Genomic DNA, 141733 nt, shown 5'->3' with positions numbered 1-141733 from the left:
GGGATCTCCAGCGGCCGCACAAGTCCCTCTGCCCACAAGTGACGGGGGTCGGTGAGAGAGTCTCTTTGGCGGGTCGAGAGGGGAGTGGGGTGCCCCCATGATTCGGCCCCCCCCCCCCGGGAGGTAGAAACTGAGAGGTGGCTGCAGACAGGGGCTCCCCAAGTGGGCGGGAGCCTGGATCCATTGTGGAAGGTCTGTGCATAAACCCCCTGAGGGAATTGAGCCTGAGAGGCGGCCCTGCCCTGACCTGACCACCTGAACTTAATTCTCACACTGAATAGCAGCCCTGCCCCCACCAAAAGCCCTAAGGCTGGAAGCAGCATTTGAATCTCAGTCCCCAAACGCTGGCTGGGAGGACCAGGAGGTGAGGTGGGTGTGAGGAGAATATTCAGAGGTCAAGTCACTGGCTGGGGAAAATGCCCAGAAAAGGGAAAAGAAATAAGACTATTGAAGGCTACTTTCTTGGAGAAAAGACATTTCCTCCCTTCCTTTCTGATGAGGAAGAACAATGCTTACCATCAGGCAAAGACACAGAAATCAAGGCTTCTGTGTCCCAGCCCACCCAATGGGCTCAGGCCATGGAGAGCTCAAAAAGAATTTTGAAAATCAAGTTAGAGAGGTGGAGGAAAAACTGGGAAGAGAAATGAGAGAGATGAAAGAAAAGCATGAAAAGCAGATCAGTTCCCTGCTAAAGGAGAACCAAAAAAATGTTGAAGAAATTAACACCTTGAAAACTAGTCTAACTCAATTGGCAAAAGAGGTTCAAAAAGCCAATGAGGAGAAGAATGCTTTCAAAAGCCAAATGGAAAAGGAGATTCAAAAGCTCACTGAAGAAAATAGTTCTTTCAAAACTAGAATGGCACAGATGGACGCTAAGGACTTTGTGAGAAAGCAAGATATCACAGAACATAGCGAGAAGATTGGAAAAATGGAAGATAATGTGAAATATCTCATTGGAAAAACAACTGACCTGGAAAATAGATTCAGGAGAGACAATGTAAAAATTTTGGGACTACCTGAAAACCATGATCAAAAGAAGAGCCTAGACATCATCTTCCATGAAATTATCAAGGAAAACTGCCCTGAGATTCTAGAACCAGAGGGCAAAATAAATATTCAAGGAATCCACAGAACACCGCATGAAAGAGATCCAAAAAGAGAAACTCCTAGGAACATTGTGGCCAAATTCCAGAATTCCCAGGTGAAGGAGAAAATATTGCAAGCAGCTAGAAAGAAACAATTCAAGTATTGTGGAAATACAATCAGGATAACACAAGATCTAGCAGCCTCTACATTAAGGGATTGAAGGGCATGGAATAGGATATTCCAGAAGTCAAAGGATCTAGGACTAAAACCAAGAATCACCTACCCAGCAAAACTGAGTATAATACTTCAGGAGAAAAAATGGTCTTTCAATGAAATAGAGGATTTTCAAATTTTCTTGATGAAAAGACCAGAGCTGAAAAGAAAATTTGACTTTCAAACACAAGAATGAAGAGAACCATGAAAAGGTGAACAGCAAAGAGAAGTCATAAGGGACTTACTAAAGTTGAACTGTTTACATTCCTACATGGAAAGACAATATTTGTAACTCTTGAAACATTTCAGTATCTGGGTACTGGGTGGGAGTACACACACACACATGCACACACGCACACATACATAGAGACAGAGTGCACAGAGTGAACTGAAGAGGATGGGATCATGCTAGGGTTGGATGCTCAATTCCATGTGGACAGTCTCGGGCGGGTAAAGGTGGGAACTTCTAAATCTTAGAGTTCTCACGAGACCCCCCAGGAAACGGCTGGGAATCGAGGTGAACCGAGCTATCTCGTGTATTTCCGCCTCTTCCCGTGAGAAACGTGATGGGAGAGAGCTCTCCCCACCCTCGAGATTGTCCCGGATCTGGGCACACTATTGTTATCTAACAGCACGGTATTCAGATGCAAACTATGCCGCTGCAGAGTTTAAGTAGGATCAGGAAAGCCTGAAAGCTCTCTTGGCGGGAGGGGCGTGGAGCAGTGAGGACAACAAGGCTCCGCTTTTCCTCTCTCCTCTCTCCCCTCCCCCTCTCTCCCCACTTATACTTCTACTTCCAATCTCTTATTGTAAGATCTTTGCCTCCTTGGGAGATTCTTCGCTCCCTCCTAAGGAAGAATTCCCCTGCACTTGTAACTAGACCCTGAAATAAAGCTCAACCCTTGTTCGACTCTGGAACGTCCTTTCTCTCATACGAGCATCCGGTTTGGCCAACCGAAGACCTCCGATAGAGGTAAGGGAAGACTCGGGTAGCCCTCAGGCCTCTAGGCCTGGCAGGATCATATCTTAAAAAAAAATGAAATCAAGCAGTGAGAGAGAAATATTGGGAGGAGAAAGGGAGAAATTGAATGGGGCAAATTATCTCTCATAAAAGAGGCAAGCAAAAGACTTATTAGTGGAGGGATAAAGAGGGGAGGCGAGAGAAAAACATGAGGTCTACTCTCATCACATTCCACTAAAGGAAAGAATAAAATGCACACTCATTTTGATAGGAAAACCTAGCTCACAATACAGGAGAGTGGGGGACAAGGGCACAAGCAGGGTGGGGGGGATGATAGAGGGGAGGGCATGGGGAGGAGAATGCAATCCAAGGTCAACACTCATGGGGAGGGAAAGGATAATAAGAGAATAGAAGTAACGGGGGACAGGATAGGATGGAGGGAAATATAGTTAGTCCTATACAACACAACTATTATGGAAATCATTTGCAAAACTACACAGATTTGGCCTATATTGAAATGCTTGCTTTCCAAAGGGAAGGGGTGGAGAGGGAGGGAGCTAAAGAAGTTGGAACTCATAGTGTTAGGATCAACTGTAATGTTCTTACCACTAGGAAATAAGAAATACAGGTTAAGGGGTAAAGAAAGCTATCTGGCCCTACAGGACAAAAGAGAAGACGGAGACAAGGGCAGAGAGGGATGATAGAAGAGAGAGCAGATTGGTCACAGGGGCAATTAGAATGCTTGGGTCTGGGGGGGGAGGGGATAAAAGGGGAGAAAATTTGTAACCCAAAATGTTGTGAAAATAAATGTTAAAAGTTAAAAAAAAAAAAAAAGAAACTAAGGCAGAGTAAAGTGACAGGCTAAAGGTCACACAGCTAGTAAATGTCTGAGGCCAGATTTGAACTCAGGAAGATAAGTCTTCCCGATTCCAGGCTGAATGTTCTTATCTACTGCTCCACCTAGCTGGCCACATCTCCTTTCTGGAGTCAACTAATCAATTGGTCCTTAAGCATTTATTAAGTGCCCACTATACCAGGCCCCTTGCTAGACATAGCGACTGATTCTTCTTCCATGTGACAGGTCTTCAAATACTTGAAGGCAGCCATAATTCCCTGTCTTGTCTGCTTTTCCAAAATAAACATATACAGTTCTGTCATCAACCTATACATATGATCTGGTCTCCAATTTTCTCACTACCCTGATTGCACTCCTCTGGACAGTGTCACAAATCACAGAACTGAAACTGGAAAGGACTTTCAAGGTCATCTCTAACCCCCCCCCCCCATGTTTTACAGAAGAGGAAAATGGGGCTGAGAGAGGTTAATTGACTGACTCTGGGTTAGGCAGATGGGAAGCAGCAAAAGGGCATTTGGAATTCCTGGTTCTATCACTTTAAGTTCATTCAGAATTCCTTTCAGTGCCTCATGCCAGCTTCCCAGGATCAAGTAACTAAGATGTTTGTAGTTTTAGATTCAATGACTGTAGTCTGAGATACCCAATAACCTTTTCTGCTTGAGGCTTCTGCTCAAGGAAAGATGTTCTCAGTTTCTATGGGCAAAAGGAGAAGAGACTTGGGGGACATTCTTTCTTAAAGTTAACAACAATGAACATAATATCTACCATGTACTAGATATTGTGCTAAGTGCTTTACAAATGCAGCTTCACAACAACTCTGGGAGGAAGGTGTTCTTATCATCCTCATTTTACAGTTGAGGAAACTGATGCAAACAGGTGAAACAACTTGCTCAAGGTCACACAGTTAGCAAGCATCCAAGGCTGGGTTCGAACTCTGTTCTTTTTCACTCCAGGCCCAGTGTTCTATCCATGGAGACACTTAGCTCCATAGGAGAAACCATGATATTTCTTTAATCAGAGTACCCTACCTTGTCCTCTTCACCTACTACTTCAATTCAATTAAACTAAATTTGATTCACATGGCATTTCTTTTGAAAGGCAGTTTGATGTAGAGCAGGTGTCCTTAAGCTTTTTTTGTGCCATGGACCCCACCCCCCTACCTCAGACAGTCTGGTGAAGCCCATGGACCTTTGAGTAGAATAATTCTTTTACATGCATAAAATAAAATACATAGGATTATAAAGGAAATGATTATATTAAAATAATTATCAAAACATTAAAAAAACAAAAAAAGTACACTCTAGGTCAAAAATCCTTGGGTCAGGAAAGTGGTGGAGATCAAGAGATGTGCTTTGGGAGAAGTCACTCAGTTGTACTTGTACCTTAACACATCAAGGATCTATGGTTTTAGTAGTTAGTCAGTTGATAAATATTTGGTAAGCACCCACTACATACCAGACACTATGCAAAGGACCAGGGATACAAAAAGAAGCAAAAGACAGTCCCAAAAAATTAAAGCACAACCAGTTAACCAAGTTTCTGAAAGTGACAATGTGAATGAATCACTCTTCAGCCAGCCTGAATTGTGAGCCTCTTTGAACTTAGCCAGACTCATCTTTGGATGAAAAACATAAGGTCCATTTCAGGGCCCAAACTGGAAACCTTTCCAGCTTGGCACACCTGCCAGACATCAGTCTCTTAGAATCCAGGATAACATGTGATAATCCATTCGAGGGAGACAATAATACCAACAATACTCACCTTAATAGAATTGTGACGAACCTGTTAAACCTAAGGCATCCTGAAAAAGAATGTTATTCGTAAGTACTTACTCTCGGCTACCACTGGGGATATGGCGATGAAAAACACTTCCAAAGCTTTATTCTAATAGATGGTAGAGACAAGTATGCAGATAACTATAGTTTCTACAACTAAAAAAAGATAAAATACATAGGTAAAAATCATACAGAGTAGTCAGACAGATGCAATGAAGGAATGAGGGTTCTAGTTAGATCTCCATGAAGTTTTCCCTGACTGACCCTCATACCTTCCTTTCTCTCCACCCACATAACACCCCAATTCAAGTATTCACCATCTCTCACTTGGATTATTGCGATAGCTTTCTAATTAGTCTGCCTGCCTCAAATCTCTTTCCTTTCCAATCCATCCTCCATGCAGCTGTCCAAGGAATTTTCCTAAAGTGAAGGTCTGACCATTATCACTCACCTGCTCATTAGACTCTAATGCCGGTGGTTGCCTATTATCTCTCTGTGAGTAAATCTAAACTTTTCTGTTTGACATTTAAATCCATTAACTGCTTGGACCCAATGTACTTTCCAGCCTCATAACACATTACACTTCTTTCTTGCTGAGTTACTTTTCAGTCTTGTCTGACTCTTTTTGACCCCATTTGGAGTTTTCTTGGAAAGAAAATTCAAGCAGTTTGCCATTTCTTTCTCCAGCTCATTTGGGAGATGAGGGAACTGAGTCAAATAGGGTTGTATGACTTGCCCAGGGTCACACAGTCACACAGTGTCTGAGGTCACATTTGAACTCAGGAAGAGGAATCTTTCTGACTCCAGGCTTAGCACTCTATCCAGTCAAATTGACTTTTCAAAAATAGTATTTTATTTTTCCCCCAATTCATGTCAAGGCAATTTTTAACATTCATTTTTATAACATTTTGAGTTCCAAATTTTTCTCCCTCCCTCTTTCCCTTTCCCTCTTCTGAAAATGATAGACAATATGATATAGGTTATACATGTGCTATCACATAAAACATGTTTATTTCCATATTGGTCACAGTTGTGAAAAAAGAAACAGTTAAAAAAAGTCATGAAAAAGCATAAAGTAAGCAAAAAAATCCTTCCATCTGCATTCAAAGTTCATTAGTTCTTTATTTGGGTATGGATAGCATTTTCCTTTGTAAGTACCTTGTATTTGTCTTGGATCATTGTGCTGTTGAGAAGACTGAGTCATTCATAGTTGATCATCCCACAATGTTGTGGATACTGTGTACAGTGTTTTCTTGGTTCTGCTCTTATCACCTTGCATCAGTCCATACAAGTCTTTCTAAGTTTTTCTAAAATCTATCAGTTCATAATTTCTTATTATACAATAGTATTCCATTACAAGTCATCTATTACAGCTTGTTCAGTCATTCCACAATTAATGGGCATCCCCTCAATTTCCAATACTTTGCCACCATAAAAAGGGCTGCTATAAATATTTTTTTGGACATGAAGGTCATTTTCCATTTTTTGTGATCTCTTTGGGAGATAGACCTAGTAGTGGTTTTTTTTTGGATCAAAAGGCATGCACGATTTGGTTGCCCTTTGGAAATAATTACAAATTGCTCTCTAGAATGGTTGGATTTATTCACAACTCCACCAATAGTACATTAGTGAACCACAAATTGACTTTCATACAGTTGCTCATACAGCCACTATATTTCCCATGTACTCAGCCCTTCAAAAAGCATTTGTTTAATGTTTTTATATGACAAACATCTGCCTTTCCCTCATTTCAACCATGAGGGACAGCTTGTGCAAAAATGTGGAGACAGGAGATGGAATGTTGAATTAGGAGAACAGCAATTAGGCCAGTTCAACTGGAACACAAAACATGTGAAGGATAATAATAAGCAATGGGGTTTTTTAAAGTAGGATGGAGTCGTAATATGATGAAGTTTAAATATTAAGCATTCGTTCTGCCATTGTGGCACCCATACCGTGGCAGCCTTCTCCCCATGCGTTCCCACAAAACTTTTAGGACGAAGAGGTTTCTTGCACAGAAGAAGAAGCAAAATTGTCCCATTCTTCAGTGAACTTTCATTAAATTAGGAAATAAGATTGGGTACAAGTCAGAGGAAACTCTGGACATTTACTTATAAAGAATTGTCAACATGATGACATTTATGTATATGTATGAACATATATGTGTGTGTATATGTATACATATATACATATGTGTATATCCTATACCACACCCAAACAACTTACCATGCCATGCCCAGTAAGAAGCAAATATTACTACCCTACCATTTTGAAGACTGTTTCTTTAGTTACAGACTAAAAGAAGCATTTTTGAAGAGACTGATCCTGTCTTTTGGTTTATATGCTTTGCATGTTCAATAATAAATATATGTGAGATTTTTAAATTTTTTATTTATTTATTTTGTTTTCAACATTCATTTCCACAAAATTTTGGGTTCCAAATTTTCTCCCCATCTCTCCCCTCCCCCCACTCTAAAAGGCCAAGCATTCTAATTACCCCTTATCACCAATCTGCCCTCCCTTCTAACACCCCTCCCTTCCCTTATCCCCATCTTCTTTTTTGTCCTGTAGGGCAAGATAAATTTCTATACCACATTACCTGTATTTCTCATTTCCTAGTTGTATGCAAGAACAATACTCAACAGTTGTTCCTAAAACTTTGAGTTTCAACTTCTCTTCCTCCCTCCCTCCCCACCCATCCCCACTGGGAAGGCAAGCAATTCAATATAGGCCATATCTGTGTAGTTTTGCAAATGGCTTCCATAATAGTCATGTTCTGTAAGACTAACTATATTTCCCTCCATCCTATCCTGCCCCCCATTTCTTCTACTCTCTCTTTTGACCCTGTCCCTCCCAAGAGTGTTGACTTCTAATTGCTCTCTCATCCCATTGCCCTCCCTTCCACCTTCCCCCCCACCCCGCTTATCCCCTTCTCCCCTACTTTCCTGTATTGTAAGATAGGTTTTCTTGCCAAAATGAGTGTGCATTTTATTCCTTCCTTGAGTTGAATGTGATGAGAATAAGCTTCATGTTTTTTCTCTCACCTCCCCGCTTTTTCCCTCTACTGAAAAGTCTTTTACTTGCCTCTTTTATGACAGATAATTTGCCCCATTCCATTTCTCCCTTTCTCCTCCCAATATATTTCTCTCTCACCCCTTAATTTCATTTTTTAAAGATATGATCCCATCCTATTCAATTCACCCTGTGCTCTCTCTCTCTCTCTCTCTCTCTCTCTCTCTCTCTCTCTGTGTGTGTGTGTGTGTGTGTGTGTGTAATCCCACCAACTACCCAGATACTGAAAAAAGTTTCAAGAGTTACAAATACTGTCATTCCATGTAGGACTGTAAACAGTTCAACTTTAGTAAGTCCCTTATGATTTCTCTTTGCAGCTTACCTTTTCATGCTTCTCTTGATACTTGTGTTCGAAAGTCAAATTTTCTTTTCAGCTCTGGTCTTCTCATCAAGAATGCTTGAAAGTCCTCTATTTCATTGAAAGACCATTTTTTCCCCTGAAGTATTATACTCAGTTTTGCTGGGTAGGTGATTCTTGGTTTTAGTCCTAGTTCCTTTGACTTCTGGAATATCATATTCCATGCCCCTTTGATCCCTTAATGTAGAAACTGCTAGATCTTTTGTTATCCTGATTGTATTTTCACAATACTAGAACTACTTCTTTCTAGCTGCTTGCAATATTTTCTCCTTGACCTGGGAGCTCTAGAATTTGGCTACAATATTCCTAGAAGTTTCTTTTTTTGGATCTCTTTCAGGAGGTGATTGGTGGATTCTTTCAATATTTATTTTGCCCTCTGGTTCTAGAATATCGGGGTATTCCTTGATAATTTCATGAAAGATGATGTCTAGGTTCTTTTTTTGATCATGGCTTTCAGGTAGTCCCATAATTTTTAAATTGTCTCTCCTGGATCTATTTTTCAGGTCAGTTGTTTTTCCAGTGAGAGATTTCACATTATCTTCCATTTCCTCATTCTTTTGGTTTTATTTTGTAATTTCTTGGTTTCTCATAAAGTCATTAGCCTACATCTGTTCTATTCTAATTTTTAAAGAACTATTTTCTTCAGTGAGCTTTTGAACCTTCTTTTCCATTTGGCTAATTATGCTTTTTAAAGCCTTCTTCTCCTCAATGGCTTTTTGAACCTCTTTTGCCAATTGAGTTAACCTATTTTTCAAGGTGTTGTTTTCTTCAGCATTTTTTGGGGTCTCTTTTAGCAAGCTGTTGACTAGCTTTTCATGATTTTCTTGGATCTGCCTCATTTCTCTTCCCAGTTTTTCCCAATTTCCTCTCTTACTTGATTTTCAAAATCCTTTTTGAGCTCTTCTATGGCCTGAGACCATTGTATATTTATTTTGGATGCTTTAGATACAGAACCCTTGACTTTTATATCTTCCCCTGATGGTAAGCATTATTCTTCCTCACCTGAAAGGATGAGAGGAAATACCTGTTTACCAGGAAAGTAACCTTCTATAGTCCTATTTCCCCCCCCCTTTTGGGCATTTTCCCAACCAGTTACTTGACTTTTGGGTCCTTTGTCAAGAGTAGAGTATACTCTGGGGACCTATAAGTTCTCAGTTCCTCCAAGGTGGCACAATCAAGGGAGAGGAGTTTACTTCTCAGTGGCCTACAGCTCTGCCACACCCCAGGACTGTGCTCAGGGCTGAGATTCAGATCAGCTGCTCAATTCCTCCAGGGGCTTTAGGCAGAAGGCAGGGATGGCCACTCAGTGTGAGATTAAGAGCAGATGCTCAATTTTCCCAGGAGCTTTAGGTGGGGGCAGGGCCACCACTCAGAGCTGAGGTTCAGATCAGCTGCTCAGTTCCCCAAGGATCTTTAAGGTGAGGGCTCCAACAATGGATGCTGGCTGCTACCACCACCATCTGGGGCTGGGACTAGGGGAGGGCTCTACTCCCTTGTCACTGAGGTTAGAAAATTTTTTCACTAACCTTTTTTAGCTGCCTTTGGCGCTTGTGGGCTGAGGGACCCCCAGAACTGCCTCTGCTGCTGCGGATTCCACCCCTTAGGCCTGCTCCAGTCCTGTTCCTCGCTGTACCATGTGGCCAAGGCTGGGCTGTGCTCCGCTCCATATCCAGTGTGACGGATCTTTCCTGTTGGCCTTCCAGGTCACCCTGGGCTGGAAATCTCCTCCACTCCATCGTTCTGTAGCTTCTGCTGCTCTAGAATTTGTTGAGAGTCATTCTTTGCAGGTATTTTATGGGCTGTGGGGGAAAAGCTATAATATGTGCATCCTTCTACTCTGCTATCTTGGCTCCATTTCATGCGAGATTTTAAACTTCAAAAAACAAGCCAAGCTAATGAGTTTTGCTTTATTTTTGATGTTATTGGGAGCCACTGAGGGCTCCTGACCAGAGGGGTAACATAGTCAAACTTGTGCTTTAGGAAGATTGTTTTTGACAGTTGTATAGAAAGTGAATTGATAAGGTGAGGCACCTTACCAATTGGTACAATGGATATTCTGCTTGTTTAGGAGGCAGGAAGACCACTTTCTGCCTCAGATTCTCAGCCTCAGTTTCCTCATCTATAAAATAATGACAATATTGGCACCTCTCCCTCAAGGCTATAGTGAGGATGGAATGGGATAATATTTATGAAGTGTTTTGGAAACCTTAAAAATAGCTATTACCATTATTGTCATCATTATCATTATCATTATGGACCATTTACTCAACTCCAGTTGGGCACCCAAATATGAAAGTCTGTGAGCTCAGCAAGAGGGGATAGGGGACATTTTCACTTATCAACAGAAAAGCTTGCTATCTCCTATGCAGCTAACTCCATAGGAAGACCATTGGCCCTTTCATCACCAACAGTTTATCTCCCACCCACAGAATATTGGCCAAGCCCAACAGACAGAGGCCAGGATTGTGATAATAGGGTTCCATCCTCTGGTCCTAACTGTTTTCTAATTAGGGAGAAATCCATTCTTTTTTATAGCTATGGGAGAGGATGTTGGAATCACTCAGAAAAGCAGAAAGTTGGGTGTGAGGAGTCTTCCAATTACATAGAGAGATTCATGTTACCTTCCCCCTCTCTCCCCCATCTCCCTTGGTTACATAATATTTTCCCCAAATCTGCTTATCTTGGCTTCTGCTCCAGGTTGACCCCAAGCTCATCCTTGTGCACACCTAGGCTCTGACCTTGACCTTATGAAAATACACTCCTGTTTCTTTAAATTGTTGGTTTATGACTAGTGTGTGCTTAGGTGGTTTTAGACCCTCATTGATTCCCCCACCCTATCCCTGATATAACCAAGTGAGATTTACTTTGTGTGGTATATACCCTTAGGTAGGAACCAGGAGACCTAATTTTAGGCCTGGTTTTTGCCATCACCACACTGTGTAACCTTGCTGGCTTGTACAAGATAAATTCTAAGGTCTCTTCTAACTTTTCTCTTCCATGTTCAATGATCTGTCATCACTCACAGCATCCACTCCCAGATCTAATATCCTGTTTTGAGGTGCTTCTCAGCTCTGACATTCTATAGAATACTATATTTTGATATCACTCTCTAATAGCTTATGTTCTAAGATCCCTTCTAGCTGTGAAATTCCATGTTCTGTTTATAGCTCTAAGATTCTTGGGTTCTATTATGCATCAGGGACAGAAAAGTTCTAAATCTGGTTAAATATCAAAGAAACTCTCCTATACCTCTTATTCCTGGCCTGGAACCAACATTTTATGCTCTATTATCACTATTATCATCACCACAGTCTTCATCATCTAGAATTTTATAGAGCTTTTTATGATTCACACAAAGTACTTTCCTAACCACAATACTATTGTATAGGTAGAGCAAGTATTATAATTCCCCTTTTCCAGATGGAGAAACTGAGGCTTGGAGAGGTGAAATGACTTGCCCTTGTTCATTCACTACTGTCTGTAGCTAAGACAACTCCAAAGTCCTCTTTCTTCCTTTCAAGGTTCTGAAGAATGCAGCTCCATTCAACCCTACTAACCTTTATTTCCCACTGCTTCCATAGGGTATCATACCCTTAACCTTCAGGTGCTCTGCCCAAATTTTGATCCCTGAGACCTTGAAAGATATCTTAGAGTTTATAGGCCAGGTTTTTTTCTTAAGGGCCTTGCCTTAAACCCAAATCACTCTTACTCTTATTGATTGGCCAATAATACCAGTCAAGTCCCACCTGTTCAATTGTTTGGATCCTGATTGGCTCAGAGTTTGTGTAAATGGTAATTGTTTCTGTTTTGGCCAGAAACCCTGAGGGTCTTCCCTCCCAGACTGATTTTTTTTTGGACTAGATAGAAGATACCATTCTCTGCTTCATTTCTTGCTTACCCTTAATCATTGCATGGGTGTTGCCTGAGACCTGTTAAAGACCTTAGAAAGGCCAAGATCTTCCACTGTATCTAGGGCCATCTCTATTCATCATGATCTGTCTTCCCACTGGATTCAGATGGCTCCATAGAAGAGAGTGAGGTTGGTGACTTTGCACAGCCCTCAATTCACTTGCATGTCATGGCACCACCTTCCTGAGGTCATGATCCTATTCAAGAATGAAGGACAAACAACAGCAACAACAACTTAGGTGCACGCAATAACCTCTTGACTTCAGCCAGGCCTGGCTCCCTATGTAGACCACATGAGCCATATACATCGTGGCTTATTCACCTTTTTCATGCGTTCCTTAATCTATAGGTTAGTATACCCACTGTTGTCTGCCCATCATTCACATCTCATCCATTTTTTAAGGTTCAGCTTCAATCCCTTATTTTCTAGACAATCTCTCCTGACTTCCCCAGCTCACAGAGATCTCTGCCTTCTCTGAAGAGTCATACTACAGTTTGGTTTATCACTACACTGATTCTCTTGGTGTCCCACGTCAATTATTCTGTGCTGCTTAATGATAAAAACAGCTCCTTATGGTGAAGAATTATGTAACCATGTCTTAAAGTGAGGATGAGGAAAAATCTGGGTTGAATCCCAGCTTTGCTACTCCCACGGCAAGTAGATGATGCAGGGGATAGAGTGCCAGGCTTGAAGTCAGGAAGACTCACCTTCCCAGGTTCAAATCTGGCCTCAGACACTTCCTAGCTGTGTAGCCCTGGCAATTTGTTTCACTCTGTTGTTTCAATTTCCTCATCTATAGAATAAGTTGGAGAAGGAAATGACAAGATCCTCTGTGATCTTTGCCAAGCAAACCCCAAATGGAGTCATGAAGAGTCAGATACAACTGAAAATGATTAAACAACAAATTTTGCCACTCCCTAACAGTATAATCCTGGGAAAGTCATAGGATCATATATTTAGGGCTGGTAAGGGGACTTTCAAGGTAATCTGGGTTAACTTTACAGACAAGGAAACTAAAGATAAGTCCAATGAGACTCCAATAGTAAATGATAGGGCTAGAATCTTAACCCTGGTCCTTAGAGTCCAAATTGAGCCCTCTTTGTATCAAACTTGCTATCACTTTTCTCTTTCTGGGCCTCTGTTTCCTCACAAGTAAAGTGGGGATACTCATATTTGCATTACACACTTCATAGGGTTTTTGTGAACACCATGTGTACACATAGGGAAATTTCCAGAGCAAGATCATTCTTGGAGTGGACAAATGGCAGGAGACCTAGGACATCAGCTGGGTGATGGGCAGCCCTGGAGAAGGGATGTGGAAAGACAGTCATTATCACTTTATCTGCCTCCGTTGGGTTGATGCAATCTCTTCTTCACCCATTACTTCCTCCAGTGTCCTTCTATAAGACCCCATGAAGAGCATGCAAGCTCACAGAAATTATGAAGATCTAGTCTTCATCCCTCCTTTCCTGAAGAGGTGAGTTTCTCCTTGCTTGAGGCAAATGGAACCCAAAGGCTAGCATTCAGTTTTCCTAAAACCAATGCTTTTCTTTCTTTAAGGAGCTGCTAAGCTTCTTAATATTCTCTGAGAGATGTCCTAGTCACTGTTCATTGGCTTAAAGAACATACTGTAAAGTTTTTGATTCTTTGTGATTGTTTATTGGCTAATCATTGGGCTCTTTAAACCCTTACAGGTGGGAGTTCTTTTGTTTTTAGAGGTTGGAACCAAGATAATAACATTAGCAAATATGGATATGGCATTTAATATGTATTGTCTTGTGGCCACTGTGTAAGACTAGATCATCCCAATCTTACAGAAGAAGAGACTGAGGTTCAGAGGGGTCAAATGAATTGCTCAAAGTCACATATCAACAAATGGCAAAACCTGGACTCAAAAATTGCTGTTCTAATTTCAACTCTAGTGCCTGCCATTCTCATCTATTTTCTTTTTATTTCCCCCATGACTTCATTTTGTCTGGAATTATAAAGTATTTGTGATCCTTGGAGCTCCTCTCAGTTGTGGAATTGGGAAGCAGGTCAGGAGCATGTGGTTGGATACATGTTGCCTTCCTGAGTTTTGAGGCAGGAACAAGCTTTCTAAGCTTTGAAATCCCATGCCTGAGTTATTTACTGAGTAATTGGGCTTGCCACCATCCTTCTCCCTGTTTCCTTTCCTCTGTGGCTTCCATTATTAATCTCCCAGCCTACGTGGAAGACTGGAGCACTATCCAGCATACACATCACTCAGAAAGTGTTCTTTGAACCCTTGGAGAATAGGAGCTGAATTGAGGGTTCTTTTCTCTCATCCTTCTCCTTCCCTTTGATGCCTTTTCCTTTCTTTACTCCCTATCCAATTTCTTCCCTTTTACAGGTCTTCCCTTCAATCAAGAATTTAGTGTTTATTTTGGCCTGTGGGTGGCTCACTGCAGACCTTTGGTTCTGGAAGAGAAATCTTAGGAGCAACTGCTTCTCTACTGGTAAAGATGAAATTATCTCTCATCTTATCACTTCTCCTGTTGGGCACAGTCTCTTCTCTTCATCTGAGTGAGTATCTTCCCACTTCCCCAAATCCCAGATCCTTTTCTCTTTTGTCCCTCTCTACTTTCCATACACTTGAGACCATGGCTCATCTGAATTAGATTTTCAGTCAGACCAAATCTGGTTAGATGACCATAGACTAAAAGTGTCAAAGCTGGGAGAAATCTTAGAACATGAACAGAGTTTCACTGCTGGAAAGGAACTTAGAACATGGAATGTCAGAAGAGATACTATATTTCAGATAATCTGACCTTTTTATATATAAGAAAATTAAGGTCTAGGGAAGAAAAATGGCTTGCCCAGGATTAAATAACTGTTCAATGACAGATGTGGGACTCAGATTCAAGTCTTTGTAACTCTTAGACCAATATTCTTTCCACTGTACCAAATGGAACTCAGACTCTGGACTCTTATTAAAAGGACAGAGTCCTTATATTTGGGTCAATAAAGAATCCCAGGGATCAAGTCACTGACAAGTTGAGATCCAAAGTTCCTTCTTAGGTGACACTGTGCACTGAGGTAATTGAGACTTGGGAACTGTCCATGGTATTTAGGGAAGCATGTTCTTGGAGAAGTATGGTACTGAAAGGGGAAGGCCTCCTATAAAACAATAATTTGGGATGTGAAAGGGATCTTCAACATCACTGAATCCAAGTCCCTTGTCTTATGGCTGAGGAAATGGAGACCCAGAGAGGAAGTGACTTGCATATGATTACATAATGAATTGAAGAATGAATCTAGAACCTTGGCCTTTTCCTTCTCAGTCCAATACTCTTTCCATTTTTCATTCCCAGAAAATGAGGCTCTTGGGCTAGAGGCATCAGAGGGAGAAAAGGTCTTGTCTCAGGAGCTAGAGATTCCAGAGGAAGGGGATAACTTGACCATTTGGGATGAGGACGAGGATGATGATGAAGGGGATGAGGTTGAAGTTGCTGAGGATGATGACAACCTTTGCCCAAAGGAAGAGGATGTAGTCCATGTGACGGGTACCCCAGGCTGTGAGACCTGCCGATTCCTGATTGTTAAGAGACCAAGGAGATTTAGAAGAGCTCAGGTGGGTGAAAATGAGATGGGGACAAAGGCCGTGGGAGTGGGGGAAGAAGGAAGATAGGAAGGAAGGTTAGTCTTTTTTTAAAATTCATTTTCCATGATGAAGTACTGAAATAAAAATGAGAGTGATGGGGCAGGAGAAAAGGGAGAGGGACGTATTGAACAGAAATGTTCTTAGAATCATAATAATAGAAAATGCCCAGACTAGAAGGGACTTTAAAGATCATCTAGCCAAACCTCCTCAATTTCCAGACAAAAGCAACCAAGATCTAGAGAAGTTTTAATTTGCCTAAGATAACACAGATAGTGTCAGATCTGTGGCTAAAAGCCAAGTTTCCAGATTTCTACCCCAGGCTCTTTTCATATTACCACTCCAAGATTTACTGCTGAAATAATAGCATTAAGTTTACCTTAATGGATCTGATCATTAGCAAAGAATGGAAAATGCCCTGGACTGAGGGCTAATCTAAGTTTGAGACATAGAGCTGTCATTTATTGGTTGTGTGAGCTTGAACAATTCACTTCATTGCTTTAAGTTAATTTCCTCGTTCCAAAAATGAAGGCAACACTGCTTAAACCACTCTTCTTCTCTCTCAGGGTTGTTATGAGGAAATAATAACGATGAAAAGTTGAATTTATATAGTGCTTTAAAACGTACAAAGTGCTTTTCATAAATTATTTCACTTGAATCTTAAAATAATTTCATGAGGTAGGTACTATGTGTATTAGTATGCTCATTTCATGATAAGAAAATTGAGACTTAGGTGTTAGATGCTTTGCCTATGGCCACATAGAGAGGAAATTTTCTTATTTAATTTTTTTAATTTAATAAATATATTTTCTCTCTCTCCCCTTTCTCACTGCACCCCAGTGGGGGAAAACCCAACAAAACCCTTGTACCAAAGATACAGAGTCAAGCAAAACAAATTCTCACATTGGCCAGGTCCAAAAATGTATGTCTTACTCTGTATATTTAGTCTGCTACCTCTGTCTAGAAGAGAAATGCAAATTAAAGCAACTTTGGCATTTTACCTCACCTGATCAGATTTTTGAAGTTGGGGGGGAGGGAAGAAAAATGATGAATATTGGAAGGGCTGTGAGAAAGCGGGCACATTAACAAATTGTCGATGGAGCTATGAATTGGTACAGGTCAAAAAACATTTTAAAGAACAATTGGAATGTGAGTTATTATTATCTTAGGATCTCTGTGAGAGTCTCATATAATATTGTATTTAAAATATTTTGTAAACCATAAAGCTATATACGTAGATCATTTTTCCCATTCTCTTCCTTCTCATTCTTTTCCTTCTCATCTCTTTTTTTCTTCCTTCTTCTCCACCTCCTTTCCTTTTTTTTTTTTATCTCCCTGAAACCTGCTATACCAAAATTTATGGAGGCCTCAGAGTTTAAGAACAGGAGGGATTCCCCATTCATGCTTCTTTCCTCATCTTTCTTTTCTTTCTCTGCAGAGAATCTGCAAACGTTGCTACCGTGGTCATCTGGTCTCTATCCACAGCTCCCACACCAACCTCCGCATCCAACGTTTGGCTTGGAGAATCAAACGGAGCCAAATATGGATTGGAGCCAAAGTCAGGCGCAGGGTAAGAAAAGAACAGAGAATGACTCTGGCCATGCAGCATTTTTAAATGCTCTTTAAAGAGTCCCAGATGACTACCTAGCCATGGCACAGCCCTTTATTCACCTGGCTTTGAGAAAGCCCCAATGATGTTTGCTTGATGATATGGGGAGGGGCATGACTGAAAGAAGGCTGTGTTTGACTCTCAGTGGCTTTGGTTTGGACAGTTCCTATCAATATTTGCCTGTTTACAATAGTGCTTGTTTTGACCCGATACCTATAATGCTCTGGTGTTCAGAGACTGAAACTGTCAGTTTCCTGTATGGCATGTGTGAAGCTCAATTTCATGGTCTTTGCACCTGACCTGTCCTTTCCCATCTGATCTATAGTTTTGCAGAAGGAGATTTTGGTGGGTTGATGGGAGTCGTTGGACATTTTCTTACTGGGCAGCAGGCCAACCTGGAAATGGTGGGGGCCGATGTGTAGCCTTATGTACCCGAGGTGAGTAGGACAAGGGAATCTGGGGGATGTGGTAGAACTGGGGAAATGAGTAGCAGGGAAATCTCTCCTATGGTGTTTCTATTCTGTTATGTCACATAGCATGACCCATACTCTGGTCTCCAGGACAATTTGGTGGTGGAGTCAGGAAACGTTTTTGGGATGGGCAGCCAAGGAATATGGGAGGTAGTCCTAATGAGAGGTTTGTTTATTCACTGGAATCCCATGCTTAAGGGTCTTTCTGAGGGAGAGGTCTCCAGGTTCTTTTGGGGCCACTGTGAAGAAGAACTGAATAAAGGTGCTGGGCACAAATGAGCAATAAAGTTCCTTAGAGACCACAGAGAGGAAGCAGAATGTGAAGTAGTAATTTTCTTAACAGGGGGTCATTGGCGTCGAGCCCCGTGCAAACGTCGCCTGCCTTTTGCCTGCTCTTACTGAACTGGTTCCACTGAAGAATTCAGTTAAGATCTACTTCACGATGCCACTGCAGGACTTGACTCGAGGCCTGTCTCTTCCCCTTCCTTTTGTTTCCTGAAATAAACTTGATTTCTGAAAATTAAATCGTTGTTCTCTCTTCTTTGTCCTACATATGGCATTCTTTCCCTGATTTTTACATGCAAACATTTTGAAAAGGTCCAAAAAGTTTCATTCTTAAGAATTAAAAGGGAATGATAAAAGGGGAATATGTGTTCCTGTTTTATAGGACCTAGAGCTGGAAGGAAACTTGGAAAATAGATAACAGAATATCATGGCTGGGAAAGACTTGAGAACATATAATATTGAACCATTAGGGACCATAGACTATAAAATATAAGATGTTAGAAATAGAAGGGGGATGCAACTGGACAGCACAGTGGCTGAGAATTCTGAGCTTGGAATCATGAAGACCTGAATTCAAATCCTGCCTCGGATACTTACTAGTTGTGTGACTCTGGGCAAATCACTTAACCTCTCTCACCCTCAAAAAATTGAAAACAACATACCTACTTCACAGATTGTTGTAGATAATATAATTGAGACATTTTGCAAACCTTAAAGCACTCTATAAATGTTAAAAGTTATCATTATTGTTATGTCAAAACTGAGGACCTGCAAGGCTTAGTGGTTTGCACCAGGTTACATGAATGTTGAGTATCATTGTCAGAATTAAAACTTATGGAATAACAGAAGCCTCAAATGTCCTCAGAGTTGAGAGAGCTGAAGAACAGGCTGAAGTCACTCAGCTACCAAGATAAAAACTCGAGAACCACAGAATTTATATTTCAGGTCTAGGAAGAAGTCTTTAATTTTACTGAATCCATCTACTCAAGGGTTCTTAATTTTTCTTTGTGATTTGAACTCTTTTGACAATCTGAGAAAGCCTATGTATCCATTCTCGGGTTAATGATTTTTAAAAACACAGTAGAAAGAAATACTTTATTTTAGTTACAGGTTAGTGAAAATAAAGATGTAATTTGTCCTAAGTTCACAGATACCTCCCTGCCGAAATCTATCAATGGACCCCACGGTCTTATTTGATCCTCATAACAACTCTGTGAAGTTGGTGTTATTATTATCCACATTTAACAGATGAGGAGACTGAGGCTGAGAGATTAAGTGACTTTCCTTGTTCTAGTTCAACCCATATCTGAAGAAGAATCAATTCTATGAAATCATTGATAAGTGGTCACCTAGTTTCTGCCTGGAAATCTTTAATAAGTGGGAAACCACCCTATTCCAGGGTATCACATTAATTTGTAGACCGATCTAATTGTTAGGGTGTTTCCGCAGACATTTACATTGAATTACTCTCTGTAACTTTCACTTTTTGCTCTAAAGGAATCACAGAATCCCCTTGGCACAGAAAAATGACAGAAGAGTTGAGTAGTTCTTGAAGATGGAGCTAAAAGGATCCTTAGAAGCTACCTCGTTCAATTTCCTCATCTTATTTTTTAAATTAAATTATTTTATTTGTTCTCAGTGTTCGACAATCACTTCCATGTATCTTAGATTCTTTTCTCCTTCCTCCCTCTTGTTCCCCCCTCCCTCCCCACTCCCTTCCTGAGATCCTCATCTTATAAATGAGGAACCTAGGGTCTAAGGAACTTGAGGGACTTGCCCCACATCAGAAGAGTAATCAATATCAGTGGAAGGATTTGAACCCAGGCCTTCTCTCTCAGAGCCAGTTCTTTTCACTGTATCATACTACCTTGCCAGGCAGGTGTTCAATTTTTTCATCATCCTCCATTATGATAGTCCAATCAATCTTGAGCAGCAATCCTAACCCTTTCTCCCACCATTTCAATTCAAACCCAAACAAATCTTTTCATTGTCAGTCTTCCTTGTTGGGCGCAGTCTGTTCAGTGATTTAGGGATGATGACACTCCTTTGTAGCTTTTTATCTTGTGTTACTTACACTTGCTTTCACATTTCTTAAAATCTGAGTTTATTAGATGAGATCCCTGTGCAGCCACATCGGTTTCTTTGGGTAGTTTCTGCTTTCTTCCATGATTTGAATTTTTTGGTTTTATTTTTAAGAATTTCCTATCATTCTTGTGGAAACTTTGGTCCATTGGGTCCTTCTTATCTTCTCCCATGACCCTTTGAAACCTGATCTTCATAATCCCATAACAAATGGTTTCTCCATATCATTTCACTTTTAACACTACAATTTTGTGTTTCATCTTTCCTGCATATCAGATGAGTTTACAATCTCCAGCATAGTGGTAGACATAGACATTTTGAAAACCTTTAGCTTCCCATGTGGAAAAGAGACAAATGAATCCTATATTTACCTTCTTTAAGACTTTATGTTTTATTTGATTCATCTCTCATCACCACTGGGCAGCAGGTGGTGGTGGGTGTGGGGGAGGAAAGATTCTGACTCTTAAACTAGTTATATAACTGGAAAAATCACTTAGCCTCTCTTGATCTCAGTTTTTTCATTCTTAAAGTAGAGCTAATAATATCCTATTACGTACTTCACAGGGCTGTTGAGAGGAAAGTACTTTTGAAACCTTAAAGGGCTATAGAAATAATAGAATATGATTGTTACTCCTTGGACCCCTGGGGTACTGGATCTACCCAACTCTACTGGTTTGTCATGGAATGAAACTGCTTTTCTCTCTAACTAACTTCAGTTTGGTTGTGAAACCAAATGGAGTGAAACAGAAGAAAAAGAAACAAGATAAGGTAAATTCTGCAGAAAGTTTAGGTGGGAATGTTTGTAAAGGGTATAAAGTTGTTTGATCTTTTCTGGTCTAATCTTGTTTGACGTACTGAGATCAGATAACCTTCTTTAAGGGTCCTCTCTCCATTCACAATGAAGCTAATGAGACATGAGAGCTTTTAGGATAGAGGAGACACTGAGGGTTTTAGTGGAAAGAACATGGGTTTGGCTACCATTAGACACAAACTAAGATGGGAGAGGGTAGGGAGAGAAGAAAAAAAGGGGAATAAAGAAATTCACATGATAACTTTGTATATTTAAAAGGAATAGCCAGTTGTACATAGCAGATTTACAGTCTTATGTGCAATCATCTTTTAAAAATTTTTATATATATTTTACCATATTTTTATATACGCTGTTATGGAAATGCTTATTTTATTCCACAAATTAAAAATAAAATACATTTTTTGTAAAAGAAAGAAAGAACATGGATTTGGAGTTAGGAGATTTGAATTTGAGTCCTGGCTCTCCCACAGACCTAGACTGTGAGCTTCTCGACCCTTCAGTTCTCTTTGCCCCAGTTTCATCATCTGTCTAATACCATAGAATTATAAAGATTAACCAAGACAATGTTGGTAAAGTGTTTTTATAAATTAGAAAGTGCTATAAAATATGAGTTATAAGAATTATTAATAATATTAAATGAGCATAATGAGAATACCATAAACCTTCTTTCTAAGGCAGTATTTATAGATACTGTGGCAGTCCTCCAGATTGTCCAGGGTCAGGAAAAATACAGATCATGTACACATATCCAGAGTCAGTTTCAGTAATAGGGCGGTAATAGTACCATTGTACTCTGTCTTCATCAGACTACATCTTGCATATTATGTTCACTTCTGGGCACCACGTTTTATATAGATCATTGGTAAAGTGGGCAGTGTCCAGAGGAGACATCTAAGATGGTGTCCAAGAATTCATGTCACATGAGGGTTGATTGAAGGAACTGAGGACATTTATCCTGGAGAAGAGAAATCTCAGAGGAGACATGATGGCTGCCCTCAGATCTTTGAAGAGCTGTCATGTGGAGATATGTTCTATTTTAGCTCCAGAGAGCAGAAGTAAGAGCAATATTGGAAGTTACACAGAGGCAAATTTAGGCTTGATGTCAGGAAAATGTCCTAATGATTAGAGCTTTCCTTATGTGAAATGTTACATGGGTATTGAGTATCAGAGTCAGGATTAAAACCTATAAAATAACAAAATCTCTGAATGTCCTCAGAGCAGAGAGAACTAAACAATTGACTAATGTCAACAAGCTGCTTAGGAAATAATGAGTTCCCCCTCTCCCACTCCTGGCAAATAATGGATGCCTTCATGCAGAATATGGCTCACCACTTGTTAGCTATGTTGTAGTAGGAATTCTTTGGGGGGTATGGATTGGACTACATGGCCACTGAGGTTCCTTCCAGCTCTGACATTCCATGATTCCTTAAAAATCAATTTGATGAGCAGGGCATTTACCTAATTGGGGAATCAGGGAGCTCTGGGATTGTTTTCTCATCTGTCAAATAGAAGGAAGAACATATAGCACAAGCCAATGAAAAGCCTTGAATACAAGAAAAGGCCCAACTTTAGAATCAAGGGATGGTGATTCATAGCTTGAGTTTGTTACCTTCCTGATTTGGGGGGCAAGTCAAATTTTCCCCTCTGAGCCTAAGTAACCACAGAATTATAGAAATTCAGAGTTGGAAGGGACCTTCATGACAATCTAGTTCCCTCTGAACTTCAACACGGGGAACTCTCATTATAACATAGCCAACAGGTGGTCATTCAGTTTGTGCTTGAAGACTCTCAATGAAGGTGAACCCATTACCTGTGAAACAGATTATTCTACTTTTGTTAAGAAGTCTCGCCTAATGTGCCCTTATACACATTCACCTTTCTGCCACTTCCACTCACTGATCTGGTTCTGCCCCACCTAAAACAGAGGTAAGTCTCACCCTTTTGCACATGAAAGCCCTCCAAATATTTGAACATGGCCCTCATACCTTCCTGAGTATTCTGTTCTCCAGAACTTCTATTCCTAAGTTCTCTTCAGATGTTTATATGGACTAGTGACCCTTCACTATCCTGGTGGTGCTGAAAGAGAAGGAAAAGAAATGTTCTCTTGGGGAAGTAGCTTCTGGTAAGTTCATGACAACAGCTTCCATTTTGGTAATGTTTTCTAATTTACAAAGTACTTTCTTTGAAGCAACCCAGGGGACAGATCCACTTTTCTCCTGTCTTCTCTTTCACCCATGTTTCTTTGTGGCCAATATGATCATGAAGAAAAACTACAAATGGGTCAGAGAGGTGTGTTGGGAGTGGAGGTATATGTGGGAAAGTTTACTCTGAATCTCATCCACCAATAAGAATTTATTAAGGATTAACTATGTGGCAGGAACTGGGAAGCACTAAGGATATAAATAAAAGCAAAACCACAGTTCTTTCCCTCAAGGAATTCTCTGTCTAATTTGAACTGAGTCTTGAAGGAAGCCAGGGAAGCCAGGAGTCAGAGGTGAGGAGAAAAACATTTCCAGTATAGGGGATGGAAGATGGAGTGTTGCATTTGAGGAATAGCAGGGATCATAGAGCAAGTGGAGGGGAATGAAGTATAAGAAGACTGGAAAAGTAGGAAGGGGCCAGGTTGTGATGGACTGTACTGCCCAATCCCTTAAACGCTTAGAGCTCAGGGTTGGGGGTAGGGGAGTGAGAAGTTTTGACCTTCTCTTTCCAATCTCTCTGGGTTGCTTGCAAATGGAAAAGTAAGTAGCTTAGCAGTAGTGGTTGAGGCAGTTGGCCAGGGCATCCCACGGGGCAACTGCCTCAACCACTATCTCTCTTGGGCCCCACTAACTGACTAGGCCACCACTAAAGGCTTATCTTTGAGCTCAGGGGTTGTTGGCCAAGCTGGGTGACCAAACATTTGGGCCTCCTAAGTTTAGAGTTTCAACTTTCCAAGTTTCAAAGACAGGGTCTAAGCCCTCACCCAGGGAGACCATTACTTTTAGCATCTAGAGGTAGAGCTGTCCTTGGTACCTCAGGGACCCCAGGCAGGGATACTGAGCTAGTGTCCATTTGGGGGGAAGGGAGATTAAGATAATCTTTATTTTTCTAAATTTTTATTTTTTGTTCTGAAGTTGTGAAGACATAAAACAAGCATTTCCATAACATGGGCCAATAGGGAAAAAAGAGAGATGATTGCACATGAAAGTACAACTCTATTATGTACAAATTACTATTCTTAAATATACAATAAAGTTATGATGTAGCTTTCTTCCCATTCTCAGGCTCCTCCTCCACTGCGATGGCTGTTATTAGAAACAAATATGTACATATGTAAAACCATTCTATACGTAAGTCTGTTAATCAGTTCTTTCTCTGGATGCAGATAGCATCTTCCTTCACAGGTCCTTTGTAATTATCATGATGAAATACTACTGTACTATAAGAAATGATGAATTTGATGATCTTAGAAAAACATGGATAGGCTTGCACAAAATAATGAAGTGAAATGAGCAGAACCAAGAGAACACTGTATACAGTAACAACAATATTGCTTTAAGAACAACTTTGAGTGATTAAGTCATTTCGACTTTTATAAATATCCAATATTTAATATTGCAAGCTGCATCAGAGCTATAGCTTATGTCAATAGGATCAATGTCTGGAGTTTGTACCCCATATAAATTTTCTCACTTTTCACAGGAAATCTATTTTTCTCATTTCTTTTTGTAAGCCCAAGCAACATGGGACTACTGAGAGAGCATGGATGATTCTGAGGGCCCTTATCTCAACTAGTGGATGTACAACCTGCTAAATATGGGTCAGTCTACTTATCTTATCCCTTTACTAGACTCTACTAGCCCCTCAAGCTATCATCTCATATCTCTCCTCTATTTCACAGTCTATCATCTAGAAAAGGTTATCTATGTTTCACTGCCCTTTTCTGATCTCCCCCTCACTCCTTAAACCCTTGTAGTTTGGCTTCAGCAGTAGAAATGAATCTAGGCAAGGTCAATAATGATCCCTTTATTAATAAATTCAATGCCCTATTTTCAGTCTTCATTCTTCTTGAAAACTCTACAGTGACACTATTTACTGCCCCCTTTTTTTGGCTACTTTCTCATCCTTGAATTTTTGTGCTTCTACTGTATATAGATATATATATTCTATAGTATATAGATGTATAGTATATAGGTATAGCATATATCTATATACTATATTACTATAGTATATAGTATATTATTATATTCCATAGTAATAGAATGCTTCTATTTATACATGTCACACCAATTCTTCTCGAATTCTTTTGTTGGGTCCTCATCATGTCTTACCCTCCCAGGCATGAGTGCTTTGTCCTGATCCCTTTCCTCTTTTTGCTCCCTACTTTTCTTTTGGTGAATTCATCAGTTCCCACACATTCAACTATCATTTCAGTGCAGATGACTCTCAAATCTACATATTTGGCCTTCATCTCTCTGCTGATTTCTAGTCCCCATATCCCTCAGTCTCCCAGGTATGTACATCTCAAGTTCAACATATCCAAACAGAACTCATATTCTCCTCCAAAGTCAACCCTAGTCTCTTAATTTCCCAATTTCTGTTGAGGTCATTAACATTCTTCTAGTCACACAAGTTTCTGACCAATTGAACTCTTTACATATCCAATCAGTTGCCAAGTCTTATCCACTCTGTCTTCTTAAGATCTCTTGTATTTTCCCCCTTCTCTTCACAGTCAACCTAATCCAGACCCTTCTCACCTGTTTCCTGAATTATTGAAATAGTCTCTTGATTGATCTCACTGCCTCCAATCTTTCTTTTTTCCAACCTATTCCCAAGATATACATAAAAAAGAGATTCCTATAGCACAGTTCTGGCCATTTCCTTTGTCCAATAAATTTCTATGGCTCTCCATTGCCTTTAGGATGAAGTATAATCTCCTCTGTTTGCCATTTATAATTCTTCACTGTAGTCTCCTTCCATCTGTCTTTCCAAGCTGCTTGCACATTCTTCTCCCTCACACACTCTACAGTCTTGCCAGACTGGCCTGCTGCCTGTTCCCTGGAAGTAATGTTCCATCTCCTTCTTTCATTTCATTCCCCATTCTATTCCAGGCTTTTGTAGATTGTACCTGGAGTGCTCTCCCTCATCACCTCTATCTCTTGGAGCAGTTAGCTCCCTTCAAAAGTTGGCTCAAGTGTCGTCTTTCAAGAGGCCCTGACTGAATCTTCCAACTATTCATTCTTGCCCCTGCCAAACTCACTTTGCCTTTATTTTATATATATCCCATCTTGACTTATCTGTAAACACGTTGTATTGCTCATTGAGGGCAGGAGCTGTTTAATTTTTGTCTTTGTATCTCTAGAACCTAGCACAGTACCTGGCATATAGTAGAAACTTAATAATTGTTTGTTGATTGATACCATCACTCTGTTTTGAATATTTTATTTTCATTTTATTTTCAATTCCCAGTCAGATGTAAAACAATTTTAACATGTTTTTGAAAATTTTGAGTTCTAAATTCTCTCCCTTCCCTCCCCACTCTTCATACATTTTTAGACATAAATCATCACCCTTCTATTCCCTCTTCTGCTTCCCAGAGCCTAAACTTCTCCCGCGAGGAGAGTTATTATTAACCTGAGGCCAACCAGGCAATATACCCTTAGCTTAGACAGGATTGTCTTCAGATAAGAGAAACAGTTCATCCCTGGCCCCAAACTCAAAGACCTTCCCACTTTGTAGCACTTGACAAAGTTTGTGCTCCATTGTCTCAGTGTTGAAGTGTCTAGGCTTGAGTACACAATCCTCCTTGCTACTTCCATAATAGATTTCCCAGAAGACTTGAGAGGAAGTCCTGATATCTGGGAAAGGATTAGGGAAATGGTCACAAAGACATGTAAGTTGTTTGGCCTCATCTGTCCTTTGTAAACTTATTTCCTATAGGAAATGGCTTAAGATGTACCAAAGGCTGAGGAAGAAGAGGCGGCTTGGTGAGTCAGTCAGCAAGTATTTATGAAGTACTTAGTAGGTGTTAGGCATCTAGTGAAGAATTACAAATAGGCTAGTGTGGTTGGATCATAAAATGAGTAGAGCATAGTAAAACATAAGAAGACTGGAATGATTGGAAACAGGCAGATGGTGAAAGGCATGAATGGAAGATTTTAAGTAAGATTTCTATGATTAGAATCTTAGAAATATAAATTGTTAAATCTAGAAGGACCCTTAAGACATAGACTATGTAATGTCAAAGTAGAGAAAGCCCTTAGAACATAGGATATGGAACATTAGGGTTCTAAAGCTAGAGAGATCATTTAGCGCTACTAAGCCTTTTTTGAGAAAGATGGAAAAAGAATTATAAAAATTCTGACTTGACCAAGTCAGACAGCTAATCAGTGATGGAAAGGAGTCTAAAATTCAAATTGTCCAGCTCTGGTCAGCTCTGTCCAGGAAATAGTATGAAACTATTAATTGTAAAAACCCTAGCTAATGTGAAAATATATTTTTTTAGAGGTTTCTTTTTCTATATAATGGGATAAAAATAAATGTAAATTATAATTAGGGATAGAGATTGAACCTGTGATTTCATTGTTATTGGGAACTCCCAGGTGAGGAAATCCTTCCATCTGTTCAGCCGGGTACACTTGCTGCAACTTATAACCTTAGAGAGTTGTCTAAAACACTGAGAATTAATTAATTTGCCAGGTGTGATACAGCCAGAATGTGTCAAAGGTGGGACTTAGCTCTGAGGCTAGTTCTATCTATCTACCTATCAAATTGACTCTCAAGTAATAATTATCATTACTTGATAATCATTATTTTTGTAAAATAGTAATTAGTATTATGCATACTCAATGAATTTCTGTGAAGATTGTGTAAAATGATGCATGTACCTATAGAATATTTTGTAAATACCTCATCTAGGTCTTATTTCTGTCTAGGTGGTATGTAGTATATTTTGATAATAACATGCCTTCTGTGTCTGTTGCAATGTTGTTTTCTTGGATGCTCTCTATAATATTTTCTCTCTCTGGTTTCTGTATTTCTTCACATGATAAGATTAATAAATGATATGTGTATAAGTGATATATGCATATATGTATAGATATATAAACTTTCACATAAAAATTATTTCACCTTTTCTTCTTCTTTTCCTCCTCCTCCACTCAATCATCCTGTTTCTTTTGAATGTTTAACCTTTCACAGCCATATTTTCACTATTAGTCCATCCCATCAAGTCTCAGTGGTATATATGACTCAAATCAGCCTCTTTGTATTAAAATATCTGGTTCAAAAGGAACTAGGTAGGTAAAAGTAGTAGTAGTAGTAGTGGTGGTGGTGGTAGTAGTAGTAGTAGTAGTAGTAGTAGTAGTAGTAGTAGTAGTAACAACAATAATCTAGTTCATCTCATTTGTTATCCATAAAGTGCAAATCTATGAATAGGTGTCTGAGGCAATGGGTTTAATTGCTGTCAAACTTCTTGGATTTTTGTCTTCTCTGAATTTCTGGGTTGCTGTACTACTATTCTGGGTACTGTGCTACTATGTACTAGTATTCTTCCTATATGTTCCCTTCCCTTCCCTTATTCTCTCTTTTTCCTTCCAAAGAATTACAGGGTTTGAGAGGAGAAGGACCTCAGTGACAATCTAGTTCAACCTATACCTGAATGAAGTTTCCATTTTGACATATCAGTCTCTGCTAGAAAACCCCAAGGAAGGGTATGTCACAATGACTGAAGGCTTCTTTCATTCTTGAGCATCTCTTTTAGTTAGGGAATCTTTCTACACATCAAATTTAAATTTGACTCTATGTGATTTCCATCAGTTGCTCCTGGTTCTGTCTCTTGAAGACAAATAGAATAAAACTAAGTAGTTCTACAATCCTTCAAATACTCAGCACAGTGATTATGTCTCTCCTGAGTCCTTTGTTGTCCATGTCAAACACTAGTTCCTTCAAGTGATTTCCATATACCATAGATTCAAGACCCTCCACTATTGTGTTACCATCCTCCTCTCCAGCTTATCAGTATATTTTCTAAGCATGGAATTTAGAACCAAATACAATAATCCAAATATGGCATGACCAGGGCAGAGTATTGCCAGGCTAACCACTCCTTGTTCCTGGAAGCTATGTTTCCCCTAGGATAGCCTTAGATTAAATTATTTTGGCTGCACATCTCTTTGCTGACTCAAATTGAGTTTGCTGTCCATTGAAACCCACAGATCTTTTCCAACCAAATTGTTGTCTAAAAATGTCTTTCCCACGCTGTACTTCTGAATTTGATTTTTTTGAACCCAGGTGTAAGACTTTGCATTTATCTACTGAGTTTCATCTTATTAGATCTAGGCCAATGGTCTTGCTTGTCAGGAGTTTCCCAGATCCTGACTCTCTCTTCCAATGTGTTAGAGATCCTTATCAGCTTGGTGTAGTACAAATTTCAGAGTATCCTATTTATTCCTTTGTCCAAGTCATTAACAAAAATGTTAAACCACATAATTGAGAATTGTTATGATTAGATTTGCAGTCCTTCAGGCAGATGCTTAAAAAAAAATCAGCTCCTTTTAGGTTGCATTCCATTCCTGGACAAGAACCAATCATGCCTAAATTTTAAACTGTGGTCCAGAAATTCAAATTCCATTTTCCAACTCCATATTCTTAGCTAATTGTTCACATCCCAAATTTGCCTTTTCTTCTAAAATTTTTCTTCTAAAGTTAACTTCTAAAGTTAAAGTTCTTGTCTCTGATCAACAGTAGTGGTGAAAATACTGTCTGTGACCCTTAGGTCTTAAGTTCTTCATTCAATCAGTTATTCAATCAAAAAGTATTTATCAAAAAACAAAAAGACTTGAAGACAAGCTATCATGTCCTGCATCTTCTCTGGACCAAATTTCCCTCATTCCTTTTAGACCAGTACTGACACAAATTTGTGGTCATCCCAAGAGCTATATTCAGGATATCCTCCAACTTATCAATTTTCTTCCTCAACTACAGTGCCTCACACTTTTGTTAGTAGCCTGTTGGTTGGTCTCTCTGCCTCAAGTCTTTGTCTACTCCAGTTCACTCTCCACTCAGCAATCCTCCTTAAGAATAAGTGTGACCATGTCATGTCACGCTCTCCTATTCAGTACACTCCAGAGGCTCCCCATTATCTCTAGGATCAAAAATAAAATCATTTGGCATGAAAACTTTTCATAACTTGGCCCCTTCCTGCCTTAGAAGTCTTCTACACTCCCCTCTACAGCCTGTAATACAATGACGCTGTTTTGACAATGATACATGCTATATAATGCAATGGCATTCTTTGTTCCTTGCAGAAAATATTTCATCTCCAGACCGTTCGTGTTTTACTTGTTGCATCCCATGCCTAGAAATCTGCCTCTCTTTATCTGTGGCTTTTTATTTCCCCAACTTCTGTAAAATCTCACTTAAAATCCTACCTTACATAAGAAACCTTTTCCAGTTTCCCTTAATTCTTGCTCTAGTACCTTTGCTCTGAGATGATCTCTAGCATCCTATTTTTTTGTTTGTTTGTACATAATAGTTTGTATGTTGTTTTCCCAGTTAGATTGTAAGTTTCTGGAAGGCAGGAACTTTCCCCCCCTTTTTTCTTTTCTTTTATCCCTTGTACTTAGCTCAGCACCTGGCATGTAGTAGGAGCTTTTCATACATGCTTATTGATTTGACATGAGATGTAATCTGATCAAGTGGAGTGCAGTGGCTCTATGACCTCTTTATTCCTGCAAGCTAGGATGTGTTAGAACTCTTTATCAAAACAACTGAATACTGGATACTGAAGTTTTTAAGACTTACCTAGGTTTTGCTTGCTGAAGTATACAAGACAGAACAAAGGGGAGTGTTTTGTTTTGTTTTTTTTTAACATTAAGTTAATGGAATCGCTGACATACCAAGGATCACTTTGATCTAGTGGAATCCTTTGGATATTACTGTGAAAAGTGATCTGGGATAACCTAGTATCTTTCAGTTGGACCTGGACTTTGTCTATCTTTTTGATTCTTACAACCTTGGATTCACAGCAGCTGGGTTTCAAATCTTGACTCTGCCACAACTTTACACAACTAATTTCGTCTCTTTGACTCAGTTTCTTCTTTAAAAAAAAAACACAACAAAATGTTTTATTGATACTCTTCCTAACACCATTGTCTTTCTCCAGCAACTCTCTGTCCTTCTTATTAGAAACCTCTTGGCTACCTAACTCTTTAGCGTGTCTCCTATCTCCACAATAGTTAATCACCTTTCTGACAAGTCCTTTGGGAATCAAGGTTGGTCCCTGTATTGATGAGCATTCTGAAATCTTTCAGTGTTGTTTTCCTTAGATTGTAGCAGTCATTGTGTAGCTCGTTTTCTTGATTCTATTTACTTTATTCTGCAACAGTTCAGACAAATCTTCTCCGGTTTCTATGAATTAATAATTTTTGTTATTTCTTTTGAAGTGTATTCTATTACATGGAGAATATTCCATTATATTCACATATTGTAATTTTTTTTAGCCACCCTCCAACTTTGTTTCAAGTTCTTTGCTATTATAAAATTATTTGGATGTAGGAAATATTTCTGCCTCAATTTCTGCATCTGTAAAAATGATTTGTCCAGAGTTTTAAGGATCAAATAAGATTATAGATCTGAAAGTGCTTTCGTTAACTCATGATAGGATACATTTCTGTGTAGCTTCTTCTCATCATAAGTCTGTCCCAAGACCACCCTTTATTTCACTTAAAAATTGTCATGAAACATTACAATAAATAAATAAATTTCTCAGAAAAAAAGCATTTATCAATTGACTTTTATCTACCAGGCACTGTGCTGGGCTCTAGCAATAAAAAAATAAAAATGACTTTATAATTTTTAGCAATCCTCCTAGCAATATTATTTGTGTCTGTGCAAATTAATAGAACAGAAAATCATGTTTAATTAGTTTCGAGAAGGTATGTATCTTTGGCCAGCTACTGGCACAGTGGATAGAGTGCTGGGCCTAAAGTTAGGAAGACCTGAATTCACTGTGACTTCAGATACTAGCTGTGTGACCTTGGGCAAGCCACTTAATCCTGTTTGCCTTAGTTTTCTCATCTGTAAAATGGACTGAAGGAAATGGTAAACCTTAAACCACTCCAGTATCTTTGCCAAGAAAATCCTAAATGAGGTCATGAAGAATCAGACATAATGGAAACAACTGAACAAAAATAAAAGCTATCATATTCTGGATTCACTCACTGTGCAAACAGCAGACCTTTTTGTTGCAGTTTTTTTCCTCCTATGTCACATAGCCTTCTTCCTACCTGAAGTTCTGTGGTTCCTCTCCGCTCCTATTCTGAATGCTAAATTTGTTTGCTATTGGAATCCCCATCAATGGGGGGATATGAAGTTCTTTCCAGTCTTGGCTTTGTAAAGAAACTCCTCAAGTTGAAAAGAGACAACTGAACTCCAAATCCATTATCTTTTTTCTAGTTTATATTAGAAAACCTTACCTTCAAAGCAACTGGAGGTGGAACATATCTCTGGCAGTAGCCAACAGTCCCATCCTATTCCCTTGGGGTACTTAAAACTCCTCAGCACTTTTAGTTTGTTGAGGGAATGAAGTTACTTCTCCCCTTAATCAGCTAAGCACAGTTGAGTTAATAATCATACTAGCTCAGATAATTAAAGAGAGAAGTGACACAAAATTAACGATACAAAGATTGAGAGGTTACAAAGGACAATAAGCTATTCACTACATAACTGGTATAATTTTGTTCAAATTGTTGGAGATGTTTTCTCTCTCTCTCTGTCTCTGTCTCTCTCTCTAAGCATCCCTGTCCAGCCCCTCTAAATTTGGTCAGAAGTGGAGGACAGACTTTGAAAAAATGTTTAAAAATTGTTTTAACGTAATTGAGGAAAAATAGAACATTTATATATTAGGGAAAAAAGTGGAAGATAGGGGAAGTTAGAAAAGTGCTTGGAGTCAATAGGCCAATGAGGCCCTTTGATAGATGAGGAAACTGAAATAAAGTGTATGTGTGTGGGGGGGGGCCTGGAGGGGTGTCACATTGCTAGTTTAGCATTGCAGCCAGATTCAAAGCCAGTTATCCTAACTCTGGGGCCTGTGCAATCTAACTGAACAGATTTGAAGTCAGAAGATTTTCATTTGAGTTCTGGCTCTGCCATTTACTGTGAGATCTCAGGGAAATAATATTGCTTCTCTGAATCTGCTTCTCTATCAGTAGAGTAAGAATAATATTGCCTGCTGTGCCTGTCCATAGGATAATTTGGAGGATCACATGATATAATGTATCTTAATGTCTTGGTAAATTGTTAAGGGCCATACAAATATGTGGTATTTATGTTAATAATCAATAATGAAATTCATATCATTTTCTTTGATACCTTAATGGATCTCTATCTGTGATCTCACTGGTATAGGTACTTGCTGAAATAGTACAGATTGAGACCCTTCTCTACATATCAACTCACTATTGGCCACTTCATCCTGTAGAAGTGACATGGGCATCCACACAGCATACCAGGGTCCTTCCTCTTGTTGAGTTCCATTGACACTGTGTGGGTAGGAATGGAGCACACAAAATGGTTAACCTTTGTATTCATTACATGACCATCCTGTTTTTTTGTCTGATCATACACCTCTCTGACGAGAACCTTCACACCAAATCTCCAGTATAAATCTTCCTTGTTCATGTGTTACAGTCTGCCCATGCCTACTGTGTGTCTCCATTGCTTTTGGTTAATGTTCTACTTTTGTTTTTAACAAATTTTGGCATTTTGTGTCTCCAAGCCACTCAGTATCACTCGGGGAAGGCTATTATTAAAAATATTATTTTCAGGGAAGAGTTTGGGCTCATTGAAAGGTTGACAGTGAAATGCATCCCACTTTCCTCCTACTATTTATTATTATTATCATATTAGTAATAAGAGTCAGGACCCACTCCCTCTTTCTGAAGACTGTAGCCCAAAGGTGGTGGCAGACTTCTAGATCTGCTAAGGATAAGAATGCACAGCAAGTACACAGAGAAGTTACTTCCTTATTGAATCTACTTAGTGGGGTGGGGGTGGGCAGGGTATCTCTCCACCCAGAGAAAGAAAGAGATCTATGTCTGTTAAATGGGCAGAATGATATACTCCACAGCTGGCTTCATTTGTTAAATTGACAGAATAATATGCTCCACAGCTGGCTTAGAGTCTTGCACACAGTATTCAATGAATGAATCTATGAATTAATGAATTAAAAATGCACACCTGTCCTCCCTCCCTTCTTTACAGGGTGCATAATGAAAATAGAATGACCTCGGATGATACAATGGATGGATAAGGACTTTGAAAGGTCGAAGACTACATGGCTAAACAATTAGGTCCATGGAGGTTATTTTCCATCAGGTTACCTCTCTAAGGAACTGATTACACCCCACTGGTGATGTTTCTCTGAAGTTCATATACTTAGACAGATGGTAAAGTCATAAAACCAATTTAAAATAGGAAACTAAAAGCTGAGTCAGAGGTCAAGGTTTCAGTAGAGGCTAAAGGACAATGGCTCATTAGACTTGGAGAAAATGGGAAAGACGTTCATGAAAAGGAACCTCTGATAATTTTAATTTTATAGAGTTAGAAACTAAGACTTACAGAGGTGAATGGACTAGCTCAATATCACACAGCTGGTGAGAGATAGTGACTGAATGGAACCTTCTGCCTCCAAACCTTTTTTTTCTTTTTACCTTAGTAATAGCTTCCCACATTGTCAGGCCGGGTAATAAAAGGTCTGCTTCTTTGTAATTTTCAGATAATAACTTAGCGCTTGAAAGTTTGTAAAGTGTTTTACAGATATTGTTCCATTTGAATCTCACTGCTGTGTGAGGGAGATTGGACTATTTTACAGAAGAAATGAAGTATCAGTGAAGGTAAAAAATCCAGTATCAGAGGCAAAACTTAAACCCAGGTCTTTCCGATGCCAAATTCATCACTCTATCCACTATTTCATGCTACTTTTCAGATAATAGTTTGGCTACTACCTCCTGAAATGGATCCTGAGCGTTAGTGCTGCAGAGTGGCTAGAGGGATGAAATTAGTATCAAGAAGACCTGTATTCAAGGGCCTCCAATGACACATACTGGAATCTGTGACCCTGGGCAAGTCACTTAAGGTCTTAGTGTCCCAGGGAACTCTTTAATACTCTAAGGTGCAGAAAAAGTGTGATCTACAATGGGAGAGAAAGATCCTCAGTAGGAGCTCCTTATACTGATAAAATCAGAGGTCTGTTAAAAAAAAAAAAGTGGGTTCTGGTATCATTTCAGTGGTGCTTTCATAACATGTCAGTCTGTTCAGCTTAGAGGCTGATGAGCTACCCAAGTATACTTACCTTTTCACTGGTCTTTGGTGGCCAACTGGATAAACGTATTGAGAGAAGAGACTTTCCAGAGTCAAACAAGGGTTAGGCTTTATTCAGGGTCTTAGTTATGTATCCATATGCAGGGTGAAATTCTTCCCCAGGAGAAAGGAATCCTCCTCCTCCCAAGGGGCAAGGATCATACAACAAGAGGATGGGAGTGGAAGAGGGGAGGGACCCTCTTCCCTCTAAGGGCCCTGCAGCCAGAAGAGCCCCGGGAGGGGACTCCGCATCCAGAAGAGCACCTTCAGGCTTTCCTGTCCCTACTTAAGCTCCCCCCCCCCCCACACACACATAGTTTGCACGTGAATACCGAGCATGCTCTCAGCCCCTAGCTAATTAACAACAGGTGTGCTCAGACCACGGACCAATCTCAAGGGTAGGATGCTCTCCCCAGCAAGTTTCCCACTGAGAAGAGGTGGAAATACACAAGATAGCCCGTGTTTCATGCCTCAATCCCCAGCTGTTCCCTGGGGGGGCCTCGTGAGAACTCTGAGGTTTAGAAGTCCTCACTTTTACCTGCCTGAGACTGTCCACGTGAAAACTGAGCTTACACCCCCAATATCAGTCATATTCCCCAAACCAGTAGTGCTTTGTGAGGGTCTGCTTCCTTTCCAGGGCACCAGGCTTCTAAAGAATGAGAAGCTATCCCATCAATTTGGCCTCACAAAACAATGCCTAATGGTTCATTGCCCCTGAGGCCCTCAGTGCAAGGAATGTCATCTCGGCTCAGCTACTGCGCATGTGAAAGACACATAGTGTCTCAGCCATCCAAGATGTCACCTTTGAGTCAGTGATTCCTGACATGCAGTGCCTAGGCACCATTTGGGGGAAGCTTCTCATTCTGTCTTACAACCCAGCCTCAGGAAACACGAGTTGAAGATGTCACCTTTGGATCAGAGACTTCTTTGGGTCAGAGACATGAAGGGCCTGAGTACCACTTAGAGGACTTTCTCATTCATCTTGCAGCCCATACTTAAGAAACATGTGATGACATAGTGCTAAACTGCCCTGGGAAATAATGTCAGTGGACCTTTGTTAATTCATTGATTTCCAGTTAGAAGGGACCTTGAAGGCCATTTAGTTCATCCTGGGCCCCCATGTTACAATTAAGGCAACTAGGCAACCCAGTGTGGTTAAATGAATTACTTAAGAGTATATAAGTAGTATTTGGTAGGGAGGAGATTTAAGGACAGGTCTTCTGACTTTCCCAACCTGATTTACATTACCTATAAATGGGGAAGTGTTTGCCCAGACAGTACAAATTATCCCAGATCTGATTTCACAGGCAATTGCCCTAGCCATTATATCCAAAGGATCACAAAAATGAACCATGACTCTCATCCATGGGAGCCTATCTTTCATCTTTTATCTTGAGCTGTTGGTCAAATATCTGACATTTCTATGGTCAAGGCTTGAGACCTTTCCAGGCTGAGGTGGGGATCCTGAGCCTTGGAGCCAAGGATAAGTTTTCTTTGAGACATTAGACAGAAGTATCTTTGGAGCCTCACGAAAGTCAGTCATTGACTCTAACTCAAGACATACCAGCACTCTTAGACTTGTGAAGGTGAATGGAGAGAGCTTTTTACCAATGGATCAAGGGCTTGAGGTTTTGAACACATATGAACTTGTATACTTTGCACATGAAATATCTATCAACAATTCCTATGGCCTGCAGCTCTGTGCTATGGCTCAGTAGGCAGATTGGAGAGAGTGTAAATGATTGAGAGACAATCAGCCTAGCTAGTGAGGAGTCAATTGAAAGCACAGTCCTTCTGAAGGTGGTTCAGTTGAGTCATCTTCTTATCTGAAAATGATGGAAAGAAATTGTCATTCATGGACTCATTCTGTTTTTGTAGCTTCCTAATCAATTCTATTTTTATTATGAATTTAGCAAATATCAACAAACATGAACATTTTAATATGCAAAGACAAGAAAAAGAATCTTGACTATGAAACATGAAATTCTCTTAAGTAGTTTTAAAACTGTATATTATATTTAACATGACAAAATTGCCTTTCTGTGCCCCTTCTGGACTTCCTTTTAGTCTTTTCAATTAGTCAATCAGCATTTATTAGGCACCTAATTTATTCCAGGAACTATGCTAAACATTAGAATACTCTTCTGAGTATTTTTTAAAAATTCATTGATGCTCCTTCTTTTCTCGTCTTCTTCTTTCACATAACTGTTACCATCTACTCACTCTCCAGCCCAACGCTCCCACTTCATCCTAAAAATCTTTCCCTTGAACAAATAAGAGTAGTTAAGCAGAACAAATTCAGACATTATCTATGTCTCAAAATTCTGCATCTATAGTCTATCACTGAGATATCTGACGAGAAATAGGAAACACGATTCATCATTGATCTTTTGGAGGCACAATTGGTCAGTGTATGTTTTCATTCCTTCTTTCAATTCCTGCACCTAAATTTGATCTGAGGAGTCAGCAAAACAATACATTTTCTTGGCCTGACTTCACAGACTTCTCTAACACCTGAATCAAATTTCTCCACATAGACTCTCAAGATTATTCATCCTTCCATGGGACAGAGGGATGTGAAATTCCCGCATTATGTGGGTGCTAATGGCAAGTCATCATTAGGACAGACTGAGGACTGATTCCTTTAGTCTTCAAAAGCAGTTGAAGAGGAAAAGTTTCCCTGAAAAGGGAATGAGGAACTCTGCTGATTATCATCTCACCCTCTTTCATGTCTGGGGCAATAACTGTTTCCCCATTGGTCACTTCCTTTCAAGTCCTGATATAAGGGCTGTCTATGGAGCTCAGCTATTAAAGTCTCTGGGGGTTTTGGTCCCATTTTCCCAAGGAGGTAAGTATTCCCCTTGCAGTAGAAGGATGAGGGACCCATGGACTAGCCCAAAACAAGAGACTTGGGGAAAACCCAATGAGGGTGTCCAAGGGTAAGATGACCACTATTACCTCAATCACACTGGGGTGAGATTCCATTGCTTCCCTACTTTCTGGCTCATTCTATTGGAAAGTGAATTTAGAGTGAAGCAATGCTCCTTCATTCCATTGATGAGGGACTGGAAGGGGCAGGCTCGATCTAAAATAGGGACAGATCTATCTGAGGAAGATGAAAATTGTCCTCCCCTTTTCATTATTTCTTCCCTTTTCTTTTTCTGGCCATGTTGCACAGCCCAGAATTTGTTTATCTATTGTGTGAAGTTATTTACTTTTAGAACATTCTTTGGAGAAGCCTCAGACAGAAAAGGACAAAGGTTGTGCCCTTAGGACTGAGAAGAGATGAAGCTCTGTCTGATCCTCTCACTTGTCCTGTTTGGAACAGTCTCCTCCTTTCATTGGAGTAAGTTTTTCATATCTCATTCTCCCTCTCTTTTCTTCTTCTGTTCTTTCTTGTTCCTTATGGGGTTAGGCCCCGATCTTCACCTTGTTCTTTTACCAGGCTTAGAAGGCCAATAAGGTGGGTACAAAAAGTCATTGTTCTTGGCATAAAGAAAACACCTTGGAACATAGCACTGGGTCTGCCTGTGACTACAGGCAAGTCACAGCTCCTTTCTCAGCCCTGGTTTCCTCATTCATGAATGGGGAATAATTTTATTGACAATATCTACCTCACAGAATTATTTTGAAGAAAGCACTTTATAACCCAGAAAGAGCTATAGAAGAGGAGCTATTGTTCAGCTCAGACCTTGTTCCTGAGTTTTCTGTCAGGGATTCTGGGCTCTTCTCTAAGGAATAGGATCTCCATATTTTAGGGGGAAAGGCCCAGAACATTTCTAGTCTTTTTATAAGACTCTCAGCTCTTCTTTGTCTTCTATCTGCATTTTTACTGTTTCAGTCAGGAGAGATATACCCACCCATATATGCTATAAGCTGGCATAGTGAGCTTCCCTCAACACAGAAGGGTCTACTGTCCCTTTTAGAGGCATTGAGGAGGTGGGAGCTGTCCATGGTTTGCTGGGAGAAATCAATGAAAAGAATAGGAGGGACAATTTTGGTCAGTTCTTTTTTCTCTATTCCAGAGAATGAGGATCTCAAGAAAGACACACCAGAGAAAGAAGAAATACTGAATAAAGAGCAAGAGATTTCAGATGAAGAGGAGAACCTGGCGTCTGGGGAAGATGACTCCTGGTGGGAGAAAAAAGAGGCCCCAGAGTTAGTCCCAGTCCCAGTTACTAAAGAAGATGACAATGTGTGTCCCAAAGAAGAGGATATAGTTCATTTGACAGGTTCCCCAGAGTGCCAGGGCTGCCGCTATGTGCTAATCAGGCAACCAAGAATATTTCAAAATGCTCAAGTAAGTGAAATCACTCATCACTGGGGAAGAATGTAAAGAAAAGTTAATTTTATAAGAAAGCTTTGGAAGATAAGGTCTTCTCCCCTTCCTTATTAGTTAATTTCCCATTGGGAAAGATCAGGATGTCACAGAAGCTGAGTGAAGAGTAAGGAGGCAGAACAGGAGGTGTTGGTGAGAGTATATTGAGTGAGGTACAGGACTGGGACTATTATTAGAAGAAGGGAACCATAAAATGATAAACCTGCCAAGGAAATATGGAATGGAGATGTCACAGATTGAAAGACTTCAATAGTGTATTGGATAGAAGCATAGAATCTTGGACAATAGAATATCAGACCTGGAAAGGATCTTAGAATATAGTTTGTCAGAGCTAGAAGAGACCATAGGACCTCTGAGGACTGTCAGAAATTGAGGGCATATTGAGCTAGCCTTAGAAATCATCTAGTCCAAGTGCATCACTTCACTTATGAGGAAACTGAGAGAGGTTAAGTGACTTACAAAGGATCAATAGATAATAGCTAAAATACAATATTAAAGGTGGAAGAGACTTTAAAATATATACTACTAGAACTTGGAAAGCATCTTGGAATATAAATTATGGGATGTTAAAGTGGAAAGGAATTGTAGGTATATGCTACTATACTCTCCTTATTTAACAGGTAGGAAAATTAAGACCCAAAATTATTTGGATTTGCTCAATGTCAGATAGCTATGTAGTGACAGAACAAGGAATGAAATAAAGATTTTCTGAATTCCATTTCAGGACAACCCACCAAATTGTTCATTATAGAAACTACAATAGTCAGCTTGCCTTAACTGGTTAGATAATACACGTGGCAGAATATAACAGAAAGCAAATGAGATAGAGACCCAGAAGGCCGGGGTCTTGCCTTGTATAGTGTAGCTTAAGGAAGACTTGTTGCATTGAATTGAATTAGATTGCACTGAATCCAATTTCCTAAGTTCTGTTGCTTGCTAGCTGTCAGTTCTCCTTGAAATCCCATTTTTTCTCACTTACACAATGGGGACTAAGGTACTGACATAACTGATTGCATGGGACTATTGAGAGGAAAGTACTCTACAACTTTTAAAGTGTTTTATAAGTGATGACATTGTCCTTCTGTATGGGTAGGTTGGGAGAATGTCATATAAGACATATAATTTAAACCCTAAAGAGCTTAACAATAACTCTTTGCAAAGTTATGATAACTATAAGGTGGATGGAGGGTTCCATTTCTTCTCATTCCCACCCTGTCTTCTATATTTCATCTTTTCAGGCTGTCTGCCAGCGCTGCTACAGGGGCAGACTGATCTCCATCCACAACTATAACTCTAATTACCTAATGTATAGAACATGTCATGGAATCAGCCAGGCCCAGGTTTGGATTGGAGGCTATGTCACTGGTTGGGTAAGTTACAAGAATCTAGCCCCTGTCATGGCTATTTTTTCTTTGGATCTCAATTTAGGGCCCATGTTAACTTCTTAACCTCAATCTAAGATGGATAGCTTTTGGGCACAACTGGCAATGTTATCTCCTTGTTATGCCATGGAGAATCAGAGTTAGGTTAGGAAACTTTGGGGTCCTCTGAGGTTATGTATTAGATTATGCATCTCCAGCAGAAGTACTGCTTATAGATCCATACAGAATAGTTCTTAGTTTTGTCCTGCATACCCAGTGGGTGTGTGGGACCACATGCACTCTGGCTGGTAGTGAGCTTGGCTAGCAGTAATATATTGTCAGCCTACTCCCTGGTCTGACTTCCCTGACTAGGGAGAATGGCACTATGTGGACTCTCTCTTATCTGCTTATAATATTTCCATGTAGGGTCCCTGTAAGAGATACTACTGGCTTGATGGGAGCAGATGGGATTTTGCTTACTGGGCATATGGCCAGCCTGGGAATGGTGGTGGCAACTGTGTGGCCTTATGTACCAAAGGTAAGTAGGACTAGGAGCAGTAGAGGGATGTGGCTTGTAAGAGAAAATGAAGGGAAAGGAAGCCTTTTCTATTTTTCCCCCTTGGGCCTCTGCATCCTGAAACCACAGTTCTGGTACCTAGGGCAGGATAACAGAAATATCACAAGTACTGAGCAGTTTGGGACATAAAAGATACTCCATTAGAAAACTTATTCATGGGAACCCCAAGTCAATGGACTTCTTTGGGGGAAAGGTCTTTGGGCTACTTTGGGTCCTCTGTGATGGAGAATGTGGTTGATGAGGTAGTGGAGTTCTTTGGAGGGTAGTCAAGGTGGGAAGGGCAGAACAAGAAAGAAAAAAGGGGAGGAGGAGTATGGAACCTTGAAGACCTCCTATTTTCTTCACAGGAGGTCATTGGCGAAGAGCTCCATGTATCCGGAGGCTGCCCTTTATCTGCTCTTACTGAACCAGACCGATCCATTGACTTTCCAGTGGCTGGAATCCTCTGACAACTCTGCTGTCAACTCCCTCCCCACTTCCCCATTTCTGGATTCCATTTCTCCTTCATTTGCAATAAATCAGAGTTCTTGAAATAAGAATTAGGCTCTTTTATTTGCTCTCTTTGCACCTTGTTCACATCAAGAAGGTTCCTGTAGAGGACTACTACATTTACACACATGTACTAAGAAAAGGTCTATAGGGGACCACTTTTTAAGGAGGAGGAAAGGAGAATGCAAGTGGGACAGCTAGTAACAAATGGAGACTGAGAGCTAGAATAGACAACTCTATTGGTTCCATGACTTCATATGTCTTGTTTTTATCAGGGACCTAAAGATCAGGAAGGGAAAGTACATTAGAACCTGGAACATGGCCTGTGGACCTCAGGGTGCTGGAACAGCCCCAAGCACTTATGATATTTGAGTATGAAGAAACTTTCAGATCATCGTATCCAGGGGTCTTTAACCTATTTTCCATCATGGAACACCTTGGCAGTCTGATGAAACATATGAAATCTTTGCTCAGAATATAATTTTTAAATAATTGAAGGAAATGATAAGTTTCAATTACAGGCTATAGAAAAGATATATTTTTCCTTTTCATCCCAGTTCCTAGACCTCAAGGAAGCTGTCTAGATTAAGAACCTCTGACCTAGTTCAACTGCCTAATTTATAAATAGATAAGGAAACTGGGTCCCAAAGAGGGAAAGGAACATAGGATCATCAGCTCATAGACTTAAAGTTGAAAGGAACTTTGAAATCTTTTAGTTCACATTCTTCGTTTTATACATGAGAACACTCAGACCCAGAGAGGGAACCTGATTTGATGAATGTAATAAGGAGCATAGTCAGTACTGGAAACTTGTTCTTCTTATTGCAGACCCAGGTATCTTGACATTCCATTCCTATAAATCTTTCTGACACAATTTGTCTAGATATCCTTTATTTACCCCTCCACATATCTTCTCAATCCAATAAAGCAAGGATGGGGTAAGATCTAGAAATTTCAAGAGTCACCAATGACAATTGGCTCTTAAGGATGAAAGTAGGTTGGTGGAAAGAGGAATGTCGATTTGGAAGTTGGGCATCTAGATTAGAGCAGTGGGTTTTTCACTCAACGGTTGTGTGGTATTGGGTCAGTCCTTTTACCTCCCTGAGGCTATTTTGTCATTTATTAAATGTGAATAATCATATTTATCCTGCCTAGCACACAGGCTTATGATGGTCAAATAAGAAAATATAGGGAAAAATAATTTAGAAATTAAAAAAAGAGATAAGGCTTATTCAGATAATAGAATGCTATCTAATGTATATTATTTTTAATGAGGGTCTCAAGTCTTCTTATCCAAAGGTTGCTTTAGCTTTGACTGGCTGTGGCAGTGTTTGTGTGTCCTGGGGCAGAAAGAATACAGAGCAGATTATGCAGCTCATGAGACACTTCTTTACAGACCCTAACAAGGCATTTGCCCAACTAGGGAATGAGGGAGTTTTAGATGTGTTTCTTCATCTGTCAAAAAGCATCATGCTCTTTCTGCCTTGTACATATTGAGTGCCCAGGGATGCATGGGGCAGACAGGTGGTGCAGTGGATAGAGCACCTGTGCAGGAGTCAGGAGGACCTGAGTTCAAATCTCACCTCAGATACTTGACACTCATTAGCTGTGTGACTTTGGGCAAGTCACTTAATTGCCTCATCCTGGGTCATCTTCAGTCATCCAGATGAATGTCTGGTCACTGGATTCAGATGGCTCTGGAGGAGAAGTGAGACTGGTGACCTGCATAGCCCTCCCTCACTCAAAACAAAGTGAAGTGCAAGTCATGTCATTATTTCTCTGATGGCATGGTCTTCTTCAGCAACGAAGGATGAACACACATCAATCATACACAGATCAATCAACCAGCAAGCATGCAGTTCTGGGCCAGGTGCTTGGGTATATGCAGAGAGAAGCAAACAGATCTGTAAAGGATGGTGATGTGACCATAGAAGTTTTCCAAGGTAGCTTTGATTTAGAAGGATCAGAAAGTGTTAGAGAACCCCTTGGGGTATCTAATTGTGTTCTTCAGCCTATCACACTGCTGTTTATCTTTTTGTGCAAGAGGATGAATGAGGTAGGAGTTGAACTGATTGTGAACATTGCCAGCATCTGGCACTGAAGAACAGACATTTAGATGATGGACTGTGGATACACAAGGAGGTTAGTGGATTCAGGAGGAAGAAAAATATCCCTGAAATTGAGCACAAGGACCTGGCAAGCTCCATATGGGAATAATGGATGGCTCCCCAAGGATTGTGAAAATGTTTTAGCTTTATTCTCCTCTCTTTCTTTTCATTCTTCTTCTCTTTCAAGCATCTTTTTCTTCCTCATATCCTTCCCTTCCTCTTATTCTCTAGTTCCTTTTCCCTCCTACCTGCTTTCCTCATATTTGAAATTCACAACCCCCCCCATCTTCCCTCTGTCCTGCAGTTCCCACTCTTCTATCTCTAAGCCTATGAGTCTATAGGGAATTTTTGCTCTCCTTATACCCAAACCAGTTGCACTGTTAAGGTGGGTGCAGATCAGCAGGTTGAACGTACAAATGGAGAAGTATCTGAACATGAAACAAAGGGCAGTCAAAGACTGATATCGAAGGGCAACTGTCTGCCACTATTTCCCCATAACCTGATAAGAGACTTTGCCCCTCACCACTTATCTTACAGTTCAGGAGGCTATTGGCCAATCTCAGTGATTAAAGAGCTTGGTCTCCTAAGACCTGGGATTGGGTATCACCCTCGCCCCCACATACCCCATACTAGGAAAAATGCCTTTAAGATTCAGGCTAGGGAGGCCTTTTGCTTGGGGGCATGGGACAGAGCTGTCCTTATATCCTCTGTGAGACCAAGCAGCCATTAAAAATCAGTGCTGCTGTCTTAAGCTACTCCAAGATTCTGAGGCCTCCTGTTTGTGAGACCAAGGTCTGGACTTCTGATTCTATAAATATTTTCACATTTAGCATAAAAATATCTTTCACATAGTCATTGCCACTCTAAGCCCAGCTGACCATTGCATGGTTCTGTACTTCTGCTCCCTAAAGAGCCTTTGAGAGAGTGTGGATGATTGACAGCCACTCATCCTAATCAGTGAAGAAGAATCTTAAAAGGCATACTCTTAGACCTAGGTCAATTGACTCATTTTCTCACCCTAACATGGCTCTGATGGAGATCTTCCTTCTTACTTCAAATCCTTCACTTGATCTGTAGGACCTAAACTTTTTCTTAGAGGTCAGTAACATTGTCATAGTCCTGATTTCACAAGTAATACCCCTCCCCCCAATCACTTCAATTGTAACTTTCTTAAGACTGAAGTATTTCCATCTTTCCCTGGGATAGAACTCAAAAGAAAATGCAGTTTTCCAAGTATGTGGGGTCTCACGTCAAGGCATCCCCATAACAGACTCATGAATGGCCCCCATAACTGTTTACTTGAGCAACCTAGGAGGGATGGACTCCTCTCAGAGATTAGTGAGGAACCCTACTGATTATAAGTTTATCCTCCCTCAGACTTGGGGCAATAACATTTTCCCCACCCTGGCCACTTCCTCTAAAACACTGATATAAGGGTTTAAAGCTAACAGTCATCTGAGGCTCTAAGAAATTAGGTCTCACATCTCCAGGGAGGTAAGTGTTACCTCTTGCAGGAACAGGAAGATCCAACACCCATGGCTGCCTGAAACAAGAGCCAGATCTCTAATTACCATGACACACCCCTTCCCCCCTACTCCAAAGAGTGGAACTATTGTTTCCTTATTCCCCAGTTTATTCAATGTCGTAGAGAATTTGGAGTGGGGTAGTGTTTCATTCAATTCAGGAAGGAGTTGAGGGTCTTGGGGGAATCAAAAATAGGAATGCATGCTTCTGAAAAAGGGATGTTTATATATAAACTAAATTAACATGGTGCTCCCTCCCCACTGAAGTCCCACACATCCTTTCTTCTCTTTTCTCCTTCCTATGACCATGTTTCCCAGGCCAGTATTTTCATTAACAGAGATAATTCTTTCTTCCATCTAAGGTTCTTGGGAGAAGTCTCAGATTGAGAAGAAAGTGTGTCTGCACCCCAGGGACTGAGCAGTGATGAAACCTGCCCTCATTCTGTCACTTGTCCTGTTGGGGACAGTTTCCTCTCTTCACTTGAGTAAGTTTTTTGACTCTCCCTCTTTTCTCTACCAATCCTGCTTTCTTATTGATTCATCTTGCTGGTTGAACTAATTAAATTTGGTTATGGGGTAACATCATAGAAGGCAAGTAAGATTTTATAGATTTTATAGATTTCATGGCCTAGGATCTACCTCCAGGCCTGTCATTTAGTTGGGCCAATGAAATCACTCTCCAAGATGTCCTTTGGATTTTTTTCCCCTAATTCCTCATCTAGGAAATCAGTGTGGTACAGTGGAATGAGTGCTGGATTTGAAGTCAGAAGTCTTGGTTAAAATCTGTGTGATCTTGGGCAAGTCACTTAACTTTCTTCATCCTCCTTAGCTATAAAATGAAAGAGTTTGATTAGATGACCTCAAAGGTCCCTTCCAATTCTAAATCTATGACTCTAGGATCCTAAGTCACTTTCTCTTACTGAACCTTCATTTTCTACTCCACAAAATAAACATAACCATGCTAGTATTACCTGAGTCTTTTGTGGTCCATTTTGAGAAAGTCTCTATAAAGGATTGGAGAAATATGGGCTTTATTCATCTCTAGTATGTTCCCTCAACTTTCTGTTGGAGATTGTGCACTCTTCATAAAGAGTTAGGCTCCCTATATATTGGGGTAAAGAGTTTGAAACTTTTCTTATGTCTTTCAACAACTTTTCTCCCTCTCCATTATGGTTTTGTAGTGTCAATAATAACACCTCCATATCCTTGTACTGAAATTTATTACAACCTGTACCTCCAACCCAAAGGAGAAGCTGTCCATGGTACCTGCAGGGAGGCCAAAGAGTGAGTGAGTCTAATATCGATTATGCTCTTTGTCTTTGTCTCAGGAAATGAGGTTATTAAGCTAGAGAAACTAGAGGAAGAGGACCCCCAGACTGAGGAGTCAAAGATGCCAGAGAGAGGAGAGGCTCTTACCTCTGCTGATAACTCCTCTGAGAAGGAGAAGGAAGAAGCTACAGAGTTAGTCTCAGCTGCCAAAGATAACAACACTCTGGAACTCAAGAAGGAGGGCACAGTTCATGTGCTAGGGAACCCAGAGATTCAGAATGTCAGATACCTATTAGTCAGACAACTGAGGACATTTGCAGCAGCTCAGGTGAGTGGGAGCTGGGCAGGGGTGGAGGCCTCAGGAACAGAGAAATAGAGTTTGGGAGAATGAGAATTGGTTAGAAGATATGGACCTTTTCCTCTGAATATCATGGATGCTGGTTTAGGGATAGAGATAAAATGTGTTTTACCCATCCTGAGAATTCCTTTGGGTCCAATTCTTGGAAGGTGGACCAAAATCTGAGCCTCTGTGATTCCATTTGAATGATCTCCCTCTTCTACTATCATCTCCTTTTACCTATTTCTGTCTTTTTTCTTTATAATTTCTCAGAGATTCTGTCAGAAGAACTACAAGGGCAATCTAATTTCCATCCACAATTCTGACGTCAACAGCAAACTCACGAACTTAGTTAAGGGAATCAACCAAGTCCGGGTTTGGATTGGAGCTTACACCACTAGCTGGGTAAGAAAGCAGGTCAAATATGTGTATGACTATTTCTGCCCTGACTCTGCTTAAATGTGCCCTGATGAATCCTCCAGCTTACCCCATACCCTTGAACTTCTAACTGTGGAGAATCCCTGGTGATATCCACCCTCATACCCTGTCACAATTTTCTTGAGAAGCAGGGTTTAGTAAAGGATCCCTGTGAATCTGAGAATATATACACTACCCAACTCCCAGAAAAATGCTGCTTATGAACTGACATCCACTTAACATCCTCAGTACACAGAGACCCAAGCTCACAAGGTAATAGGTGGGAATCACAGGGTATTATCAGCCTTTTCTTAGGAAGGTATAGCAGTAGAATGTAATACAGATTATACTGCAAGTCAGAAGATCTGGTTTCAAGTCCCAGTTCTTCCTAGATTTGTGTCAATTCCTTTCTTTATGTCTTAGTTTACTTCTGTGGGAGCTGGGATAGTTGGATAATATGAGCTTTAATGCTGTTCTCAGAGGTTGGATTTTATGTTTTGTTTTCCTTGGGTTGGATATACTGGAACTCATCAGTCTCACCCATTTTGACCTGCCTCTTTCCATCTTGTCTATAGAGCTTGTTCAAGAAATTTAAATGGATTGATAGAAGCAGCTGGAATTTTTCATACTGGGCAACTGGCCAGCCACTATTTGGCCGGGGCCACTGTGTGTCTTTGTGTACTAATGGTGAGTCACGGAACATGGAAGGTGGGAGTGAGAGCAAGGAAGTCCTATCATGATGTCTTTAGCTCTCCCTGAGCTTCCTGAGAGCAGATAGCCTTGACTCCAAAGATGGGGTGGGGGAGAGAGTCCCCATCCCGATGACATTGCAATGAGCTCTCCATGGAAACTGGGATGATTTCCACCTCCCTTTGCCAATTGTGGAGGAGGATACTATGACAATGAGCTCTTCTGGTCCTCCCAATTTTGAACTGATAGATAGATGACAGAGTTCCATGGAGGCTAAGATGGATAGGGCAGTATGACTAGCAGAAAAACAGCTGGATTTGTCAGAGTATCTGTGTTTGGATCTGGGCTCTTCCATTTATTAACATGGTAGCCTTGGGCCTCAACTTTCTCAGGGTTAGGCTAGGTGTCTTGGAAGGTCCATTTCAACCTAACATTCCATGAAGTCCCTCCACCTCTGAGACGTAACATCCTGTGACTCTTTCAGGGATAGGATTGGAAGACAATCTTCATTCTGTTCTCTCCATACAGGTAGTGGCTGGCGTAGGACTTCATGCAATCGGCCATTGCCCTTTATCTGTTCCTATTGAGTCAAGTTCCCCACCTCCCCTGTCCTGCCACCCCTGCAATAAACTCAGGTTTCCTGCAGTTTTTTCTGATTCTTGTCTTGTCATTATTCAGAATTTGTGACTCTCCATCCTGACCCCTGTTTAGAATAGGCCTGAAATGGATCACTTATGGTCATCATATTCAGAACTGAAAGGGATATTAAAGATCACCTAGCTCAGTGTGAAGCCTAGAGAAGGGAAGTGACTTGTTCAAGGTCACACAGGTAATACAGAGTAGAATTTGGATTCAAATCCAGTTTCTCTTACTCCAGATTCAATACTCTTTCCATCATGTAATACTACCTCCTCCTTTGGGGCAGGGAAATAAAAGGAATGACTGAGTAATTTAGCTGTAGTCCTTTTGGAGAAGAAAGAGTGGTCTAGGTTGCCTGTCAAAGCCCTTTAACATTCCCTAGGGTTGAGATCAATTTTCTGTGTAAACTCTGTTTTTTTCTGGGAGAAATTAGGGAGTCCATGGCTATTTATTTTCAACATGGAGTCTCATACATTTTTCAAAATGATAACTGACATCTCTGTCTGAGTTTATGAAATGTAACCTCTCACAATCACGTGAGGGAGATAGTGCCAGGATTGTGAAATTCATTTGCCTGACATGGAAACAAGATTATGTGACTGACCCAGGAACAAATAGCCAGGAATAATAACCAACATTCATACAGTCCCTTAAAATTTACAAAGCAATTTATATGTGTTATTTCCCTTGAACTTTATTACAGAGAAGAAAACTGAGGGAAATTGGTTTATTCATTTAGTAGGTGTCTTAGGTAGAATTTGAATTTGTATATTCCTGTCTAGTCTCTGAACCATACTGCCTTTCAAAACCAGGATGATTGGTGACAGAGCTTTAGCATAGTGGCTATAGCACTGAGCTCCCTGCTATTTATCAGCCTGGGGGGCTGAGAGGGGAGAAGGGAGAGAAGAAGATTATCAGGACACTATCAGGAGAAACATCTCCCACTTTCCAGGTCTCCTTCATTGGTGTAAAAAAAAATGACATTCTTGTGAGTTTTAGCCCCTTGACCTATTCTTTGCCTGGTTTCTCTGTTCTAAGATCCCTTCCAGCTCAGGTCTGCTCCAACACAAATTTTATCTGAGAGGTTAGAGAAGGGAATCCCACCTGCAGAGCATCACCACTTGTAGCTGGCTAGAGAGAATTATCTATTTCAATTAATTTCAAGAGGTCCACTTTTATCTTTTTCTTGAGGGGTTGCTGACACCTTCACTACAATGTCTGAATGGGTTCCTGATGCAATGAACATCGCAATTTCTATTAACAAGAGAAGGCCTGGGCCAGTGGGGGTGTGGGAATAGGAAAGCAAGCAAAAAGCTCATTTGAGCTACGTTCAGAATTATCAAAGAGTGGTTTAGGGTTCTATGACTGGAGAGTTAGAGCAGATGAGAAGAAAGTGAGACAGACAGACAGTCACACACACACACAGAAAGAGAGAGACAGAGAGAGATACAGAGAAATACACAGAGGCACAGAGATACAGAGACAGAGGTGCAGAGAGAAAGAACGAGGTGAGAGAAACAGCTAAAGGTATGAGAGACAGAGACATAGACAGGAGATGAGAGGACAGGAGAATCCATTACACAGTAGAGAATCACAGAATTTTTACATTAGAAGAGATCTTAGAGATCATCTAGTTTCCTTCCAATCTGAATAGGAATCTTATGAAGATGTCATCTTATGAAGATGTTATCCTATGTATCTGACAATGAGCACTGTTCAAACTACTTTAGAAGGGAGTGGGCTACCTGCTCCCTCATTGGAAGTCTTCAAAGACTGGATAATCCCTTGTTGAAGAGATTTCTTTGTTCAGTGCAGGTTGGATGAGATCACCTCTGAAGTCCCTACTAATTCTGATATTCTGTGACTGGTACCTAGCAGCCTGTGCTCAGGTCTTCCTCAGTAAAAGTCTTTTCTGGGAAGGAAAGAGATGAGGTTGAGTAGAGCCACCCTCTGTATACCACCCCTACTCCAGGTTAAAAATCAGGTCAGGAAGACCATTTCCCTTGGGGTACTGGAATGAAAGTGTACCCATTGCCCATGGATTCCCAACCAGAGCCCTTATGAGGACTGTCTCCAAGGTTCCAAGACTCATTAGCTCACTTGGAGAGTGGGTTGTAATCATATTCTAAGGGTCTGAACTTTGTATGGCCTAATAGGATTTACATAGGTTTGATATGTTCATACAAGAGGCTTCTAGGTCAAATACAGGCTGAATCAGATGGCCTCTTCTTTCTCTTAGTGTTCTGAAAAAGAAATGATCTTAACAATGTTATGCAGCAATCTCTGCTCCCAAATATCATTGTCATTGAGTGTCATAATGTCTAGAAATTTGCCATTTTAAAATTAGTCCTTTGGCTATTGAAAGTTTTCCAAATAGTTAAGAATTTTCCATCAAGCCTTGGAAAGGGTTACTTTAAATTTTCATCAGCTGCTGATACATTCAAGAATGAATTGATCTGGAATCTTTTGAGAACAGGAACCTGTGGAACTGAAACATGGAGGAAGATGGTCAGAAGCAAAGGCTGGATAATTCAATGCAACAAACATTTATTAAGTGCCTATGATGTGCAAGTAACTGTGCTAGATACTGGCTATATGAAGACAAAGATGACACAGTCCTTGCCCTAAAGGAGCTTACATTCTACTGAGGGATACAGCATGCACATGGATAAGTAAATACAAGGGAATATGAGGGGAGAGAAAGTATCAGCACCGGGGGAAAGGGAGATCAAGGCAGGTGTCATGGTGGAGGTGTCACCCAAGATGAGCCTTGAAGGAAGAGCAAAAATACTGAGAAGGAGAGATGAGGAAGGAGTGCATTCCACACAGAGAGGGTAGTCTGTATGGAGGACCAGAGGTGGGAGACAAGATGCCAAGTTGAGGCAACAACTAATAGTCTGGTTTGGCTGGAATGTAGTGTGTAAGAAAAGGAGTAATATGAAATAAAACTGGGAGGGAGGTAAAAGCTTTTAAATGCCAGACTTAGGAGTTTGCATTTTATCCTGAAGACAACAAGGAGGAACTAAAGCCCCCATAAGTAAGGGAATGATCTGAAAAAGGTGGGAATATGTCAATAAATGTCATTATTGTTCTAGGGGTCCACCTTGGGCACCAGTTTTTCTTCTTTGCTCATTATCAATTCCTTTCCATAATGAGTTAAAGATAATCTTTGTGACATAGAGGGAGTCATTTAGTGTGGATACACAGAAGAGAACATCACAATCACACCAAAAAGATATTCTACACATGAGTATATACAATGGGTAAGGGGATCAAGGGTGTTCTTAGGCAGTGGGGTGAGAAAGACTTCAGTCTCTGAGATGAGAGGAGTAGTAGAATAGAAGAAGCTTTGAGGAACACCAAACTCTCAATGAGAACGTACACAGCCCTAACAAGGAGCACTGCCTACTGGTTGGCACACTGGGAGGTCTAGGAACTGGGCCTGGGTTAGTGCCACTCCTAATTAAGTGAGCCTCTTTCCCTTTCCCCTCCTCCCCAGTGGAAGGTCCACTGTTATGAGGTATAGATTCCTAGGTCATAAGGTTAATGATTAATTGGAGTGAGGAGGCCTAGTGACCAATGGAGAAGGCTCCAGAGTCTGTGGATTGCTTTTCCTCTCTGCCCTCCAGGGTCTGGTCACTGGGGTACATGGGGTTGGTAGAAGTAGCAGATCGAAGGGTTGTCTCATTCACCTGGAAGAGATGAGAGAAGACAGGACCCTAAAACATTCTCATATAGTATTCATCTGAGCCCAGGGATCCTACAGAAGAAGTAGTGGATAATGGCAGTAAGATACATAGAACCTTCAAAGTTCCTTGCAGTCCCTATTCTCTGTCATGACCCACCCATAATTATATCTCTTCTTCTTTCTTTCTCCTATCAGGGTCCTAAAACTAGATATTGCCTCTTACGTAGACATTCCTGAGAGAATGGGAGAGAAAGTTCCAAAGATGTTGCCAAGAATGTAACTCATTGACTTTATGGCATAAAAATCACACAACCACAAACTTTTGGATGTTTTTTGTGCCCAAAACTCTGGACAAATTACAGTACAAGTCAATTCACAAGACCTTTTCAGGTATCTACACTACACAGGGAAACATGCAGAGACACACCGGGAAAGCAGTTTTACTACTCTGCCATGATGAATTCTCACCTGCTCTTTTACTTTCCCTTCTGCCAATACATTCAACTTGGCAGCCATAGTATTAGGGACAGGTTTGGAAACACTAGCCAGAAGCTTTGGATCTGTGTGATTTTAATTTCTGTCTGCAGACAATGGGAGAGAAGCTATTGGCAGCAGTTACTACCTCCCTGCTCCCTAGTTCTCCTGGACTGACCTTGTGACAGTAATGCTTACAGAAACAGCCAGAAGCTCTTCAGAACTGCTACTCCTTTACTTTGGCCCTCCCCTCATCCCTTGTTTTCCTCTGGTCTCTCTTGAGGTCCTTACCTCTTCAAACTTCCTGGCTTTGTACTGGTCTGCACCCTTTAGAAAGTTAAGCAGGATGATGTCGCAGAGGACTGTGCCCTGGAGGGAAGAGACATCGTCAATGGGGGAAGCTCCCAGTACCTAGACCTGGTATAGGCAGGGGAAAGGGCAGGGATAAGGGATGGGGAGGACAGGAGGAAACAGGTAGAGAGTAAGAGAGCACAGAACTCTACTTGACCAGTATAAGATTAACAACTCATATTTCCATAAAGTGAGCAGTTTATAAAGCTCTTTCTTCCCAACGACTTGGAGAGGTAGAGAATTCAAGAATTAGCACCCCCATTTTATAGATGAGGAAACTGACATTTGGAGACATGTAGTAATAAAGGTCACAGAGCTGTGAAGTGGCAAAGATTTCCTTTTGATTCTAAATATATTCTAATTTTGGAACTTGGAGGTGGAAGGATAGATTGAGAGGCATGGGTAGAGGCATGGAAAGTGGAGATATGCCCACTTTACCAAATAGCCACCCCAGAACTGATTTTCATGGCAACCCAGTGAATAGAGAGCACTGTCACATGAGATACCACCATAAAACAGGCAGATGAGCAGAGGAAAGATGGATATTTACCTTAGTTGTGTGGCTATAATGCCACCATGGCACACAGAACAGAGGTTCTCTTCCCACCTTGACTAGAATCTTTGGGGAATACTCACGTGACTGAAGCTGAGACTTACCACTCCCACTGAGGTAAAGGCTGTCACAGAGCTGATGATGGTGGGTATGATGTTAAACTTGCCAGCCTGCAGGCACAATGTGACACAGTGAGCTTAAGGCAGTGGGGAAGGGGGAAAATGAACACTAGAATGTATTTAATATTTAATAACATAATAATGTTCCCTCAGAACAATCCTAGAGAGAAACTGAGAGACTTTATATCCCAAAAGTAAAAGAATCCCAGGGGCACTGAGTTATTCCAAGGTTTATTGCTGTCCTTTCTTAAAAATCCCTTGGCTCCTTCTGTATCTTCCCTGGGTGTCCTCCCTGACCCTTCCACCCTGATCTGGTTTGAGGACTCACATTTCCATATACCAGTACATCAAAACGGATGCCAAATGCCTTCAGGAGTGTCCGATACTCACTTCCATTCTCCATCTTAAAGTATTTGGCAAACCTACAATCCAAGAAGAAGTGAAAAAAGACAATGGCCTCAGTAGTGCACCTTCCCTTGACTACCATCATACCTCCCAAAATAAAGTATTTTTCTCTGTTCAGGAAGTGCGATCATTTCATCCCAGGCCATGACAGTGTAGAAGAGAGCACTACTACAGACGTTCTTGGCAGGAAGAGAAAACATTACAAGCAACCTATTGGGCATCATGGAAGCATATGCTCTGGTGGGAGATAGTATGGTATAGCTGAAAGAAAGTAAAGTTTGAGTCAGATGGACCTGAGTTGAATTCCATAAGCTGTTGTTTAGGCCTAGGCCAGTCACTTAAGCTCCTTAGGGTTCAGATTCTCAGCCTACAAATTGGGATGATAATACTTATGCTACCTACCATAGCAACAGAGGAAAGTATTTGCTAAACAGAAAGAAATCATGGGAATGGGAGGTGTGAATGTATGTTTGTTGGAGCATCCATGCCAGCCCCAGGTAGAACTGGAAGGCTAGAGAATGTATGTTCAGAGTTTGCTCTTCTTCCTTATCTTAGGACCCTATGTGCACCTTAGATATCCCATGCTTTTATGCTTTGCAAGATACCTTAACATAGAAGGAAATGTGTTAAGAAAATTAAAAACTCTAATAACCATAAAAGTTTCCATTGGCATTGTGTTTGTAGTTCACCAAACCCTAGTTCCTCAGTCCAAATGCCACCTCCTTAAGGAGGCCTTTCCTAATTCCCTCAGAAAACAGAATAGTGAGCACCCTCCACCATGAAATCATTTTGTGTTTATTTTGTCTGTTTCCAGAATTTACTTATATGTCAATGTGCTGTATCCCCCAGTGGAATGAGAACCCTTGAGGGCAGAGACTCTCTCATATTTGTATTTCTGTTACCAGTGCCTCTCATATAGTAGGTGCTTAATAAACACTTGTTACTTGAATATCCATCGGTCAGAGGCACGATCTCCAAAACAAAGGAGGCAATGCCATGCTTCTCAACATGGGCCAAGCAAATGCTGGATTTTTCAGCTCATATCTAGTAGTTGCCAAATTGAGCGAGGAGTCCTCCACAATCCTATTCCACAGTCACAGCTTTTCCACCCTGGGCATATGCAGTAGATTCTCCCTACCTAAATCTAGGCTTTATCTCCATTAGCTTTATTTTCTGTGAAATGAAGATGTTAGATTAAATGGCCTCCAAGGCCCAACCATCTTGGACATCCTGTGTTCTAAGGTCCAACCCACTTCAGGCATTCTATATTCTAAATTCCCTCCAAGTGCTAACGTTCTATGTTTTAAGATCTTTTCCAGCTCCAATAGTTCATAGACTATTTCAGGATCCCTTCCAACTCTAACAATCAATGTTCTATGGCATTCTTTCAATCTAGCATTCTGTTCTTAGACTCTTATAGCCCTAACTTTGTTCTTAGGCACTGTCTAGGTCTAATGTTCTCTGTTCAATGGTCACTTTCAGCTCTAACATTCAATGATTCAGCATTTTGGCCAAACAAAAGGCCCTCCCTTCTTAAAGAACCTCCCACTTTTGTGCTGTACTATCAAAGTATCTCAGAGCATTCTCTATTCAGTGTTCAAAATGTCCTTGAACTGGAGAGCTCAGAGGTAACATTCTCCCTCTGTTAGAAATAGGAAGGCAATGCTACACGGACAGTTAATGACAGGGATGAGAGCAGGAGCTAGGAGTGCAGACTCTTAGGCCAAGGCTGTATATACACAGACATAAAAACAGAGATGACATGCCCAACTTTCAGCCTTGCTGAATGAATGTGTCAGTGACCTGGACACTGTCTATCAAAGCAGAGTGAAGAATGGAGAACTAAATTTCGCCTGGCAAGTAATGGCAAGGGAATGAGGAGAAATATAAAGTGAGATTTTGTTCTCTAGCACCTGCCTTCCAAGAAGCAGTAAACTCTTTTAAAGTCATGCCTTTATTGATTTTTCCCACCTTAGGGAGAGGTTAGCAGCAAGTGTTATCCTCCTAAGAGAAAAGGAGAGAGAGAGAGAGGGAGAGAGAGAGAGAGAGAGAGAGAGAGCACTACCCTATGGGATGAGGAGGGAAGGCAGACCCTCTGTTTAGCCTGGAAGGGGAGGAAAGATGATGGTTCACTGAATGTCAGAGCTGAAAGGCATATTTGCGATCATCCAGTATTTTTGCCAGAGGGGTAAAGGGAAAGTGTGGCCAGTATCACACCAAGTATTAGTAGCTGAACAAAATGAGAACTTGGGCCTCACAACTCCCAGTCCTGGGCTCTTTTGTCACCACGTTTCCTTCCCCAAGCTCACACAGAGAAGTTGGTGCCATTCACAATTCACTCACAACCTGGGCAGAGGATCCTGAGTTTTCAGGGGGAGCAGGTGACTACCATTCTCTTTCTTTGATTGTCTTTCCTACCCCAATTTACTCCTTTCCTCCCTCCCCTAAAAATGTTACTACTTTTGATAAGAAATGGAAACTCTAACTTCCTTCAGCTCAGATCCAGGGCTCCCCTCCGTCCAGGGCCTTTCTTTCCTCACCCAACTTCTACTATTACTTTATAGCTACATTGTATATATATTGTATCAACTTATCTATGTTCATGTGGTTTCTATCTAGCAGAATATAAGTGCCCTGAGGGCAGGAACTATTTTTTTTCCCATTTGCCTTTGTGTCTCCTAACACTGTCCCTGGCATATAGTAGTGAGTTAATAAATATCTGTGTAATTGAATTGAATGAAAAAAATGGCAAGACCTGCACATATCCAATCATTTTGTCTGCCTCCTGATTTTTTCTTGGCTCAGACTCATCTCTTTTGAATCCTGGGTGGGGGAACCATGCTAATATGCCAATTGAGTTTTATTGTCTTGGTCTCCAAGGACTGGTGATCTTGGTAATTCAGATTCTCTAACTTTCCCTTACTATCTCCCAAATTTCCAACCGCAAAAGAGAGAGCCACTAAAAGAGAGGTTAGCAGGGAGTACACTACGCTTTTAATCAAGAGAGCTAGCTTGAGTACTGTCCTGCTATCTTCCAACTCAAAAAGACTGAAGAAATCTCAGGAGAGGGCCCTGCTAATAGCTTCTTCCTGACGTTCTTACAACAGGCCTTATTACTGACTGGTGGCTCAGCGATGAATACGGCAAATGGGGTGTGAAAGTACTGATTTTTTAAAAAGGCTACAGTTCTGACTCATCCGAAGGAGGGGAAAACAGGAAATTAATTTGTATGTATACACACATGTGCAACTATATGGGCATGTATATATACATATTTTTTCTTTACTGTCCGCTATTAAAACTTCTATCAAGGGAACTCGTGCATGTCCTAGAATGTTAATTATGCTACGTTGAGCAACTGCCAAATATGTCATTTGTTGCCCAATCAACTCTAGCATTATATTAATATTTTGCAACATTGTATACTTTTAATAAGCTATGTTTTGTTTTCCTCTATAATTAAGAGCAGTACACAAAAGAATAATAAAATGTGATTGACATGTTAAAAAAAAAAAGAGATAGCTAGCTGGGTGCCAATTCCAGCTCAATTACTAAAGGAATGTGTGATCTCTTTAATCATCAGTCTCTTGATCTGTAAAATGAGAGTTCTGAGCATGGTAACCTTTCAAATTTCTCCCAGTTCTAAGATTCCTGGTTCTAAGGTCCTTCCAGGTTCTGATATTTTGTGTTTTAACTTTGTTTTATGGCTCCTCCCCTTCACAAACATTCTATGATCTAATGACCAAAATGACAAGGAGGGACTCCCACAAAGTCTCTTGTTTGTTTCACCTTGGTATTTCCCTACTTTAGTTTCCATTTTGGAGGGTGACCTTTCTGACTTCCTCTGAGCTATTCTTTATGGGAAAACGCAACATAAGGAGAGAAATTGATTCCCTCTGAGTTGTTTTCCCAGGAAAGGCAAAACATTTGGGAAGGGTGAAGCAGTTGGCTGCACCAGAAACTGGAAGCTACAGGAGGGTGGTTGGTGAGGTCTAGGTAGGAGCATTTAGTGAGCACCAGACAAAGACTGTCCTTATCATCTGACGGTGCAGGGGCCGGTGACAACCCCAGAGATACTATTGAGAGAAACAGTGGGATGGCTGTGAAGGGGACAAAGCTGTCACTGTTGGCGGAGAACTGGGGACTGGTGCTTGCCAAGACAGAGCCCTGCAAAGGGAAAGAAGGCTTCTGGGGGGCCCACAGCAGGTATCTGGGGCTACAGAAAGTTAGGAGCCCTCCCTGTTGGGTATAGTGGTGCTTGAAAGCTGTCCATCACACCAGGACCCACTAACCAGGACTAAATTGGGCCTGGTAGGCAGTTGACACTGGGAAAAGTAAGCAGCAATCACATTTCTTTTAACCCTTCTACACCCAGGCAAGGTCCCTAGAGGATACTATTATTTAGCATTCTAGAGCCTTCAGATTGGAGGACTGCTCATGCTATCAGTAGTGACATGTGAATAATAATAATACAAAATATCCCAATTGAAATGACAAATCATTTGTTGAATGAGGCAGCATGGTGGCCCACAGAATAGAGAATTGGACTTGGAGGCAGAAGACCACAATTCAATCCTATCTGACACATTTCCTAGCTGGGTGACTCTGGGCAAGTGACAACTATTCTCTGTCTCAGTTTCCTTCTTGGTAAATTACGAATAAGGTTGTGAGGATCAAATCAAACAACAGTTGTAAAGCACTTTGCAAATTTTAAAGCCCCCAATGCTAGTGATTATCAACTTACATTTTATATATGTAATAATAAATTATGTACTGTGTTATATATTATATAATTGTGCTATGTAATTATATAATATATCATAATTATGTATATAATAATTATATGATGTGTGTGTGTGTGCACATGTATGTATGTGTTTTCTGGTTTTCTGGCTAAAGTCCTTCTCAGCCCAAGGAGTGGTCTGTGGCCTAACCTAGGCCCTTCCTCCTGCTTTCATCTTTCTCCAGAGCCCCTCCTCTCCAGATCTCCTCAGGTTAGAAGCTTCCTTGTCAGAAGCTCCTAATTTCCCAATGTTTGACACCTTCCCATCTGTCAGATGGGACTGGGGTTGGAAACCAGTCAGATCTGTGGTTGAGCAGGAACTGTCCCCTGCTCATAAAATATGGAAGTCACCTTGACTCCACAACTGCCTAAGCTGCACTGATGTCTAGAGTGAAGGTGTGTGTAGGGATCTCCAGTGAGAATGCGTTGTAACAACTGTCTAAGTCCTAGGAACAGACCACTGAGGACTCCCCTCTTCCTCCATGGACCAATCTGAGTCTTCAGACCACTATGGAGAACGACTCCAAGACATCTCTAGTCTTACTGTGTCTCCTTCTCTGCCAGCTCAGTCTTGCTTTGGAGGAGTCAGTCCCAGTCCCAGTAGGGTGTGTGTGTGTGTGTGTGTGTGTGTGTGTGTGTGTGTGTGTGTGTGTGTGTGTGTGTGTGTGTGTGTGTGTATGAGACAGAGGGGAAAGAGACAGAGAAACAGAGACAAAGAGAGAAACACAGAGACACAGAGAGACAGAGACAGAGAGATCTACTGGGCTTTCCTGAAACCTTTCCTTTGTCAGCTCTCTTTCCTCTCCAGTGTTCCCTTGGACATCTCTAGTTAAGCCAGTTTTTCCCCCCTTAAATCTATCAAATAAAAGGGCCCATGGCATTAATTGGTCCATCTTATTCTTCTGTAAAGCCCCTTTAGTCCTTGCCACAGAACTTTCAATCACGTAAAGTTGAATCTAAATTCTTAAATAACAGACATAAACTTAAATGACACAGCACTGCTTTAGGGGCCTGACATTCTTAATAGACATACATTTTTAAAATCACAGAACTCCAGAGGTGGAAGGGTTCTAAAAACCTAGAACATAGCTCTGTCAGAGCTGGAATGGGCCTTAGAATGTGGAATAACTCTTTGTGGTTTGATAGACTGAATGTCCAAACTGGGAGAGACCTTACAATGTAGAATGTTAGAGCTAGAAGGGCCTTACAACATAGGATGGCAGAGTTAACTGAGACTTTAGAACATAGATCATGGGATTTAAAGCTGTAATGAACTTTAGAGACCATCAAATCCAAATCACTTATTTTATAGAGAAGTAAAGAGAAGCCTAGAGAGATTAAGTAACTTGTCCATGGTCACAAATGATCTGAGGCAAGATCTGAACCCAAGTTTTCCTGACTCCAAGTCCAGAACTCATTTTACTATGACATGCTGCTTTTCATGGAAAATAGAATGTGAGAGTGGCAAGGGATCTTAGAACCTGGTCTAGAACCTAGAACATTAGAGCTGGGAGGCACTAGATAAATCACCTAGTCATCTGGATAATTCAATCCTAGATTCAGAGATAGAGCATACTTTGAAGGTCACCCGCTCCTTTAATAGATGGAGAAATTAAGGATTAGGGAAATGTTTTGCCCAAGGTAAAAATGGCAAATTCAGGATTCCAAATGCAGTTATCTAATGCCACGTTCAGAAATCTGTCTGAACCATTATGCCTTCTCTTCTCACTGTAAAGATGAGAAAACTGAAACCTAGAGAGATTCAAAGTCCAACAATTAGTAGTACAGCTCAATCTCCCCAAGTCTTCTGATTCCTGCTCTAATGCTTTGTCTACCATTTCCTGGTCTCTCATTTCTACCTGCTTAACCATGTTCTGTCCCAAGAGCTTTTCAAAAATTGATACAATGTATTGATTTAATTTTTGATTATTCCAGTGATCAAACTCTCTTATTTTACAGATGAAGAAACTGAGGCATACTTAAAAAACAGTGAGTACACAAAACAGGATTTGAACTCAGGTCTTCCTAATTTCAAACCTCATTCCATATTTACTATGCCAGGCTTCCTAAATAGCCAGTGCCTTATTTTTTTTTTCTATATCATAATGCCTAGGTAATATACTTGAACCTCCTTTTTATAGATGGGAAAATGAAGCTTATAAAGATTATGTGACTCTTCTGTTATCTCATCTTGGCATGGAGGTGACATGAGTTTCTTGATGGGTAAGTTCAAAAATCACAAGCTCTGGCAGACTCTACCAAGCTGAAAAGCATTCAAGTACAAACCCACCAATCCACCCACTGAGGATCCCAGCTCAGTGTGGAAAGCCTCCTGACAAGGTTAGATGCAGGGCGGTGAACCTGTTAGCCACAGAAACTCTCTAACACTGTCTTTTATGTCATTGATGGAGTTGCAAACTGCTCTGGCAGAGGGAATACCCATGCTGATGACATCACAGATTCTGGAAGTATTGAACCATGTAAATAAAAATCATTCTGTGAATTTCCCTGCAAGATTCCCGACATCTGTTTAGAAATGTTTCATCAGGTGAGCATCCCGATGTGTGGTGGAGAAAGCGGTATATGTGTGCATGTGTGTGTGGGTGCTTACTCGAAGCCTGGAGCCTTGGGCCTAGAAAACTGCTATGTGAGGTGGTAACAAGCTGCCATATTCTACTTTCAAGGGAAAACTTGGGTGTTGAGCTGGTGTCTCCAGGCAGAAGAGGTGTCATTCACGGCAAAGCTTTTGCCTTTTGAAAAAGGAAATTTGTCATTTGGAATACACTTTTGGGGGTTGCTAGCACAACAGCAAGAAAAGATATACTGTGAAAAGGATTGTTCTAAGGTTGAGCGATTAGCTTTGAGTAGAGCAGGCTGATTCTCTTGGCTCAGAGAAGTACTCCAAGTGAAGGTTACCTCTGAAATCTCCAGGAAAGCACCTGACTTCCTTTTGGAGGAGCCTCACTGTCATCGAATAAGAGTTCAGAGTTGAAAGGGACCTTCAGAGATGGTCTTGCCAATCCCTCCATTTTACTAATGGGGAAAAAGAGACTCACAGAGGGAAAGACTCATGAGATCATAGATTGAAAGCTAGGAGAAACCTTAGAAATTATTAAGTTCATTTTATAGGCAGGTAAACTGAGGCTCAGAGAAGGGAAAATCGTCCATTTAGAGTTGGGAAGGACCTTCAAGGTCAGTCTTCTAATCCACCCTTCTCATTTTGCAGGTGAGAAAATTGATAACTAGAGAGGAGGAGGATTATAAAATCATAAATTTAGATTTAGAAGGAAACAAAAATCATCTATTCTAATTATTTAACTTTACAGATTTAAACCAAAAACCAGAAGGGGAAGAATCATAGAACTATAAATTTAGAGTTGCAAGGGACTTCACATGTCATAGAATTATGGATTTATAACCAGAAGGGACTATAGATGTCACTGAGTCTAACTCTCTTATTTTACAGAAGAGGAAACAGGAATACTCAGAACTTAGTGAGTGTGTAAAACTCAGGTCTTCTTGACTTCAAGTCTACTTCCATATTTACTATGCCAGACTACCTAAATAGCCAGTGCCTTATTTTCTTCTATATCACAATGTCTAGATAGTATACTTGAACCCCCCCTTTTACAAATGGGAAAAAATGAGACTTAGAGAGATAATGTGACTTGTCCCAGATCATTCAGGTGGCAGAGTCAGGATTGGCACCCAGTTCTCTAACTTCTAATTAAATACACCTTCCACAAAGCAATGCAAGTCCACAGAGCTAGAAAAAAGCTCTCTTTTTACACAGATGCACCTTCCCCTATTCTCCCCCAATGATGGAGCCTACATTCCAGACAGGCTGCCCTACTTCCTATTTTCTGTACAAGACATTCCACACCTCCCCTCCCCTGTCCCTGGAACAGTCTTCCGTTCTTCACCTCTTGGAACCCCTAGCTCCTTACAAGGTTTATTACAAAGGCATCTCTGAAAAGATACTATTTCTGATTCCTCCAGCTAGTGCTTTCCATTCTATCAACCAAACTTATTTTATATTTACCTTGAATAATTTTCACATTTACATAATGGTTTTCCCACTAGTAGATTGTAAGCCTCTTGATGAGAAGAAGTGTTTGTTTTTGGTTTTGTATACTCAGTAGCTAGCAAACAGCAAACAGTAGCTTAATAAATATTTGTTGAATCAAACATTGACTGAGCTAGAGACATCTAAAGATCCCAGAGCAACAAATCAGGACTCAGTCATTTTCATCATAATTAATAAAGCAGGAAAGTGGACTGGTGCATCTTAGGAACACTTCTAACAATAAGTTGAATCCAAATAAGATTTTTGACTCATTCATAATCAGGCAGGAAATTAAATGATGCTGGGCTGTCTGTCCTGTTTTGGTTTTTGCCAAGCATTCTAGTCCATCCAGTTTGTTTTACCGTGCATTTGAATCTGACAAAGGTTACTGCAGGCACTGATTGAGAGGCCATTCTTGTAACAGCCTGTTCACTGGCAAAGACAGCCTTCATGCTATTTTCATGGAAATTAGCCATATGACTGCTCTTAACACAGACAGTATGGATGCTAGATGGAGAAGAAAAATAAAACCCAGATTATAAAAAGGCTAATCAAAGCCAAGGGCAGACTTTTTCTTCTCCTTATCAATTGGCCTTAGATCTTGTTGAACTGAATGTTTCCGAATAGAAACCAAGCAGTGCCAAGCTTCACTGCCTCATGAAAGCTGCTATGGTTGGCTTCCAGCAAGAAAAAGATCGCTTAGAAACACTGATCACACAAGAAGCAACGAACTGCTGCAGAAGAGGTTTTTGTCCCAGAAACTAAGAGAGAAAATCCAAAATTTCATATATATATTTTTTCTGCCTTTGGAAATTAGAGTCTCAAGAAACAGGAAATTAGACCTGGATTTTGCTGCTACTGCTTCTGGTGCTACTGAAGAGAGTGCAGAGCCCACATAGCTAAGAATGGGTGCAAGATCTCATTTCACCCTCATCTGGCCTCTGTCACCTTTGGAGCTGGAGAATACTCCAGCTGTAATGGACTCTATCCCTGGGGTGGGGGTAGGATTGTAGGGGAAGAGACCCCAGGTTCAGATTCAAGAGATCTGGGTCTGAAGTCTTGATTTCACTTACTAGCTATATGGCCCTGGAAAAGTCACTTAATCCCTCTCACTCCTCAGTTTTCTCAACCGTACAAACTAGAGAAAGACAGTACAACATGGTGCATAGAGAGCAGGCCTTAAAGCTAGAAAAAATGGGGTTTAAGTCTTGTCTCTGTCACATACTAGTTGTGTGACCTTGGGCAACTCACTACAACTCTTAGTGCTCTAGGCCAGAGGTGTCAGACATGAGGCCCTCCCTAGTGTGACCTGAACCTGATTAAAATATAATTGGGAAGTATTTAATAAAATGAATAAAAATATATAAGAAGCAATAATAGAAAGGGAAATTCCATTCCAAATAACTACAAAATGTATAAAATACTTGGGGATCAAAATGAAAATGCAATAGGATATAGATAATCTTAAGAAGTGGTTTTCTAAATCAATATGCTCTCTGTAGGGATTCATATGTATGATTTAGGCACTCAAGCTTCTGTTTGAGTCAGACACCAACTCTGTAAGTTATAGAACAGTTGGTGATCTGTTGTGGAGAAGGGTTTCCTCACCAGGAGTTCTTACTCCAATGAGAAAGGAAGGAAAGAAAGAAAGAAGAAAGCAATGAGGGAGGGAAAAGGAAGGAAGGAAGAAGGAAAGAAAAAAGAAGGAAAGAAACAGATAAAAAGAGAGGAAAAGAAAGGAGAAGATAGAGAAAAAGGAGAAAGAGAAACTGAAAAAAGAGGAGAAAAAGAAAGGAAAGAGAAAGAATAACTAGAGAAGAAAGAAAGAGGGAAGAAAGGGAAGAAGGAAAAGGGACAGAAGGAGGGAAAAAAAGAAAAGAATTAGAGATAATAATTCTAGCCTAGCTGGTACTAACAAAGAAGCTAATGAATGAAAAAGTGTTTTGCAAACCGTAAAGCAGTGCATAAATACACATTACTATGATGATACATAGTACACCATCCTAATCTAATCATACCTAGTATAACACGAGGCAACGAGATAGAATGTTGGCCTTGCAGTCATCACCACATGGGTATGGATCATACCTTGGACACTTAATAGCCATGTGACCACAGTCAACCCATTAAACTTCTCTGTGCCCCAGTTTCCTCATCTGGAGAAGACATAACATTCAGCTTCACATGGCCACTCCCCTAATGGAGCTCAAGGTCTAGAAAATATTTATCTTGTTCTACATCAGGAGGGAGAAAAGATATCCTAACCCTCTTATAAGATCAGAAGATTTAGAGATGGGAGGGATTCATCTAGTCCAACCCTGTCATTTTGCTGATGAAGCATCAAAGATGTAGAGATCAAGCAGGAAGTGACAAAACCAGGTGAAGAACCCATATCCCCAGCTTCTCACTCCTAGATTCCTCTACTGTACTGGTAAATTCTCATTGAAGTTGATCCCTGCAGCCTCCCGTGTTCCCTGCAAACTAATTCCCTTCCCTTTATGACCTCATAGAATGTCAGAGTTTGAAGGGCCCTCGGAACAGAGAACGTAAAATGTCAGCATTGGAAGTGGCCTTAGAGATTTCTAGTCCTTCCCCCTCATTTTGTTGATGAGGAAACAGGTACAGAGAGGAAGATTGACTTGCCCACATCCCACAAGTGGCAGGGGTGGGAATCAAATCATGGCCTTCTGATTCTAAATGTAGAACTTTTGGAAGGCTTTCTTGACCTCACATGAATATCTAACTCTGCAAACCACCCCCCTGACCTCCCCACACCCTGCTCCTGGTTCTCCCTTCTGGAATCAAGTAGAACAAGTCAAATCCTTCTTCCATGTGACAACTTTTGAAATACTTGAAGAGAGTTACCATATCTGTCCTCTTCCCTAGGGTATTTTAATCCAGATGGAATCCCCTTCCCACCCTACCATCCTAGCTGCTCTTTTCTGGATAATCTCCAGTTCACCAACGTCCTAAAAAAAGGAACCCGACTCTCCTGCTGTGGTCTGGCTAGAGTAGAGGACTTTGGAACCATCAGTGCCTTTATTTTGGACAGTAGTCCTCTCTTAATGCAGTCAAGCAGCAAATTAGCTTTTTCAGCTGCCATGTCACATTGTTGACTCAGAAAGAGCCGAAGTTCACCAAGACTCCTATTATTATCCATCTATCATCTCTCTGCCTATCTCCCTACACACCCACACACCCACACAATAACACCTCAGTTAACAGGGATGGTTGGAGAACAGGGTGTTCTAACTAACCAAATGGTCCCATAAACCAAGGGGTTAATCCATTTACATGATGACAACCGGCCAAGGCCAGGACCTGGCAAGTACAGCATGGGGATGAGGTGACCCACATCTAGAAACTGCTGGAAGACAATCAGACCCGACTTAGCAAATCTCTCAGTTTTAGACTTTTAGCACAGCACTCCTCCAACCACAAATCTTCCCAGCTGGATCCCTACCAAAACACTTGGAAAAGGGCCCCAGGATGACACAAAGCTAGTTGGTTGCCCAGGCTAGTCTTGCTTGAGGGTGTCAGTTAACGGGAGGCTTTCTGGAGGCAGTTCTACATGTCTGGTGTTGACATCTTCATGGCAGAGAATCACAGACATTTCGAGATTGAAGAGACCTTAGCAAACATGCCTCTATTTCTTGGCTCCCTCACTAGATGCTGAGTTTCTTAGAGAAAGGGCTTTCCTTTATAACTAGATAAGCTCTTGATAAGCACCAATAATTATAAATCAGACAATGTCTATGAAGCTCCTGGCTAGTTAGACTAATGCTCCCAGTTTAATTTAGTTTGTACTTAAGAGAATGGGGAATGTTAAATATTCCAGTCTACCATTGAGATAGTGGAGAATCATACTAAAGTTTCACTTTCAGAAATGACAAGTTATCATTATCATTTATTACTATTAGTACCAATAAACATAGAATCGTGATTTGAATATCTTAAGCATCTTTCTTCTAGAGTGTTTAAAGGGTCATCCAACACCTCCTTTAATCTTAGAGAGGTGTTTGAGGACACTGAACATTAGGAAACTTTGGTCAGAAAGGGAAGAAGGGTCTGAAAAGGCCTGGGTTCTTCAGTGACATAGGTCAAGAGTCAAATCAAGGAAAAGAAGTCTAATCCCTCTTCTACAAGGTACCTTTTTGAGTACTTGAAGACATCTAACCACCCCCACCCCCAAGTCATCTCTTCTTCAGGTTAAATATCCTTAGTTCATTTGATTGTCATATAAAATGGTGCACAACCTTAAGCAAGTGATTTTCCTTTCTGAACTTCATTTTGCTTATCTGTAAAACAAGAATAGAACTAGCTAGATCTGGAGTCAGGAAGACCTGAGTTCAAATCCTACCCCAGACATTTACTATCTGAGCCACCTGAGTCTCTTTGCCTCACTTTCCTCATCTATAAAGTGGGACTATAATTACGCTTACCTTTTAAAGTCCTTGTAAAGATAAAATAAGATGATATTTGTAAAGTGCTCTGCCATTATTATAACAGAGCTGTTACAATTATAATTTAAGGTGTGCAAAGTGCTGTATATACATGAGCTCATTCCGTTCTCACCCTCTTGTGAGGCAGGTGTTATGATGATCCTCATTCGATAGATTAGAAAAGTGCAGCTCAGAGAGATCATGTCGTGCAGCTAGGTTCCATAGCTAGGTGTGTGAGGCAGGATTTGAATGCAGGTCTTCCTGATTCCAAATCCAGTATCTTGGATTTTCATTTTGAAGGGACCCAGTCATGTTAACTTCACTCCCAGGTTAACTCACTCTCCCGGACTCCTCTACCTCCCTCGCCTTACCCCACTGGAAAAGTCCTCTGCCCTGGGGTCTGCTCTTCTGACTGATAAGGTCCTAGCCCTGAAATAGACTTTCATGAGTAGCTCCACAGATGCAAAGTCACTCTCCAGATTTCTTCACTCTCTCTTTGTTCTATTACACAACATGTATTATCTTCCCCTATGAGACAGTAAGCTTGTTGCAGGAAAGAACTGCCTTGTTTGCTTATATCTGTATCCCAAGAAGTTAACACACAAGTACTTGGTGTTCTCTCTCTCTCTCTCTCTCTCTCTCTCTCTCTCTCTCTCTCTCTCTCTCTCTCTCTCTCTCTCTCTCTCTCTCTTTCTCTCTCTCCTTTTCCCCTTCCTCCCTTTGTCTCTCCTTCTCCCTCTCCGTCTCTCTTTCTCTCTCTCCTAACCTCAACAGAGCAGCATTTTTTTGATACTAACACAAATGCACAAGGCCACAAGCCATTGCCCAATAGCTACTTGTAAAAAGACATGAATGGTTTTCAAAAGCAGAAATATGAACAATCAACAACCACATGAGAGTCTGTGCCAAATCACTAATATCAGAAATGGAAACTGAACTCAGGTTTTCCCTCACACAGACCTTCCTATGATCCTATAGATGGAGGGCCCGTTATTCCCTATCATCAATGGGGATGAAGCTATTGGGAAAAGCATATCCCTGCTCCAATCCCTCCATGGAATTACCTGAAGTTGTAGCCAGCAGAGACACTGCTCTTCTCAGAGACACCATCTAGACGAGTGAAGGAGTATTTGGGGATGCACTGATCTGAGGACCTGTCCAAATCACAGACCCAACCAATCTTAATGCCTAGTACTCCTCCCTGAGAAGAGAAACCAGACATTAGTCTATTAATTATAACAATAATTAGCATTTATGTGGTGGTTTGGATTGGCAAAGCACTTTAGAGACATTATCTCCTTTAATCCTTACAATAACCCTGTGAGAGAGATGCTATGATTATTATGCTATTTTATAGTTGTGGAAACTGAGGCTGAGAGAGGTTAGATAATTGGTTCCACCTCACATAACTAGTATCTAAGTCAAAATTCAAACCCAGCTCTTCTTGATTTCATGTCTAGTGCTCTGTCTATCCACTATTACCTAGATAACCTAAATATATATATAAAATAAGAAATAGTTAAAAGACCCATGATATTTTTTTAGTATAAGGAACACTCAGATGGAGAAATACTAGTTGGCTCTCACCACCCCTGGGTTACATAGCCAGTATGTGTCAGCAGTGGGACTTGAACCCACGTCTTTCTGGCTCTATGGTGAGTTCTGTACAATACCCCTGTCTCTCAAATTATGAGCATTCTCACTTTCTCCCAGCTTCTCTGCTCCCCTGGAAGTAATTAGGTAGTATTTTCTTCCCTTTCTTTAGGCGGGGGATTTGGAGAAAGGGAAATAATTCATCACAAGGACCTCAATAAAGAAGCCCTACAGCTAGGCTGAGGCTTCATGACTCCCTAGCTCATAGGTCTGAGAGTCCTGACCTACCAACCATATTATGTGAGAGAAAAAGACACCAAGGTATGATCTGGCACAACGCCCAGCAAATAGTAAGTGCTTAATTGTTTCTTGATTGGTTTCCATTGTCTGGGGGACCATATCTTTTTTAAACATTCTTGGACATTTCAATGACTCAACCACTCTCAAGATAAGGAGTGGGTGTGGTCAAGTCCCTTTTTCTCACTGCACAGAATGGAAAGTAGAGGCTGAGATATAGGAGTGTCAACTGAGCTAGAGTCAGAAAGATGCCTAAAAAGTAGAGGAAGTTGGTGGGTTGGGGTCTGGCCCCAGGTTTCTGGACCACCTCCACTCTTCAGAAACCCACTGGGCCATCATGTCACAGGCCTCAGACATTAGAGGAAGTGCTGACACCACATGGGACAAGAGAATGGAGTCCTCACTGTGTTGGCAAGCTTGGCAAAATCTTGTCCTGCAAACTTGACCACGTCGCCCACCCGAAGGATGGGGCAGAAGGGGGCAGTTTCAGGGTGGAAATGGCATTTCTTTATGTCTGCAGAGGTGAGGTTGGGTAGCAAGTTTCCCCTGGGAAAGAGCAGAAACAAAGAGAGAAGACAGAGAACCTGAGTGAGTGGAGGAAAATCAGGGGTGGGTTGGCAGGGGACAAAGTGGAAAATAGAGTTTTCACTTAACATCTCTCTGGAGGATTCCTGTGCCAGAGCCAGACCAGAGACTATGCCATGCAGCCTGAAAAAAAGCTCCCAGCACAGGACCTGAAGCAGGAGGACTGGAAGATTGAGTAGATTTGGGTGCTGAGACTGAGAACATTACTATTCTTAACACATTGGGGTAAAGACCAGCTAGGGAAGGAGTTTTACTCCAATCCCCTTTAATGGTCTTCTCAGGGCTCATGGGAAAGGAAGAAAAAGATGTGAGTAGTCATAGTAGATATTCTTCACACATTTTTGATCAGTTTGAAGACATAATGAACCATAGATGGGACATAGAATGTTGGAATTGGAAGGGCCCTTAGAACGTAGAACATCAGAGCTGGAAGAGACCTTAGAACATAGAACATTAGGCCTGGGAGGGACCTTAGAACAGAATGTCAGAGGGAGATGGTCTGATACAGCAGGTTTTGCCACTGGTTTAATCAGAAGTTTCCTAGCAGTGTGACTTTGGACAAATCCCTCAACCTCCTTTGGACAGTTGCTTCTGCTGGAAAATTAAGGTTATTGAGCTAGATGGCCTCTGAGGTCCATCCCTTTGTTAGAAGTAGGGTCCTATGGAGAATCAGGAAGGGACTCCAAAACCTAGAATCTAGAATGTCAGAGCTAGAAGGGATCTTAGGACATGGACACCCTATTGGACCTAGAAAAGTCCTTTGATCAGGGTCCCACAATTCATAAATAAGAGTTTTGAGGCTAGGACCTCTCCATAGTACTTTCCACTATGCCACACAGTCTTCAACTAAATCAGGCCAGAGAAACCAGTTCCATGAACAGATAATTCAGACCAATTCCATGGCTTTATTTATCTAAAAGAAAACAGTCTGTGGAGAGATGTGTTTGTGTTTCAATGAATTTTGGGGAAAAGTGTAAGAAGCAGTCACAGTCATGTATAGATCCATAGCTTATGAACATAGCCACAACAATGACTTTGCCCTGGATGGGGACATGGGACTACATCTTCCTCTTAGTAATCTTTTGTCATGGCACAGCGCATTGATTGCCAGGTCCAGAGTCAGGAAAACTCATCTTCATGAGTTTAAGTCTAGCCTCAGACACTTAATGAGTCTGGGCAAGTCACTTAACTCTGTTTGTCTCAGTTTCCTCATCTGTCAAATGAACTGGAGAAGAAAGTGGCAAACCACTCCAGTACTTTTGCCAAAAAAATCCCCAAATGGAGTCATGAAGAGTTGGACATGACTGAACAACTCTCTCTCTACCTCACATAGGACCATGCCACTCCCTTTCCTGCACTGGGATAATACTCCTTTAGCTTGGTGCCTCTCTCCTGGGGTTTAGCTTTCTTCTCCTGCTTCCTCTCAGTAATTGAGGTTGGGCACAAGTGGCTACTGAGCAGAGATGCAGCCTGGATGGTCTGGAAGATGGTCCAGTCCCTCTCCCAGCTCAGGGTCACGCAGCTAGTTCAGTGTCTGAGAGCAAATTTGAACTCAGGAAGATGAGTGTTCTTTACTCCAGGCCTGACACTCTATCCACTGCTTCACCTAACTGCCCCATCATCATATATATAGTTGCATAAATATTATTATGACCATGATTGAATAATTTGGCAATTTGTAACACTACTCATTGGTACTTCACTTGGAGTTGGAAGGCCTGGGTTTTAATTCTGGCTTTGAGGCTTATAAACTGTGAGACCTAGGCCAAAGCATTCAACTTCCCCTTACTTTCACCATGTCCTTCACAGGGTAATTGTAGGGAAAGTGAATTGTAAATCTTAAAGCCCTAAGTAAAATGTGAGCTGTTGTTTTGTCCAAGGAGGAATATGGGCCCCAAAGTATTTGATAATTACTTAGAGGTGGTTCCAGCAAAAGCCCTAAGAGAGGTCTAGGCTGGGAAAGGATGTGGGAAGGGCCTACTACCTTCCTCAGTCTAAATGATAAGAAAGGACAAAAAGCACAACGAAGAAAGCAAAATGGATGTCACCAGGTGCACCTGTTTCATGTCCTCCTGTCTAGCTCCAACTTCCTAGATACAGGATGAGAGATTGGGGAGGAAGATCTGGATCAGTTCTAAGTGGGGAGAATAAGAGAAGAGGGCAGGAGTTGTGGCTTGGAATCTAGGTAGGTACAAACACAGTAAGCTATGGATCAAATTTTCGGGAGAAGTGTAAAAGGGAGGTAGGGAGGAATCTGTATATTGGGTTCTAGGAGGAATGATGGGGGAAAAGATGGAAGGAAACTGTCCACTGGGTTTTAGGTATGGAAATTGAGGGGAGAGGTGATGAGGAAGCTGCTGACTGGGTTCTAGGTACAGACCAAAGACTCACTTCTCAAAGTCGAAGAGAGGGAAGCGGATGCTGTTTTTGATGAAGATGGTGAAGTTCTCAGCTTCCATCATGACAGGCCTACAGGATGAAAGTAGAACCCTGAGTTCCTCCTGGAGAGTGGGCAAGCCCACCCCTCTATGTGAGTGGGGATAGGGAGTTGGTCCCCCAAAGGGTGGACAGACATGACCCCAACCCTGTAGAAATGGGACCTTGCTGGACTAAAGAGAAACCCTTTCAGAATCTCTGCCCTAGGGTGGGGGTACTCAGGAAGTAAAATGTAGGAAAGTCAATAGGTAGGCAAGGGGACCCCTCTTGCTCCCCAAACCCCAAGAATAGGGACTTCCCAGGGCCTCTACAAGGGTGCATGCTGGATAGTCAGGGAGAGTCTGGGGCTAGCACATCTTCTTCCATCTTTCTCAGGGGGATCAGGAAGCTTAGCTCTTACATCTTCACTGTGTCAACCTCCACAGGACACCAGCCTTGAATCTCACATGTTTTTAGCTTGGAGCTGTAGTTCACACAGCGGCCAGTGAGAATGCCTAGGGAGGAATAATGGTCATATCACCCAGAGATTCATCCCTTTCCCATTTACCCCCTCTATCTCCATCTATCTGATCTAAGGAGTTCTGGACTGGGATATATTGGAACCTGCCAAACCGCTAGAGAAAGATTATTGCTCAGTTTGCAGTTGTGAGTAGTTACACCCCAGAAATTGGTGAAAACTACAATCTGGACTTGATTGTTTTATTGATTGTCTAGATCTTAGAGAATACTAATATGTAGATTAAATTTCAAAGTTTGTCATAAGTACATTTTTTTTTTGGTAGAGGACTAGTTGCTAAACATTTACCAAGATACCATTGGACAGCTTCTCTATGACAGGAAGACTAACTGGGGGGCAGAAGGAGCCAGAATTCTACCTGAGGAGACAGTCACATCTGTGTGACTAACAAATCTAACAATTGTTGGAAAATGGCCCCCTTCTGCCCCAGCAGTGAGGAATTAGGTTCTCCCCAACATTAGCTCTGTTTCCTTCCCAGGATCCCCAACCAACAGCATCCTGGGCAGGGACATGGCATGGTCACACTCACCTCCCCCAGTGAAGCTCTCAGCCTGGCAGTCCCTGTCTGTGGTACAGGCATGATTCTCTTCATTCTGCAGAGACAGGACCAGGGGCAGACACTGTGATGGAGCACCCCTTCTCCCCTACCTCTCAGAGTCCCTCAAGAGGTTGGTGGCCAGGCACCCCACCTCCATTTCTCCACTGCAATCCATCCTTCACGCAGCTGCTAATGAGGATTCCACACATCTGACCATGTTAGTCCTCTGCTCAAGCAGCTTCAATGGTTCCTTATGGTCTCTGTTCAGTGTTTAAAGCCCTTCAGTGTTAGGCTACAATCTCTCTTTCAAGAATGATTGTATGTTACCTTCATGTCCCAGCTAGACTGACCTCCTTGCTGTATCTCCCATCTCTGGGCCTTTTTGTAGACTGGCCTCCACACTTCATAAGATCTCCTGCCTCACCTCTGCCTCTTTGAATCCCTGCTTTCCTTTAAAATGCAGCTTATGTGCCATGTCCTTCAAGGGACCTTTCTCCAGTCATTTGGGATCCATCTCCTGAGAAATTACTTTGCATTTACTTTGTTCATACTTTATATTAACTTATTTCTGTGTGTCTATTCTCCTCCCTCGGCCCCCACCCCTATCTCCTTCCTCCAGAATCCAGGGCAGGGACCATTTTGTTTTTAATCTGTACATACTCAAAACCTAGCATAGGGAAGGTACCTCCTCAGGGCTTAACAAATGCTGTTTGAATTCAATCAGCTGATCTGCAAACATTTATTGAGTGCCTACTATTATGTGCTAGGAACTTTGAGGATAAAAAGGTAGTAGCAAAAATGTTCTCTGCCCCAGAAAGCTTATTTTGTGTCAGGGTAGACTCTGTGTGCTCATATTATATCATGCCATATTATATCATATCATATGTTGATGTTATGTCATATTGTATCAAGTAATAAAGTATACATGTATGTGTATACACACATATAGGTTAAGTACAAAATAATTTTGGTGAAAGGGAAAGGCAAGTGCTGGCTTATTGGAAGGAAGGGGACCAGGAAAGATCTCATGTAGAAGGTGGTTTTAGAGTTGAGAAAACAAAGTTTTCTAAGAGGTGGAGGAAGGAGGGAAAGCCTTTAGGCTTGGAGATTGAATTGAGTGGCATCAGTCTTTGTCCCTTTGGGGAAGGAAGAAGCAGGAAAATGTTCTTGGCCCCTAAACATGAAGCAGAGCTACTGGTCCAGTTGCAGAATTCATTTTCCATGTTCTTGACTCTGACATGCTTTTAACTACTCTAAACCCTCAGTGCTCTGGACTGAGCCATTGTCATGGGGAAAAGTGATGGCTGTGGTGGTAAGAGCTATCCAAGTGAAGGGACTTCATAAGTTGGAGGGTAGGGCTGGTCATACATGGATGTCATTAACACACACACACACACACACACACACACACACACACACACACACACACACACACACACACACACACACCCCTCTCACAGCTAAATGTGGCAAATTAAAGTAACTGCATTTTACAGACTGAATCCTGCACCTCCCCTTTCTATAATCAGCTTCAGACCTTATTGTGATTCTTGGTTTTGAGCCTACTGTCTCATCTACCACTGCCTCTTGCTTCTCAACCTTTTCAGCTCCACGGTTCATCTGGACAAGTCCTTTGCCTTGCTTTACTCGCACTGAATCTCTAACCTCTACATTTTCAGGAACTTCTCCCCAGTAATTTTACTCTTTCCTGTCTAAGCAGCACCATTGTCCCTATTCAGATGACATCCTTGACAACCTTACCTTTCTCTTCCTTAGAAACATACTCTTCTCCCTCCCTTAGTTCACTAATTTTCCCTCTTTGTTATATTTTTGTTATCTCTATTCCCTTCTTTCTCCACCTCCACCTGTTCTCACCTCTGGGCAGAATCCTTGCCTCTGGTTTTCAGTGATGATCAATTTGGTGATGATGACAAACACAGAGGTCCCCTTTGGAGTAGAGGGTGGGAAAGAAAAATGCAATCATAGTTTGAAAAAAAAACCCTCACATTTGTAAGCTCTTATATTATATTTCTCAAGTGTTCTGACAGATATCCCTGCCTTTGATCCTCTCCAAACTCCTGGGTTCAAATCCTACCTCTGGCACTTACCGCTAGTAAATTATTTCCCCTTTCTGAGCCTCAGTTTCCTCTGCTGTGGAATGGGAATAACAATTCCAGAGGTATTTACCTCACAAGGTTGTCGTGAGGCTCAAATATTAAGATATTATACTAATGGTGCTTTGTAAACCTTAAAATCCTTTATAAATGTCCACTTGTTATTCATATTAGGGAGGGCAACATTATTATCTCTCTCTAGTAACTGGAGAAACTGAAGCCTAGGAAGGTTTAGTCACTTACTCAACGAAATGTAAGGCAAGAATTATAACTAAAACCCAGTTTTCTGTATTTTCAAGTCAATGCTTACAATAGCAAGACCCTCCCCATCCCAATAGGTAATTATCATTCCTTTAAATCTTAGTGTTTCTAGAGGGACCTTAATTCAGAAACCTTCAAGACCTTCCACTGTCTCTAGTCTATCACTCTTCCTCCTCTTTTATTCCCCCCAGACCTCCCTTTTCAGGCCTCCCCCAGGAATGTACCTTTCAGAAAGAGTTTTACCTGAGGTGGGGTCACATAGTCAGATACATCCATGACTTGGTTGGCATAACGTCCAAAACCCTTCACCTTGGTCACCACTGAAGATTCGATGGCTGTATCCCGTACTTGGTATGCCTTTTCATGTAAGAACACCCACCTGAGGCCAGGAGAGAGGGAGAGAAAGAGTCCCCAAGGTCAACCAACTTAGAGCCCCTCAAACTTGCTACAACGCCAAAGAGGTCTCAATGACCACTCTCCCAAGCCAACATGTCTTTCCTGTTAAATCTGCAATGGATTATTTTTAGTTTTCAAAACCAGAAGAAATTCCAGGACAAAAGGGTCCCCCTCCTTGACAAGGTTACCATATTATTATTTATACCTTATCATATTTATTTATCAATACCTTATAATAAATAAACAAGGGGTCATAAGATTTGGAATTGGAGAAGTCTTTCAGGTCATAAAATCACAGAATATGAGTTGGAAAAGAGATACAACCACCAAGAATTACCTGTATCTGAACTGTAATCACTTTTATAACATACCCCTCAAATTGTCCATTCAGCCCTTGTTTACAATTCTCCAGAAAGGGGAAATTAACTCTTAGTCATCTTGTGTCCTTTTTTAAGTAGCTCTGATCGATAAACACTTCTTACTAATACAAAGGTTCAATCTTTCTCAGCCCCTCACTTCTAATGTCAATAATGCCTTCCGTCGGGGATCACTTCCTACATGCCTTGTGTATACCTTAAGTGTACATAGTTGTTTGAATGTTGTCTTCCCCAGTGTGCACTTCTTGAGGGCAGAGACCCCATTTTGTTCTCAGTGAGTCTAAGAACTCTAAGGACACCTGTACATGGTAGGTGCTTAATAAATGCTCATTGGCTTAACTTAACTCTGTTTTTCTCCTACTTCGATTTAGCAAGTGGTTATTAAGCAGTTACTTTGTTCCAAGCACTGGAGATACAAAATTGTTGTTAAAGCAGTCCCTGTCCTCAAGGAACTTATATTCTATTTGGAGAAAGCATCATGCACATAGATAAATACATTTGAAATGTATACAAAGTGGATTAAAAAGTGCTTTGACATTGTAAAATTTTAAAAAACCAGCTTGGCCCCAAAGGAGAGATAGAAGAAAATACTTCCTTTCTTCTCCTTCACAGAGGTGGGGGTGGGGGCAGGGGTTGGGGAAGGAATGCATGGATTAGAAAGTTGCATATATTACAAGTTTTAAAATAAAAAATTATACATATACATAAAAATACACACATATGTACATACATACATACATATTTATATGAAGAGAAAGAGAGAGAGGGAGAGAGAGAGAGAGAGAGAGAGAGAGAGAGAGAGAGAGAGAGAGAGAGATTGGTTTGGCTACTTTCCCCCCTTCCTCTTTTTCTTTTAAAAAATGGTTATAAGAGAAAGCTCTATAGGAAGGAGACTGAGAGAAATACAGGAAGAAATTTAGACAATGCAAAAGTAAGATGTCAATAGAATTTAATTTCTTTTTAAAAGGACTTTCAGAACTTATGGAGAGTGGAGGATCTCCATCCTTTCTACCACCTAGAGGAAATGCTGCATACAGGACTTGGTAATTGATCTGAACTTTGAAGAGAGCTATGGATTCCAAGAGGTAGAGGGGAGGAGCAAGAGCATTCCAGGTATGAGAGATGGCCTGGGCAAAGGAAGAGAGGTGAGAAATGGATCATACAGGGAGACAACAAAAGTGAACACAATGAGGCCCAGACTGGAGAAATGATTTGTCCATGCTTATGTTGGTAACAAAAAGAGCTGGGATTGGAATCTAGGTGCCGTGACCTGAAATCCAAAGTACCACATTGCTCTTCAATAGCATCCCTCAAATGTCATCCAAGACTGAAGACAATCCTCCAGATTGTGTTCTGACTAGGTCAGAGGACATGTGATCTGGCTCATCTATTCCTCCCCACTCACTTTATGGATCAATAACCAAAGGCTGAGGAAGCATATTGACTTCCTCAGCTAGCTAATGGATGAGGAAACTGAGGCCCAGGGAGGAACTTGCCTATAGTCACACAGGTAGAAAATAGCAGAAGGGAGATTTGAATCCAGGTTTTCCTGACTCCCAATTCAGGTCTTTTCTCATTACAATATGCTGCTTCTCCAATCTTCCTTCTGATTGGTTGCTTCCATGTTGGAGGTCTGCATGTTAGAAGGATAAATGCTGAGAGTTCCAGTTGCTTCTCTTGTACTGTTTAGAGAGTCTGAGAAGGGATGTGCCTAGCCCAGAGGAAGTGGGACAGTTGAGTAAACTTAAAACAGTCATGGTTTACATTGTGTGATGACTAACTCTGATAGACTTAGCTGTTCTCAGCAATGGAAGAATCTAAGAACTCCAAAAGACTCATGATGGAAAATGCTTTCCACATCCAGAGAGAGAACTTTGGGGTCGGAATGCAGATGGAAGCATATTATTATTTTCTCTCCTTTCTTTTTGTTGTTTTGTTCCCTCTTTCTTGTGGTTCCTCTTACTACAACATGAATAATATGAAAACATGTTTAATATGAATGCATAATTAGAACCTACATAAGATTGCATATTATCTTGGGGAAGCGGGAGGAAAGGGATGGGAAGAAAATTTAAAACTCATCTTATGGAGGTGAATGTTGAAAATAAAAAATAAACTATTTTTTAAAAAAAACTTGAAGCATTAGCCCTCCTCCCCACCGAAATAAAAACAGTCATGGCTTGAAAATGAGCCCAGGTAGACTCCTGTGGGTGCATGGGTTTGGGCTGCAGTTTGTAAGATTTTTAAATGATGGGTTCCCCAGAGGTTGGCACCTTCTTTGCAATTAGTCTGTAGTCTTACTGTATTGCCAAGAGCAGAGAAGTTAAGTGACTTGTCCAAGATCACAAGTCCCTATCTAGTGAACTCAAGTCTTTCTGACTCCAAGGACAACTTTAAGTTTTGTACATAGAAAGAAGCATTTCAAAAGTGACTGCTGAATTGAAATGAATTGAATTAAGACTCATCAAACTAGTTTATACAAATGTACTGGTGGGTGAGATGCTAAGAATGGGTTTGGGGAGAGGAGGGGAGAGTAGGAGTGGTGATCCATGGTGATAGATCAAGGTCCAACTTCTAGAAGATCCCAAAGAACCATATTCTGGCACATAGGTACTTTTTGGGTTACTCACAAATATTCTAGAATGTCAGCACTGGAAAGGACCTTAGAATCTAGAACACTGGAGAAGGGCTTTCATCTGAGACTAGAGGACCAGACAACCATCTAGAGCTGGAAGGTACCTCAAAGGCCTTGTCCCACAAATCCCTCATTTTATAGCTGAGAAACTGGAGGCCAAAGAGGTTAAGTGACTTGCTGTAAGTCACACAGCTGGTATCTATCTGAGATAGGATCTGAATCCAAGTCTACCTGACTGCAAATGTGGCCTCAGACACTTACTAGCTGTATGACTCTGGGCAAGTCGTTTAACCCTGTTTGCCTCAGTTTCGTCATCTTTCAAATAAGCTGGAGAAAGAAATGGCAAAGTGCTCTAGTATCTTTGTCAAGAAAATCCCAAATGGGGTAACGAAGAATTAGATATGACTGAAACCACTGAACCACTAACCTCCTGCCTCCAGGTCTTGCACTGAATGGAGAGAACAATCATCCAGATCTCCACATAGTGCGACCTATATCCCTTTTGGCATATCCATATTTCGGGGTTCTGACCTCAATGCAGCCAGTAGGGAAAAGGGGGAAGGAGACCTTAGGCTTGGGCCCTGCTACTTCAATAGTTTAAACTCCAGTGCAGGACTTGGGGGAATGGGGAGCAGGGGAAAGGAAGCAAGAGATATGGGAGATAGAGAAACTTGCCCAAAAGTTAGGTGATTGAGATCACAGAAGTAAGTGGCAGGAAGCTTGGCCTTTTCCTGGAAGATTAAAGGGGTGCCCCTAGGGCTCCATGGTGGTAGAGGCTTCAGGATTCCTAGCCCTGATTTCTTGGTCAGTGCTGCCACCCAGTGGCCACTCACCTCCACTGATCTGGCCCGTCTTCATTTTGCCTTCTTGTATTTCAGAATGCTCAGCCTGGAGAAGGAGGGACTCCCCTGAAATCTTTTCCCTTCCCCCACTTCCTGCCCACAGTTTCTCACCCACCTCTTAGGACCACCAAGTGGTGGAGAAACCACTGCCCACAATGGCTCAAGCTATTGGTTCTATGATGCATAGTGAAAATTTTCATCATTTAAAAAGATCCCAACCACTCAGCTGAGATGTCCCAGTGCTCCTGCTGTCAACCCCTCCCCTAAAATATTTCCTTCTCCACAAGGCACACCATTCTTGACTCCTCTGTCTATTCAATTGGATGCATTAAGTATCTCTTAAGCATCTACTTGGTGCCACTCATGTTCTTGGTCCTGGAGATACAAAGGCAAACAGGAAACAGACTCTGCCCACTCTCAAGCTGGTTTTGTTTTACATATTGGGAAAAAATAAGGTAGAAGACAAATAAACACAAAAAGTACACAGATTTGAGACAAATTAATTTGAGATGGGGCTCAATAATTCCAAGGAGGTGGACATCAGACTTGCAGTAAGCAGAATTTGAACTAAGCTGAAGTCTCTCCCTTTTCCAATCCTTTCTCCACATAGCTGCCAAAGTGATATTAATGAAGCATAAAACTGATCATGTCACTCCCTTGCTCACTCCCCATCGCTTCCTATTAACTTTAGGACCAAATACAAACTTTTCTGTTTGGTGTTGAAAGCCTCTTATAACCTTGCTCCAACTTATTATTCATTGTTATTATTACTTATTACATTATTATAACTGCTTATTCTCATTACTGAACTTCAGGAATTCTACAGTGTAGATAAACTGACCCTCTTACCATTCTTTACCGACAACATCCTATCTCCCCTTTCTGTCCCTTTGCACAGGCTGTCCGTCATGCCTGGAATGTACTCTCTCTCATTTTAACCTTTGAGAATTCTTGGCTTTTAAACTTTTAAAACTCATTGATGAGCTCCTAAATGGGCTTCTCATCAATGAGCTTTAAAAGGAGTCAAAAATTCTGAAACGTTGAAGCCAGGAGGAAGTACATTCCACACTGCCCTCATACTACCATTTCAGCCAGGAAATTAGTTTGGATTGACTTTACATACATTTTGTATATGTTTGTATCTGCACTTGTTGTTTCTCCTGATAGAACAGAAATTATTCTGAGAGTTGAGAATGTTTCATATTTTTGTCTTGTGTCCCCAGAATCTAGCCCAGTTCCTGGTGCTTAATCAATATTTGTTTTGAAAGAAGCAGAGGTAAGCAAATGTAACATTCTGGCATGGGAGAAAGCCATGTAAAGAGAGATGGGAAATGGGATGTCTAAGACAGGAAACAGTTAAGTCCACCCGAACTGTAGAAGTGTGTGGGAGAGAGTAATATGTAATCAACGGGAAAAGATAGACTGGATCCACATTACAAAGGTTGTCAAATGTTAAACAGAGGAGTTTGGAATTTATCTTAGAGGCAATAGGAGAGTCACTGAATTAGCTTTCTTAAGCAGGGAAGGGAGACATGGTCAGGTCTATGCTTTAGGAATACCATTTTGGCAACGCTGCGCAACATGGGTGGGAAAAGGGAGAAGCTGGATGCTGGGAGTCCCATTAAGAGGCTGTACCAATAGTTTACAGAATAGGTAAACAGGGCCAAAATCAGGGTGGTTTTCATAACAGTGGAAAGAGGAGATGGATGAGAATGATATTGTGGAAGGAGAATCAATGAGACTTGACAAATGAATGGGTATGTGGAGTGAGCCACAGAGAATCATCAAGAATGATTCCTAATTTGCTAACTTGAACGAGTGGAAGAATGATAATGTCACTGGTAGAAATAGGAAAGTGTAGCAGGAGTGGTAGAGGTTCTTAACCTGGGGGATCTAAGAATTTCAGGGGTTTTATGAACAGGTATGGGTAAATTATATATTTTCACTGATCTTTGACTGAAATTAGCATTTCCTTCAATTATTAATTTGGAGCGGAAAGTCTATTATTCTAAGAAGGGCCTCCCCCCTCTGCCAAATGTGTCCAAAGGTTTAATGGTGAGTTGTCTTACATTGACCATTCCTTTCTTTTGGTTCCCTCAATCCTTTTTGAACAATTCATCCCATCTCCTTTGAACAGCTCCTGTATGCCTACTTCTTTGGGAAAACCTTCCTACGCCAATCACGATTCCATGAAGATATTTGGACAATTTCTTAATTTGTGGTTTTGCAACATGGCCATCACCATGGGTGTGGTAATATGGAACATTTATATAGTTTGCAAAGTGCTTTAGAAAAATGAGCTCATTAGAGTCCCATAATAATCTTAGAGGAAGTCAGGCACTATAATGGATAGAGGGGGCTGGACCTGGAGTTAAAAAGATCTGACTTCAAATCCAGTCCCAGATACTTCCAAGCTGGGTGATCCTGAGCAAGTCATTTGACTGCTGCCTATCTCAGTTTCCTTATAATAATAATAATAGAACTTATCTCCCAGCATTGTTGTAAAAGTTCAAATGATGTCATATCTGTAAAGTACTTAGCACAATGCCTGGTACTTAATAAATCTGTTTCCTTCATCATCATCATCATCATCAACATGAGAGTGACACTGTAGGTAGTATCAGCCTCTTCCACCATTTTACCAATAAGGAAGCCAAGGCTAAGAGAAGTTGAGTAACTTACCGAAGGTCACACAGTCAGTAAATGAGTCTAGAAGCAATAGCAAAATCCAGGTCATCTGACTCCAGGTCCAGTCCTCTTTCCAGTGATACCCACACATTCCTACAGGGTTTTTATCCTTACCTTTTGTCCAGTATCAGTTCAGATTGAGGGCCTGGATCCACTTTGGCCCCCACCTCCTTCTTGGTTTCTCTTTGCTGTCTAACAGGGTCTCCCTGGCATCACCATATTTCAGGAGAAAGAGCCTAAGGACATTGAGTTGTAATTAACCAATCGCTTTCACAGCCCTCTACCTCTGGGGTGCTTCAAAATGACCCAGAGGAGTATATGGAAAGGGAGCCTTAGTGCTCAAGGCCAGTTGCCATCGCTAGCTAGCTGTTAAATAACAAACAGAAGACTTTTAATGGGCCCACAGGGACCCACGATGCCAGCCAGGCAGCTCCAAAGCTGGGGATGTTTCATTTCCAGGGCAGAGAGACTGATCCTGTGCCTTAAAGCCAAAGGCAATGAGATGGTGCAGGCCTGAGTATAGAGTTATTGGAAATTCCCCCACTGTACTGACTTAATATTTTATTCTCATGTTCCTGGTTTATTATTTATGCAGTGGAAGGCCAGTGGCAGCTCTTTGGCAGATGGGTATGCAGGAAGTAGCCCATGATAGGCTACTCAGCACACTCCTATCCCTTTCCCAGTGTGGATCTTAGGGGGCTTGGGAGAATGTATTAGGGAGCCTGGGTCTGGGAAGAAAGAAAGAGTGGAAGCTGGGAGAAGAAAAGCTGGAACACAAGGCAAGCCAGAGAATACAGAAAATGAAACGGGGAAGGAAAGAGCCAGCCGGGTAAAGGACTTAAATCAGGGCTTATATTGGTGAATGAGGTGGACTTGAGGGTTGGAGTTAGTCTGAGTGACACCTGTAGACATGTGGGCAGCTTTGCCACTAGGTGGCACCCTGAGAGAACGTTGGATCTGGAGTCAGGTCAACCTGAGCTCAAACCTGGGTTCAGCATGCTGTGTGACCCTGGGCAAATCATTCCACCTCTGTCTGCCTCGGTTTCCTTCTTTGAAAATAGGAAATAATAATAATAGCACTTAGCTCTCAGCGTTGTTGTGAGGATAAAATGAGATAGCATATATGTAAAGCACTTTGTAAACTGTATGACACTGGATGAATGCCAGCTATGGCTAGCTACACATGGAAAATTCTCCATCAAATGGATCAGAAAAACTCTTGAGATGCTGAACTATGTGCTAGGCAGTTTCCAGGGAGCTCATTCATTCAGTTATTCAGCCATTTGTTTATTAAGTGCCTACTGTGTGCATAGCAGAGGGTCAGCCTCAGAGGGATGCAGAGAATCAGTCTTAGCAACAGTCCAAATCCCATCCCTGATATGTGTTGACTGGGTGACCATGGACAAGCCATTTAACTTCCTAGGGGTTCAGGGAACTCTGTAAAGGCTATAAGTTATGTTGAGAGTTGCTTAGCTTCCCCAGTGAATGGAGTTTCTATGTTGAAGTCCTTCACACTGGGGAAATTGAGGACATCTCCCCAAAAAAAAGAAAAAAGGAGAGAAGAGCTCCCTGGTGAGGGGATAGAATGACCATGAAATTCCTTTTAGGCAGCTTAAATTTGAATAATGGGAGGAATGCCACATAGCCATGTTATAGTATAAGATTTGGAGCTGAAAGGCTGCTTAGAGATCATCTTCTCTAAACTGCTCCCTATCCCCATTTAATAGATGAGAACTGAGGTCCAGAGATTGTCATTTGTCTTTCAATTATCTGACACTCCCTTGGAGAAGATCAGGGTGTTGGGAATTCCAGGTATGTAAATTCCTTCCCCTGATTCAGGTTAGTGAGTCTTCAATAACTTGGAGAGCTGCCTCTAATGCTAGGACTGTGATTACACTGCCAGTATGTGTCAGAGGCAGACCTTGAACCCATGACTCTAAGTCTGATCTATTAACCACATGGCTGACACTCTAAGTACTTACTAGAAGGACCAGGCTTGTCAATTGATTCACCTCATCTTTGGAGTCAAGTCCTAATCTTTGTTTGAGGGCAGAAACAAATGCCCTCCCTGACCACTTTGTCTTTCCTACTCTTTCCCCTCCCCATCCTTATAATAGTAGCCAAGATTTGTATAATGCTTTAAAGTTTGCTAATCACTTTTACATAGAGAGGCACATGTAGCCTTGAGGCTGCAGGTTCCTCACCCCTGGCCAAAGCAAGATGTGAGCTTAGTTCCTCCTGACTCCAAGTTCAGTGCTGTATCCATTGATCCACCTAGCTGCTTCATGCTCCCAGATTCTGGCTCTTCCCTTCCTTTCTCCATCATCCTCTTTTAAGGGCTAGAGGTCAGCTGGCCTTCCTCTGGCTTCTTCCTTGAGGGGGAGGTGTTCTGACATCTCCACATCAAACCCCATCCATCTCTGGCATCCCCATGGGGCAGCCTGTTCCAGTTACATCAATACACTCAGCCCAGTTCTCTCCCCTCCCCCAGTTTAGTAGTAGTAGCCCTGTTACACACATACACACACACAGACACACACACACGCCAGTACACCTACCACCTCCCTTCCATGGAGGAGCAGAGTTTGTCATACATACTCATATGCACTCATGTTTGGAAATGCTCTCTCTCTCTCTCTCTCTCTCTCTCTCTCTCTCTCTCTCTGACACACACACACACACACACACACACACACACACACACACCTGTCCTTACATACTGAGATGCCTCAACATGCATCCCTTCAACCTTCTGAACATATAGGATTACACACAACCCCATGTGCCTTTTCCTCTTCTCCTTTGACATCGGTTCATTTTATCAGGTACCCTCCCCCTCTCCTCATCTCCCAAAGATGAAGGGTCTAGTCTGAGATGTACAATCACCCAGCTTGAAAGGGACCTCTTCGGAGATTAGCTTGTGATTTTTATACCGCGGTGGCCCTGTGGAGCAGGTGGATGGCAGACAGTCTGCCAGGAGCCCTTTAGCATGGGGTGGGGTTGCCTCCCTGTGACCTTGAATCTCCCAAAGGGGAATCGATCAGAACTCTGCCATCACTCCTCTCAGGATATGGGGATGAGCACACATGAGATGGATGCTTTTTTGATATGGATGATAATTTCCTGTTTCCTAAGGACTAAATAGAGGAACAGAATAACTGTAGGAACTGCCTCTCAACCCAGCCTCCCTCCTCCACCTCTTAGCAACTCTGCCTCTGTCTAATGGCTATTATGCCTGTGTGCCCTAGGGCATGTCTTCCCCAGGGGGCAACTCTCCTCTCCAGGAGCTCCCAGACAAGGGCAAAGAATGCCCGAATTCTTTAACACACCTCTGTTCCTCCTCATTCTCACCCTCACCCCCAGTTTACCTTCCTTCCATCAGCTTTCTCTTCATTTTTGCTTCTTACTAGAGAATCTCTATTTAGAACCCTTTCTTCTCCATTTTCAGCTCTGGATCCTCCCCATCCACACCTCATTTTCTTGCTGTCTTCTCTTCTGACATTATGACCTGGCTTTGGGACAGGCTTGGGTGCTCCTCCCTACTTCCCATTTATGAAGGACTTTTTCTTCCTGTGCAGGAGTTTTGGGATTTGTGTCTATTTCCTGGCACAGGAGATAAGGAAGGAATAAGACAAGACACGAATATGAACTCTAGCCCCAGAGAAGGGGAACAAGAAAAAGCATGCAAGGCTCCAAATTGAGTATGAGACGTGTTCTTTCAGAATCAGTCTCCTGGGATGAATAGCCTCCCTCCTAAAAGAGGAGAAACCTTGAAAGATGAAGCGAAACAATGGGGTGAAGAGAGGAGAGATGGAAGAGCACCCCTCCCTAAATTAGTAGGGATGGAGTTGCCCTCACGCCACTAGGTTGGGAGCACATACTCACCCCACAAAGTAAGAGATGATGAGAAGCTGCACAGCTCGATTGATGATCCCAATGGTCCAACTCTTCACCACTACTGACTTGGTGGTCTCATAGGTGAAGAAGTCTGAGATGCAGTTCATACTGAGAAAGCTCAGAAGCTGATGGGGAGAAGTCAGAAGCAGCTGCCCCTGAATCACAGACTGAGAACAACCCCCTGCAGAATGAAGGTCTCAGGGCAGAGAGGGTGAAGGAGATAGTAAAAAGGGGAGTTTAATGAGGGAGCAGTTCAGGGGGGCAGGAAGCTCTTTAAGCCAGGAAACTCTACCACTTAGCCCTGTCTCAGCTCCCTGGCCACTCAAGCTGTTTAGAGCCCAGGGCGGGGACCCCTCTTTTTGTTCGATCTCCACCCCCCTCAAGTGATGTCACTGGGGTGGGGGTGGGGGTGGGTGGGTTCTGAAGTATCTCCAATCCTGGATTCGGAATTGATGGTCCTGGCCCCCTGGGGCTTCTGATTTATCTACACTGTATGGTGCCTCTGCTCCATCCTTGGCAGCTTCACTCTCTCTCCTACCTCCAAAGCCTCCCAGCATCCCAGCACTGGGTTCTCATCACCATTATGAGGACAGAGAGTATGTCTAATTTATCTTTACATCTCCCCCAAGTATTTAGCACAGTGGGTTGCACATAATATGTGTTTAATTAATATCTGTTGAATGAATTAATGAATGTTTCATGCTTTTTATCTTGTTCTACATACCTCATCTCCCCAAAACTCTAAATACAACTAATGATCTCCACTCTCTCCCCTGTGGCTTCTTTATCTTAATGTTAAAGCATATCAGAAAGAAACCAAAGAATATTGCTATGGATTATGGACTCCTGGACAAGAACTTGCCCCCCCAAAATACAGGGGCACAGGTGCCATTGTGAATAGAAGTTAGGTCTGGATTTGGGAAATGGCTGACTGAATAACGCAATTTTGTCTGAGAATAACATCTTTGTTTCTGAACTTTGGCTTACAATATAGGAAGGGTGGGCTCCTGGCCAGCGATAGAGTGTACCTAATGAGGTACAGTAAAAATGTATGTATCTGCAGTTTTCTAGAACCTATCAGGCAAGCTTCAAGCTGAAAATGGAAGGGAAGGTCGAAAACTTTGCATAGATCTGACTGACCAGACATCACAGTGAGTAGAAGGTATGATATAGGAGAAATATTAACAGAAGACAGGAGACCAAGTAGTTTAAGTACGCCCAAGAAGAATGCAATGAAGCAAGAACAAAATATGACATCTATACACAAATGTGTAAAGAATAGGTAATAAATAGGGTAGAGCAGGGAATCAAGTACAAGGAGGCAATGAAACAAAAACACAATTGTAACCTGGACGAAAAGGAGGTGCTACCTAAAGAGACAAGATGTGGGTACATGGGGAATTCTCTGATCAACTTAGATTTTTAAAAAGATCTGAACAGGACATAGGAGTAAGGACAGGTAATGAGGGATAAATACAAATGACTGGACTGAATGTGTAGGAAGAGTGTCCAGAGCACAAAAGGTCAGAATGATCCAAGGATGATGATAAATACAAAGGACAAGACAAAAGGCTTTTTAAGCTATTTTAGGGATATGGGGAATATCAAAAAAGGGATAAGCATTAACTCAGATGATGATAATGGATAACAGAGCTAAGGGAGAACTACTCAAATCGAATTTTGCTTATATTCTCTGCCAAGGAATGAGATACTTGAGTGGGAAGGAATAGATTCTTAATTAACAGGGACTTGCAACCTAAGATAAGTGAGGGGATGGCAAGGGAGATACATTTAGTGTAGAGCAGTCACCAGTTTGCAATTCAGGCACTGATGATAAAGAAAGACATGATGGTGAAGCCCTTACCAACATGGAGGATTAAAGAGGATCTACAAGATGAGAGAAGCTCTTATTTTAATGGTCAGACCCAAAGAATATTTATGAATGGGTCAATATCCACTTTCAGGGAGTTCTCTAGTGGAGCTCCTTAGGGATCTGAGCTTTTCCCTGTCGTGGACAACATATTTATTTCGATGGCATTTATACAACTAAAATGTGGAAGGGATAACTTACATATTGGATATCAGATTCTAAAAAAGATGCTAATGTCCTGCTAGTCAGAATCTGATGAGAAGAAATTGAATTAGGATAAATGTAAAGTTCTACATCTGTATTGGAAACCAATTTTGGAAGTATAGTACAAGATAGGGTGGGGAACTTCTGTATCAGTAAGCACCCCAACATACACAGGGGGACCTGTTATCACAGATTCTTAGATCTGCATTCATAAAACAAAAGGCAATTTTTGAGGGGTTAACAATCACATTCATCAAGCACATGTATCATTCCTTTAACCAAGTACATATATCATTCAGTTAGTTCAGGGAATCGGCACCCTGAATTTTGAAGAAAATACAGAGAAATCAAAAGATAAACAGACATGGCTTCCTCTGCCTGAATTCAACAGACAATTGGACTCCAACTGTCTGACCATTGTTACCAGTAAGGGAAGCATGACATCTGGGTCGTCAAAGCCAGGACTTCTTAGAGGCTTCCCAGAGTTCTCATCTGGCACTCAAACCTTCTTACCAAAAACTAAGCCCCAAAGTAAAACCTTAACTCAGAGTATTTAAACTTTTTTTTAGAGCCAGAGAGCATCACAACCCTTTGACCCAGTGCCTCAATAGAAAAAACAAAAGGTATTTGGGACCCTCCTACAATCAGGGACTCCCCTAATCAAGCTTCCCACAATGGGCAGGCCCATCAGTGGGTGAGAAAGATCTTTAATCACATTAAAATAATTAACAATACAAATATATACACTTGTTTCTAGTTAAAGAAACTCTAGTTTCTGTACTTTACTCCTTGTAAAGACTCTTGACTGATAAAGGTAAGATTCAATCAGAGGAACCTGATTATACTAAAGCAAAGCATTTTGATTACCATCACAACTTCCTAAAAAACCTCTGGGGAGGAGCTTTAGGGACCACAACCTGGGTGAGAGCCAGTGGTATAAGCCCCCCAAAAAGCTAATATGATCTCAGAATGTGTTCTGAGTTCCAGAATGACACAGTTAATAATCCTGACTTGTTCTGCCCAGATCGAACTACATCTGAGATAGCACATTTTAGATGAACTATTGACAAGTTGCAGGATGTCCTGAGGAGAATGGTAAGGACCTCAGGGGGCCTGGAGACTGGTTAAGTGAGGGAATTTAGAATGATTAGCCACGAGAAGATTGGGGTAGGGATGGCAAAAGCTTTAAATATGTGTCTAAAGAGACATATCTCATCAAGTAGGAGGATGAGACTGGTGTTACATGGTCCCAAAGAATGGTAGAAGCACCAATGGATGGAATTTGCAGGGAGACAGATTTAGGCTTGATGTAAGAAAAACTTGGGTGACCTCAGGAGGCAGTGATATCGACCTAGCTACTTCACTTATCTTATAGATTAAGTCACAGAAGCCCAAGGAGATGAAATGATTTGCCCTGGATCCCACAGGTTGTAACTGGCAGGGTTGGGATTCACACTTACATCCTCATTCACTGATTTTTTCACCACATCAGGCTACTTCCTGTGTAGCCAAGGGGATTCCTGTTCAGGTAGTAGTAGTATTTGATGGCATCTGAGGTTCCTTCCAACTCTGAGGTTCTATGATTCTGTGGAGACCTGGCTCTTGCCCCACTTCTGCCTCCTTAGTATCTGAGTGACCTTGGAAAAGTTCCTTAAACTTTCTGAGTCTCATTCTCATCTCTAAAATTGCTGAACTAAATAACCTATAAAGTTCATTACAGCTGGAAATCCAATGATCCTGTGATTAATCCTCCCCTGGGTTGAACAAATTGTGGTATATTCATGCAATACAATACTATAATCCAATTATAGTTATGTGTGAGAAACAGAGAAATTGTTATGAAATAATACAGTGAGAAAATATGCAGAGCAATGGTGTCCACACAGACTATAATGATATGAGGAGGAGGACATGAGAAAGAATGGACAGATCATGATGGGAACTTAGGAGGGAAGGACTGAAATAATAACATTGTAATGCATTGAAATGAGTTATTTAAATGTAAAGAAGTAAGCAAGTTTAGATTTATGTATTTATGGTTAGTGCTGTTTCTGATAACACATTTAATAGTTCTTAAAAAATGTTTTAGTGCTGCATTTTGTCTTTATAACTGACATTTTAGCCTACCAGATCAGAGTGAATTCTCCTTTTCAACAAAGCCAAAAAAACCCCAACAATACAACACTATACCCAATTTATTTCTGTGCCAAGAGCAGAGAGGCAGAAAATATTTAATTTAATTTTCTAAGAGACAGAAACAGGCAGCTTCTGAAGGAAAAAACAAGATGATTTTCTTGGGGGAATGAAAGTTGGCTCTGATACTTAATTCACTAACCCTAAAAATCGTCTTGCTATTAATACAGTGGAAAGCTGGTTGGATTTGCAGTCAGGAGGCCAGGAGCAGAATCTCATTTCTGACCCTTAGCTCAGTGACCATGACAAGTCAATAAGGAAAATGAAAAATGAATAAAGACATATTTTTTTTTTTAATTCACAGAAGAAAACAAAGTGCAGAAGAGGAACATGAAAAATAGAACCATTTTGTTACTATCCTGTTGAGTTGTAAATCAAGGAAATAATAGCTAGCATTTACATAGCAAATGCTTTACAAATATTTTATTGAGCCTTACAATGAGTAGGTGATAGCATTATTCTTGTTTTACAAATGAAGAAACTAAGGCAGATATTGGTTAAGTGACTTGTCCAGGATCACACAAATAGTAAATGTCTGAGGTCAGTTAGAATATGGGTCTTCCTGACTCCAGGTCCAGCATTCTATCTACTGCACCACCTAGCTCCTATGGAAAACAAATATTTTGTTAAGAAAAGAACAAGGAATAGAAGTTCGATAGGTACCTTGTTGCTTTATTTTTACTCATTTCAATGTTTGTGTTGAAAAAAAGGGAAAAGGACCTATTTGTACAAAAAAAGTTCATAGCAGCTCTCTTTTGTGGTGGCTAAGAATTGGAAATCGAAGGGATGCCCAGCAATTTAGAAATAGCTAAACAAGTTGTGGTAAATGATTGTGATGGAATATTATTGTGCTATAAGAAATGACAAGCAGGATGATTTCAGAAAAACCTGGAAAGACTTACACGAACTGATGCAAAGGGAAGTGAACAGAACCAGGAGAGTGTTGTACACAATAACAGCAATACCGTATGATGATGAACTGTGAATAACTTAGATGTTCTTAGCAATACAATGATCCAAAACAACCCCAAAGGACAAATGATGAAGCATACTATTTGTCTCCAGAGAAAGAAATGATTGCGTTTGAATACAGACTGAAGTGTGCTATTTTTCACTTTTTCTCTCACTTGACTCTTGTACAAAATGACTAGTATGGTAACATTTTACATGATCACACATGTATAACCTATATCTCAGGGAGAGGTAAAATTTGGAACTCAAAATTTAAAAAGAATGTTAAAAATGTTTTAACATGTAGTTGGGGGAAATATATAAAAAAACAACAACGGCAACGGGGTCTCACACCTACCTTCTCTCTAAAATGTAAATGATATTCACATTGTTCTACCAACCTAGGCAGCTTGTTGGGGAAGGATTTTGCAAACATTAGAGGGCTGTATAAATGTGAACCATTATTCCCAGAGGTGTCCCATGATTTGAATTTTGGGGAGTAGTCCCATTCCTGGAGTCCTACATCCTGTCTATAAGTAAAGGACACTGGATTTGAAGTGTGGGGACCTGAGTTCGAATGCCTGCTGTGATGTTTCTCAACTAGGTGACCTTGGGCAAGTCACTTCACCCTGTTTGCCTCGGTTTCCTCATCTGTCAAATGAATTCGAGAAAGAAATGGCAAACCAGTCCAGTATCTTTGCCAAGAAAATCTCAAATGGGGTCATAAAGAGTCAGACATGACTCAACAACAACAGCTTACATGGGTCTTTGGATACCTCAAAGCACTGTAGGCATGCCATACGCATTAGGGTGATGAGGTTCTAGCACTTGCAGCTACACGTCTGGTGGAAAGCATTTATCTCGGTACCCTCTGACAATTTCCTAAGACCCCTCCCTGTCTTGCCCTAGGAAGGAATGGTTATGAATTGTACCCAGGACTGCTGGAAAAGGGATTGCTTCTGGCTTCTGCCATCTCAGAGAGCTGCCAAATCAGTTCTGGCTCCACTGTGAACCTGACACCGGAGACTGAACCCGACACTGAAATCTGTTTGCTTGTCTCTTTCTATGAGAATAAGCCTTGTGATTGTGGGAGGGGCGGGGTTGTGAGGATAGACAGCAGGTCTGTACCTTTAAAAGCTACAGTCCCACGGTATGGGGTGCTGGGAAGCCTGTGGCTAACTCACCGCATAGGCTTGGAGAATCCCTTGTCCCTTTCTCAGCCTCAGTTTCTTCATATGGGGCGGAAAATGAGGCGGAAAGAGAGTTTGGACAGGATGGATCTGAATCTTGCGCTCTGGTTGCCTAGCTAGTTCCGAGCCTCTCACCCCGTTAGCGGGTGGGGGCGGGGCCGCTGTCCAATGGACAGTCCCAGATTCGCAGTCAGGGCTGATCCCCATCCATACCCGAAGAATTGTGCCTGCAACGTATTAGGGCTCTTCTTGGGGATCTCTAGTGAGCGGGGAATTTGGGGGGGGGGTGAGGGCCTCCTCATCCCAGGGCATCACTCTAGGAACCCTAGGACTCAGAACTGGGAGGAACTTTGATAACCCGGAGACTCCCCTTGGTTTCACAGAAGGGGATGGGGAAGGGCCTCGCTCAAAGCCCCACGCGTGGAGGGCACAAGGTGGGAGCCGAATGCGTCCTGCTCCAGGTCTGGGGGGGGCCACACAGCTGTGCCCAACGGGCCAGGAAGCCTGTGCAGCCACGCACCTGCAGGCACGCACACAGCCCAGGGGCACACACCCACAGACACAGACACACGCACTCACGGGTACAAACACAAGTACGTACAGACACAGACATAGACACACACAACACAAGCGCGCATACACACGCACACAGCCCAGGAGCACACACAAAACACACGCGCGCGCACACACAACACACAGACACACACGCACACAGCCCAGGGGCACACATACAACTCACACACATGTACACACACACTCACGAGTACAAACACAAGTACGTACAGACACAGACATAGACACACACAACACAAACGCGCATACACACGCACACAGCCCAGGAGCACACACACAACACACGCGCGCGCACACACAACACACAGACACACACGCACACAGCCCAGGGGCACACATACAACTCACACACATGTACACACACACTCACGAGTACAAACACAAGTACGTACAGACACAGACATAGACACACACACAACACACGCGCGCGCACACACAACACACAGACACACACGCACACAGCCCAGGAGCACACAAACAACACATACACAACACATAGACACACGCACACACATGCACACAGCCCAGGGGCACACGCACAACACATAGACACACACGCACGTACACACACACGACACCGCAGGGTGCCGAGCTCGCATGTCCGAGGTCTGGGTACCGCTCGCCGAGCCTCGGGCCCCGCCCCCCTCCCGCAGTCCTCCAGCCTCTCTATGATGTCTTGGCGGGCCAGCAGAGATACTGCGGGGTCCCCTCTAGCCCGCTCGTCCTCTCTATGGCAGCGTCGCTTCCGGTGGCGGGAGCCGGGGCTGCGCACGCGGGAAAAGATTGTGATCCTGGAACCCCCCCCCTCCCCATAGTCCTCCCCTCCCGAGACCCCCGAGTGTACATCCATGCCCCCCAGGAACCCGGGGTTGAGGAGGTGAGGCGCGGGGCGGGAGTGAAGGGGGTGAGCCGCCAACATCCAGCCTGGGGGGAGGGCGGCTCGGAGGTGGGGGAGGGGAGAGGGGAGGGGGAAGAGAGGAATCAACAAGGGGAGGAGAGACAGGGTGGGGGGTTCGGAGAAGGGGCTCTTGGTTGGGAGGGAGGAGTCAGGTGAGGGACGTGAAGGGGAGGGGCCACCCAGAGCCTGGGAGAGGGGGACTCGAGGGTCCCTAGGTGGGGAGCCGGGGCCAGGGGCCACGTGAGGGAGGGCTGGGGGCGCCTCCGGGGGAAGTCCTGGAAGGGGGATGGGGAGGAGGGGGCCACTGGGGGGGCGCCGCGAGAGGCCAGGAGCCCCGGCTCTGCCCCCACGGGGAGCTGGAGGGGGGGGGCTCGGGGCTTTGACCCGCACTGGTCCAACGTCCACCTGCTCCGGTCCCGCGGTGTCGGGCGTGGGCATTGGGACCACAGCCACCAAAAGTGTCCTGGTTCTCCTGGGAGGTCGTCAGTGAGCCCCCTCCTCCGCCCCCTCCTGCCTCTAATCTCTCCCTGCCTACTGAGAGATGGAGGGGATCCTACAAACCTTTATTAAGTAACTATGTAACTACTCGCTGTGCCTGGCACGCACTTTTCATTTGCCTCCTCGCTTTCCCTCTTTCTCTTTGTTTCCAGGTCCCAGTAGGCTTCTGTTGACCTGCTCACCTCTTTGGAACCAGCGTCTTCCTGGGGGGGTCCTTCTGCTTAGTTTTCTGTTGTCTGGCGCTGGGGCTCCTGGGGCCGGGTCAGCATGGCAGAGACTTTGGAATTCAATGATATCTACCAGGAGGTGAAAGGTTCTATGGTAAGAAAGAAGGGGCACTTTAGGTAGAGGAGAGGGAGGATTGGAATGACCCCAGACCCCGGACCCGAGGACTACGGAGAGGGGAATAATCTCTTTCCGCAGGGGGGCTGACACTCTTGATAGTTTTTGAGGCTCGTGGGTTTCTCGGTATTTTCTTTAGTTTTTAACTAGCACGATGATAATATAATTATGGGGAAGACGTAGAATTATAGTCTCTTAGAGCTGGAAAGGACCCTTATAGCTTACCTAGTCCAACCCCTCATTTTACAGGTGAAAAAACTAAGGGCCAGAAAGTAGAATTGGCTTGTTCTAGGTCATTGTGGCAGAACTTGGGCTAAAAACAGGGTTCCTGACTCAGTCTGATGTTTTTGCCACAATTCCATACTGCCTCAAATTTATCTGCTTTGTTTTCTGAGCAACTTGCTGTCAGAGTGGGGGTCAGAGTAACAGGAATCCAGAGCATGTTTTATGTGATATCTTTGAATGTTCTGGTCCTTTTCTCCTGCAGAATGATGGTCGTCTTCGGTTGAGCCGACAAGGTATAATCTTTAAGAACAGCAAGACGGGCAAAGTGGACAACATCCAGGCTGGGGAGCTGACGGAAGGTGTCTGGAGACGGGTGGCTCTGGGCCATGGCCTCAAGCTTCTTACCAAGAATGGACACTTCTATAAGTATGATGGCTTCAGGGAATCGGTGAGATTTGCTCTTTCTCCTATCGCACTGGAGCCTGTTCTTACTCAGCCAGTCTTATACGTCTATGTCTTCTCTTTGCCTTCCAGATATAACTAATCTCTTTGTCATCCTATAATTGTATAACTCTAGGGGCCATGGGACAGTACTGTGTGACTTCTTAGTGATGCTTGACCATCACCTTCTCTTTGGTTTTAGGGGCATGTGAATTTGTCAGATTAGTTTTTTCGTCTTTTGTCCTTGCCTGAGTAACTCAATCTTTATTTTTTTTTTTTAGTCAGTTTTCTCTTCCTACCCCCAGAGAGGGAAAATAAAGGAAAATGAAACTTTATTACCAAATATTCATAATCAAACAAAACAAATTCTTATGTTAGCTATGCCCAAAAATAGGTTAAACTTTTCAGCTCACTGGTAGGAGGTCAGAAACATGCTTTAACTTCGGTCCTCTGGAATCATAATTGGTCTTTGCATGGATTGGAGTTCTTACAGCTTTCAGAGTTGTTTGTTTTTACAGTGGTGTTCTGATGTTCTCATGGTTCTGCTTCCTCTGCATCATAAATCTTCCTGAGGTTCTCTGAAACCATCCCACTTCATCATTTCTTCCAGCACACTAATTTCTGTTACATTTACGTACCATTATTTGTTTAGTTGATGGGTGTATAGCCTGGTTTCCAGTTCTTTGTTTGCTAGTACAAAAAAAAAGCAAGCTGATATAGATAGCTCCTTTTTTCTCTTTCTTGCATCTCTGGGGTATAGGCTAGTAGTAGAATCTCTATATGGAAGGGCAGTTTAATTAATTTTTAGGAATGGTTCCAGATTTCTTTCCAGATCAGCTGGACCAGTTCATATGTCCATCTGCAGTACGTTAATGTGCCTTGTTTTCTCACAGCTTCACCCACATCTATCATTTTCCTTTTTTGTCAACTTTGTTGATTTGATAGGTGTAGAGTCTTACAATTACTTTAATTTTCATTTCTCTAATTATTAGTGATCTGGATCAGTTTTTGCCTTCAGTATACTTGTAAATAACTTGGATTTCTTTCCTTGAAAATTTCCTACTTATATCCTTTGATCATTTTTCATTTGGAGAATGGCACTTTGAAAACCTATTCCTCCCCTGCCTTTCTAGTCTTTTTACTCCTTATTCCTTGGCATGTACTCTTTAGTCCAATGATGCAGGCTTCCTAGCTGTTCTACAACATACATACCATCTCTTGGATCTGGGCATTTTCTCTCACTGTCTTAACATGTTTGGGATGCTTTCCCTTCTCATCTCTGCATACTGCTTCCCCTGACTTCCTTTATGTCTCAACTAAATTCCCATATTTTGAACCTTTCAAAACACTTTTTAATTGTAATGTCTTCCCCCTGTTAATTATTTCCTCTTTATCCTGTATATAGCTTGTTTGTATGTATTGGATTTATTGGATAGTGGCTTTATTGTTTCCTTTGTTAGACTGTGAGCTTCTTGAGGGCAGGAGCTATCTTTTGCCATTTTTTAGATCCCCAGTTCTTAGCACTGTGCCTGGCACATAGTAGGTATTTAATAAATGTTTATTCATTGATTGATTATAAATTTGAATCAGTTGCTGTGTTTCTTAGAATTGAGACCCTTAGTGAAGCTTGTTGTAAAGATTTTTTTCTTGGTTACTTATTTTCCTTTTTATTATAGCTGTGTTGGTTTTGTGCAAAACCCTTTTAATTGTATATAATCAAAATTGCCCATTTTGTCTTGTTTGTCCTTTATAATGATAAGCTAGCATTTACACAGTGCTTTAAGGTTTGCAAAGCTCTTCACAAATGTTATCTCATTTTATCCTCACAACAGCAGTGGGGGGCCAGGTGCTATTATTATCTCCATGTTATAGATGTAGAAACTGAGGCAGTCAGGGATTAAGTAACTTGCCTAGGTGGTGCAGTGCAAGAGTCAGGAGGACCCGAGTTCAAATCTTACCTCAGACACTTGACACTCTCTAGTTGTGTGATCTTGGGCAAGTCACTTAAACCCAATTGCCTCATCCTGGGTCATCTCCAGTCATCCTGATGAATATCTGGTCACTGGATTCAGATGGCTCTGGAGGAGAAGTGAGGCTGGTGACCTGCACAGCTCTCCCTCACTCAAAAAACAGAGTCCAGTACAAGTCATGTCATTATTTCTCTGATGGCATGATCTTCTTTGACAATGAAGGATGCATGCGCACGCGCGCACACACACAGACACACTAACTTGCCTAGGTCATACAGATAATAATTATCTGAGGCTGGATTTGAACTCAGGTCTTCCTTATTCCAGGTCCACCACTCTGTCACTGTACTCGCTTGTTGCTTCTTTTATCCTTTTTCCCTACCTTTAGATAACTTCCCCAATCAATAGATCCAAAAGGTAATTTCTTCCTTATTCTTCTAATTTACTTGTGATGTCCTCCTTAACGTCTAAGTTATGTATCCATTTGTAGTGTATCTTGGTATGTGGTATGAGAAGCTGGTGTGCTCATTGTTTCTACTATACTGCTTTTCAGTTTTCCCAACATTTTTTTTACATTGTGAGTTCTTAGTCCAATAGCTTGGGTCTTTGGGATTGTCAAGCACTAGGCTGCTAGGTTTGTTTCCTTTCGTATATTGTAAAACCTAATCTGCTCCACCAATTTACCTTTCTGTTTCTTAACCAGCACTAAATTTGTTTTTGATGATTACTGCTTTGTAGTGTAGTTTTCTATTTAGTACTGCCAGGCTCTACTGCTTTCCGCTTTTTTTTCATTATTCCCATTGAGCTTCCTCACCTTTTATTTTTGCAGATTAATTTAATTTTTTTTCTAGTTCTGTAAAGTAATCTCTTGGTAGTCTGATTGGTATGATGCAGAATAAATTAATTTAGGTAAGTCATTTTTATTATATTGGTTCTACCTACTTGACTCCATCCCTTTGTACAGTTCTCCAGGGGCAAGTTTTTATTTAGTTTATGGTAGGGTATACTTTTTCCATTGTAGGTTACATTGGAGGTATGAGAATAAACTAGCTTGATTTCTTTCTCAGCAGAGCATATCAGGGATGGACTAAGCTAGGCTCATTGGATTTTTTCTCTCCCCTGCAGGAGTTTGAGAAACTGTCAGATTTCTTCAAATCACATTATCGTTTGGAGTTGGTAGAGAAGGACCTGTGTGTGAAGGGCTGGAATTGGGGCACAGTAAAGTTTGGTGGTGAGTCCAGAAGGAGATTTGGAGTTGTGGGGGAATGATTAGGAATTCCTAGTTATATGATCTATATCAAATAGGTTTTAGAGTTTCTGTCTGTGATTGGCTTTAACCCCTGACTCTTCTGCCACTTTCAGTCATTTAGCCAACAAGTATTGCCCTGAGAGAACAGAGCACTTAGGGGAGACAGAAAATCAGAGATCTTAGCAGAACTTATAGTACAATTGTTCCTCCATAGGGCAGCTCCTGTCTTTTGATATTGGCGAGCAACCGGTCTTTGAGATCCCTCTCAGTAACGTGTCCCAGTGCACCACAGGCAAGAATGAGGTCACACTAGAATTCCACCAGAATGATGATGCAGAGGTCTCCCTGATGGAGGTGCGCTTCTATGTGCCACCCACTCAAGAAGATGGTGTTGACCCTGTTGAGGTGAGAGCTGGGGCGGACTGAGGACTGGCTGATAGCAGTCCGGGTTGGTAAGGGTAAAGGGACTGGCCGCTGATTGCAGGTTTGCCCTTTCTCAGGCTTTTGCCCAGAACGTGCTTTCTAAGGCAGATGTGATCCAGGCCACTGGAGATGCTATCTGTATCTTCCGGGAGCTGCAGTGCTTGACACCCAGAGGTCGTTATGACATCCGCATCTACCCCACCTTCCTGCACCTCCATGGCAAGACCTTTGATTACAAAATTCCATATACCACCGTGTTACGACTTTTCCTACTACCTCACAAGGACCAGCGCCAGATGTTTTTTGTGGTGAGTGCTGGGATCTAGATGAGCGAATTCTTCTCAGTTTTGGACTGGAATCGGAGTTGGGTGGGTTTGTGCCCTCTACCGGCCCTGGCTTGCTGGGATCAATCAACCAGTGTTTGCGGAGTCTTTACTTTGACCTTCTCCCTGTCGTCCTTATCCTTCTCAGATCAGCCTAGACCCACCCATCAAACAGGGCCAGACCCGCTATCACTTCCTGATCCTTCTCTTCTCCAAGGATGAGGACATCTCACTGACCCTCAACATGAATGAGTAAGCTAGGGAGCCATGTCAGGACCTCTTGCAGACTGATGGTAATGAGGAAATGCCTGATTAGTTATGTTCTGTGGTTGTAGGGATGAGGTGGAGAAGCGTTTTGAGGGTCGTCTTACCAAGAACATGTCTGGGTCTCTCTATGAGATGGTTAGCCGCGTCATGAAAGCCTTAGTGAATCGCAAGATCACGGTGCCTGGCAACTTCCAGGGGTGAGATGCAGAGATGGTGGGAGGGTGACAAGACTCCTCTGACTTCCAGCACTGGGTTGTTGGGAGGTCTAGGCCTGGGACTTGGCCAGGTCACTACCTTTCCGAGCATCAGTTTTCTTATCCGTAAGATTGTGGCACCTCATAAGTAGTTCTAACAGAAGAATGTTGTAAACAGGTGCCATAAATTAGAATGCCAATGTTGGCACCACTTGTTGCCCTCTAATACTGGGTATGTGGGTCCTCTTTTCCCCATGCCCTGTGGATGATTCCATCGAATTAGTTGTCAGATACCTGCTCTGTTATTGTGACTACCACATGGTTTTGTGCCAGGTATTGTTCCCAGAACGAGGGACCTAAAGCAAGGCAAAAATGATAAATATCCTTGTCTTCAAAGAGCTTCCATTCTGATGGGGGAGTAAAATAAAAATAATTGGGGATACACTTATGTTAGCCACAGGTGCCCTATTTGTACATCTTGCCCTTTCTGGAATCTGGGTAACATCTGTCATGGACTCAACTCTTCTTTCCCCCATGCCAGGCACTCAGGGGCCCAGTGCATCACCTGTTCCTACAAGGCCAGTTCTGGACTGCTGTACCCATTGGAGCGGGGTTTTATCTATGTACATAAGCCACCTGTGCATATTAGATTTGATGAGATCTCTTTTGTCAATTTTGCCCGTGGCACTACCACTACTCGCTCCTTCGACTTTGAAATTGAGACAAAGCAGGGTACACAGTATACCTTCAGCAGTATTGAGAGGTGAGTATCCCTTTCACTATCTTTCCTGTTTACTCTGGTTGATACCCATTCCTCGACCCCATCCTTTTCCTGGTGTTGCTTCTAAACCTTGATGAGTCTGTGCTCTCATTGATATGGGTAGTCTCTCCACTGGCACAAGATACTTCCCATCCATGCCTTTTCATTCTCAGATTCTTGTCCACTTCCATAAATAAACAGCTTGATAGATGTCTTCCTTTGAAAATTTTTTCATGAATACTTAATGCAACACTCAGGCTTCCCATCCCTTCTTGTTCTCCAGGGGCCCACTTCATTTCCAGTTGTACATTTTCTTAATGACATCACTTACTGTGACTTTCTGCATTTCTGGTGTTATTGAGGCGAGTTGCAGCCCACTTACACCCATCGTTTATCTCTCCTCTGTTCTTGTGGGAATCCATGGTTTTCATTCTTCTGAGAGCTTGGTGTGAAATTGACTAGAGTCTAGAGCATATTGGTGATAAGATGCACTTTTGGGGAAGGGAGCAGCTTGGGACTGGCAGTGTCCACTGTGGGATTACATTAGATGACCTCATAAGTTTGATGACCCTGTGGCCTTCTTCCCTTGGCTCTCCAGCCAGTGCTGGTATGATTCTAATTTCTCCTTGCAGGGAGGAGTATGGGAAGCTGTTTGATTTTGTGAATGCCAAGAAACTCAATATAAAAAACCGAGGATTGAAAGAGGTACTCATATGGTTGGGACCATCTGCTATCCTGACATCTCTTGTGCTGGGGTAGGGGTGAGGGTCAATCTGGCACCTTTTTCATTTTCTCTTCTCTCCTTACCCTTATAGAAAAAAGAGGTGCGTGCGACTCCTCTTCCCCTTCCTCCTGGTGCAGGTTTCCTCAGCATGGCTATGGTTTAGCCTACTTAACCAAGCATGAGCCCTCCACAGGGCTGGGAGAGTCATAGTCTTTTCTAACTCAGGACAGGAAATGCCCGGGCCCTAGGCCCTGCATGTTAGTTGTGTGTGGAGGTTTTGATACTAGGTTTTTCTGGGAGCTTTTCACTTGATCTTACTCACAAGCATGCTGGGAAATCTCTTGAGTGTGCTAGTGAGTGTAGAGCTTTGGAAGAGGTGATGACCTGGTCCTTACTCTTCCCTCTTCTTTTTCCAGGGCATTAATCCGAGCTATGATGAATATGCTGACTCAGATGAAGATCAGCATGATGCCTACCTGGAGCGGATGAAGGAAGAGGGCAAGATCCGTGAGGAGAATGCCAATGACAGCAGTGATGACTCAGGAGACGAGACTGGTGAGTGCCTTGGGTTGACACAAGGGGGCCTGAGACAAGTGGGCAGGACCTGGGGCTGGGGCTGGGGCATGGTGTGGCTGCCTGTACCAACATACCTTCTCGCTTGGTTGCAGATGAGTCATTCAACCCTGGGGATGAGGAGGATGACGTTGCAGAGGAGTGAGTTGGGCATTGCCAGACGTGGGCTCAGCAGATGTCTACGTGTTCCTTGTTCTAGTCTCTAGCGAGTGACCAGTAGCATGAAGGGACCTCACGTGTTTGGGATTTGGGTGTGAAGGAATTATTCTGAAAAGGGACCAGGCTGGGGGGCAGTGGAGAGAAGGCTGGGTTTGGGGGAACTGAGTTCAAATCCTGGCTTTTCTGTGTAATACCGCTCTACACATTTGGGAAATCATGACCTCTCTGTGGTCCTCAGCTTCTCTGTCTTTAAAATGAGGAGACTGAAGTAGTAATTAGTTGATCTGTCAGGGCTGAGTGTGGAAGTTGGAGGTTGGGTTAGGACATGACCATAAAGAGAGCAAGGTCCCATTGCAATTTACTGCTTCCTCCCTGCCCCCCCCCCCCCCCCCCCCCCGCCCCCATACATCAATCTGGAAAAGAATCAGAGAATTTAAAGGGAGAAGGGACTTTGTCTAGTCCAGTTTCTTCTTTTTACAGACAGCTAACTGAGGTCTTGGGAATGGGCTAGGTCACTTTCCCTGGGTTACACAGATACTGGGGAGCAGGCCCTGTCCATACAGATAGGGAGGTTAGAGGCCTATGAGGAGCTTTCAGCCTCATGACTTTCTATGGCTGCTCAGCTGTCCTGGCTGGGTGGGGGTGGAGAGGGGAGCTTCCTCTTGGCCTCTCTCCTTTCTAAGCCCTCTCTTCCCACCAGGTTTGACAGCAATGCCTCTGCCAGCTCCTCTAGTAATGAGGGTGACAGCGACAGAGATGAAAAGAAGAAGAAACTGGCCAAGAAAGCCAAGGTGGTCAAGGAGCGGAAGTCCCGGAAGAAGCCTGTGGAGGTGAGGCCCATCGTTGGGAGCACTGCCAATCCCCCAGGCGCCACAGAGGCTCTTGTCTGTGGTCAAGAATGAGGGTAGGGGGGCAGGTAGTCTTCGGATCAGCTTGTGGGAGCGTGCAGTTGGTCCAGGCCCTTTTTGCATCCCGGGAGCTGCACTTCCATTGGAGGGAAAGGGACCTCTTATCCATGGTCTCTCCTTTAGGTGTCTCCCTGTGGGAGCCCAAGGGAGATGGTGCAGCTTGGGGGTTCAGGGGGAATGAGCACACTTGGGCTTACCCCTTCTCCTCTAGGGTAAGAAGGGCAAAGATCCCAATGCCCCAAAGAGACCCATGTCTGCCTACATGTTGTGGCTTAATGCTAGTCGGGAAAAGATCAAGTCCGACCACCCGGGCATCAGCATCACTGATCTCTCTAAGAAAGCAGGAGAGATCTGGAAGGGGATGAGCAAAGACAAGAAAGAGGTAAGGAGTGGCAGAGTCAGCAGGGTAGGGTTGGGGGGGGGGATTCATTTCCTGGGTGGGTTGTGATGAAGCAGTGTGGGGAAGATAGTGGGTAGCTGAAAACATCACCAGGGAAAGGAAGGGAATTTCATCTTGTGAATAGGGACCAGCTGTCTGTCACTTATGTGTGTTTTTTTGTGGGATGGTAGGAATGGGACCGAAAGGCTGAGGAGGCCAAGAGGGAATATGAGAAAGCCATGAAGGAATACAGTGAAGGGGGCCGAGCTGAGTCGTCTTACAGGAAGTAAGTATTGACTCTGGGCACTGGGCAAAGCGTTCCCAGATGAGGTGAATACAGTGGTGAGGCTGCTGTGGCCTGCCAGAAGGGAGGAGAGCGGAGAGTGATCTCTTGATTTAAGTAATGTGAAGAGAGCAAATTAGATTTGGCCCCGAGGACAGAACCAGGAGCAGTGAGTGGAAGTTTCAGAGAGGCAGTTTGGCTCCAAGAAGGGGAAAACTTCCAAACTGTTATGTCTGTGGAGGGGAATCTCTTGGAGGTCAGTTGCTTTCCCCCTCATAGGAAAGTTTCAGAGGTTGGGTAACATTCCTCACATGGCCTTGATGCAGGGGGGATCCCTCTTGAGCTTTGGGCTCCGTATTTCAACAAGTACAAATCCAGCATGTGTTTCTTGTGTCTCTATGTGAGGTGCACCTCGAGGTGTTGGGGGTACAAAGATTAAACCGGTGACGTACCCCTTGCTCTCAGGGGACTTAGATTTTGCTGGGAGAGGGTGGCAGGAAATAGGCAGTGGGCACATGTAAAAAGAGATTAGGGAATGTTTGGACAAAGGATGGATCCAGAGCCAATCCTCAAGGAAAATTGTAGAACTGGGGTGAAATATTTCACCTTCTATCATCATAACCCTGAAGAAGCCAGTTGGGAGCTGAGATGGTTGGGGGAAAAAAGTTGCAGGGGAATAAGGTAGCAATGTTGCTGCTTGCTGGAGAGAAACTGTTGTGTGAAGCACTTAGGTGTTAGGAATCAGGAGGCAGGGCTGGGGTTTGGAGAAGATCTTCTGTGCTCCCTTTGGAAGGGGCAAGGGAATGCCTAGGACTTGACCCCAGGGGTGGTGGGAGTTGTAGGAGTGGTAGGAGCTTCCAGTCTTAAGTCATGTTGTCTACAGGGATAAGTCAAAGAAGAAGAAGAAGGGAAAGGTGAAGGTGGAGAAAAAATCTGCACCTTCCAAAGGCTCGTCCAAGTCTTCATCCAAACAACTGAGTGAGAGCTTCAAGAGCAGAGAATTTGTGTCAAGTGATGAGAGTTCTTCAGGTGAAAACAAGAGCAAAAAGAAGAGGAGGAGGAGTGAGGTAGGACACATGAGGGGCATATGGGGTCTGGAGCCCCACTGAGGACGTTTTTGGTTAGCCTGGACTCTCTGAGCCCAGCCTTGATGTAAGAGCTAGGTTATAAAGAGAGTCTGTTATCCTCAAAGCTGACATTCAGATGAGAGAAGTGGCAGAGAAATAAGGTATCTACAGAGCAGGTGGAAGGTGATCTGAGGCAGGAAGGCAGGAGCAGCTTTGGAAAGCAGAGGGCAGGGTTTGAGCTAAAGAAAGTAAGATGCCAGGATCAGAATTCCAGGCCTGGGTACCAGCCTAGGCCCAGAGGCAGTGAGAGTAGTGTCCTGTTGGTGGTAGGCCAACTTTGCTGGAGTGTAGAGTATGTGGAGGGAAGAAAAGTCAGAAGATTGGAAATATTTGAAAGGGCTTGTTTATGAAGGGTTTTAAGTACCAAATAGAAGAATTTTTATATGATCCTGGAGCTCATTGAGCTGGGAACACAGTCAGAAAAGTTGCCTTGGCAGCTTTGTGGAGGATGGGCTGGAGAGGGGAGAGACTTGAGGCAACAGGTGCTGAGATAACACTATGGGTGACGAAGGATGGTGGTGCCCTTGACTGTGACAGGGAAGTTCAGAAGCTTTGGGGGAGGGAAGGGAAGACAAGTTCTGTCTTACCCTGTTGAGTTTGAGCTTCTCATGGGCTATCTGAGGTGTCTACCAGGCCCTTGGGGATGGGATTAACTCAGAAAGACTTGAGGGTGGGATACAATCAGTTATTAAGTATTTATGTGCTTACTATGTAAGCCAGGCATTGTGCTAAGAATACAAATAGGAAAAAAAAAGATGTTACCCTGCCCTCAAGGAGCTTATGTTTTAAGGGGAAAAAAACATATTAAAGGTTGGAATGTGGGGAGGGGGGAGGAGGAAGCCGCATGGTGGAAAAGTCTTAGAAGTCCCAGAGGAGAGCAAGTTGAGAGAGGCTATATTCTGAACTGAACTCTCTCCTTACGTGGAAATTTTGGAGTTGATGGGGGCAGAGTAGTGAGGGGGGAATCATGTCAGCTGATGGGATCTTGCAGGATGATGAAGTCAGTGCACAAGGAAGTGGAACACTTGTGGGTTCCAGGATCTGACCTTAACCCTATGTTGGAGTAGAGGTCGTCCTGGGAATTGAGTGGATTGAGGATTATAGTATTTGAAAGCACATCAGTATGTATATTCCAAGTACCCTCATGTGAGGGCAAGAGATGGGGGAGCAAGACTGAGCCAGTGGGCTTGGGAAGGGTATGACATTTGGAAGAAATGGTGCTTTGGGCAACTGGGTGCGTGAACCTCACCTCCATGGTCCCCTCTGTATTCCCACAGGATTCTGAAGAAGAGGAAGAACTGGCCAGCACACCTCCCAGCTCGGAAGAATCAGGATCTGGGTCTGATGAGGAGTAGAGCAGCATCTCCCCTGCTGTCCCTGTCGCTCTCCCAACTCCCCATCTACAGTTTCCATCCATACCCTGTTACCAGCAGCCCCTAAACTGAGAAATAATCCCTGGACTCAGCTTGCAGTGCAGCCCTCCTTGATTTATGGACTTGAGTGACTGGGCAGGGAGGGTTTATCCTCTGCACTGCTTCACAGGTGTGGCACAGTTGAATCTGGGAAGGTGAAGGTTGGAGCACAGGTTATGTGGGACCTAAAAGCTTCAACCCAGGCTCTGCTTTCCTCTCCACGGTACTGCCAGCTGATCCCTTCTCTCTCCCTTGGCAACTCTTGGGAAGCTGCAGTGGGGGTCACACAGGGCCAGCCTTGTAGCCCCTTGCCGGGGCCTATTTCTATTTTTATTTTGTATCTCTGTCAGTGGAAGTCACAAAAAAACGATTTAATAAAGCAAAGTGACTTTAGCAGCCGTGTTCAAAAGGACCTCCACCACGCTGTTGGTCCTCTCGCCTAGGACACTTTTCAGCTGAAGCAGCAAGCTCACTCCTTGCTTCCTGTTGGTTGGGGGGGGGAGGGGGGGGAAGGGGGGGGTGCGAGCGCACCATGGCCGGGAATCCAGTCTTCAGGTACATTCCTCTTAATTCCGATCTGAGTGATTATTTTCACCCCCTGCTCCCAGGATGAACCACTTGAGATTTGGGAAGTGGCCACTGATCTAATTAGGAAAGGTTGCCCAGCCATCCTGCTCCATTATCTGGGCTGTATTTGAGCTCTTGTCTCCAAACATAATCACCTGTGAGCCACAGCGATCTCTAGGCATGTGATAATTAAATCAGGATTGAGTGGCCTCCTGTAATCTGGGCAGAAGAAACACGAGTCGAAGAGGTGTACGCAATGGTACAGAACCATTATTAGAGAGGATGGAGAATCTGATATGCAGGAGGGCTGATGGGCCTGTGCATGCCCTATTCTCTATACTGAATCTGAGAATCAAATCAGCCCAGTTTTGCCCTTGGAGCCTGCAAGCCCTGCCTCTAACGTGACCTTGGCTAACTCCTGGAACTTCAGCGTTCTAGGCAAATATGAAGACTGCAGGGCTGACCTTTACTGGTAGAGGGAGTTTTCTCATTGAGAGTTCCCTTTACAAATGAAATCTGAACCAGGCCCTGTATTGAACTTGGTCCTTGTAATATATAGATAGGTCTTTAGATACCAACACCTGGTCCAGAAACTTGTTTGTTTCATGGAGCCCTTTGGCAGTCCGGTGAAATCTCGGGGTATTTAAATGCCTAGAATTACAAAGGAAGCAAAGCTTTTCTTAATACATGCCTATGTTATATATTCATATAAAATACACATACACGTACAAGCTCACAGAAGCCAGGGCGAGAATCACTGCCGAGGTGATTTGGGGTCTAAGCCTGGCTTTTGCCCCGGGGCCTGTTTGCTCCTCTGGAAGCTGAGGGTGGGGTCGTTTCCCGGGGCAGCCTTCAGCCCCGGGGTCGGAGCTGTTAAGGGTCACCTCGGTGATGGGCCTTCAGGTTTGCCCCATGCTTTTCGAGCCTCTCCCTGGGAGGCGCAGGAAAACTTGGTTGCGGTTACTTGGTTCCTGCCTGAGCGGAAAGCCTCGGGATCCGTCACTCTCCAGGGGCCCCTTAAACAACCTACTGGGCGCAATCGCGCCTGCGGCCCAGGCGTCCTCGGGGCCTCCGGCCAAGCCCCTCGGGGCTGCAGTTTCCTCATCTGTAAAGTCACAGGGCTGGGTGGGCTCGCCCGGGGGAGCGCTCGGGACTCGGTTTCTGTCCGTGTAAAGGCTAGGTGGGCACCGACGCTGCCCCCATGCCCCCGGGGAGGTGCGTAGGAAGCTGCTCTGAGGGGTTCCAAGGCTCCTCTCTATGGCGGCGCTCGAAGCTTGGGGCCACGGGGCCTCCGCTCCTCCGGCTCACCGCCCGGGACACTCTAGCCGGTCGCCTCGGTGGTCCCCGACCCTTCTGAAGCAGTTTCTGCGGCCTAGTGGCGCCAGTGGCGGGTGAAGGCCGAGTGCCCGGCGCGCCCCTCGTTTACATATTCATAAATAATAGTGGGGAAGGCGGAGCCCACGAGCCCTCGGCGAGGTTGGGCAGCCGCGCTCCGCCCGGGGGCGTTTTGGGCGGGGCCGACCATCTCATGAATATGCATGAGCGGTCTGGGGGCGGGACCGGGCGATGAGGGGGCGGGGCCTCACCCGGGACTCTCAGTAGGTCTGTCCCGCGGTGACGGCGGCGGCTGAGGCTGGGGCCGGGCCGGGGCGAAGAGCGGGGACGCGGGCCGAGCAGCGGAGACGAGCCGGAGCCCCGGGGAGCGCGTGAGTGCGCGCGAGTTGGGGCGACCCGGCGGAGGAGGGGGCGGGGCCCGCGCGTGGGGGGGGGAGCGGGAGGAGGAGGGGGCCGGGGTGGGGGGGGGGCCGCGTGGTCGGGGTGGCCTCGAGGGCCGCGGAAGCTCGTGCCCCGGGTAGGGGAGCTCGTGCGTGGGCGGGGGCAGGAGCCGGGGGGCGCACTCAGGCTCCCTCCCCAGAAAAGCTGGAGAGCTCACGCTCGAAGAGCCGCCGAGGCCGAGTCGCCTCCGAAATCCTGAGAAAAGCCGGGAAGAAAGAGTGGGAGGGCTGGGGGAGGGGGCTGGGGGCGGGGCGGGGGAGGGGGCCGGGGGCGGTGGCAGCTGGGGGTGGAGACGGGGCGGGGGACCTGCGGGAGCGACTTGGGCTGCGCCGGGGTGACGAGTGGCTTCCCCGCGTCCTCCCGCAACTGCCCCCGACCCAGGTCCCGATCCCGCGCCCCCCGGGGGCTCGGCCGCGTCAGTCCCCGCACCTGCTGCAGCTTGTCCTGCGTACGGCCCCGGCCCCGCGCTGCCTCCCCGGCCCCCCCCCCCCCCCCCCAGTCTGCAAGCCCGCACGGTATCCATCAAAGAACACCGACCCGGTGCTCGGCGCGGTGGGTGATGGGTGCTGGGACACAAAGGCCAAGGAGACCTCGCCCCCCCTTCGGCCTCCCCCCCTCCCCCCGGAAGGAAGTCGTTGTCCCCCTGGGGCAGGGCCCTTGTTCCAGACGGCTCTGCAGGCCGGAGTCAGGAGGCTTCAGAGCCGATCCCTTCCAGGTGCCCCCCCTCGGGTTTCCTTCCAGGGCTTGTTATCCATTGCTTCGCCTGGCCACCTATGGTCATCTAGACCCGTGGGCTCCTGACCCTGAGCTTGCAGGATGGACCTCTCTCCCTAATCCTTCTCCCACCTTGTTCTCAGTCCTGTCTTTCCTACTGCTCTTTACTCGCTCTGACTGCCCTTGTAGGTGAGACAGATTCTCAGTGACTCCCTCTTATCCTGGTAATTCCCCCTCCCCCCCCAATTCTTTCAGTGGTTAAGACCTTAAGAAGACCTACTGTTGGTTTCCTTTTTGTAAGAAATACCCTCTCCCCTTCTCCCCTAACCCTCCCCCCCCCAACAACATTGGCACCATTGCATTTTTTCTCCATGTAGGCTGCCTGACTTCATTCAGTTCCTTCCTGCTTTGTGAAGGGAAAGGGGGGTGTGTGTGTCAGATTTGCAAAAACCAGGCCCTTAGAATTCAGTGTGATTTTGTTTTTTTCCAGAGCCAGCTGGGGTGTGTGCCATAGAGGGATGGTTAGGCCCAGCCACCCCACCCAGTGGAGATCAGGTGCAGGTTGTGTGAATTAGATGATGGGAAGGAACCTTGAGACACTGACTGACCAGAGAGGAAAAGGTGCTAGTGTGTTAGATTCCCCCTCCCCCCCATCAGGTAGATAGGGTCCTGGTTCTGTGGGCTGGAGCTAAGAGGTTACAGGGTAGGATAGGGAAGTTGGAGCAGTTTGGGAGCCATCAAGGAGGTGACATACCAGAACGAGGGAAGTGTGGGAGTTAATGGAAAGGGCTAGGAATGCTTAGGAGGGTGAGAGGCAGGTCTGTCTGGTGACTGAGGCAAGGAAACAGTTCCCGTTTGATACAGTTATGTCCTAAATATGGAGAGAGTAAGGGAGGGGTGGACAGGAGTTGTCCACTCTCCAGGTAGGCTCTTTGAAGTCCTTGGCCTCTTTCTGTAGTGGAATGGTGTGGCTCGGCAAGCTTTCTTCCGCTGTGGCTCTCTCCTCCTCCCCCAATCCCTTCCTGTCAACCTGGAGGCCCATACCCAGTCCCAGCAGACCTGTCACTTCTTTAAAGGATGCGTAACCAGCCTTTGGGTCTTGGCAGCAGGAGTCAGGGCTTCTAGAGCCCTTACCCAGTTCTCTATGGGTGCAGGGCCTTCTCCTTCTGCCTCTTGGCGAAGAGCTGGAAATCCAGTGGGAGGCCATTGCTATAGCAACAGGCACAGGCCCTGGCTTTACCTCATCAAATTCCAGCCCGACGCCAAAAACGATTGAGAAATTTAAAAAAAAAAAAAAAGGAAAAATGTATTCCAGATGTTTACTTTTTATTCCCTGTTTTTCCGTGTTTGGATGGAGGCAGCTCTGACAGGGCTCTTGAGGGAGGGCTGGGGAGGCAAAAGAGGGGGGAGCCAGGGGGTGGGAACCACTCCCTGCTGAGGGAGGGAGACAAGGAAGGGACTGGGGCACCGGGGCGGAGCAGTTGCAGGTTGATGTGGAGCGGGTTTTTCCCGTCCCCCACGAGGTGAGGTGAAGTGATTCACGGGAAAGCTCAGCCTCTGAGGCCCAAGTGCCCCTTTCAGTCTGGTGCCCAACTTGGTACCCACAGTGGGGTGGGTGTGGGGCAGCTGTGACTGTGGGAAAGGTAAAGTGGGGTCCTGGTTAGGAGACTGGGCTGTTCCGGAGAGCTTTGGGGGACAAGAGGGCTTTGGAGTTGTTCCAGGGCCCATGCTTGCTGCTGGGTACCCCACTTTTTTCCCTTCAAGTTTTTTCCCTTTTCCGGAGTTCTCCTTGCCTAGCCCTCCGCCCTCTCCCCTCCCTCCCTCCCTGCCCAAATTCAGCTTCTCTTGACCCCTAATCCTGGCTGTCTCCTCTCCCTCTTTCTCCCCTGCTCTTGTGTTCCTTCTTTAGGGTTTGCTGCATGTGATGAATTTATCCACTCTCAGGGAAAGCTCCCCCATGGCTTCCCGGCCCCCCCAAGAGATGGAGGAGGAGCTGCTGCTGGCTGACCCAGTGCCAGGTACAGATGGGAATAGGGTGGAGCTGGGTGTCTGGGGAGGGAGACACTGTTCTCCCAGGAATGAGCCTGGGAGCCCATGATGGGAAAGCGGGGGCCAGAGGAAGCGGGAGGGGAGTGACACAGAAAATAGGAGAGAACTTTGGAGATGGAAGGAATTTGAGAGGGCATCGAGTCACACACTTCCTCATGAAGAAGTCTGGAGTTCTCTGCTTATTATCAGAGAGACCACTGCTTGAGGACGGGACAAGTGACTCAGGGTGAATCATGTCATTGGGAAGCAGGGGTGGAGAAAGCCCCCAGGTCATTCCTGACTGGCACTCCAGGAGGGTTTCAGCCCCTGCTCCACGGGATGGCCTGGGATGTGGAGGGTGAGCCAGGCTAGAATGAAGAGTGAACCCTATGGGGATAATTGGAGTCTGAGTGTCCCCCTTCCTCAGAGTACTGGAAGCCCCAGGAGGATTTGGGGGTACTTAGGATAAAAGAGGCAGTATTAGGGCACGAAGAACACTGGCCTTGGCATTCAGAAGCCCTCTCAGGGTCCTGTTGCTGGTGCTGAATGACTGTGTGGCCACAGGCAATTTAATCAGGTACTCTAAGCCTGTTTCCTTTTCTCTAAAAATAGATTAATAGGTAGCAATTATATGGTGCCCACTCTGTGCTACTTTGATAAGCATTTTGCAATTATTAGTAGGTGCCATTATGATCCCCATTTTACAAATGAAGAAACTGAGGCAGAGGTTAAGTGCCTTGCCCAGGGTCCTATAGCTAGTAAGTGTCTGAAGTTGGAGTTGAGCTTAGGCCTTCCTCACTCCAGGCCCAGCACTTTATTCCCTGTGCCAGCTAGCTCATATACGCAGCATGCTCTAGTATGTGCTTGACCAAATGTTGTGAGGCTGAAGTGACAGTCACCAAACATTTTGTACGTGGCAGGCCCCTTGGGGTTAACAAGAAAGGCAAAAACACTGTCACCTGCCCTCAAGAACCTGACGTTTTAGTGGTAGAGACATGTAAGTGCCTAGGTCTGACGATCTCTTGTAGCAAAGGGAGGGGAAGATGATGGCAGCCTGGGCCTGGGAGAGCGCTCCTGCATAAGGTAGAGTTGAAATAGTCTTGAAGAAAGTCAGAGGAAGTCAAAAGGGAGCTGAGGGGGTCTGATGGTGCTGCCCTAAAGGCCTCTGGCCTTAGTTTCCTCCTCTGCAAAATGAGGGGTTTAGATGAGACGGCCTATGGGGAAGATGGCTTTTAGCCCTGGAGCTGTGACTCTGTGGGTCTATGAATGTGCCAGTATTATCTTGTCGCCTCATTTGTGTTGTTTTCATTGACTTGGCCATCAGTGATGTGCTTTCCAACATCTCTCACATCTTCCCCTCCCTGCCTCCTCTTTTTTGTAGGGGACTCAAAGGCCAAACCCCCAGTAAAGCCCAAACCTGAGCCCCGGACGCTGCCTGCCAAGCCAGCTCTGCCAGCCAAACCCAGTCTGCTGGTGCCACTGGGGCCAAGACCCCCCCGAGGCCCATTGGCTGAGCTACCTTCTGCCAGGAAAATGAACATGCTGGCAGGACCACAGCCCTACAGTGGCAGCAAGCGCCCCTTGACCTTCTCTCCTCGGTCAGCCTCCGATGCACCTTCTGCCGCAGCTAGCCCCAGGGAGACCAGCAAGGATGAGGGGCCCCCAGCCACCCCTCCACCCCGCTGCTCAGTCCCGATGGGGGTCCGGAAGGCTCCTGCTCCTTTCCGCCCTTTGTCTGATCGTTTCTCTACCAGTACTGTGGAAGAGATCCTGGCCAAGATGGAGCAGCCCCGAAAAGAGAGCTCCTCTAGCCCTGACCGCTTTTGGGGCTCCCGCCTCACCTTCAGCCATGATGGCAGTTCCCACTATGGCCCAAGGGCCTATGGCCCACTGCAGAGCCCCGGGGACGAGGAGACAGTATCCCAGGAAGACCAGGCAAAGCCTGAGGAGGGGCAGGAAGGAGGCCCGAGTTCAGCTGGGCAGTGCCCTGCAGAGCCCCAAGGGGGCCGACCTGAAGGATCTGGCAGGATGCTTGAGGAGAGGTGAGTTGGGATATGGAGATGGCCTGGGGGAGTCCTTCAGCCTGATATCTTCCATGGTAGCCTCCCAAGCTTCTGCCTCCCTTACAGTCGTAGAATCTAGAGCTGAAAGGAACCGCTGTCTGAGGAACGTTGTATGAGCCTAGCCCCACATTTTAAGGATGAGGAAACAAAGCCAGAGGAGTGAAATGGTCACCCAGGTGGGAAGTAAGAGAGTTGAGTGTGAGGCCAGGGCACATCCCAGTTGAAAACCAGATCAGAGCTTTGGAGCTGGGATAGACCTTGCAGTTGTCTAGGCCCAAGATTTCCAGAGGAGACAAGCAGCAGGTGATAATTCTCTGTTGTATTGATTTCCATGGGGCCAGAGTCTCTTAATGTCACTATGCCTAGGACCTTCCTTTGCAGGCTTCTGGTATGTATGGGTCAGCGTAAAGCCCCTCTCCTTCACTGTCAGGGCTTCCTCTGAGCCGAGGAAAGGGATTTGGAGTCTGAGGACTTGGGTGTGAATCCTGGCTCCTTAGGCTGTGAGGCCTAGGACAAAGGATTTCCCCTCTTTGGGCTCCAGTTTCATTTGTCAAATGAAGGGACTGGACTAGAGACCTTTGAAGGTCCCTTCCAGCTTTTAATCTGTAATCCTCTGATGAGGAGGCTGTTTGTCCCCAAGCAGGTTTCAGGCCTTCAGGGACATGTGCTGTTATAAGGGGCCGCATGATAAATTGATATCTCACGAGTTGCAAGAATGGTATACAGAAGAACCCACATTTTATGTAACAAAATTAGGGATTGATGATTTATTTTACAGATGGCATTACCATATGGTTTCTTTAAATAGCAGATTCCTGCTCCCTGTCCTCCACCAGCCCCACGCCAGTGCATCTAAATCATGATTCTGTTGGCAAAAAACGTACTTACTTACTTCTTTTCAGGAATGCAGCAAACCTGTAACCCCCAGCCCTGCCTGCCTGTTGGGATGGGAGTTTGCAGTGCATTGTGGGCCCTCTCTCTGGGAGGGAGGGACAGAGCCCTAGGGGATCATAGCTGAGCAGCAGAGATGTTAGCTGTGACTCAGGCCCTTCCTCTGGGGAGCCAGCCTGTGGCAAAACTGCCCTTTTGGGGCCTAGTCCAGCCTCTTGTTGGGCTGAGAAGCAAGAAGTGTGGTGGGGTGGGGCTGAGCACTTTCACTTAAGCCAGACCCGGAAGGAGGAGACACCTGCTTAGCCAGCCTGGCATCTCTCTCACCTGGCTGAGGCAAAGGAATGGGGGTGGTGGCGATGACAGAGAGGTTAACCCTTCCCACTCTGGTACCAAAGCCTTGTAAGAAATTACCACCACAGCTGAGGGGACAGCTGGCCTTTCTTGCTGGGTAGAGGGCCCAGTAATGTTCCATCCCTGGAGATTTCCATCTCATTATTAAAGTCACAAAGCACCTTCCTCTCAACCACTCTGTGAGGCAATGTGTTTGACTACTAATTCTCATTTTATAGAAGAGGGAAGGAACTGAGGCCCAGAGGGCTTGTCCAGTGTTAGAAGGTGAGTATGCCGCTAGGTAGCGCCATGATGCACAGAGTACCAGGCTTGGAGTCAGAAAAACCTGAGGTCAAATGCTGCCTCAGACGTTTACAGAGCTGTGTAATCCTGGGCAAGTCACTTCAGCCTCTTTGCCTCACTTTCCTCGTCTGTCAGATGAGCTGGAGAAGGAAATAGTAAACCACTCCAGTATCTTTGTCAAGAAAACCCAAAATGGGGTCATGTAGAGTTGGCCACAAGGAAAATGACTGACCAGATGTGAGAACCAGACTTGTTTTCTCTCAGTCTGCCGGACTTACTTTAAACAAAGCATTAAGCTGGGGCAAGAATGAGCTTCTTCTCTTTCAGAGTGAAAGCATTTAACTCCTTGTAGGATGGAAGGCAGGAAGTGTGTATGTGTGTGTGTGTGTGGGGAGGGGAGCACAAGGGAGGGAAACCCCAGCCTTTGTCCTTAGGATTTCACCTTGAATGTTGGGGTTTGGAAATGGGAACCAGTAGCTGAGAGAGGCTTACTTCTAGGGAGCGTGGGAAGCATCCGGCCTTGGGCTGCTGAAGAATTGCACCAGATCTTGCTCTAGGTGGGGAGCTCCTTGTGGACTCTGCTTCCTTTCTTCCTGCTGTGACAGACTTCTAGCAGTCTGTATCTCTCCTTCTTGTTCTCCCACCACCCTACAGGCTCATCTCCTCTGACCTGACGTCCAACAGAGCCCCAACGTCTAGTGGAGACCTGGCAAGCACAGTGTTATCCCTTGAAGTAAGTTGTCCCTTGTCCTAGAATAAAATCATAGGACATCAGCCCTAGGAGGGACCTGGCAGAGACAGTGTCAGACCTTAACGTATAGTGTCAGGGTCAGAAACAACTTCAGAACAAACAACATCTGAGCCGTCTGTTTTACAGAAGAGAAAACCAAGGCCCAGAGACAGGGAGGACTTTTCTCAAGATCCTGATGGTAGTCAGTCAGAGAGCAGGGATGAGAAATCAAGGTGTTCTCACTACTAGCCCAGGGCCTGTTCCCAGCCTCGGAGACAATGCCATGGAGTCAAGTTCTGTGGTTTGGAGAGAAGGTGGGGCTTAATGTCTTCTGCTTCCAAAGTTGGTCCTCTCCCTTCTCGAAGCAGCCCATTCCCTGTACGGCATTCTAGGCCTTGGAGTGGAGTCTTCCTTAGACCCCAGGGCCTGTAGGGGAGCAGATGGGATGGCAGAGGAGATAAGGTTGATCACCCCCTTCGATTTCTGTGTAGTCCGTCAGAGCTGCTGGGCTGCTGTCTGGCTGGCTTGCAAGGCGAGGGAACCTTTGACTCATAGCCCTGCCTGTGGTAAAAAAGAGCCTGGGTGGGGCTGTTTAGGATGGGGCCCAGGCCTTGCTGAGTCTGACGGGAGTCAGCTCTGAAGGAGAAGGACCAGCACAGGCATGAGTCTTATGCTCCTTTCCTGTTGCCTCTGCCTCACGCTGTGCACAAAGCCATGCGCTTTTCCCATGGCCTTGGAGATGCTGCTACTGGACTTTCTTGCTTCCTCTCAGGTGCAGGTGGCAGCTGCTCTCAGGAACTCTCACTGAGTTCCTAGGGTTTCACAGGGTCAACTGCAGAGCTGAAAGGGATCTGCAAAGGCCTCTGGTCCAGCACCCTCTTTTTAAATTTTTAAAAAATTTATTTATTTTTAGTTTTCAACATTCTCTTCCATAAGTTTAAAATTTTCCTTGCCTCTCCCCTCTCCCCAAGACAGCATGCAATCCGATAAACTTCCTTGTTTTACAGATGAGGAAATTGAGGCCCAGGAGGTCCTAGGTCCTAGGATGTTAGAGCTGGAAGGGGCCTCTGAGGCCAGCTAGTCCAACCCCTCCTTTCAAAAATGAGGAAAATGAGGTACAGGAAAGTTAAATGACTTGGCCAGGGTCATGTTGGGTAGTAAGTGGCAGATCCAGAATTTGGACCAGACTCTGAAGCTAACTCTTTCCATAGACCCCGTTCTTCTCTTCCCCAAAGATAATAAAGCACCAGTGAGCCCTTTGAGGAGAGAACCAAATCCAACCGGAGCTTGTCCCAAGCTTTGAAGCAGACCTTCCCTTCTCTGTCTGGAAGGAACTTGTTCAGCGGGCTCTTTGGGGAGGCAGAGGAGTTAGGCAGCCAGATTTGCAGCTTCCTTTCTGCCCCTCACACCAGCCTCTTCTCCCCAAATTGTGGACAGATCCCTCTATTCCTGTCTGCCATCTCGACAAGGGGAGGACAGTGGCTTGGAGTGGAAAGAGGGAGCTGGAGGTCCCCCTGCCTGCTCCACATGCCCTGTTCATTGTGCCTAGATGGCTAATGACAACTTTTTCTCTTACAGGTTTCCGAGTCTTCAGCCCATCCACACTATGTTCCTTCTCCAGCCCCACCTAGTCCCATGCCTCCTGATTGTTGCCCTAGCCCTGTGAGGGCTCCAGGATCCCAGAGCCCAGCCCCCTCTGCTGAGGGACTCATCACATCCCAGAGCCCAGCCCCCTCTGCTGAGGGACTCATCACATCCCAGAGCCCAGCCCCCTCTGCTGAGGGACTCATCACATCCCAGAGCCCAGCCCTCCCCACAGAGAAGTCACCTGAACCCCTGAAATCATCCAGCCCATCCTTCCCATCAGGGGAAGGCTCCAGGTCCCCCAACTCAATCCTGTCCCCTGAGAAGACTTCTACCACCCCAGAGGCCCCAGGGTCCCTAAGTCCAGAGCATTCCCAGGTTACCTCTCCCCATATTCCACTTTCAGGGGGCCAGTTTTTGGAACACTCTAGAACATTTCCTCTGGGGGAAAAAGAGGAGGAGGGTAGAGAGTTAAGCCTTCAGCTCCCGCACCTAGAACAACGCCGCTTCTCCGAAGGTGTGCTTCGGCCCCCCAGCCAAGATCAGAGGAAACTAGGGGGGTCTCTTGCTGCCTTACCTCAGGGCCAGGGAGGAAGAGGTGATTTGGAGCAGCCCTTTGGGAGTGGGACAGAGTCCAACTGGAGCTTGTCCCAGTCCTTCGAGTGGACCTTCCCTACTCGGCCTTCAGGCCTGGGTGTGTGGCGGCTAGAGTCCCCACCACCCTCACCCATCACTGAAGCTGATGACTCGGGTCTCTCTGAGGGAGAGGGGGAAGAGGCTGATGGGGATCAGAGCTCCAGGCCAATCAGGGCTGCCTTCCGGGCTCAGAGGGAGAGCATTCACTGTGGGGTCCCCTGGAACCAGCAGGGAGATTACAGAAATCTAGCTTCCTCCAGTTCCCCATCAGATTTTCAGCCCAATGTCCAGGATTCACCAAGACTGTCACTGCTCCAAGCAGAGGAAGTAACTGGAACTGAGGAGCCAGTGGCTGGACTAGAGACTCCCCTTCTTCCCACTCCAGAGGAGGAGGCAGCCTTGCCCATCCTCGAGCCTGTTCAGGAACAGGAGCCTCCCCTTCCCCTAGCTCAGCCCTGCATCATGTTTGCTGATGCCCCTGTCCCTGAGCAGGCTACACCCTCCCAGGAAGATGCCCCAGACTTGGCAAAAGCTGAGACCATCCTGACTAGGCCTGAGGATGGGAACCCTCCAAGAATGTCACCGGAGTTGAGGGCCCCTGAAAATGATGCTGGCTGGCTAGATAAACTTCTGGCCTCACCACCTCCCAGTGCCAATGGTGCCCGGAAAGCAGCTGTGCCTGAGCAGTGTGAGACTCAGATACCCAGTGCCAGCCCTGAGGTGAGGGCTGATGGGCCTAAGGTGGACTGGGGCATAAAGGGGGCTGGCATTTGGCCTTAGGTGTTGGACCAGGGGCAGAGATTTGCTAAGATTCTTGTGTTACAGTGTGGGGCTATAGAAGGGAGAATCAGGATGTTAGAACAAGAGAATTTAGGGCACAGAACACTATAACTGAGAAGGACTTTAGAATGTGAAAGGTCAGAATTGGGAAGCCTCTGAGAATATTGAACATGAGAGTGGCGGTTGGGGGTGGGGGAACTTCAGAACATAGAGTGCCAGAGCAGGGAGGACTCTTAGAACATAGAGTGAGATCTAGGAGGAACCTTAGAACATTGGATGTGAGAGGTGGGAGGAACCTTAGAACATAGAGTGCCAGAGCAGGGAGCATAGAGTGTGAGAGCTGGGAGGAACCTTAGAACACGGAATGTGAGAACTGGGAGGAACCTTAGAACACTGGATGTGAAGGCTGGGAGGAACCTTCGAACATAGAGTGCTAGAGCAGGGAGGGCTCTTAGAACATAGGGTGTGAGAGCTGGGAGGGCCTTTAGCATTGTAGAATGTCAGAACTGGGACTTCACTTAGAATGCAGTATGCCAGTTCTCATTCTACCCCTGCTGCCCTTTAATCAGGCAGCCTAGGTTCAGGTTTGTTCTTCAGTTAAGTTTTTACCAGTTTGCCAAGCCAGGGGTGGAGCCTGGGAGAGGTGGTGTATAGGCCCTGGGCATCCTGCCATGGTGTTCCTAAGCTGCAGTGGGCAGGCAGGCAGGCTGCTGAGGAGGAAGAGGAAGAGGAGGAGGAGGAGAAGGGGTTAAGGGCTAGCCAGTAGGTGTGTCTGTCCCAGGATCTGTATGACTCAACTTGTTTCTGGGAGGGGCTGGCTGCAGCTGCGCAGCCTGGGCCAGAGTCTCAGGGAGCAGTTAAAAGTAGTCAGACAAGTCTGGGAGAAGATTCCTTCCTAGGGCCACCCTGCCACTGTCAGGCCTCACGCAGCACCCCAGGGTGGGTGGGGGTCATGGCCCAAAGTGGGGAAGAAAGCACCACGTCGATCCTGGAGCGTCTGCTGGCCAATGCGGCCCTGTGGGAGGAGGCTGGGCGGGCTCGCTTTCCAGATCCAACTCTGGTGTCTCGAGCCAGCAAACGTGGGGGGGTAAGTGTGGCCTGGGAAGACAAAGGTATCTTCCAACTTGAGGGTGTAGCATCTTTCCTCATCCACGTGCTGGGTTCTGCCAAGGACTGATAGGGTAAGGGTCTGTGGGGGAATTGCTAGGGAAATGGCTGTGGTGGAGTGGGGAGAGTCTCAAAGGAATCAAATGTGGACTCCTTTGTGGGGCCTAGGGCAAAGGAGATTCAATAAAGGTAGGGACAGTTCTTTTGGAATGGGGACTCTATAGGGCATGAGTGCCTTGACTTGGTGATATGATTCTTTCCCTCCCATGCCTGCCTCTGCCCCCCCAACCTGGACACAGCCACTTCTTCAAGGGGTCTTCTATCAGACAGAGTAAAACAGCTTCACCTTGAACCCTGTGTGTGTCTTGGATCTTACCTCTAAACATCATTTTAATTATCTTTTCTGCTTTTGCAGGGGCTCCTGGGATGGTCTCAGAAAGACCTGAAAAGTGAATTTGGAATTGGTGTAGACTCACACCCTAGCACCTTCAGCCCCTCTTCCACCTGGGCCAGAGAGGGCACCAGGGGCTATGGTATTGGGGGCTCAGGTTCCAGTGAGAGGAATTGGGTCATTGATGATGACCGAGTAGAGGCAGCACAGAGCCACCAGGAATGGAGCAATACCTATGGCATTGCCCAGCCAGGGGTAGAAGAGAAGTTTGATACCAGCAGTGGGGACCAGACAGAAGAGCATGTCCTAGGTGGGGATATTATAACCCAGGAATTTGGGAAGGCAGATCAGCTTGGGACTTATAGTAGCCAAGCTGCTGAGTTACAAGACCGAGAATTTGAGAAGAGAGACTTGCCTGGGACTTACAGTAGCCAGGCTGCTGAGTTGCAAGACCGAGAATTTGAGAAGAGAGACTCGCTTGGGACTTACAGTAGCCAGGCTGCTGAGTTACAAGACCGAGAATTTGAGAAGAGAGACTCGCTTGGGACTTACAGTAGCCAGGCTATAGAATTCCATGACCAGGAATTTGGGAAGAGAGACTGGATGAGTGAATATGGTGGCAGCAGCAAGAGAGATGTTGATTGCCTGGAAAGAGCCTTTGGAGATGGAGACCTGAGTGGTATGTTTAGTGTGGGACCCTCAGAGCAGCTGGATAAGGAATTGGGGAAGAAAAATCAAAGAGACAACTATTGTTCTAGAGAACCAAACAGGGAAGAGAGGTTGGAGAAAGAGCCAGAAGGCTTCTATTGCCCTAGTACTTCCAATTTACATGACCAAGAGCCTGAGGAGAGAGACTTGAGCAACTGGTCTAAGAGCAGTGATTCTAACCATCAAGAAGAATTTGGGAAGAACGACCAAGTGGGGATTCCCAGGAGCAATGATGTCAACCACCAGTCCAAAGAATTTGGGGAAAAAGATTGGCCTAGTGAATTTGGCCAACGAGATGTGAGTCAGACGGAAAGGGAACTCAGTCTAGGGAGACGAGATTGGACCAGTGACTTCCGAATTGAAGGCACAGAAAAGAGTGACCAATTTGGTATCATTGGGACCGATCGAGGCAGCTGCTCGGGCCTGGGCCTTCTTAGTGGCTCAGATACTACGAGAGGAAGCACCAACTTTGTGTCACCTGGAAAGATTATGATGGGACAGATGCAGTGGACTGATGATCTGGGCCTCAGGAACTTGGATGTATCTGGTTGTGTAGGATCAGAAGGGTCAAGTGAGAGCCGAGAGCATGGGGTTGGACAGACTGATTGGTCCTCTGACCTCGGCTTGAGAAACATGAATATACCCAGTGCTTTAGGGGATGGAGGGCCTGGGGAATCTAGGGAACTTGGAGTAGGACAGAAAGACTGGACCCCAGATCTTGGACTAAGGAACATGGATGTCTCAGAGGACATAGAGTCAGCAGAGCCTAGTGAGGCTAGAGAGTGTGGGGTAGGACAAACAGACTGGGTTCATGGCCTTGGGATGAGAAATGTGGATGTATCCAATGATATGGAACCTGGAGATCCTCTGTTGTCAAGGGAGCATGGCGTAGGACAGGCAGACTGGACACCTGACCTCAAGCTGAGAAACACAGACCTGGGGACGGGAGGCAGCCTCAGAGACCACGCTGTAGGACAAATGGACTGGACCCATGATCTGGGTTTGAAGAACATGAAACTATCTAGTCCCCTGGAGTCTGGGGGTTCTGGTGAGGCACGAGAATGTGGAGTTGGGCAGATGGACTGGCAGAATGATTTGGGGCCCCGGAACACTGACCTTTCAGGTAGCTTGGGTCTTAGAGGTCCAAGTAAAGCCCGAGAGCATGGGGTTGGCCAGGTGGACTGGTCTCACGATGTGGACCTCACAAGTCCTAGATTATCCAGTGGCCTTGAGGCCGGAGAGCCTTCAGAAGCCCGGGAGCTGGGAGTTGGAGAGGTGAGCCGGCCTGGCATTTTGGAGAGCCAATATGGTAGTGACTTCCCACAGCCTTTGGAGAATAGAGTGTCTGACTTCGGAATGGACTCTAGAGAAACCACAAACTCAGGAACCAGGTAAGGGAACCCCCATCCAGGGCAGAGTGGACTCTGTCACACTTGCCCTGGTGTTCAGGTGGAGATAGGAAGGCCTGCCCCACCACTGTTTTCTAAAGATTTTATTGTAATTTCCTCCTAAAGTTTGGGGGAAGTCAAAAATGGCTTATGATATAATGAGAAAGCTATAAAGTCTTTAAGATAATAGCGAGCATTATGTAGCAATTTAAGATTTGCAAAATGCTTTACAGATATCACCTCATTTTATCCTTGTAACATCCTTAGGAGGTAGATACTTTTATTTCCATTTTGCAGATGAGAAAACTGAGGAAGAGGTTAATTGACTTGTCCAAGTTTCACCCAGCTGGTAAGTGTCTGAGGCTGGATTTGAATTCAGATTTTCCTGGCTCCAGGACCAACACTCTGCCCACCACCTAACGGCTTCTAAGATAAGATGTTCATATATTGCCACCTAATATTTAGTCTCCCAAAATGATTTTGTAAAACTTTTCAATAGGAAGAATTTTCTGTAAAACTTCCCACAGTATCAAATTGTAGAACAGTTGGATAGGTCAAGGCACCCACTTGAGTGCATGGTGTATTTTGCCTCCAGAGGGGCATATGTACATCCACTTGGATGTAAAGGAAAGTGGTCTTCCTCTTAGGGACTTTGGATATAGAGGTTGGTATGTATGTATCTGTCTTAAGTAGGTCCCCAGGCTCTGGGAGTAAAGAGAGTATTAGTATTGGCTCTGGTGACCATTCATTTCCATAGAGGTGAGAAACCAGAAGCCTCCTGGCCTACTTCCTCTGGAGGCCCTGGGTAGAGGAGTTAAATCCAAAGATTGGGAGCTGGAAGGAAGTTGAAACCTGGCTTTTCTCGGCCTGGTGACCTGGGGTCCCAGAAGTGAGCCCAGAGAAAGAACACTTCTTTACTGAGAGGCCGAAGCCAATTGTTTTTGGGCAGAGTACACTCTTGAGTCACAAACCTAATGGAATGTTTTCCAGTCTGAAAAGGACACGAATTTTTAGGTATTGCCTGTATTTTTCCCCTCTTACCACATTTTTGGTTTTACCATTTCTTATGGTGCTGCCCCTTCCATTGTTAATGGGCTCCACTCATCACTTCAAAAGAATTTCTAAGTCAGACTGGAGTGGAAGCTGGGTCAGTGAGGATTAGGATGTGGTGCCTGGTGCTGTCTGAGTACGATGCTCGTTCTCACACTTTTCCACAGTGGTAGAATCCTTCAGACTTTTACTAAAATCTTCTAAAATGAGCCTTTTTAATGCCTTTTAACAAACACCGTAAGGCTCTTTAAAAAAAAAAATACCAACAAGAATTGGAGTGTTTCAATGTACTTTGCAGCAGAGTTTGAGAAACTCTGTAGAAAGAGATAGAGGAAGGAATAAGAGGACTGCCGTCAAGGCATGGGACACTGGTATGGGAAACTGAGGGATGGCTAGAGGAGGCTTTGAGGAGGGGGAGGTAGGCAGGGACAAGGAGGCTAGGAGAGAGAGGGTGAGACATGTGGGCAAGAAGGGACAGGTGGATAGAAAAGGTGAGGGGGGTGGGGCAGAGTTAGGAGAAGAAGGTCTGAGGTCTTGGGAGTACAGGAGGTCAGAGACAGCTGACAGGAACTTGGAGACAGGGTGGAGGAGTGTATAGGATGCTCCATTCCAGTGCTGGCTCTGCCACAACTTGTTGTGTGAACTTTAGGAAGGCATTTACCCTCTCTGGGCCTCAGTTTCCTGAGCTGTAAAATGGGGACTGTGCAGTTCAATGAGCCTTTGGTTGAAGTTGGGGAGAGAAGGCCAGTCAGCTGCTACTAAATCTTCCTCCTCAGCTTTCTCGATTTCCTGAGTACCTAACACCATGCACTTATTTATCATCACAGAATCTCCATGAAATAGGAACACAGAACATTAGAACTGGAAGAACTGTAGAGATTGCCCACATTTTACCCAGTCTTTTCTTTTTGCAGATGAGGGAACTAAAGCCCAGAGAGGGGAAACAATTTGCCCATTTCATAGCAAGTTATTGGTGGAGCAGGATTCGAACCCAGTTCTTCTGTCTATCCCTGCGGTGCTCTTATACTGCTCCAGGCTCCTTGCTATATCCAGCACAGCTCTGGGCCCTGCTTCCCCCTCCTTCTCTAAGATTCTGATAGTGCAGGAATGTCCTCGAAGCCTCCATGGATCCAGCCCCCCCACCAGAGGTGACCTGACATGCGCCAGACTGGGAAGTCCAGGGTCCAAATTTGAATCCTGGTTCATCCGCTTCATACCTAAGGGACACTGGGGAAATTTGTTCATTTTCTGTGCCTCAGTCTTCTCATCTCTAGAAAGAAAGCAAGAGTTTTGAACTAAATGATTCTTATGCCTCTTCCAGCTCTAAATCTGTGATTCTCTAAAAAGAGATTGAGGAAAGGGAGAAGGGGAGAACGGTGCCTTCTTTTGGGGGGCCTTGGACAGGGGGTGCTATAGGCAAGGCAATAAGCATTTATCATGAACTTACTGTGTACCAGGGGGCAGTGCAGTGGCACAGTGGGTGGAGAAATCTGACCTCAGACATTTGCTAGCTTTGTGACCTTGGGCAAGTCACTTCACCCTGTTTGCCTCAGTTTCCTTAGCTGTAAAATGAGCCAGGAAAGAGAATGGCAAAAACTCCAGTATCTCTGCTGAGAAAACTCCAAATGGGATCACCGAAAGTCAGACATGACTGATACAACAGTATTATGTACCTGGCTACTCCTGTGTTCAGTTCTGAGGTTCCCAGTCCCTGCCTTCAATGACCTTATGTTCTAATGGGGAAGGGCTGAGTGCCAGAGGCAGCCCTGGGGGAATGAAATGGGGTGGGAATGAAGGGTAGGGCTTGTGATTCTGGAAAGAGGCTGCTCTAAGCCCTAGCTTTAGAGCTCAGTTACCTTCTAAACTTCTCAGCTCATTTTCCTTTACTGATGTTCAGATAAACTGATGAGTGCCAATATTAGGCAGCATTTAGACTTTAGAGGATCATTGGGCTCTGGGTGGAAGGGGCCTAAAATGCCATCTGGCTCAGCTCTTTCATTTTATAGATGAAAATAAGTCTGGGAGGGGTGAAGGTGCTTGTTCAATGTTACCTGGGTACGAAATGTTAGGGGAGCCCAGGTGTTCCAAAATCCAGAGCCGTTGGTCTTCATTGTAACTTAATTCAAGGATCTCTTGTTTTATGAAGTGAAGCATCTCACTGTTGAAAGGAACCCAGTGGGGAATCGGTTTGGAAAGTCTGTGAAGCAGATGGTTTCCTTTCACTTCATCTAAATGCCTACGTTTATGCATAGACTTTCTTTTAAACAGTCCTACAGGTCTCTTCCAGGAGTTCTCCTTTGGATTAGGGAAGGATCTTCCCAACAGGGACTAAGGGAGATCAAGTTGCCCTCTGTGCAGAAACAGTCACACTAGGAGTAGGAGATGCTGGCTTGAGAAGAAAGAGCGCATTGCCATGTACCCCAGGAGGTAGCTCACTGTGATGACAGCTGGGCCTCTGTACAGCAGGGGCTTCCCACATCCAGGGCTCCTTCTTGCCCTGGGGGCTGTGGCTGAGCCCGATCATTGCCCCAGCTTGAGTGACCAGAAGTCTCTGGGTTACTTTAATGTGCTGGTGGTGTCATGTCAGGTTCTATCCTGTCCATGTGGGGATCTTTTTAGGGTCCATGGACTCAAGTAGCATCTCTGCAGGGAATTCCCAGGTTAATATATCTAGCCCCTGTCTCCTTCCTGAGCACCAGGTTTGCATTACCAATTGCCTTTTGGACCTCTTGAACTGATGTTCCAAAGGCAGCACAAACTCATCAAGCCCCAAAGGGGACTCATTCCCTTTGCCCCCCAAACATGCTTGCTCCCCAAGTTTCCCTACTGCAGTTTAAGGGCCTAAACACCCTCCCAGATGCCCCCTCTTTCTCCCCATTTTTTCTTTGTCCTCTCCCTTCCCTTTCTCTTCTCCCCTCCCTTCCCATCCTCTCTCCCCTTCTCCCTCCACCCTCCTCTCCCTCCTCCCCCACCTCTTCCTTTCTGCTGCCCTCCCTCCTTTCCCTTGGACTGGAAGTGGGATGGCCATTCGAGGGCCTGACCTTGTGCTGTTCTGTCCAGAGGCTTTAACCTGTTATCTTTGTCTAAGCTTGACACCGTTCAGTCCTGGGGGCTTACCACATAGGTGCTAGACTTAGTTCAGATACCTCATCAGCCTACTGCCGGCTCAAGTTTCTCTGCAGTCTCAGCCTTCCCCAGCCACAAGGATACAGGGTATATGCTTCTGTGCCCGGCTTAAGTCTTGTCATTTCCATGTCTCTTGTATCTGACTGCTTCTCTTGCCTCATGAAGCCACCACTTGGGTATGGGTTTCTCCCCCAACCCCCTCCTCTTGCCTGGATTCTTGATTGTTCTCTCTGCCTCACATCTCTCCCCATTCTAATCCCTTCTCCACTTGGCTGCCAGAGGGCTAACCTTGGCCCCCTTTTCACAGGGCCTCGTTTGGCCAGTCTTTCCCCTCTCATAAACTCTGGGGGCTCCCTGTTTCTTGTAGGACCAAAGCCTCACTTTGGCTTCTAGCTCTTCACAGCCCAGCCCCTTCTATGCCTCACTCCCCCTGCACACTGATCCACATCACTGGGCCTTGCTATGTTACCCAGTGCTTCATATCCTAAACCTGTACTGTATGTGTACTGCTTCCCCAGATTAGAATATTCTTCCTTATCTCCACCTCCCAGCTTCCCTTCCTTCCTTCCTTCTTCTCTTCCTCCCTTCCTCCCTGCCCTCCCTCTCTCTCACCTTTGCTCCCTTCTTCCCTCCCTCAGGAGGCTTTTCCCAACCTCCAACTGCTCTGGCCCCCTCTCTCAGACTGCCTTCCATCTGCTTGATATATATTTGTATGTACCTAGTCATTTGCATGTCGTTTCCCTCATTAGAATGTTAGCTCCCTGACTGTATTTACCTTTCTCTGTGTTCTTAGTGTTTAGTTCAGTGCCTGGCACATCGTAAGGATTTATTATTTGCATGTTGATAGGCCAAACTGGGAGAGATCTTAGAATGTAATATCAGAGATAAAAAAGAAATTCAAGACCATCCCCTGGCAGTCATTCTTGGCCCCCTCTCCCCCCGCCCCATAACACACTTGATTTATGAAGCAGGCTCAGAAAAAGGGGATTTACTGGTTCAGGGTCACCCAATGGGTTGGTACTTTTCTTAAAAATAAAATAATTTATTTTTAGCAGTCATTTTAAAAAATTTGAGTCCCAAATTCTCTCCCTCCCTCCAGTGTCTCACCTACTCATTAAGAAGGCAAGTGATATGATGCCAATTAAACATATGAAATCATGCAAAACATATTTACATAATAGCCCTGTTACAAAAAAAAAACAAGAAAAAAAGAAAGTGAAAAAATATGCTTTAATCTGTAATCAGAGTCCATCACTTCTCTGGAGGTGGATGGCATTAATCATCGTGAATGCTTTGGAATTGCCTTGGACCATTGTGTTGATCAGAGTAGTTAAGTCTTTTCACAGTTGATTGTCCTTGTAATATTACCTTTACTTTGTACAGTGTTCTCCTGGTTCTGCTCACTTCACTTTTTATCACTTTATGTAAATCTTCCCAGGGTTTTCTGAGACCATCCTCCTTTTCATTTCTTATAGCAATAATATTCCATCACAATCATATGCTACGAGTTGTTCAACCATTCCCCAGTCGATGGGTATCTCCTTAATTTCCAATTCTTTGTCACCACAAGAGTTGCCCTAAATATCATTGTACAAATTGAATCTTTTCCCTTTTTTTTTTGATCTCTTTGAGATGTAGAGTAGTAGTGGTGTCGCTGGGTCAAAGAGTATGCACAATTTTATAGTCATTTGGGGATAGTTCCAAATTGCTCTTCAGAATGATTGAGCCAGTTCACAGCTCCACCAAGGACACATTAATGCTCTAATCTTTCCACATCCCCTCCAGCATTTGTCATTTGTGAGTTGATGCTTGTGGCTTCCTGCCTAACCCTGTTGGGCCTCAGCCTCTGGATTGCCTGTCCCAAGGGCCTTGACGTCCCACTCCTGAGAGCCTGTTGGACAGTGTCTCAGGTTCATCCTTGATTTTGAATTGAAAGGGGCCTCAGTGGTCTTGTAGTCTAGCCTCCTTTTACATATAAGGAAAATGAACTATGTGCCCAAGGTCACAGAGGCAGGAAGGGGGAGTATGGGAGTAGAGTCCAGGACCTCTGGCTTAGAATCCAGCACTGTTTCCTTGTGTCCCCTGGCTGCCTGGGGTTCTTCTTAATCTACCCTCCAGGCCCAGCAGAGGATCTCTCTCTGACCTTGACTTCTCTCGGGTCCAGTGCCTTTGCCCTCTTCCAAGTCTGTCTGCGAGTCCTGACTCGGGAATCAGCAATTGTGTCCTAGGGCTGGCTCCACCACTAACTTGGCATTGGGACCCCTACTCTCTGGCTCTCAGCTTCTTCACCTGTCATGGGGTCATGCTGGACAAACAATAGTGGATGGTGTGCTGGCTCGACAGCTGAAAGAGTCGACTCCTGCCTCTGATGCTTACTGAGCAAGCCCATTTACCTCTCAGCCTCTGTTCCTCATCTGAAAAATGGGTATGATAATAGACCTTGTTTATTTAGGTATTTAGGTATTGGGTTGATGTGAGAATCAGATGAGATAATAGATGTAAAGTGCTTTGCAAATCTTATGGTTTTGTTTAAGTTATTGTTATTGCTTTATTATTTACCAAGCACCTTCCAGGGCTTAGAACCTCATTTTCTAGAGGATGAAACTGAATCCCAGCTTGCTCCAGGTCATCCGTCTTCTAGGTAGATTGGCCCCTTCCCCCAGCACTGCTCTTGTCCTTCCTGGTAGCCTCTGAAGTAGATGAGCAGGTTTGATTTGATGTGCTCAAGGGCACTGAGCCACTTAAGGTCTGGATCTGAGCCTGGCACAGGTCCTACTGACTGCCCGCCCAGTCCTCTGCAGGATGGGAGGCACAGGAAGCAGGGCTGGAGGGTGGGGGAAAGGAGTGGGGTCAGCTTTGGCCCCCTGTGGGCCTCTGAATTTTCCTTCTTCCGTGGGGTCCACAGAACCTCTCTGCCCCTTCTGTGTGTTTGTCTGGCTGCAGGGTGGAGCCTCAGACTGATGGACATTCACCTTTTCTGGCCATTCCAGTCACAACTGTTTGCTTCTTCCAACCCTTGGGCCAAGGGCATGAACTTTGTGTCAAGCTTGACTCCAGTGGGCACTGCTTAACAGCTTCCACTCAAGTCTTTAGCTGGCTTTTCATCTCTCACTGTTGCCTTTCCTACTTTGGCTGCCATTAGTCAGTGACTTAGGGAAAGACAAGAGCAGCACATGTGGTTGGTCTCTGTTGTCCCCTTCTTTTTGGTCAGCTTGTTGGCCTACATCCATCCTGGACACTGATCTTGCAACTGTTTCTAGCCCCAGACAGATGACTCTGTGTGCATGTGTGTGTGTGTGTGTGTGTATGTATGTATGTGCATGCATGCACATGTCTGAGTGTGTGCATGCCCATGATGCATATGTGTACACAGAGAGGATGTAAGTATGATCTGAACTGGATCTTCGCACTGGTCCCTGGAGACCATCCACTCCAGCCCTTATTTGTGACCTGGAGAGGCTGAGTGACTTACCCAACATGACACACGCTGTGAGTGACATATGCAGCATTTGAACGAAAGTCCTCTGACTCCTAGGCCACTCTCCGACACCCCCAGGGCACCTAGCCCCTTAGGGAAATCACAGAAGTTCCCTTTTACCTGGCTAGGACCATGAGCTTTCCAGAGTTCTCCTCACAAGAGCCTTGGCCAGGGAGACAGTGCAGAGAATAGGCTGTTCATGTCACAGATGAGGAAGCAGTGAGTCTTTCCTAAGGCCATGCAAGCATAAGCCTTGAAGGCAAGATGTGAATCCAGACATCTATTGCCCTTTTCCTTGTAAGATACTCCCTCCACATGTTGCTGCTGAAAGGTTCTGGGGACCTGGAGGGATTGGGGGGAGAATGGAGGAGCTAAGTTGGCATGGGGCATGCTGGTTCTGTCCTCCCAGTGGTGTTCCTTAATCCTCACATAACCCCTTCCCCACAGCCCCAGAGGGTGCCTTGCCCGGTCTCCACCTTCCGGCTCTCAGGGCCTGTTGCAAGATATGTTGGCCACCAGCAACGTTAGAGCATCTGCTGGCAGAGAGAAGGTAACCTCAGGCTCCAGGGGCCAGTTGGAAGAGGAGGAGGAAGAGGAAACAATTGCAGATGGTGATGAAGAGGAGGAGCCAAAGCTCAGAGAGGATCCCTTGCCTTCTTGCCGGCCCCAGCCTGATGGCGAGGCCAGTCGGACAGAGGAGATGGATGGCAGCTGGGCCTCCCGGGGGGATGGCCTGGCTCCCCCGAGGCTGTTTGAAAGCCCTCCCTCCGAGTTGTCTAGCCAGGACTTCTCCTTTATAGAGGTCAGTAGGTGGGCTCTGGGCTAAGGACTCTCCTTATGGGTTCTCTAGGTGGAAAAGATCAACTGCCCATGGCTGGGGGCAGTTAGATTCTCCTAAATGTTACGTCAAAAAATTCAAATCAGCAAGTGATTGTTAGGTGCTCACTATTTGCAGTGCCCCATTAAATCCTCCCTGAGCCTCTTTTGGGGATCCTTAGAGGACCCAACACATACTGGCTGTGTGACTTGGGTAAGTCCTTTGAGTATGGAGAAGGTATTGCTGGTGGCCTTGGACGTGAGCAGAGCTGGACAGATGGGCTGGTTTTCAGGGGCACAGAAGGACTTATTCCATGGATTTCCAAGGCTATGGATTTCAGAACTGGAAGGGGCCTTAAGGGCATCTCATTAATTCTCTCATTTTTCAGCAAAAACAGCACAAAGCTAGTGTAGAGTTCAAATGCCAGGTCACTGGCCCCCAATCAGGTCCCCAGCAGGAGAGTCAAGGGGTCAGAACATTTCCACCTGTTGTTACTGTACCTTTCAGGGGTACGCTGGTATCTGGAGAGGTAGGGCTGGAGATCAGTGGGAGGTATCCAGCATCAAGGCTGCAAATGGTCAGTTAGGAGAGGGCAGGAGGATTAGACTGGACCAAATCTGGGCCAGACGGTAGACTGAGGCAGGTTCAGGTACCCTTGTTTGGTTCTAGGACACAGAAATTCTAGACAGTGCCATGTATCGGAGTCGTGCCAATTTGGGTCGCAAGCGTGGGCATCGAGCCCCAGCCATCCGGCCTGGGGGTACTCTGGGGCTTTCAGAAGCTGATAATGATGCCTGGATCTTTCAAGATTCCACAGGTAAGAAAACAGGGCAGGGGTAGGGGTAGGGGGCGACAGAACAGAGCAGGGTTTCCACTTTGGGGGAGATTACTGATGTACAGCATAGGATAGTGCTGATCACACTAGTCTAGTACTTTAAGGGGGACTCACTGCCTTCCTCAAAACAATTCAGAAAGGTTAGTAGGTTAAGGATCAGTGCCCCCATTTTACAGCTGACAAAATTGAGGCACAGAAGGTTCAGTGACTAGCTCCATTTGATGGATAAAGAAGCAGACCCAGAGAGGTAGAGCTCTTAGCCCAGACTCACCAAGCTAGTAAGTAACAAAGCCAGTCTCTGAATCTAGTTTCTACCTTCCCTTCTCCTTCTGGTACCACACTGTCTCTGGACACTAGTTAACCTAAGAGCTGAGGTAGGGATTGGGGAGGATTCATTCAAAGGATTAGGTATAATGGACAGTCTAGAACCTTAGACATGAAAAGGATCTTAGTGATTCAGGGATGAGCCAGGGCAGGTCTGACTCCCTCTGCCCTATCCCAACCATTCGCCTCCAGAGCCGCGGGCATCTCGAGTGCCATCTTCAGATGATGAGGTGGTGGAGGAGCCACAGAGCCGTCGAACACGGATGTCCCTGGGAACCAAGGGTCTGAAAGTCAACCTGTTCCCTGGCCTGAGCCCCTCTGCTCTCAAGGTACCATCAGCAGTCCCCTGGCAGGGCTGGAGTGGGGGAGGTGGGCAGCGGGGTAGAGGGGGGTCTCAGGACACTTAGTTGGAGATGGACCTCTGAGATGAGGCAGGGCTAGAGCAGGTGGGATGATCAGAGAGAGGCTTCCCAGTACCTACACCCATCTAGGTATCCCTCTTGTCCCGGCAATTCCCTTCCTGTAGCTGTCACCCATCTCCTAGCTACCTGTCTAGAGTAGGATCTGGAGCTGGATCATTTCATCCAACCTCTTTAGTTTAGAGGAGAAAACCAAGGCCAGAGAGGTAAGTGACTTGGCCAAGGTCACACAGCTAGTATCTGAAGCTTTGCCATCCCAGGCTTCCTGCCCCCACTGGGTTTTCTCCTTCTCCTTTCCTCCTCTCCTCTTGTTCTACTTGTGATTTGATGTTTTAAAACACAGGCTAAGCTGCGTCCCCGAAACCGTTCAGCTGAGGAAGGGGAACAGGTGGAGAGCAAGTCAACCCAGAAGGAATCTGCCGTCCAGCGCTCCAAGTCCTGCAAGGTCCCTGGTCTAGGGAAGCCCCTCACATTACCTCCCAAGCCAGAGAAATCCTCAGGGTAGGTGGGAAGGGACCTGCCCCATATACCCAGAGAAACATTGTCTTGTTGGACCCAGATTGAAACAGGGCCCTTTAACTGAATAAAAGGATCCCCGTGAGCTGCATGGGGACTTAGAAAGGCACATACTAACGTTATCTGTGACTCAGGGTATTTTAATTTATTTTGTTAAATATTTCTCAATGACATTTTCATCTGGTTCGAACCCCCCCCCCCCCCCTTCCCCAGTGCATGTTTGTCTCTGTCATACTTGTGCTGTCTCTAAGCATCCTCTCATCCCCACCTAAGCTTCCTTCTCACCAGATCCACACCAACTTGTCTGCCTTCGGATCGACCTCTGCCTGCATCTCTCCATTTCAACTTGAGGGGACTTTGCCTTCTCTGAGGGGATGTGTGACATGGGCTAAAATCACCCAGTGGCAAAGCCTAGACTTGAGTCCCTTTCCCTCAACTTTCCTTCCATCCCATCCCAGTGCCTCCTCTTCTGTTTGGTGACTCAATGGCTACCCCACAACCCCAGGTTTTGCCCAGGAAAGGCTGGGGGCTTACTCTCTCTTTGTGCACTGTCTAGGTCCGAAGGGTCATCACCCACCTGGCTTCAAGCATTGAAGCTGAAAAAGAAGAGGGTCTGAGGTGACGCTTCTGAGGTGAGCTGGGGTCCCTGCCTCTGCACAGGGCTGCCTGGGGACTGTGCTCACCCCACCCCCTCCCCCTGGGAGCCTGCCGCACCTTGGGCTCAGCCAGAGCTTCTGGGCTCTTGTGTCTCAGGCCTTCCTAGTGTCATACTGAGGGATCTGGTCATCGAGGGGCCACCAAAGGCTCTAGGTTTTGGCTGCTGTCTGGTGGGTCTGAAAGCTCATTGCCAGCATGTTGGAGGAGGGTCTCCCCAGGAGTGAAAGGGTCAACTGAAGGTTTCCCAGAACCCATACTGCTGGCCAGCCTTCATGCCAGTCATCAGGAATGTTTCCTGGCACACATCCTGGTCTCATTATTCTCCTTTCACCAAAGCCCTGCTGGGATGCAGCATGGGGTGGAGGGGCAGAGGGCAGTCTGGCTTTGAAGGGGAGAGAGGGCATGCCTCCCTGGCCTGCCCACAATTTAGTATGTCACAGTAGCAGGGACTTGTGGTCTGTATCAGAGGAGAGACTGGTAGATCTGGAGGTGACTGTAGAGATCATCTGATCATCTCATTCATTCAAGATAGAAGTCTGTGACTTGCCCGATGTCTGTCTGCTGAGCATGTCACAGCCCCTTGAATTTCCATTAGTGCCAGTGTCACCTGCAGCAGGGGTCAGTTGGGCCAGAGGAGCCTTCTGGTGATGAGGGGCCTGAGCACCCCAGGCAGGGACTGGGGGTGGAAACCTTCCTGGGGGGCGCCCCTGAGCGGCCCAACCCTGGCCCAAACCCGGTAATCGCCCCCTCCTCTCTCCCTCACAGGTGGTTCCTGCCCATCTTCTGGAGCGGCCCAACCCTGTGAGGCCCTGGACCAGGGAGGAGGGCTGGAGCCCGGGATGTGGCCCCGCCTCCCACTCTAGCCTCCTCCCTCCCTGCCCGCAGGCACATTTATGCACTTTGTATCCCCACCTCCTTCCCCGCCCCCTTGAGATACTGTCGTTAGATTGGTTGCCGGTGTTGGCCCCGCCCTCCCTCAGCTCCATTTCTTCTTCCTCGCCCCGCCCCCACCCACCTTTGGGTTTTCTTTTGATACCACTTTATAACATTTTGATAAAAGCCTCTGATTTTTTGTAATGGGCGGTGGGCCACCCCCGCCCCCCAGGAGCCCTGTGGAGACCAAGGACATTTTGTCACTTGAAACAATAAAGTTTTTTGGGGATTGGTGATGTAGGCCCGGCTGTGTGTGGGTCAGGTCCCCCAGACCCCAGGCAGTACACCTATCCTGGGCATCCTCAGTTCAGTTTGGTAATCCTTAAGCACCTACTCCAGCCCAGGCCTTGTGCTGGGTGCTGGGAACATAGGCCCTGCCTTCACTGACCTTACAGTTACTGGGGGAACACAGCTGAGCGTGTGCCAGGGCCGGGAGATGTGTGCAAGGGACATAGAGAAAGCATGGTGGAGGAGACTTAAGAGATAATGGAGCTGATACAAAGATCTTGTTACCCCTCCAGACGTCGCTCTGATTCAAGAGCTGCTTGAACCGTGGATGCTGTTGAGAGTTTCTTTGAGGCCAGGGCTGTAGGATTAGACATGAGGCATTTTCAATTCTGTTTAGTTCAGCCATCTTACGAATGAGGGGACTGAGCCCTCAACGTGGGGAGTGACTTACCCCACAGGTGGCAAACTGTAGGGCTGGCTTTAGAACCATTTGATTAGACCTAGTTCCAATGATGTTGTCTGGACTGTTGTGGGCTCCAGTCATCAGGTAACCTGCTGTTGAGCTGTACTCTGGTGGGATAGTGAGAGGGTGGTCAGAGCTCACAGCTTGGCCCTGTCACTGAAGCCTTGGATGTCTCTGCTCCTTGGGCCTTGGTTTGCTAATCTATAGAATGAGGAAGTTGGATGGGAATCCTCGGAAGTTTCCTTTCAACTCTGACATCCTGTGAGCTCTCCTCTCTTCTGCCCCAGTTAAAGCCTCCCTCCCACTGTCTGTTCCCCTTAGCTTCTTCTTAGCTCAGCTTCCTGGCTCCAACAACTCAGCTGTCCCAGTCTCCTCCGCTTTGTTTGCCAAACTACTCTTGACCCTTATTATCCCTGTCTAGGCAGTGGGCAGGTATGTGCCTCCCACCTGAAAAGGAACCCAGGACAGCATTGGGGTCATCTGGTCCACATTTCCCCCCCTCCCCTTTTTATAGAAATGACTTACCTAAGGTCACACAAAGTAAATGGCATAACGGATGACCGAAATCCAGAAGCTCAGGGCCCAGGGCATAGTCTAGAGATTCCTCTACCAAAATCTTGAGGAAGCTTTGACTTGTGTCCAAAGGACTGTGTGTGTGTATGGCGAGGGGTGGGGGAGTGGGGGTCATGACCTTAGAGGCCATCTAGTCTACCCTCCCCCACCCCCTCCACTTTGCAGATAACTGGCTAGCTCGGGACAGAGTTGGGACTGGAACTCAGGTTGTCTGCTTCTTTTTCCCCAGCACTTAGCACAGTGCTCTGGTATCTAGTAGAAGCCTAATAAATGCTTATGGAGTGCCAGCATTATTGCAGGAGAACTTGTACAGTCCGAAGGATGGGCCTGTGTTGCAATGCGGGGAGGGTACAGGGCTAGGGTATGGGATGTGGTGGCCACTCTTCTCTGCCCTGTGCCCCACAGTGTAGTGGGGAGCAGGGACAGAAGTGCTGTGGATTGAAAGTTCAGCCTTCCTGGAAAGGGTTGTTTCACAGAATGGTTGGCACAAGCCACACCTCTCCTCCTGCCCACCAACACTGGCAAGAGCCCAGATCAAACACTTAAGCCTCATTAGTGGGACAAATGGAGCCCAGTCTGCTCAGGGCTTCTGCCACTGCCGCTATGGGATGGGCTTCTGTTTGGGAAGGACGATTGGGAGAAAGAGGCAGCCTGGTGAGAGTTGGGGATACCTTTGCCCGCTCTGCTACCTGGGGGCCCCAGGGACAAGGGGTCATAGAGTCCAAACTTGGGGATTGTCAGGAGGAAACAGACATAGAAGTTAAGTGATTTACTCAGGATGACACATGATATGAAGCCCTTTAAGATGAGACTGGCTTGTTTGTTTTTTGCAAATGGACCAGAACTTACAGATCTCAATGTTATTTCCTTCTGAGTAGGCCGTTATGGAGGCTACATCCTTATTCCAAGGATGCTGCCACTGCCCAAAATATGTCTAGATTCCTTTGGGGCCTGGTCAAGATGAGTAATAGATCCCATTGTTAGGGTGCTTTAAGCAGCTTGAGGAGGTGTGTATGTAGTCCAGATTGAGTGCAGTGGGAAGTCAGGAACAACTGAGATAGAATCTGAATTTACCCATGACATTTACCCATGTGTCCTTGGACGAGTCCCTTACAGTCTCTGGGCCACCATTTTCTCATTTCTCAGATTTGTTACATGATCTCAGCTGTGGCCTTTCAGCAGTAAGACCGTCCTTTTAGCTATTCCCCCCCTCCAATAAATCCAATATTTTACCTCCTCATCTTTCCCCAAAGCTCCTGTGATGCTATCTACCCACAAACCCCCTCTCAGTGGAGGACTTTGACCTATAAAAAATGGAAGCTGTTTCTCATCTTGCATCACTCACACTTCTTCCCCTACTTTCTTCACCATCCCTTGTCTCACTTCTCCTTTGATATGTACCCTGGATTCTGTCCTCTCCTCTCCAGCAGCTCCCCCCTTCTATCATCCCTACTCTCTAATCTTTAATCATCCCCTATCTGCTAAGTCCTTCTCTGATTCCTCTGAACTCCCCCACCTCCTCCGTCTTTAATAATAACCAGCAATTTACCCAGGGCTTTAAGGTTGGCAACGTGCATTACAAATATTTTATCCTCACAAAAATGTAGGTGCTTTTATTATCCCTATTTTATGTATGCAAACTGAGGCAGACAGGTGAAGTGACTTGCTTAGGGTCACAACTGAGGCAGGATCTGAACTCGGGTTTAAAACCCTCTCACTTCTTCTGGCCATTGTCATTAGCCATTAGCCATCACTATCTGTTGTCTGTTTCTAAGCTAAACTTGAGAAAGCAGTCTAAACTAAGGGCCTTCTCTTCCACACATTTTTCAACTCATCAGTCTGGCTTCTGACATCATCATTCAACCAAAATTGTCCTCTCCTAAGTCACCAGTGACCTTGTAATTACCAGATCTAATGAACTTTTCTCAGTCTTGATCCTTCATGACTTTTCTGCAGCCATTGACATGATCCATCACCCTATTCTCCTGGATACCCACAAACCCAAGTAATCCTCACTCTCATGTTCCCCGTAGGTGGCTTGTCTATTCTCTGTTTGAAGATTCCCAAGGCAGGGGAGCTCACCAGATAGCCACGCCATTTTGGACAGCTTTTGTTGTTAGAAGTGTGTGTGTGTGTGTGTGTGTGTGTTGTGGTATGTATTGTGGTCTGTGTGTGTGTGTGTGTGTGTTGTGGTATGTATTGTGGTCTGTGTGTGTGTGTGTGATTCCTCCCAACATCAATTCTAAATTTACTTCCTTGTAACTTCTACTCTCCTCCAGTTCCACCCTTTGGGACAAACAGAATGTCTCTCAGATACTAGAGGAGCGCTATCATGCTTTTCGGCCCTTCCCCAGTTGATCTCTTGTCTAGCCATCCTCAGTTTCTTCACCCCGTCCTTAGAGGACAGGTACCCAAGACCCCACATCACTCTGCTTGCTTTCCTCCTGACATCTGCCAAGCCCTCAACCTCCTTCTTAAATAGATGTCAGCTACAGTGCCAAGAACTGAACATGCTACCCCAAGCGAAAGCAGAGAACAGAGGGAACTCCCCACTAACTTCTGCTCTTCAGTTTCCTCATCTGTCAAAAAATGAGTCGGGCTCTGTGCTGCCGAAGGCCCCTTGAATCAGTTGGTATGGAGCAGGTGAGCAATGCCACACCAGCCCCCCCATTCTCCACCCCCACCCCACTCCTGCCTTTCCTGGAGCTGATAGGTTTTACAGCTGCATAATCTCTTCCCCAAGGGGAGACAGCCAAGATGCTGTAACCAGGAACCAGCCTGAGAGAACAGCTGTGTTCAGAATGATAAAGTATATTTTAATAGCTTCTCGGCATGGGTTCTAATTATCCCCATATTTATGTACCCTGGTGTCTCCAAAGGGCTATGCACCCGTCATTCTGGAGTTTTCCCAGCCTTCCTGGAAGCTGGGCTGCGATCACTCAGGCTATTTTATTGTGCATACCAAGGAAAGGCCCCAGGAGCAGAAGGAGCCTCCGAGCTTCTGGGCTCCTCTAGTACAGCTCTCTATCCCACATGTCCTAGCCTCCCCAGCAGGGCCCCTAAATGCCCCCAAGGGATGGCCTTGAAGGTCAGATTTGTACACTGAAGGACACCCCAGATGGGGATTCTTCAGAGGTCATCCGATCCAGTTCCCTCATTTTGCATGAGGAGGAAACTCAGGACCCAGATTCACATCTCAACCTCTTGTCTATTCCTATTATTCAAAACTCACCAATCTATGGTGTTTTGTGGGTTTTACAAAAACACTTTCTATTTATTTTCTCATTTGAAGTAGATGATCCCAGATCAGTGCTTTGGTGTCTGTGTGCTAAATATTTACTCTTCCAGCCTTGTGTTCTAAATCTAATCCAAAAACTATTTATTAAGGACCCACCATGCCAGGCACTGTGCTGAGCACCGGGGATACAATTAGTGAAAAGACAGTCCCTGCCCTCAAAGAGCTTATAATCTAAAAGGGGGGTGGGGGCACAGGAAAGCAAGTGGCAGGGAGGCAGAGCACCTCCCAACTCTGGCGTATTCATTCTTGGCTCACTCTTCTAACCCCAACTCTCCTGGCAAGCTGGGCCCCTAGAGCAAGGCTGCTAGTCCCCATTAAGGTTCTTGGGTGTCCCTGTGAGGTTATAGGGCTCTTTGAATGTCTTGTATCCTGTATATTCTGCCCCCCACATATCATGTAACCAGTTAACATTGCAATATCATCTAATCACTGACCAGCCCCTCAGTATCAATTACCATTGATATCTCTTTGAAATCATTGATAACCAAGGAACATCAATTATCTTTAACAAAGGGATATTTATTGGGAAAGTATAGCAGGAACCAAAATACAAAAAAAAAAAAATCTCCTGAACTGGTGAGGCACTCTTTCCCCTCTGTACCTTGATCCCTGGGAAGAGGGTTCAAAGTAGTTACCTCCTCCCCAACTCAACTCAGATCCTAAGGAGAGTGAGCTCAAGCTTAGTCACAAGTATTCTTTCTGCTGAATTCACTACTGGTTACAGAGCGCTATGGATGGGTTGTTCTCTTGCTTGCCAGAGCAAGCTGCTAGATTAATCCATTCTCAGTGTGAGTCAGGCAGACAGCTCCTCAGAGCTTTAGCAGCTCACTGGGGGCCATTGGAGACTTTGTTAGGGGTTCCCATTACCCAACTTCTGGGAATTCTTCCAACTTTTTGAAGCTTACAACCATCTCTGATGATTTATGTAGGATTCAGGAAAAATAAACAATAAAGATAGGTAGGAAGGGAAAAAAGCATTTATTAAGCACCTACTGGTGCTTAATGGAGGCAGTTAGGTAACTCAGTAGATAGACTGATGGACCTGGAGTTAGGAAGACCTGAGTTCAAATCTGGACTTAGATACTTGCTAGCTGTGTGACCCTGGGCAAGTCAGTCACTTAACCTCTGTTCATCCACTGGAGAAGGAAATGGTGAACCACTCCAGTTTCTTTGCCAAGAAAAATTCATGGACGGCATTGGCATACTATGGTCCCTGGGGCCACAAAAGAGTTGGACATGACTGAACAACAATGTACCTGCTATGGGCCAGGTACAGTGCTGAGTACTTTACAGATACCTCATTTGGTCCTCACCACAACCCTAGGAGGTCAATACCCATTTTACAGTTGAAGAAACCTAGACAGAGGTTAGATAAATAGATTAACTCTTGCCAAAGGTTACCCAGCTAGTGAGTGTCTGAGTCTGGATCTGAACTCAGGTCAATCCTGAGTCCAGGCCCACGGATCTACTCTGTGTGGCACCCAGCTCCCTCCAGCTTAGTAAAGGATAGAAGAAACACAAATTCCATGTATTCAAGGCCATATGGTGACCAAGTGTGGGAGGGACTCCCCCAGCCAGAGGCTTACAGCATCTCTTCTTGCCTTATTGAAAGCCATAAGGAAGAGAGA

General features: G+C 44.3%; 6 protein-coding genes across 9 annotated transcripts; 5 read left to right on the top strand and 1 right to left on the bottom strand.

Annotated features, from left to right (window-relative positions):
* The first annotated feature begins 13633 nt into the window (after window positions 1-13633).
* Window positions 13634-18454, top strand: LOC140524253 (proteoglycan 3-like). Its single transcript, XM_072638633.1, has 6 exons — window positions 13634-13708; window positions 14603-14775; window positions 15564-15823; window positions 17289-17420; window positions 17785-17896; window positions 18273-18454. Exons 2-6 carry the CDS (start codon window positions 14715-14717, stop codon window positions 18329-18331), a joined length of 624 nt encoding a protein of 207 aa, XP_072494734.1. The 5' UTR covers window positions 13634-13708; window positions 14603-14714; the 3' UTR covers window positions 18332-18454.
* Window positions 18455-38262: 19808 nt separating this feature from the next.
* LOC140524251 (bone marrow proteoglycan-like) lies at window positions 38263-42266 on the top strand. The gene is made up of 6 exons (XM_072638632.1): window positions 38263-38298; window positions 38672-38796; window positions 39476-39750; window positions 41028-41159; window positions 41577-41688; window positions 42075-42266. Exons 2-6 carry the CDS (start codon window positions 38736-38738, stop codon window positions 42131-42133), a joined length of 639 nt encoding a protein of 212 aa, XP_072494733.1. The 5' UTR covers window positions 38263-38298; window positions 38672-38735; the 3' UTR covers window positions 42134-42266.
* A 3501-nt stretch (window positions 42267-45767) lies between these two features.
* LOC140523309 (proteoglycan 3-like) lies at window positions 45768-49205 on the top strand. Its single transcript, XM_072638237.1, has 6 exons — window positions 45768-45818; window positions 46210-46332; window positions 47176-47444; window positions 47727-47858; window positions 48446-48557; window positions 49089-49205. Exons 2-6 carry the CDS (start codon window positions 46272-46274, stop codon window positions 49145-49147), a joined length of 633 nt encoding a protein of 210 aa, XP_072494338.1. The 5' UTR covers window positions 45768-45818; window positions 46210-46271; the 3' UTR covers window positions 49148-49205.
* A 2524-nt stretch (window positions 49206-51729) lies between these two features.
* Window positions 51730-87561, bottom strand: P2RX3 (purinergic receptor P2X 3). The gene is made up of 12 exons (XM_072638236.1): window positions 87245-87561; window positions 76665-76800; window positions 75922-75993; window positions 74038-74101; window positions 73392-73485; window positions 72947-73024; window positions 70375-70516; window positions 69145-69281; window positions 54713-54806; window positions 54370-54435; window positions 53653-53730; window positions 51730-52891 (listed from the first exon to the last, which is right to left on the bottom strand). Exons 1-12 carry the CDS (start codon window positions 87361-87363, stop codon window positions 52769-52771), a joined length of 1203 nt encoding a protein of 400 aa, XP_072494337.1. The 5' UTR covers window positions 87364-87561; the 3' UTR covers window positions 51730-52768.
* A 7395-nt stretch (window positions 87562-94956) lies between these two features.
* On the top strand, window positions 94957-107785 carry SSRP1 (structure specific recognition protein 1). Its single transcript, XM_072638631.1, has 17 exons — window positions 94957-95114; window positions 95786-95954; window positions 96463-96648; window positions 99737-99842; window positions 100075-100265; window positions 100361-100591; window positions 100755-100858; window positions 100942-101070; window positions 101609-101830; window positions 102460-102532; window positions 102968-103106; window positions 103220-103265; window positions 103984-104113; window positions 104403-104573; window positions 104762-104856; window positions 105737-105920; window positions 107258-107785. Exons 2-17 carry the CDS (start codon window positions 95901-95903, stop codon window positions 107333-107335), a joined length of 2139 nt encoding a protein of 712 aa, XP_072494732.1. The 5' UTR covers window positions 94957-95114; window positions 95786-95900; the 3' UTR covers window positions 107336-107785.
* Window positions 107786-109547: 1762 nt separating this feature from the next.
* Window positions 109548-135779, top strand: TNKS1BP1 (tankyrase 1 binding protein 1). Of its 4 annotated transcripts, none has more exons than XM_072638628.1 (12): window positions 109548-109665; window positions 112359-112467; window positions 113859-114519; window positions 116719-116797; window positions 118373-119734; window positions 121317-123391; window positions 131490-131844; window positions 132529-132676; window positions 133211-133347; window positions 133781-133938; window positions 134510-134585; window positions 135376-135779. In XM_072638628.1, exons 2-11 carry the CDS (start codon window positions 112374-112376, stop codon window positions 134568-134570), a joined length of 5130 nt encoding a protein of 1709 aa, XP_072494729.1. In that variant the 5' UTR covers window positions 109548-109665; window positions 112359-112373; the 3' UTR covers window positions 134571-134585; window positions 135376-135779. The 4 variants fall into 4 exon arrangements, with proteins under 4 accessions (XP_072494729.1, XP_072494728.1, XP_072494730.1 ...); XM_072638627.1 differs by lacking the exon at window positions 109548-109665 and adding an exon at window positions 110396-110450; XM_072638629.1 differs by lacking the exon at window positions 109548-109665 and adding an exon at window positions 111892-111972.
* The last annotated feature ends 5954 nt before the right edge of the window (window positions 135780-141733 follow it).

Source organism: Notamacropus eugenii, chromosome 2, assembly GCF_028372415.1.
Source record: "Notamacropus eugenii isolate mMacEug1 chromosome 2, mMacEug1.pri_v2, whole genome shotgun sequence".
Taxonomy (NCBI): Eukaryota; Metazoa; Chordata; class Mammalia; order Diprotodontia; family Macropodidae; genus Notamacropus; species Notamacropus eugenii.
Note: the sequence above shows the minus strand (reverse complement) of the source record. Positions and strands in the feature narration are given on the sequence as shown.

Excerpts from the sequence above, each read along its gene's own strand:
- LOC140524251 (XM_072638632.1), top strand. The coding sequence starts at position 38,736 with ATGAAGCTCTGTCTGATCCTCTCACTTGTCCTGTTTGGAACAGTCTCC. Across the intron at positions 41,160-41,576 it reads GAGGCTATGTCACTGGTTGG|GGTCCCTGTAAGAGATACTA; the intron begins GTAAGTTACAAG and ends ATTTCCATGTAG. Across the intron at positions 41,689-42,074 it reads TGTGGCCTTATGTACCAAAG|GAGGTCATTGGCGAAGAGCT; the intron begins GTAAGTAGGACT and ends TTTTCTTCACAG.
- P2RX3 (XM_072638236.1), bottom strand. The coding sequence starts at position 87,363 with ATGAACTGCATCTCAGACTTCTTCACCTATGAGACCACCAAGTCAGTA. Across the intron at positions 74,102-75,921 it reads GGCAAGGATTCTGCCCAGAG|AATGAAGAGAATCATGCCTG; the intron begins GTGAGAACAGGT and ends CTGTCTCTGCAG. Across the intron at positions 54,807-69,144 it reads TCTGCTGGCTACAACTTCAG|GTTTGCCAAATACTTTAAGA; the intron begins GTAATTCCATGG and ends CTTGGATTGTAG.
- SSRP1 (XM_072638631.1), top strand. The coding sequence starts at position 95,901 with ATGGCAGAGACTTTGGAATTCAATGATATCTACCAGGAGGTGAAAGGT. Across the intron at positions 100,592-100,754 it reads AGCGCCAGATGTTTTTTGTG|ATCAGCCTAGACCCACCCAT; the intron begins GTGAGTGCTGGG and ends TATCCTTCTCAG. Across the intron at positions 105,921-107,257 it reads AGAAGAGGAGGAGGAGTGAG|GATTCTGAAGAAGAGGAAGA; the intron begins GTAGGACACATG and ends GTATTCCCACAG.
- LOC140524253 (XM_072638633.1), top strand. The coding sequence starts at position 14,715 with ATGAAATTATCTCTCATCTTATCACTTCTCCTGTTGGGCACAGTCTCT. Across the intron at positions 15,824-17,288 it reads GGAGATTTAGAAGAGCTCAG|AGAATCTGCAAACGTTGCTA; the intron begins GTGGGTGAAAAT and ends CTTTCTCTGCAG. Across the intron at positions 17,421-17,784 it reads GAGCCAAAGTCAGGCGCAGG|TTTTGCAGAAGGAGATTTTG; the intron begins GTAAGAAAAGAA and ends TCTGATCTATAG.
- TNKS1BP1 (XM_072638628.1), top strand. The coding sequence starts at position 112,374 with ATGAATTTATCCACTCTCAGGGAAAGCTCCCCCATGGCTTCCCGGCCC. Across the intron at positions 123,392-131,489 it reads ACCACAAACTCAGGAACCAG|CCCCAGAGGGTGCCTTGCCC; the intron begins GTAAGGGAACCC and ends CCTTCCCCACAG. Across the intron at positions 133,348-133,780 it reads TGAGCCCCTCTGCTCTCAAG|GCTAAGCTGCGTCCCCGAAA; the intron begins GTACCATCAGCA and ends TTTAAAACACAG.
- LOC140523309 (XM_072638237.1), top strand. The coding sequence starts at position 46,272 with ATGAAACCTGCCCTCATTCTGTCACTTGTCCTGTTGGGGACAGTTTCC. Across the intron at positions 47,859-48,445 it reads GAGCTTACACCACTAGCTGG|AGCTTGTTCAAGAAATTTAA; the intron begins GTAAGAAAGCAG and ends TCTTGTCTATAG. Across the intron at positions 48,558-49,088 it reads TGTGTCTTTGTGTACTAATG|GTAGTGGCTGGCGTAGGACT; the intron begins GTGAGTCACGGA and ends CTCTCCATACAG.